General features: G+C 40.0%; 1 protein-coding gene across 1 annotated transcript; it reads right to left on the bottom strand.

Moving 5' to 3' along the window:
- Positions 1-43,184: 43,184 nt before the first annotated feature.
- MYOM2 (myomesin 2) lies at positions 43,185-142,517 on the bottom strand. Its single transcript, XM_063087837.1, has 37 exons — positions 142,401-142,517; positions 136,337-136,455; positions 134,693-134,848; positions 129,413-129,551; positions 129,140-129,297; positions 127,860-127,952; positions 119,086-119,174; positions 118,957-119,007; positions 117,751-117,915; positions 110,664-110,825; positions 108,175-108,316; positions 105,881-106,080; positions 105,187-105,240; positions 100,198-100,325; positions 97,856-98,039; positions 96,438-96,612; positions 94,878-94,999; positions 93,019-93,206; positions 90,723-90,849; positions 89,036-89,214; positions 87,582-87,696; positions 86,254-86,410; positions 86,058-86,164; positions 83,546-83,590; positions 82,865-83,001; positions 77,816-77,960; positions 77,633-77,692; positions 75,350-75,417; positions 69,691-69,804; positions 69,414-69,501; positions 68,834-68,872; positions 59,045-59,150; positions 46,925-47,088; positions 46,623-46,659; positions 45,810-45,832; positions 45,137-45,192; positions 43,185-43,981 (listed from the first exon to the last, which is right to left on the bottom strand). Exons 2-37 carry the CDS (start codon positions 136,441-136,443, stop codon positions 43,664-43,666), a joined length of 4,398 nt encoding a protein of 1,465 aa, XP_062943907.1. The 5' UTR covers positions 136,444-136,455; positions 142,401-142,517; the 3' UTR covers positions 43,185-43,663.
- Positions 142,518-144,179: the final 1,662 nt, after the last annotated feature.

Genomic DNA, 144,179 nt, shown 5'->3' with positions numbered 1-144,179 from the left:
TACCTGAAAAACTACCATCACTATCATGAATACTCAAAATAGAACAAAACCCACAAGTAAAATAAAAATGATAACAATAAAGAGAAATAAAAATGTATCTACCATCCCAAGAAATCAACAAACACAGAAGACAAAGAGTAAATAAGAAAGAAAGGAGCAAAATATACTTAAAACATACAAACAAAAGTCAATAAAATTCCAGGAGTAAGTCAACACCTTTCTATAATAACTCAGTGTAAAATGATTAAATTCCCCACTCAAAAGACACAGGCTGACTGATTGGATTAAGAAGGTGGACCCAACAATATGCTGCCTTCAAGAGACTCATATAACCCATAAAGATACACATAGACTAAGAGTGAAAGGATGGAAAAAGACATACCATGCAAATAGAAATGAAAAATGAGTTGGAGTAGCTATTCTTATATCAGATAAAATAGACTTTAAAAAAACTATAAAAAAAGATAAATAAAGCCACTATATAATGATAAAAGGATCTATCCAACAAGAAGACATACAATCATAAATATATATACACTCAACTTGTAGCAGCCAGATTAATAAAGCAAACACTATTAGACATAAAGAAAGAGGTAGACACTAATACCATGATGGTAGGAGACCTGCACACCCCACTGTCAACATTGGACAGATCATCTAGGCAAAAAATCAACAGAGAAACACAAGGTCTAAAAAATATTTTAGACCAATTGGACTTGGCAGACATTTCCAGAATATTCACTCTTCTCAGCAGCACATGGAACATTCCCCAGGATAGATCATGTTCGGTTACAAATCAAGTCTCAACAAATTCAAAAAAATTGGAATTATTCCATGTATTTTTTCAGACCACAAAGGATTAAAAATAGAAATCAATAAAAAATAAAACTCTGGAAACTATGCATATACATGGAAATGGAACAATAGGATCCTAAATGACCTAGGGGTCCAAGAAGAAATTAAACAAGAAATCAAAAAATTTATTGAAACTAATGAAAATAATGATACATCATACCAAATCCTGTGGGATACTGCAAAGGCAGTACTAAAGGAAATTTATCACATTAAATGCTTACTTCAGAAGAATGCAAAGATGGCAAGTAAACAACCTAACAATTCACCTTAAAGAACTAGGAAAATAAGAACAATCCAAACCCAAAGTTAGTAGATGGAAAGAAATGATTAAGATCTGAGCAGAACTAAAGGAAATAGAAACCCAAGAAATGATACAAAAGATCAATGAAACAAAAAGCTGGTTTTTTGAGATGATAAATAGAATTTACAGGCCATTAGCAAGGCTAACTAAAAAGGAAGAGAGAAGACACAAAGAACAAAAATTAGAAATGAAAAAGGTGATATTACAACCAATACTTCAGAAAAACAAGGGATCATTAAAGACTACTATAAACAACTATACACCATGAAATTTGGGAATTTGGAGGAAATGAATGAATTTCTGGACACACACAAACTACCAAGACTGAGCCAAGAAGACATAGAAAATATGAACAGACCATTAACAATCAAAGAGATTAAAACTGTAATTAGCAGTCTCCCAAACTAAAAAAGCTCAGGACCAGATGGATTCACTGCAGAATTCTACCAAACCTTTAAATAAAAATTAATACCAATTCTATACAAACAATCCCAAAACATTGAAAGAGGCCATTCTTCCAAACTCATTCTATGAGGCAAATATCACCCTGATACCAAAATCAAAGATACAACAAAAAAGAAAACTTCAGGCCAGTATATTTGATGAATATAGATACAAAACTCTTCAATAAAATGCTAGCTAATAGAATACAGCAACACATACATAAAATTATACACCATGATCAAGTGGCATTCATCCCAGGGATGCATGGTTGATTCAACATATGCAAATCAATGTGTGATACACCATATCAACAAAATCAAACAAAAAAAACATGATTATCTCTATAGATGCTGAAGAAGCATTTGACAAAATTCAACATTCTTTCATGACAAAGACTCTATAAGTTGAGTATAGAAGGAAAGTATCTCAACACAATTCAAGCCATATATGACAAACCCACTGCTAATATCATCCTGAGTTGGGAAAGTTGAAAGCTTTTCCCTTAAGAACAGGAACAAGACAAGGATGCCCACTTTCACCACTCTTATTCAACATAGTATTGGAAGTAGTAGCCAGAACAATCAGGGAAGAGAAGGAAATAAAGGGCATCCAGATTGGAAAAGGTGATGTCACACTGTCCCTGTTTGCAGTTGATATGATCCTATATAGAGAGAACAGCTTAAAGACTCAACAAAAAAACTCTCAGAGTTGATAAGTGATTTCAGCAAAGTTGCAGGATACAAAATCAACATGCAAAAATCAGTAGCATCTCTATATTCTAATAACGAACTGGCAGAAAAGAAATCAAGAAAGCTAGCCCACTTTTAATAGTCCCCCAGAAAATAAAATACCTAGGAATAAATTTAACCAAGGATGTGAAAAATCTCTATGATGAGAACTAAAAACCACTGTTGAGAGAAATTAAAGAGGACACAAGAAGATGGAAAGATATCCCACACTCTTGGATTGGAAGAATGACTATTATAAAAATGTCCATACTACCCAAAATGATCTACAGCTTCAATGCAATCCACATCAAAAATTCAGTGACATTCTTCTCAGAACTGGAAAAAACAAATCTAACTTTCACATGGAATAACAAAAGACTTTGAATAGCCAAAACAATCCTGATAAAATAAATAAATAAATAAAGCCAGAGGTATAAACACTCCCTGACTTTAAACTATACTACAAAGCTATGGTAAACAAAACAGCATGGTACTGATATAAAAACAGATACACAGACCAATGGAATGGAATAGAAAATCCAGAAATCAGCCCATACACCTACAGCCATCTGATCTTCAACAAGGCACCAACACTACACAACAGGGAAGAGACTGCCTCTTCAGTAAATGGAGCTGGGAAAATTGGACCTTCAGATGTAGGAGAATGAAACTAGACCTGTTTCTCAACATATACGAAAATTAACTCAAAATGGATTAAAGAATTAAATACACATCCTGAAACAATAAAACTGCTTAAAGAAAACATAGGGGAAACACTCCAGGAAGTAGGATTGGGTACATAGGGGAAACACTCCAGGAAGTAGGATTGGGTACAGACTTTATGAATATGACCCTAAAAGCACAAGCAACAAAAGGAAAAATAAACAAATGGGATTATATCAAACTAAAAAGCTTCTGCACAGCAAAAGAAACTATTAAAAGACATCCAACAGAGTGGGAGAAAATATTTGCAAAATATACAACTGACAAAGGATTAATATCCAGAATATTAAAAAATAATAGAATTTAACAACTTTAACAGTAAAAAACAAGTAACTCAATTAAAAAATGGGCAAATGAACTGAATAGGCATTTCTCAAAGGAAGATGTATGAATGGCCAACAGACATATAAAAAAATGCTCAACATCACTCAGCATTCAGGAAATGCAAATGAAAACCACCTTGAGATACCATCTCACTCCAGTTAAGATGGCTAATATCCAAAAGACTGAGAATGATAAAGGCTGGTGAGGATGCAGAGAAAAAGGAACCTCATACACTTTTGGTGGGACTGCAAAAGGTGCAGCCTTTATGGAAAGTGGTATGAAGGTTCCTCAAACAATTACAGATAGATCAACCGTATGACCCAGCTATCCCACTGCTGGTTATAGACCCAGAGGAATGGAAATCAGTATGTCAAAGGAATACCTATACTCCCATATTTATTGCAGTGCTGTTTACAAAAGCCAAGAGTTGGAAACAGCCTAAATGTCCATCACTGGATGAGAGGATAAGGAAAATGTGGTATATCTACACAAGGAATACTACTCTGCTTTAAAAAAAAAAAAAAATGAAATACTACCATTGGAAGCAACATGGATGGACTTGGAGAAAATTATATTAAGTAAAATAAGCCAGGCACGAAAAGAGAAATATGGCATGCTCTCACTTATTTGTGGGAGCTAATATAAATAAATAAATAAATAAATAAATAAATAAATAAATAAATAAATAAATAAATAAATAAATAAATAAATAAAAAATATGCAAACAAATAAGTGTGGAGGGGGCGGGAAAGAAGTCACAATAATCACAAAAATTCCTTGAACTCATTAGGACAAGTTAACAGATATGATGTTGATGGTGGGGGAGGAAGGGAGTGAGGGAGGAAGAAAAAGGAGGAATTGGCAAGGGTTCATGAAAATCAACTACATTGTATATTGATAAGTTAAAATTTTTTTAAGAAATAAATAAATATAGTACCAAGATCCAAAACACAGTCTCAATTATAAACCATGAGTTTTCATTTTAGAGGAATTTATAAACACCGTAAATAAATGCATGGCAAAGCTAAGGAAGTTATATATTTGTATATGTATTTGTATACATACTCACTATACATCCACTATGTGTGTATATATAGAGTAATATAGTAAGTCAACAAATGTGGCTAAGATCAAGTATTTCCTGTTGCTTTTCATTCAAATTAAAAGCTGTCAGATTTAGAAAATCCAAACCATCTAAAACTACAGCAATTTCTCAGTAAATTTTTACTATTATTGGCCATTATAATGAACCAGGCCTTGAGTTAAGCCATCTCTATGCTGTTTTAATTTGAAATTAATTGGGCTTTTATGTATCTTTCCATTGCTCTTATTTTTTAAATTATCCTTCAATGAGTACTTCACATTTGCAAAATCATGGGGGGAAAAATGTATTGTTTAAAAATATATATATGGTCTTTATTTAGGCTAAACACAGAAATACAGGGCAGTAAATATGTGACCCAAGGAGAAAGATTGAGTCTGATTCTAACGTAATTGTGCTCGCATTCAGAGTAAGTTGCTTGCCTTTTAGAAGTTATTCACAACTCAGTCAAGGCACCAGGGAGACATTTGATAAGCAGCCTCTTCCAGAGTGACAGATGACACCTGCTGCTGCAGGTCTGGTTGTCACCACCTACAGTAGCTGGAATGAGACAGCCAGACAGGTAGTACTAGGTGAAATTAGACAAAGTCCTGGCTGTGTTTCCAAGCCTCCTTGCTCTGCTCTGGGATCCCATTGAGGGGTCTCCCTAGGATGCTACCAGGGGTCTTCTTTCAAGGACACCCACCCCCACAGCAGTCGCTTGGGCCACGCTGCACCCCGAGGCTCTTACCCTCTTTGTGCTCCTCTTACTTTGCCCTCAACTGCCATTTACTTGCTCCCTGGTCACCTCATCTCCAGCTCCCTCCACCTCCTATAGGAGGTTGCTGAATCTGAGCGCATGCTAATGTGGTGGGCACAATCTGGGATTAGCTGCCTGGTTCCTGGCAGAAAGAGGATGGAGCCCAGACCAGCCATGTCTAGCAGTAAGAGGTGACAGGCAGATTCCCGAGTGCTCACTCCCCAGGGCTAGCACGAGAGCTCACCAGAGATCCTAACCATGAAATGGGCACACAGGATCAGAGTATTAAAAACATCTTTTCACCATTCTGAGCTATCGCCACATCCCTGAGAAAGGCAAGTGTAAAGAAAAATAACTAGCATTTATTGAAGTAGTTATCAATCTTCTCGTTACCAAGGAGAAAACTGAGGCTCAGAGAAGTTAGGTGCCTTGTTCAAAATACCCACAGACTGGCACATGTCCAAGTGGATGCCAGGCCCCTGCAGCTCCAATTCCCCAGCTCACTCCACTCAGTCATTCTGCTTACTCAGCCCTAGGACAGGACACCTGCTTCCAGCCCAAGCGCCATATTGGGCAAAGATCCTCACCTTGATGCACGTTTGCATACCTGGAAAATTAAGGGGTTGCATTAGAAAATCTCTGGGTTCTTTATGAATCTAGGACATTCTGAGTCCTGCAGGGATACTGCTCAAAGTCAGTTTGCATACATGAAAAGCATGTGGAAAACCATGAGAAATAACCAATGAAACTGCTTTTTGTTCTAGAGAATTCAGGAATTCTTCCTTTGCTGTGTAAATCTTTACCTGCAATGAATGGCCAAGCCTCAGGATCAAGATCAAAAACTCCCACGTTTAACTATTGTACGTTATGCAGTAACCCTTTCGGAGTTCACCACAGGGTGTTATGTCTTTCTTATTGTAATAACATCCAAGTAGAGCAGTGTTCTGAAGTAAAGCTTCTTTTCCATGACTCTTCTTGCCTTTTATTGTCTTCTAAAAAATATCAGACTGCACCTATCAATATAAACATAAGTCAAGCTTTAATTGGAGTGAGACTAATTATCCCCACTTACATTCTAAGGATAATGTGCTATGTGTGCTGCCCTTTCTTAAAATGAAAGATTTATAGATCATTCTAATGGCATTTTAATCATTTCATTCTGTTTTTTAATTCAGCATATTAATTTGCAGAGACACACTGGCAGCATTTAAAATCTCCATGAACTTAGAGAGAAACATAAAACCAAGCGCTTTCATTATTCATTAGGCTGAACAAGATAGCTGGGAAGACAGAACTTGATGTATGTGCGTCTAATATGGAAATGCTCATAATTTATATCAGAGGTTACCAAACAAGCAGCTTAATGAAGAGACTAATTTTTATACATTGTTATTTGTCTGCAAAGGGAAGGAGGAGACCCAGGTAAGTACTTCACCTAATTCATTCTACCATGCATTCTCCAGCACTGTGTGAGAGAGCTATATATGTGCTTGCTGTTTGTTTGGATTTTATAGAAAAAAAAATGAGTTGAGTGCTGGGAAATGCACAAGTAAAGAAAAAGATGACCTGTGAAACAGCAGATCAAATCAATAGTTATTTATTGAGACACTGCAGAAGCTTTCAGCTGTCATAGACAGCACGGAGCATGCTCTGCCTGGATGGACTTCCTGGAGTGGAGACGCATGAGTGAAGAGAAAGGATGCAAATCTGAGAATCCTAGAATGGAAATGTCTCTCCTCCCACCTCAGCCTCCTGCACAGGGTGTTTCTTTGTCTCCAAAATGGTGATTCTTCCTCACTGAGTTTTGTGGTTATAAAAAAATGAATATATGTGGACATACCAAGGACAGTTCCCAGTATACATAAAAAGAGAGGTGGGGAGAGCATGAAGGAGGGAAGGAAATACCCCCCAGTACCCCCTTCCCCTTCCTGTCTCCCTTCCCTCCCACTGCAGAAGAGGAGCCCCAGGGAGGACGAGGAAGCTGTGAAGCGATGCTCAGTGGAGACACTGATATTCCTCCTCCCCTCCAGAAGAGGCATTTGCAGTGTCCTACCAAATACAGATCAGTGGAGAGACTGGAGTTCCTGGTATTTCCAGCCCAAAACAATAACTAGTATCATACCATGTAGCAGTTATATATCAGTTCCCAGAGACATTTTAGGAAACGACATCCTTATCCACGTACAGCCAAAAATTATCTAGTCTTTCCTTGGGTCTTGAATTTGATGAACAGCACTTACTTACTCATGCTTCTGACAGAATTGGTACAGCCAGTGTGTGCTAAAAGTACACAATATTTTTTATGGACATGTCCCTTTGGCTAAAGGGATGAAATTTAAATTCAAGATGAAAGCGAGTAAAATAAACACTATGGGGGGGGGGAATCCCTTATCGGGAAAATAAATATACACAAATTCTCCTTGAGACCATAAGACTGAGCAAGGTTAAACCCAGGCAAGACCCTGTGTTTTACAGCTTGGCTTGATAAATGGAATAAGAAAAGGTTAACTACAATGTGATCAAGTGTGCTTTGTCTCCCCTAAGAGAACGTTAATTGTATATAGCCTGCTACAATAGGCTAATTACTTACAAACTTGATGATTTTTTAATCTGTTGATGTGTAATAACGTATAGTCATTGCCAGTTTTTAAAAATAAAATATTGATTCTTCTGCAATAAAAAGTAACAGGAAATCAGTTTCTAGGTAAGGTCCTAACAGGCAGCTTTACCTAATACACCGCACATGCCCCCTTCATCCCTATGGGCACACTTCCCACAGCTCTTACTGATACAGGGAGAGAGTGTTCCCAAGTTCAATCACAGTGGTCACCTTTCATTTTTACTTCTAGAGAATACGTCTTCTGTTCTACATCATCCTCAGATGCTAAAAAAGATGTGGGAAGCCAGTCCCAGGAGGGAGCATCCTTGTTGTCATCATTCTGGGTGGTACATTGCTGTCATCATAAGCAGCAGCAGCACCATCATCACCACCATCATCACCAACAAAATCATCGCCACTGCCATCATCATTACTATTACCATCATCACCATCATCACCACCAGCATCATCACCATCATCATCATCATCATTACCACCATCTTCATCATCAAATCTTATGCCAGGTGTTCTCATAAACACTACATATTCATTTTCTTACTGGTCCTCTCAGCAGCCCTCTGTGATAAGTACTATTGTCATCCCTATTTTTCAGATAAGAAAACTGAAGTTACGGGATTGCTAAATAAACTTCCCAAGATCCTACAGCTTGTAACAGGGAGATCTAAAAAAAAAAAATTAATGTTTATAAAAACACAAATTAAAATCACATTCACTGTATTTTCAAAAGAATAAATGATCAAAAACATAAGTTGCTCACAAAAAATTGGCCTACATATAGACAGCAAAATATGTACAAACATTCTATCTCAATGGTGATTAAATATAGTTTTCCACTAAAAGGAATGAAAACTAACAATTCACATTTGTTGAACTGAATATTTTTATAGAAAAGGGCTGAAAAACTGCAAGGAAGTGTTGGCTCTCACACATTGTTTTCCAGAAGGACATGGTTGATTTACAGTGCACAGTAAACTGTTTACTTGGAAGAAACTATGCACTGTAAACTTTTGCTATCACCTGGGCTAGTTCTTTTGAATGAACTTTCCTAGTAATTAAATAAATAGAAAGCTACATTGAAGTAAGTGAAAATTACCAGACTACCCCTCTTACTCTGTCAGAATTAAAATTGATCAAAGCAAGAAAAATAACAATTTTAAAATCCTGACTGAAAAGGAATTTTCCAATGATAGAAGAAAGGAAAAGTAAATTACAGAACACTGCGTAACCTGGCTAAGTCTACTATCTGCATGATTGTTACATCTGTAGATAGAAGAGTATATATGCAATTTTGTAATGCGAAAAAATAATTGATGTCTTGGTACACATAGATGTTGCAGTTCCTATAAAAACACAGGTGACTGTAAATTATGGACTTGCAAAAAAATAAGTGGTAACATAATTGGTGACGAGGTAGTGGAATTAGAGATCATTCTTCTATCTTGATAAAACTATTATTTATTTGCAAATAGCAATAATTTCAAAATCCTAGAGAATTCTGTTATCAATTTCTGGTTGCCCTTTTATATTCATTTTTATCAATTTGCAAAATGCCTTGTTTTAATTCTAATTCTGACTCTGGAACAGGGTTCTGCAGCCTTTTAGAAGTGAATGCCAATGTGCCAAACTTTCTTCCATTAGTGGTTTCAAGCACAGAGGTGTAAATCAGAGGGCAAAAATTCTCCTTCACCACCCACACAACAGCTTGGCTTAAACATCCTTTGCACATATCTTAAAGAAAGTAGCATAGTATTTCAAATTTCATTCTTAGTGGAAAGTAAGAACCTCATGCGCACTTAGATCTTAAGACTTTGCTTAACTAGCTGTTTTGTTATTACCTGGTCATTGTTATCAGCCACACTAAAGGGGCATTTTCATTGGCCAGTTTGGTGCAGAAGACCAAATTTGTGCAGGCAGGAAATTCAAGAGGAGTGTGAAGGTTAATTCTGGGGGTCAGCTTGATTAGATTAAGGAACTCTGAGAAACCTGGTAAAGCTATCTTTGTGTCCGTGCTAAGGTGTGTCCATGAGGGGTGTTTCCAGGAGATATTAGCATGAGATCCCGAGTGGACTGAGTGGAAAATATCTGCCCTCAGTATAGGTGGAAACCATCCAACCCACTGGGGGCCAGGAGAGAACAAAAAATGGAAAAAAAAAAAAAAGGCAAGGTTCTCTCTCTGTCCAGTGGAGCTAGGATATGCCCTTCTGTCCGTGGATATCAGAACTCAAGACTCTTCAGCTTTTGGGTTCCTGGACTTAACACCAAGGACACCATCCACTTCCCTGGTTTTACAGCCTTCAGATTGGACTGAGCCACACCACTGGCACCCAGTTTGCAGACAGCCTATTGTTGGACTTTTCTTCACAATCACGTGAGCTTATTTCCCTAATAAATCCTCTCTCACATATTTATAACATATCCTGTTGATTCTGTCTCTCTGGAAAACCCTGACTAATACAAGGAATAAGCCACATGACACAAAAGAATTAATTCTCACTTAGCCAGGATAATCTTTTATCCTAATTCCTTTCTTACCCTTTGTTTGTCTTTGATTATACTAGAAGTGTGGCTTTACCTATATGTGACTATATTTATAAAGCAGCTGGCCACCTGCCATAGTGGCCCTGCCAGTTGACATCAATGAAGTCCCAAATGGCCACTGTCACCATCTGTGAAGCAAATCTCTGCCTCCTCACACTTCACTTTCTCATGTGGCCCCTTGTCTCTTTATGCATCCAAATATTTGTTGTTTACATATGGTCATTGTCACATTCCAACAATCAGGAATAATTAGATGATAAACCAGGTAGTTGTTGATTGCATTACACTGACATGTGTGTATTTCTGCCTGGAGTAGTGGCTCCAGTCATCTGCTTACGACATGTCCTATGTGGGGAAAGGTCTCTGCCCACAGCTTCTTGAGGGGCAGGACCCTGTCTTATCTAGCTTCCTGTTCCCAGTTCCTAACCAATAGTAGAGACTCAATAAAGCATGTCTAGTAAATTATTCTTTTTTTTTTATTCTTTGAAAAACTGTCACTTAACAAGTTACAAATCAATTGATCCAATAGATTAACTTTGATTATATTCTAGTCATCTTTTTCTGGTACATCATCTGATCTCTTGGTCTTGATTTAGTCTTGTTCAATTGTGTGTAATCTCATCAATGGCATATTTGTAAGTTACCCTTAGGTTATCTCACCTTTGCTCATGGTTAATCTCATTCATAATGCTTATTTTTCACTAACTCCAATTTCAGAAGATAAACTTGTCCCCAGATATTACTGCTGTCACTTTGTTAGAAATCATTGACTTACCTGTTCTCCTTGTCCTAAAATGCTCCTCTCTCTAGAGTAAGAATCATTCTCATCCAGGCATATGCTCAGGGTCTGGGACCAGTCCCATCTGGGGTGTAATGGGGAAGCCAGAGGTTTGTGCTCAGGGAATCGTTCTTGCTTGACAGTGCTCCTGGGTTCTTGTGCCCCAGATATACTAAATGGGTCATGGTTTTGTTCTTAGGTTGCCTTCACCTCATCACCAAGTTCTACAGGTGAGGCAGAATAGTATTCTCCTGTGCTTAAGTTTCTGCTGTGATTAACTTAAGCGTCTTCTGAAGCCTTTATCATTCCTCTCTCATCTCCCACCCTACCAGGAATTCTCATATTGGAATTCTGGGGCTGGAGTCCTGACATCTCCTGGCCAATTTGTCCTTTATGATTTCTTACCCTGATGCATTTCTCAACATCCCTTGCTCCAAGATTGCCTATCCAGAAACTCTATAAGACATATCTTTTTTTTATCTTTATATAATGAAGTTGATTTTTATGGCCCTTTACCAAGTCCTCCCTTTACCTCCTTTCTCTCCCCCTTTTCCACCCCCAGCAACCTCAGTTCTGTTCACTTCTCTTAACAAGTTCAAAGAATTATTGTGATTGTTGTGTCTTTTTTCTGTTTGTTTATTTATTTATTTTTACTAGCTCCCACATATAAGTAAGAATATGCAGTGTTTCTCTTTCTGTGTGTGGCTTATTTCGCTTAACATAATTTTCTGTAAGTTCATCCGTGTTGCTGCAATAGCAGAATTTCATTCTAACACTAAGTGCTTCCTGGAATCCTACCTATCATGGTGGCCATCATTTCTGGTTTACTAAATTTTGCCTGCATGACTTGACATTATTCCATTCTCAGCAGCTAGGTCTGTTTCCCTCAATAGGTGGATGAACACTAAATCCTAGTTACTCTCACTTGGCCCAAAGCTTGCAGGCAATTAATTCCTTCATGCCTGGCAAGATCACAAACTACAACACAGATATATTTTGGGAAATCAGTGATTTGCATGGGTTTCTACATATGTTCTCATAAAATGTGCAAGGCCAAGCAAGATTAGAAATGGGGATCCACATATCATATCACTAGATATTTAAAGTTAAAATCAAACTATCAGTGAAGTCGAATGTTTCCGAAACCCAACCCTTTACAATACTTTTATAATAATGTCCAGGAAGACCAGGTTTTAGCTGAGAACTCTCTGTGGCATGCTGTTAGGAGAGCTAGCCCCTGCCTCACCCAGAACGTCCCAGGCCACAGGTGGCATCACCCACACCACGTTGATACCCAGACCTGCTCATCCAAGCTCTATCCACCTGCTCATTCCTGTCAACCAGTGGCTGTTGGGTGCACATTGATAGAGAGATGTGTCCCCAACCAAGGGAATTGGGGACAGCTCACAAATCCCCAGAATCAGGACCAATTTGTCAGAAAACTTCAAAGCCCTGGGTAGGCATATCCCCTCATGCTGTTGATGCCTTGTTCTATGGTCAGGACCCAGCCCAAGAGGGTCAGAGCAGAGACCAGGGCAGCCAAGGGCAGAACTGCTCTCAGAGACCCAGAGTTTGCTGGCACAAAAATGCTGCATCACTGAGGGCATCTCTTTGCTCTATCCTCTTACAAAGGGGAGAGGTTGGCCCCCTGCAACACCTACGGAGTCTCTTTGGAGGGTAACTCACCTGAGCAACTGAGTAGTAACTTCCTTCTGGAGGATAGTTAAACAAGCCAATCGACCAAAAAAAGAAAGGCAATTGTAATCAGACTCTTGTGTTTGAGGGAAAACAAAAAGGAAAAGAAGAATGTGGATTTCTGGGCAAGGAGGAGGCTGGAAGAGTGATGGTGTGGGTTAGTCCTCACTCAGGCCTGGGTCCAACAGGAGCTATCTTAGAAAGAAATAGAGGAGTTGAGCCAAAGCACTGCAACCCCAAGAACCCAGCAGGGAAGGTGGCCACGCTGGCAGTGAGGGAGTCAGTCTCCCCCAACCAAGTGGCTCATGTAGGCTCTAGACGAAGAGACAGTGTTTTGCCAGTGGCCCAGCCCTGGTTCTCCGATTATAAACTTCACCGCATGTACTGTGAGGAATAGAAATTTGTGAATTGACCTGATCCAGTGTTCTCCCCGCCTTGTGCTGGAGTCAGATAAGTTTGACAGTATCTTGAACAGCTCAAGGGATGGGAAAAGCCTCAGGCAGGAGGTAGTGGGACATACTTCCAGATACCATACCGACAGTATTCAAATTAATGCCCTGTTGTACACTACGTATGGGAGCAGCCATTAAAATGATGTAAAGTGATACTACATTTTTCATTCCTTGGAATACTGCTTAATCAAATGCCTCAAATTATTAAATTATTATAACCATAATAATTATAATTATAATTTATAATAATTATAATCATTATAATTATAGTTATAATGATTATAATTAAAATTATTATTAAATTATAACTGATTTTGAGGGTGTATGGGCCGTGTATAGATTTTGCTGAGCTGTGAACTTTGTTTGAGAGCTTGTGTTTGTTGTGTCTTGTTTTGCTTTGATTTTCAATATTTCACCTTTTACAAATGGGGTGAGAAGTCTTTTCCTTTCAGCATTTTGAGGACATTACTAGTTGTGATGCCCTGGGTAAAAAGCCTTCCAGTACTCAGTACTGCTGCTGGGACCTGCCTGTCAGCCTGCTTCATAACCATGCATTTTTGCACAGAAGCCCCTGGTGCTACTGTGGACAACTGAAGATTGAGCACCAGGTTTCTTAATTCAACCTAAAAAGATTGTATACAGGAACAAAGAAGACATTAACAGATACTTATAAAACAGCTGAAAGAACTGCTAGCTCCAATAATGTATCAAATGTGCTGTCAAAAATGTCACCTTTTATTTTTATTTCATGTTTATGTAACTGGCAATTCATTCAATACATATTTTTGGACACTTGGAATATATATCAAGGGAATCGCAGTCCAGTGGTTTTATTGTTTTTTTAATTTAATTAAACATATTCTAAACTTGCTTTGATGGAAGCAACTTTCCCTTTTGTTCCCTTTCCCAAAACATCAAAGTACTAAACATACACAGAACCTCTGAAGTGTTTTCTTAAGACTTGCTCAAATGTCTTTATTGTCATTGGATACTACAGAGCTCAGAAATAAATTTGTTTCCATCATTAACCATTGTGTAGGATCTCACCATGGCATTCATTTCTGTACACTAATTTTTTTCTTAGGTTTCCATCATTATTTTCTCTTTGATCTAACTTCCCTATATTTCATGTTATTGCACAGCACACATTTTTGTAAATTGCATCTAAGCAGTTTTGAAATGACGGAAGCGATACATGGACTGGCCAGTTGTACAATAGATAATAAATGAGATAGATAGATGGTAAAATAATGTTTGTCTGTTGTTATCTTCTACATCTAAGTGGGAGAATATAAACTAATTTTTAAACATTGGGTACCTGGTTTAAAGGTTGGGGAAGAGAACACAAGAGAAGAAATTGGAAAAAATTGAGCTGGAAATTCTTTATTTTTACCACTCTCTAGTAATTTATTTTATAACATGCACTTATTTTTTTTTTTTTTGTTTTGTTTTGTTTTTTGTTTTTTGTTTTTTTTTTTTTTAAATTTTATTTTGTCGATATACATTGTAGCTGATTAATGCTTAACATGCACTTATTACTTTCAGTGTCTTTAAAATGTACAATATTTTAAAATATATACTATATTAAAATAAATGTTACATAAGTGAAGTATTAGAAATGCAAATAAATATAAAACAAATATGAGGTTGACAAGTAATGTGTCCTCAAATTTTACATATAAAATTCTATGAAACACATTAAATTACAGCAGCTTATAGAGCATCAGGTACTGGTTTGCTTTGTGCAGAATTTAAAAATGCATTCCTAATGCATTCTTCAGTAGCTGTTCTATGCTGGCATTGGGAACATAAGGACAGATAATATCAGGGCCTTGTCCCCAAGATGTCTCATACATTAATGTCAGTTTTAATTAAGAACTAAAATTTCAACAAGACTTACATAAATGAAGATCAACCGAAAACCTAATTTCTGATCTATCATAAGACACCTCAAAGGGCACCTTCATTATAAACTGACTTTGTATTTAGAAGATAGAAACACAAATGGAGTATCCAAGTTTGGAGGGAGTGCAAAAAAAGACTTAGGATGATTTTTAGCCCACTCTCCACAAAAGAAATTAAAATCATAGAGTTTCTAATAAACTTATAGCAGAATATTAACAACATAGTCATTAACTGTTTCTATTAAATTATTTGATATTTGGCTGCTTAGCAGATATAATTCAGGATATATTAAAGTTCAAGAGAGTTTCTAAATAAAATATATTAATAATGTAGAAATAGGTAAGTTTTTGTATTTGATACATTCTTTGATTTATTTTTAAATAATGAAAGATAATGAAATCTATAAGAAAAATATTATTCATGGGAAATAAAACATGGATTCTAATAATGGCACACATACACACACTTCTTATTTCCTTCTTATTTTTCTCCTAATTTCTCCTTTTTTGCATATTTTGACACAAATTCCATGAATAAAATTTAATTTTAAACATTATCATAAAGAAATTGTTTTTTTTACAGAGGCTAAACAAGCTGTCAAAATTATTCTTTATTTAAGGGACAGGAATCATACTGGGTTGCAAAGAATGACATAAGAAAAAGACGCGTGATTTTAAAAAAATGATTATCCCAAAGATCTGAAGCCAAATGGCAAAGTCCTAACACCCTGGAGTGTTTTTAGCTCCAACAAATAACTCCTGGACTTAGGAGTATTTATAGAATATTGTTACATAAGATACACAAATGTAAATGTCATTAGGAAAGAATGCTGACAACGTGTTCTGTCGGTTGGAATTAGGCAGGACGCCTGGTGTGTGCTGGGATCATCTGTGCCCAAGTTCCTGCTGAAATCGTCAGCCACGCCCTTCACCTCTTAGTCACTGCCGGAAAGTTGGCTCAAAATGTCCTACAGCCAGCAGTGTCTCCATTATCCTTCACAACCAGGACTCCTGCTATTCTAAAAATAAAATTATATCACCCTCACTTTCTCAAATACTTAATAAAAGGAATCATCTCTCAAAATGGCTAATATTTTCAACAAGACAGAAATCACATTCCTTTTAAAAAGGATCAATATCTACTCTTGGTCCATACATTTCTGCCTATTGAAAATTGAATGAAGATGTCAATCTACCGGTACAGTAAGTCTCCTAGAAATGTTTGAGGTACAGTTCAGCAAGAGAAAGTTTTAAAAGTACCCATTAAATCAGAAATTGACAGTGTTTGAAAATTCACAACTGGTGAGGTCTACGTGATTCAAAGACCAGGTCGGCTCGCCACTGGTTTCAATATCACATCTGCCACATCTTTGCTGTACTGACACAGGCAAGTTGTTTTTCAATCTCATAATAACCCTGCAGAAGAGCTACTATCTCAACTTCACAAATGGATAAACAAAGCCAGAGAGAACTGAGATAATTAACTTCAAGACCCTAGCATTGATCATTTCACCTTAATGAGTAAATAATTGCTTACAGAGTAGATCATTTTTATTATCAAAACATATTGTGATGAAAACAAACAAAGGTTTAATGTTCTGTGCTGAACTGTCAATACTTGGAACTTGAAACTTGAAAGTAAATAAAAACAACAGATTAGAGCAGAAATCAATCAACTCAGATTTCTTTCCCTCCACCAGTCAGTAAGACGGTGACGGTGTGCACGAAAATGTTTTCAGTGATTCTAGAAACAGTCCACTGTGACCAGGCAAATAAATTCTGCATACCAAGCAGTACAATTGAGGATAGTTCCTTAAGCAAGATCACTATGCAACCATTTTTCTATCATCCCACCACAAATGAGATATGAGATGTTCCCGTAACCATTAGAGACGGAAGGAAGCTATTAGCCCTCTGATTTGGGAAAAAGCCAGGTGAATTACATGGTCAGGGAAACTGTCCAAAGGGCATCAGCATGTTTGATAAATGAAGTGTTGTGCCAACTTTGACAACAAATGAACCAACTTCTAATTTTCATTTTGCCTTGGAAAAATCAACCTTTTATTACATGGCAACAACTTTATCCTTTTTATAAATTTAAAAACATTTTCTGAATATTAATCCGGTGCCAAAATTTTTCCTTTTCTACCTATCCTTTCCTCTTCTCATGCAAACCATACTCACCCCTACCTGACAAACTTGTCATCACTCACAGAGCACATCAAAGATAAACCACTTGTCAAGTCTCCCCTGCTAGCCTGCCCTGGGGGTTACTACCTCTGTACCTCCACTGCGGTACATCTCTTATATAGTTACTTCCTTGCTAGTATGTCTGCCTCTCCTACTAGAAAGAGAGGCTTTGTTATGGTGAATAAATGATAAATTGCCTCAAACTGCAACATGGTGACCGTGGAAAAGGTTGAATGAGATAAATAATTGATGCTATGAATGCCGTTATTCCTATCCCAGGGTAGGACCCCAGATGACTCTGTGACTGGAGGAGAAAGGGATAAGGATGCATGCACAGGCTGGATGCTACACCCTGACAGGGAGGGATGGCCGATCGGTGAGCTGGCCACAAAAGGCCAGCTGAAGCAAGTGGCACACTGACCTTCCATTCCCGTCCCTCCCTCCCTTCCACTGGGAGGAACAAGCAATGGGAGAAGAAGGTGAAGCCCCAGCTTCAAGGGAACTTTGCAAATGTCTACCTCCTCCAACATACGCTATAGAAAATGAAACTTTGGGCTCAAGAAAGCACCCTTTCCCTGACACTGTAGGGGAGAGCTAGTTCTGGGCACTATATCTGGCTTGCTCTAGAACTGATATAGTCTGCATGTTGTGGGAGAAACTGAGTGCATGCAATCTGAGAAAGTAGTACCCTGTAGGATTTAAGCCAGTTCGGGCATAAACAATGACAGGACTGCAAAACTGCTACATCTGTGTATTCAACAAACTAGACCTCACTCCTCTTGTAACTGATGTTTCAATAGCCATGTGGGATGAATGTTCTAGCATTTGTGCCCAGTTTGTATTTCACAGTTTAAGAATTTCCTTTTTCAACTAAAAGGATGTTTTCCCTGTTTGTAACTGCTTGACCAAATCAGCCTTTGCTAATTAGGTCTCAACAGGTTTAATGCTAAAGAAATAAGATAACCTAGCTTCTTGGAAAGAATGCTTTAAATATGAGAGAGATGATCATAAGGCATCAATTGTGAGCTAATTAGGTTAATTATTCCAGTCAGTATATCATGTTGCACATTGTTCTAATTAAACTCATAATCTTAAAATGCTCTGCCAGGTAGGGTGTGAAGTTACAAGAAGATAAGATTCTGAAAGCTCCTGAAAATCAGGAATGAAAAAATTGAAGAAGTTTCTTATTCCGTAGGGTCTTCTATGGATAGCGGTGTTTTGATGTATATAATAAGTGCCAAATTTATATGGTGAACACACACAGATTATCAAGAGTTGGCGGTTCAGTGAACAGAGAGCCTGCCATGGGCAGGTGATGGTGGACAGCTTCCTGACAGGCTGGATCCGGAAGAGGAAATGCAGGAATCCTCCACAACCACAAGAAATATGCATCTGCCCAGGGTGACAGCCAGATCCCAGGGGTGAGGCACTGCATAATCTCAGAGTTTCTCAGGGGCATATGTCCTCATCAAATGACTCTTTTTTAACCCAATGTCATCAAATAGTGCAAAATGATTATTAGAATGAAATCTTACAAACTTGAAAAAAGCAGGTGACCAGTTCATTGAAACTGTCCATTAAATTGTCATCATTGACATGTAAATAATACCGTATCATTCACAAAGCTCATTGTATTAATCTGTTTTTGTGTGGCTATAACAGAACACCTGCAACTTGGGCAATTTTAAAGAACAGAGGTTTATTTGGCTCTCAATTCTTGGACAGCTGCTTCTGGAGTCGGCTTCAGATTGCTTCTACTCATGGTGGAAAACGGCAGAGCAGCCTGCAGGTACGAGCAGATCTCATGACAAGAGGAAACGAGGCGGGGGGAGGCAAGGTGCCAGGCTCCTTGTAACCACCAGCTCTCATGGGAACTAATAGAGCAAGAACTCACTCCCACCCCACCCCCATCCCCCACCCACACAGGGAAAGCATCAATCTATTCATGAGGGATCAGCCCCGCATGACCCAAATAGCTCCCAACACTGCCACATTGGGGAATCAGACTTCAGTATGAGCTTTGTGGGGGCAGTATATCCAAACTATCTCATGCCTCTGCCCCTGGTTCCCCAAAACTCATGTCCCTCACATATTCAAAATACAGTCATTTCATCCCAATGGTCCCAAAAGTCTTATTTTGTTCCATCAACAACTTAAAAGTCCAAAATCCAAAGTCTCATCTGAGACCAAAGGCAAAACTCCTTCTAGCTGTGATCTGTAAAAATCAAAAACAAATTTATCTACTTCCAAGACACAATGGTGGAACAGACATTGGGTGCACATTCCTATTCCAAAAAGGAGGAGTAGGCCAGAGAAAGGAGAAACAGTCCCCAAACAAGTCCAAAACCCAGCAGGGCAGATATTAAATCTTAAACATCCAAAATAATCTCCTTTGACTCCAAGTCCTGCATCCTGGGCACGGTAGGGGATTTGGGCCCCCAAAGCATCAGGCAACCCCAGCCCAGTCGCTCAGCCAGGAACAGCCTACTGGGCTGCACTGGTGCCTGTTGCTTTTCCAGATGGGCATCATACATTGCCAATATCTTTACAGTTCTTGGGTCCCGAAGGCAATCCTGCTCCTGTGGCTCTACTAGACATTGCCTGATGGTGGCTCTCTGAGGGGCTCCAACCCCACATTTCTGCTACATGTTGCTCTAATAGAAGCCTGCTGTGGTGGCTCCACCCCTGTGACAGGCTTCTGCCTGGTACCCCAGGATTTTACATACATCCTCTGAAATCTGGGTGGAGGCTGCCACGCCTCTGCCACTCTTGTGTCCTGCCAGCCTGCAGAGAACACACTGTGGATGCCACCAGGGTTTCTGGCTTGCACTCCCCAGTGTTGTGGCATAAACCACAACTGGGGCCACTTGAAGCAAGGCTGCTCTACTAAGAGCAGCCCAGATGCCGGGAGCAGCATCCTGAGAAGACACAAGGCAGCAGCACCATAGGTCTGTCCCCTGGAACAATTTGGTCCTCCTAGGCCTCAGGGCCTGTTAAGGGAGGAGTGGCCCAGGAGACTTCTGGGGCCTTTCTCTCATTGTCTTGGCTATTAGTACCCGACTGTCTCATAGTCATGCTAAAGTCTTTAGCAACAAGTCCATCTGCTGCACCCTTGAGGTTTTTCTCCTGAAAATACTCTCTCATTCTTTACCACATAGCCAAGCTGCAAATCTTCCAAATCTTTATGCTCTGCTTTCCTTTAATTATAATTACTGAGATTTTTTTGCATCAATATTCATCATACAGATTGGGCTAATGTTTCCTTTTCTTGTAGTATCTTTGCTGGTTTTAGCATCAGGGTGATGCTGGCCTCATAAAGTGAGTTTGGCTTTATTCCCTCTACTTCTGTTTTTTGGAAGAGTTTAAGAAGGATTGTTATTAATTCTTCTTTGAATGTTTGGTAGAAATCAGCAGTGAAACCATCTGGTCCTGGACTTTTTGTTTGCTGAGAGATTTCTGATTACTACTTAAATCTCTTAATTTGTTATTGGTCTGCTTAGGCTTTATATTTCTCCTTGATTCAGTCTTGGCAGATTGTATGTTTCTAGGAATTTATCTATTTCCTGTAGGTTATTCAATTTGTTGGCATTTAATTGTTTGTAGTCAACCCTTATGATCCTGTTTATTTCTGAGGCATCCATTGTAATATCTCCCCTTTCTTTTAAAATTTTATTTATGAGTCTTTCCCCCTTTTTTCTTAGTCTAGCTGAGGGTTTGTGTATTTTGCTTATTTTTTTTTAAACTAACTCTTAATTTTGTTGATTTTTTTCTATAGTTTTTATTCTCTATTTAATTTACATCTGCTCTTATCTTTATTATTTCCTTCCTTCTGATAAATTTGGATATAGTTTGTTCTTTTTCTCCTTCTTTAAGGTGTGAAGTTATTTACTTGAGATTTTTTTTAATGTAAACACTTATCACTATAAACTTCCCTTTCACTACTCCATTTGCTACATCCTGTAAGCTTTGTTACTTGTGTTTCCATTTTCATTTTTTTAAAGATTTTTTTAAATTTCCATTATTTAGTTTCCACATATTTGTGAATTTTTCCCATTTTCTTGCTGTTATTGGTTTTTGCTTTTATTCCATTGTGATAACAAAAAATACTTCAAATTACCTTAATCTTCTTAAATGTGTTAAGACTTGTTTTTTGACCTAACATGAGATCTATCCTGGAAAATTCTTTTCCACAAAGAAGGGACTGGAAAGGTAGTTGATCCACTTCCAGGATTGAAATTGGAATGGGAGAACAGAACCCATCTCACCATATCACGACCCCAGCTGCAGTAGGTGACATAGGTCTTCCAAGACCAGCCCCTTCTCAGAACCTAGACACAGAGGCTCAGCCCTTCTGGCTCCGTTGTTCACTGGGCTTTCCCTGATGCTAACAGTGGAGGTGCTCTCTCGTTCTACTCTTCTCCTACCCTTTCTTTAATCTCTCTAGCCTATTTTTATAAGGAGAAAGTTCAATCAGATAAACTTCTAGGAAGCATCAACAAAATACTCTGAATCTAAAATGAAAGCACAAATATATATAAATATTCAGGGTTTGAAGGTTAGTTTACGTCTGGAAACTAGTGACGTGTCTTCAAATGTAGTAAATGTCTTTGTTTTCCTATCAGGGTGATTATTAAAAAGCAATGTTTACATTATCCTATTACGTGTCATGCACTGAGTTAAGTGTTTAACAGATGTAGTCTCAAGAGTCCTCATGAAAATCAAACAAAATGTCGATGTCAGCCCCTATTTACAGTTAGGGACCCAAAGCCAAAGAAAGAAAGTAACTGGCCCTTGGTCATATAGATAAGAAGTGAGATCCAGATCAAAACTCTTCTAACACTAATATCTGTACTCTTTTGCCAAGAATTCTTGTTTTCTCATAGGTTCAACTTCCATGATTTACATCACTGTTTTGTGTTTTGTACCCAAATCATATTTCTTCTTTGCCAAGTTAAAGTAAATTTTCACTGAAAATAAACACAAGCTAAGTTGAGCACAAATCTAGAATCAGGCTAATGGGAATAGTGACCACCTTCTGACCTTCCCCGGTCCCCAAAACACCAGATATTACAGCATCAACCTGATGGGAAACTATTTGCTCATTAAATGACTTTACATTCATAGAATTCTGTTTAGTGAATACATTTCAGTGTTTCATGTCTGTCATAAAAATATTTGAGGAAAGATAGCTAAATATCAAAGCAATTCTGTCTTCTAAGCCTCCATAGTTAATATGAACTCACAAATTAAAGCCACCATGTGGGAATACTTGAGTAGGAGTTGAAGGCAAGTGACATGTTCATTGAGCAGAATCTACAACAACAATCAACTGAAGCAACCATATTTGGAGGAGCAGAAAAATTAATTGGTCCCCAGAGCACCACACCCTCTTGCTCCCTCATGGAAGCACAATTTAGCTCAAACTTATCATTTTCAGTTACTGGGAAGTATCACTAAAACATATCAAGATACAATTTCTACCTGTCTCACCAAGTACTATACAAGCAGTTTACTTAGTATTACAACAGGGTTTAAGTCATTACATCTTTGGTACACCATGTTAGCACATTTATCCAGTAGAAACTTTGGACCAGCTGATCTAGTTCATCTGTGGGATTGTCATTTGTTTTTTATTTCCTAGCTTCACAAACTGTGTTCTGAATTAGCCTAACTTGAAATCTGTATATTTATTCCAACAAGGAGTCCCATTAAACCATTATTACCAAAAAAAAAAAGTAAAAATAAACAAAGAAACTGAGATAAAGGGAAAATAGGTGCTATGGATTGAATTGTGCCACCCAAAGTTCCAGGTACTAGAAATTTAACCCCCCACTGTGACAGTGTTAAGAGGGTAAGAAATCCTTTTTTGGTAATTGAAAGGTGGAGCCTTGAATAAGTGATTAGATTGTGAGGACAATGCCCTAGTGAATGGATTAATCCATTGACGGTTTAATGGTGGTCATGAGTGTGGTTCTGATCGTCTCAAAAAGAGAGTGTGAGAGGCTCTCTCTCTGGCTTGGCCATTTTGCCACATGACACCCTGTGTCACAGAAGTCACCACCAGAGAAGGCCCTCACCAGACGTGTTCCTTGAACTTTGGACTTCCCAACCTCTGGAACTGTTAGCAGTAAATATTGTTTCTATTATAAGCAACAGTAACAAACTAATACAATAGGGTAGGAGAAAAATGGATGGTACCAGAAAGAAAGTTAGTGTCCAATGTATCCATCTTAAGGATCACGTGTACTTCACTAAAATTGGGTAGAAATGTTGACCCTGAGGTTCTAGCAGCTACATTTTTTTTCCCAACATTATGGTGGTATAATAGACAAATAAAAATTATATATATTTAAGGTGCAAAACCTGATGTTTTAATATACATATGTATTGTGAGATAATCAACATAATTAAGTTAGTTAGCATGTACACTTCCTAACACAGTTACCATTTTCTTTTTCTTTTTTTTTTTTTTTGTAGTGAATAATTTTTAAGGTTTAAATGGCTATTTGTTTATTTAAAAAATCAATATCTGTGTTACCATATTAGAAGACCTCAATGGACCCAAAGCTGAAATTTTGGAAAGAAATTTCATTTTCTTAAGCAGATTAAATTGAGACTGTATCATTTAAAAAAAAAAAAAAAAAAACTGCTAATTGGATTGAACATGAAATAGAAAAGAAGTATGCTCTGAGTAAAATAATATGGTTAGCATTTTATAGAAGGAAGTAGAAATGAAACCTCAGGAAAATAGATCAAAACATGGAATAAGCCACATATGGAGAAGAAGGAAAGAAAACAATAAGTCTTCCACATCACCAGATGTGGACAAAAGAGGGCTGCATCTGTGACCAGGGCATGTACAGGATGAGTAATGGGTACAGACAGAAATTGATTTGAATTCTAAAATTTTTGAACTGCTTTGGGTGGCCCTCTACCTGGGAACATTTTCAGGTGGGAAACCCAGTAACAGTAGGCAGATGGCATTCCAAGGACATGTGGTTCAATAGAAGCAATTAGAGAGGGACCAAAGAGTGTGCTAAGAGCAGAATTCTCTTCGTCTGACTTACCCCTCCCAGTGGCTTATATCCTGCCTCATTGAGGACCGAGGTTGTTCAGACAGGTGCCAATTACCTCTCGTGAAATGGGTTAGAGAGCATGTGAAATAATGTACAAAGCACAGAAAAGGCAGCACAATCAACATGAAGATGGATAAGAATATGCACTTCCTTTGAGGGATTAAGAATCCATTAACACGAAAAGTAAAAGGATGGAATCTGCTGTCTACCATCAGGTTAGATAAATGTCATATAAAATACATGAGCAAAAGTGGCTCAAAGAAGGAGTGATTGTATAAAGTTGCTTCAACTTCTTAGACAGGAGAATCACAGATGGATACAAGGTGTGATGTGAGGTGGGCCTTTGATGGGTAAACAGCAGGATGTAGAGCTGGAGAGAAGGAGCATGTCAGGTAGAGAACAGCTTGAGGAAGTGCCAGGAGAGAAGAAGGGTTAGAGGTGACCAAAGATAAGATCATTTTTGCTAGAACAGACAGTGCCACTGGAGAAGCGACAGAATATGAAACTGAAAGTTTAGTCGGAATGAAATAATAGATTGTATTAAATTAAATACCAGGCTCAAGGAAGTGAAATTTAAATCAATGGGCATCAGGGAATCATCTAAAGTGTTTTGAACAGGGGGGTTTTTTTATCAATGCTGTGTTTTAGGAAGATTAATTATCACCTGGGCAGCAGGTGATAGTCAGATGGAGGGAAGTCAGATGATGAAAGCCCAAAGAGGCAGCCATGGGGAATAGTCTTGGTAAAAGGCATGGAGGGCTAGAACTAGAAAGGTGGCAAAAAGAAATAAAAAGAGAATATAGATTATGCATAATGAGGTATTGCTCCACATTATCTCTCTCTTACAGAATGCCAGCTCTCCCCTCTAGAATATATCACAGCTTCGAGGAGTAGAAGTCCCTTTGAAGGATGGTGTTATCAATGTAGAAGTGAATTAGTAAGAGGGAAGCTGCCTAACAAGTAAAATCATGTAGTTAAATAGCATGAACTTTGATAAGTTAAAAAAGAATCTCTGTACAGAAAGTGACAGTCCCATCTTTAAGTGGTGTCTTAGGGATACAACAGTGTTAAAGAATGGACATAACAGACATCACTACTAGAAATCATGTGTATAGCCTAAAGAATAAAATTAACTGATTTGCTACAAACACCACGTCCCCATATTAAGGCATCTGTAAGTATGAGTGAAGATGTTTACTGCTTTCCCCTTTAAAAGCCCATTGTTTAATTTAATACACAACTTTACCCATCTCTTTTACATAAACATTCCCTGAGGCATCCCATTTGAAAAACACGGCAGACAAGGATAATGTAGAAAAATCCCTCCTACAAGCACCTAGCGATGCTGTTACTACAATGTGTTTTTCTATTTGAAAGACTGTGAAGTCCCTGGTGGTAGGAGGAGATAGGACTACAGGAGACAGAGCTGGGAGTGTTGGCTGGGCCGCCAGCAGGGAAGACACACTGACGGCTGAACACAGGATCGATGCCAAAAGGAACAGAATCACAAGCTGTAGGTCACAACTATCACTTATTAGAACGGTCAAAATCCAGACTCTTGACAACACCAAACACTGGAGAGGATGGGGAGCAAGGGGACTCTCACTCATTGCTGGTGGGAATGTGAAATGGTACAGCCACTTTGGAAGGCAGTCTGGTGGTTCCCTGAACAAAACTAAATATCTTTTACCATATGATCCAACCATTGTACTCCCTGGATTTACCTGGATTAGTTGAAAACTTATGTTCACACAGAAATCTGCATATGGATGTGTACAGAAGCAACCGAGATGTCCCTCAGTTGGTGAATGAATAAACAAACTGTGGTGCAGGCAGATCATGGAATGTTATTCAGCACTGGAATGAAACTAGCTATCAGGCTGTTTGTCATTACACATTTGTCCAAATCTATAGAATGAACAACATCAAGAGCAAGCCCTAATGTAAACTACGGACTTTGGGTGATAATGATGTGTCATTGTAGTTTCTCCGGTTGTAATAAATGCATCACTCTGGTAGGAATGTTGATAGCGGGAAGATGCGTGTATATAGGTTAGGGGCATATGGAAAATCTCTGTACCTTCCTCTCAATTTTTCTGTGAACTAAAACTACTCTGAAAAACAAAGTCTTTTTTAAAAAGGTCTATGGAAAGAGAATTTTAACCATGCCCCCTGCCCAAAGCTGCTGCCCTAGAAAGGCTGCAAAATTAGTGACAGTCACTGGAAAGAGCCAGCACACTGGCCCAAGGGTCTGGCAGGGCTCCAGGTGGAAAAAGAGAGCCCCTGTAAGTTAAAGTAGAGTGGAGGGAATTGTAGCTTTAAATGCTTGTACTCCTAAGGAAAATAGATTGAAAATTAATGAACTAGGCATCACAAAGGAAGTCAGTAGGAAGCACCACAGAAGAGAGCGATGAGAGCAGAGAAAAGAGATTATAAAAATAAGAGCTGGAGCTAATGAACCAGAAAATAAAGAAACCACAGAGAAGATGAACAAAAACAAGAGCTGGGTCTTGAAAAAATAAATAAATAAACCCAAATATTTGGCAATGTTAATTGAAAAATAGATGCACAAAATCTTAATAAACACAGGGATTTAACTTCAGAAAGAATACAAAAACTATAAACCACAAGACAATACTATGGAGATTCCATTGTAATGAGCTTGACAAACTACAAAAACAAACATTTAATATAAAAAATAGTGTTCTGGTTCTCTCAAAATGAATAAAAAGACTAAGTAGTCATGTAACCATTTATGGAAGCAAATCACAAAAGAAAAATCTCTAGATGACATCACAAGTGATTTCTAGCAAACTTTCAAAGAAGGCATAATCCACAGTTGATACCAAAACCAGAGGCTGTAGCAAAACTTTAACTACAGGAAATACAAATGAAAACAATTCCAATAAAATATTTTCAAATAATTCAGCAACTTTTATTTATTTATAAATACATTATAGCCAAAGCAATGCTTGGACTTCAAGAGTGTTACAGGACTTCAAGGGTGTTTTAACATCAGAACATTCATCAATGTAATTCAACACATTAACAAACTAAAAGAGGAAATAAGAAGATAGATATTGCAGAAAATCTGATAAAATATTGATGAAATTTCATGACCATTTGTGATTTTGAAACAAACACAAGCAACTCTTAGCAACTAGGAGTGAGAAGGAATTTAACCCAAAAAGTGGCACTATCAAAAGTATACCATGAGCATCATTCTAACCAAACTTAGACACATCAATCAAGCTTGCTTGCTGTCATATCTTCTCTACTTCACCATTGTACCAGAGGTTTGATCTGCAAATGGATCAAGAAAAATTAAATTCACCAGAATTGTAAAGGAAATTGTCATTAGCGGGCAATATAGTTATCAACATAACAAATCTACAAATCGTATAACCAACAACAGAGTGAAACAATTATAATGACATATGATTTCACAGCCATCACTATTTCGTATCATATCAAATGTTTACAAGAACGTGGAGCAACAGGAACTCCATATACTGCTGACCACAGCACAAACTTAACAACCATTTCAGAGAGCGATTTGTCAATATCTACTGAAGTTGATGATGCGTAATTCCTAAAATCCAGAAATTCCACTTTATGTTTATACCCTAGACAACAGTCAAAATACATACAAAGAGACATTAATAAGAATGTTCATCTAATACTATTTACAATATCAAAAATTAGAAACAACCTTATTTCTCCGTAGGAAAATGTAGAACTACATAGGCAGCTAAAGAATAAAAAGAGGCAAGAGAATTTTACATACCAACTTCAGGCAAGATTGTGGTAAATTCCGGAGTGGAAGAGAGGGAAAGGATTGTAGCAAGATTTTATTATATCCAATGTTTAAGTGCGTGTGCGTGTGTGTGTGTGTGTGTGTGTGTGTGTGTGTGTGTGTGTGCGAATGTGTGTGTCCCTGTTCCACAATTTTCTGAAGTGTTCTAAGAGTTTTAAATTTTGAATTATGAAACTATAAAACTAAAGTAGATCAGTTCATAGTAAACATAGAAGGGAGAGGGGGAGGAAGGGACAGAAGAAAAAAAAGAGAGGAGAGTAGCCCGTCCAGAAATTACCATGATTGTTCTTTAAAACTTACAAAGTAGCACAGTTGTTCTTGATTTGGTTACATACAAACCAACAAGCTCAGCTTGACTGATAAATTACAATATATACAATAATATTTCTTTTAATGTGTACATGGGATGAATTACAAAACATTTTTAACTAGATGTTTCCTCAAATATCACTAGGAATGTAAAGTGGGCTAGAAGGAAGAATCTAGCAGAGGCTCTTATGTGGTTTGCTTTGATTGTTTACCCTATAAGAAATATCGATGGACACCTGCCATGTGCCAAGCACCATTCTTAAAGCAGAGCAGCAGCAGTGAACATGACATAGGTGTTGCGCCCTCACGGAGACGCTGTATGTAGATATTACAGGTGTTCTGTGTTAATTTCCTGTGTGTTTACAAATATTGCTTACATTTACTGAAAAGCGGATTTAGTGAGTGTGAATATTTCTCCTATGAGCTTGTAAACATTCATTATTTTGCTTGATAAATCCTTTGCTCATAGATAATTCCAAATAAAATTGATCTTGGTGCCAAACTAAGTTATCTCACATTTCACATTAAAGGGATCTTAAAGAGTAATATTTTATCAACTTTGCTATAACAGTTAATGAAGTGAATTCTTGCTACTAGAAACGCAATGTTCACCCCTGATTTGTGACTTTATTCAAACATCTAGTGGGCAGCTACCATGCGTGATTGCTCTAAGTGGCAGAGGAAGGCAATGCTCAGTCGCCTCAAATGCTTATGGAATGTATGATGAGATCAATGAATGGTTTCACTGCTTGGCTACAGGCAGGGCATATTTTCTCAAGACTGTAAGGCAGGTGGCAATGGTGTAGGGGTGAGAAATTTTTAAAAAGCATCGTTTTGCTTAAGTAGCTTAGTTGATGGATAAATAGAAGGACTTGTTTTTCTTTTGTTTCTCTTAATCTTTAGAAGGAAAACGTGGAAATATATGCCTAAGAGTTTTCTTTGGGCTGAAAAGATGGGTGCATCTTGAAAACAGTCATTTTGTGGCAGTAGGCAGCAGCCTCGAGGAGGGCCAAGGAGGTGCTGAGGTGCCGCCCACCCACTGAAGCAGGCCCTTCCCCCCTCCCCCCACCCCCTACCTGCTGCAAGAGGCTCCCTGATCACCCTCCCTCTGGCCTTGCAGCTTCCCCCTGGGCTGCCACAACCAACACACCGTCCCTTTCCCAGCTGCAAGGCCCATCTGGAACCTCAGCTCAGTTCTGCTTCTCCAAGGAGCTTTGAGCTGTCTGGCACCAGAATCCTCACAAGACTTTGTCTTGTTTCACTCCTATATTCTAAACCACATACATGCATGTTGTAGCCCCTGTTGTTGTCCCCACTGTCTTGATACCCAAACTGCAAATTGGCACTTCATCAGCACCTGCTACAAAGCACTTTCTGTCTCATGAATAAACTCACCTCGGCTGAGCTCCTCAGGTATTGCTCCATCCTTGCCAGGTCTGCTTTCTGCAGGTTGCAGTGAGTCCTGGAAACATTCAAATATGACCTATTTCTTAGTTTCTCACTCAGCAGGGGCTTGGAACCAGCAGTCTTTTACCATTACGTTGACTTGTTCCTTCAAACATTTTTAATGATTTGAGTAGGATATGGGAAGAAAGCCAAAAGAACAAACAGTGATGGTTGCTGTTACAGCCTAGGTGTCAGATTGATTGTGAATTCTCATGCTCTCATGGAACCCAGAAAAGGTCTCCAATCAACTTAGGATTTCTGCAGACTGTCTTGGACAGAAAGCTATGAAGTGGCCAGTGCAGAAGGCCAAGGAGTTGAGATGTTTATTCCCCAACACCTGCCTCTGACTGGCATAGGTGCCTTCAGCCCTCAGCACATCTCAAAGTTATTCATCAGCATAAGAAAGACAGAAATTACAATATCCTAAAATTTTAGATCTGAGAACTACCTTAGAAAACCTCGAACTACGTGACCCTAACTGAAAAACAAAAATCCCAAGAATCTGTAGGAAAAGAATCTTATGAGAAAGCCCAATGTACTAGACAAAAGCTGAGCCTCACTGATTGGTGGGGACAGGATGCAGCTGTATTTGGAGGGGGGATCGCAGGTGATGCAAGTGAAATCCCTTTTGGTGCATGAGTGGAGGTCGATTTGGGAACTGCTGATCCCAAATTTTTTAGATGAGGAAACTGAGGCACAGAAAAAGAAATACGATGTGCCCAAGGTTGCACAGCCAGGTTCTGGCAGAGCCAGGACTAAAGCTGAATTCTGTGTCCACCCCCTGCACTCCAGACTAATCACGTTTTACAGCAGTATATTAGAAGAAATGAAAGAAATGGTGTTTGTGTTACTGGAAAGAACACTAACATCTGTAATAAAATAAAAGCAGATAAATTAACATGAATGGTGAATGAGAGTTGAAATTGGGAACTGAAGCCATAAAGAGAAAGCTGAAGGGCTACTGTGAGGTTTCTTTTGGGGTCATAAAGTCGAATTGATTTGGGGTTGTCTATTTTAATTTTTAATATACCCTTTTAATATACTTATTTAATATGCCCATTTAATATACCTTTTTAATATGCCCTCTTTGTTTAAAAAAAGATTATCATGATTCTACAGGTAAAATGATGTTGAAGTAGTATTTTAATCCATTTTTAAGCTGGTGAAAAATGAGACTATTATACGTAATCTTTCTTTCCATTCATTATTTAACTATACCTCAAAGAGGCAATTAAAATAAAAAAAACAAAGACCGTAAAAGTTAACAACGGTCAGTCCCTGTAAAACAAAGGGTGAAAGAAGTTTCTAGCAACTGCTTCTCCTAAATATTGATACCGTAAAAGTCTTTTAAAAAATCAAGCAGAACAACCATGGAGAAAATATTCAAGGACAAACAAGGTCACCTGGGAGAACACAGCTCCCTGAAGACCCAGAAATTTCTGATTCAGATCCTACATCACCGTGTGATAGCTTTGCAGACTCATATCTTAATGTGAAAATTTCCAGTGCTGTAATTTACTGCTTTGAAAAATGAATGAGCCTGCTGCATTTGACATGCCTCTTCAAGACATGGAATATTTAAAATTCATACCCCAAACTTAGTGTATAGATAGATCCCATGTTTTTATGACTTCACCGAAGTAATAAGAGCCTTGTAATTTCTCAAAAGGTATGTTTTATTCCTTCTAATGTGTATCATGTGAAGATTAAGAAGCTATATTATTGCCTTCAAAATGACCTGCTATTTCCTGGAAACAGTAATTTGCCGGACCTGTCCTTGTCACTGGGGTAAGTGTAATGCCTTTAATAATCTCCCATTCACTAAGTGATGTGTATGCATCAAAAAGACAGACCTGGTTTGGCGGCACAGGCAGGAGCTCGGTGTCTGTTCTCCGAGTGCCATCTAGAGGCTTCACAGGGCAGTGCAGCACAACAAAGCCAGCCTGGAGGGCGTTTTTCTGTGTTGATTTAATTTAGTAACAAGGATTTTTTAAAGGCTGAGAATGATACCTCTAAGGGTATGATTATCTTACAACTTTACTCCAAGCGAGAACCAAGAGAGCTAGGTTGAGAGGGCAGCATCCTCAGGACAGAGACAGTTCCTGGGTCAAGGGCAAATTGCATAATGAAAACCAAGAAAGCCATTTAAAGCTCTCCAATAAACCACCAGGCTTCATTTGAGCTTAAAATTCCAAGCCGCTGAGAAACTGACCTTGGAAAGGCTTTTATAGAGTTTTTCTAACAAAAAAGCTGGGCATCAGAGGTAACTGTAAGGGAAGCAAATGTTTAAAAAGAAACACCCCAGGCAGCCCATCCTCTCAGCCCTATAGCCTCAAGAAAGCCGAGGCTTCAGTGTGATAGGCCAACATCCTATCCACCTGTCACCGGCCACACTGTGCTCCGCACTGCAGCCAGAGAGGCCGACAGGGACATTTCGGTATTTGTAGCACTGACTGAAAGTGATAGAACGTATCGTAGCTTACCAGGCTAAGTATTTAAAGTGGAATCATGTAATGTGTATTAGTGGTGGATGTGTGCACCAGATATCAGACAAACATGAAAGTGGATGTTGGTAACGCCCTTTCTACTGGAATCATAAATGTTATCTGTAGTTCTGTAGATATACACTTTGACTAGTCTTTAATTATTGCCACTAATGTATCACAAATTCAATTTTATACTGCTAGGGAACAAAAGGTCAATTTCAAAAGAAATGAGGTATGATCCCAATTTTTCAATAGCCTTATTTTAAAAAGCGAATGTGTAGAGAGTAAGTATGACAGAAAGGAAATATCCCTCAGTAGCTGTAAGGCCACATACAAGTGGGGTGGAAAGGGAGGCCTTACTCCACACAAATCTTTGATGAAGATCAAATGGTAAACAATGGAACAGGATAGAGAGCCCAGAAATAAATCCACATGTTTATAGCCAATTGATTTTTTTTGACAGAGCTGTGAAGAATACACAATGAAGAAAAGACAGTCTCTTCAATAAATGATGTTGGGAAAGCTAGATATCCACATGTGGCAGAAGAATGAAATTGGACCCTTATCTCACACCATATACAAAAATCAACTCAAAATGGATTAAAGACTTAAATGTAAGACCTGAAACTGTAAAACTACTGGAAGAAAACAGAGGAAAAATACTCCATGACATTAGTCTGAGTAAAGATTTCTTGAATATAACCCCCAAAAGCACAGGAAACAAAGCAAAAATAAACAAATGGGATTGCATCAAACTAAAAAGCTTCTGCACAGCAAACAATTAATAGAGTGAAGAGACAGCCCATGGATTGGAAGAAAATATTTGCAAATCATACATCCATCAGACCCATTAGGGACTAATATCCAAAATATATAAGGAACTCCAACCTAATAGCAAGAAAACAACCAAATCAAGTATATCAGCAAAAGACTTCAATAGATACTTCTCAAAAGAAGACATACAAGTAGCCTACAGGTACATGAAAAAAATGCTCTGCACTAGGGAAATGCAGATTAAAGCCACAATGAGATATCACCTCATACTTGTTAGGATGGCTATTATCAAGAAGATGAAGTAACAGTGTTGGGAAGAATGTGGAGAAAAGGAACTCTTTCACACTGTTGGTGAGAATGTAAAATTAATACAGCCATTATGGAAAGCAGTATAGAGGTTCCCCAGAAAACTAAAAATAGAACTATCATATGACCCAGCAATCCCATTACTGGGTATCTGTTCAAAGGAACTGAAAACAATATGTCAAAGAGATATCTGCACTCCCATATTCTTTGCAGCATTATTCACAATAGCTTATATGTGGAATCAACATAAATATCCAACAGTGGGAAAATGGATAAAGAATATGCAACATATATACGCAATGGAATGCTATTCAGCCTTAAAAGGGGAGGAATTCTATCATTTGTGACAATATGGATGTCCTGGAGAACATCACATTAAGTGAAATAAGCCAGGCTCAGAAAGACAAATACTGCACAATCTCACTTACATATGTAATCTAAAAATAAGTTGAATTCATAGAAGTAGAAAGTGGAAGGGTAGTTACCAGAGACTAGAAGTTTGGGGTAAATGGACAAAGGCAAGATGTTCACCAAAGGGCATGAATTTTCAGCTAGATAAGAGGAATAAGATTTAATTATCTACTGCACAGAATGGTGACTATAATAAATAACAATGCTTTGTATATTTCAAAATTGTTAAGAGAGTAGATTTTAAATGCTTTCACCACATCAATTGATAAGTATATGAGGTGATGGATTTGTCAACTAGCTTGATTTAAATCATTCCACATTATAGACATATATCAGAATATCACACTATACCCCATAAGTGTATACAGTAATTATTTCTCAATTAAAAATAAAATTTTAATAGTCATATAGAGTAAAAAAAAAGATAAATGGTAAAGAATTGCCAAAAATTTAACAAAATAACAGAAATGATAGTTAATAAAAAGCAACCAAGTGCGGATGAAGAAAAAGAGAAAATACAATCAAGAGAAAAATCATCTGAGTTATAAATATTAACACTACTCATAATTACACATGAATTAATATAGCACTTGCCACATGGCAAGCACTGTTCTTGGCACTTTACCTGTGCTCATTATAAGTGCGCCGATCTTCACTACAGCTCTTTAAGACAGGTCCCATTATTATTCCAGTATTACAGCTGTGGAACTGAAGCACTGAGAGAGCACGTCACCTTCCCAGTCTCCCGAGGCATAAGTGGCCCTATAGCCCTGCCGCGGTGCAGAGGAGTTGAGAGACCATGGGTGCCTTGTGACTTAAATAGGGACAAGGATGGGGTGAGAAGAGGAACTCTTTCTTCTCTGAGGAATAAACTAAGCATTCGAAACCATCCTGGACATGGATGTTAACAGGAGGTCGGTCCATGTGATCAGGCCATTAGTGTTTGCTAATCAGAGCTTGATGAAGTTAGGCTCATGCGCTCCCACAGAGGCCTTATCTCCCTTGATGATTGCATTTCAGAAGGATAGCTCCCAGGCTCTTAAGAAAGACAAGCTTGGGTTGTAAAACTGGCCTGAGGTTCTTTACGAGGAAGAACCACGCCTCAAAGGGGCAGAGAAAGGATTTACCATTGAGAGATTTCTAAAGTCCATGCTCTGAGAAAAGGAGGTTAGGGGCTACAGTCAAGAGGAAGCCCATCTAAATAAACATCAGTCAAGCTGTGGGGAACTTTAAGGCCACCTTGGTCAGAGTCTAGAAATTTCCAGAGAGCTTTGAGAGAAGATACTTTGGAACTGGTAGAACATCAGCTGGACACTGAAAATAGGATCAGTCCAACTGCGGAGGAAAATAGGCAGCATCTGGAATCTCCCCTGTTGAGGCCACCTGATCACTGGCTCAGAACATACCTTCCCAACCACTGGAATTGAAAGGTAAAACAATGGTGGTTCCTCCAGAAGGCTTGCCCTCTCTTCCATCTCCTCTAGAAAAAGACAGGAGAACCACATCTTGTGAGCAGGCCACAGCTGTCTGTCAGAAGTTCCTTATTTAAGTGAGACACGGGAATATGATACAATTCACCCACCTCATAGCTGGGGTGAGACATGCGGAAGGAAAATAATCCCTTCTCACATTATAAATGCAGCTCTCAAACATGGTTAGAAGTCTGTCTTCAGAGAACCTCTAACGTCTCCCAAACACTAACCAACAACCCCAGAAGGTAAGAAAACACTAAACACCCAGCATTTTTTCCCCACCAATATGCACACAAACTACCTTCATCTGGTTAAAAAAGAGTTTGCATTTAAAAAAAAAAAAAACACTTTTATAACAACTAATACTTTTATAACCCACTAATGAAACAGCCGGTACTTTTTTGTCACAAACATGCATCTGTTCATTTGTTTAATGTCATCGTTATTGTAAGTGTACTTCTTATGAAATTTAATTTCTAAATCTATTTACTGTTTTTAATTTTCTAAGTCATTAATGTTCACATGTGGGCTCCCACTGCACTCCTGGGTTAAAATGTTTCAAAGAAAAAAAATAAATGCTGTGCTGTAAGCAACACATTTCTCACCCAGGGAATGAGGCAGAAATATTCAAAGCAAGCTCTGTCAAACAGTCTATGTTCTCGCTAGCAGCCGTGGAAGTAAATATCCAGAATGGTCTTCCTTTTCCAAAAATGAAAATCCAGTCTAATGTTTGTCAACTAAAGAAACTTTGTGTGGTTCCTTTAACAAGTAGATAATTTTTTTTTTATAAATGGCATAAATTCCCCTTCATTTATCTTCAGTACATCTTGCGTTATGTCAAATGTATTCATTTGACATAAAGTGAGGTGTATTTAATCCTACAAAATAAATGGTACCTCTCTGTTCCTGGGCATTTCACCCTGCATGAAGTTCTGCTCTTACCAATATGTCCTTCTGATGCTTCAAAAAAATGTGCTTCCCAAAAGGGAATCTGACTCATTTTTTAATCTCTCACAATTTCATTCTGGCCAGGCCTGAGACAGTAGAGTTGAAAATGAATGAATTGGCTTCAAAATTATTTATTAAAAATAGGATATGGGCAATCTGAATTTCTCACTTTTATAAGATACAAAATCTTTATATCTCTCACATGAGCTGAACACATTAACACATTCCTGGAGTGATCTGCAGCTAGCAGGAATAGTTAGGCGCAAAAATGTTTAAGTCTGCCACATTCTTATCTCTTGCCTCAGTTTTGGAAACTGATGACTTGTAACATTATTAGTTGGACGAAGCATCATTTTGTCAATACTGAATCACATCTTGATTACTTACATTTCCATACATTCAACCTTTTCCCTCTCGGACTCAGAGTTTCCAGTGAAGATTACTCTTACAGTTGAGCTCTATTAATTTGTGTCTAACTAGTCTCATGAGGTGGCCACAGAAGCTGCTAAACTGATAAACATTTTCAACAGATGGTTGCTTTATTTGGAAAGCTCCACTTTCACTCCCAACTACCACATTTTACAATCATAATAATCCCAAAGTCATCTTTCTAAAACTGAGTGATCATACATATCATACTCTCTCATGAGAAGCATCATTTCTCCCACTTTTATAAATAAAAGAAAACAAGGTTTTAAAAGGCCAAGTGGCTTCTGGTCAAGATGGTGGAATAGACAGTCCCCGCTGTCACTCTCTCCCACAGATCAACCAATTTAAGCTATTAAAAAGCAATGACAGCCAAGCTGGGGCTGCTAGAACTCAGGGGAAGAGGAGGAGAGACCTACGTAGTGCATGAAGGCAGGAGAAGCCACAATGAGAGAAAGAAAAAACTGCTCTGTTTTGAGCCCCGACTGCTTCCAGGCTGGAGCTGCTGAGTACATGGAGCAGGAACTGGCAAAAGCTGCACCTGTGTCCTTTGGATGGAGTTGCTTGGAGGTGGCAGGGGAGAAGAGGGCCCTGGTGGCCCCAGGCCAGCAAGACCCTAATAGGGTTCCTGTGGGCCCACAAAGGAGCAAGGAACCACAACAACAGAAAAAAGGAGCCACTCAGAGGCCGGTGAGTCATCGCAAGGGACCAGAGCATGGCCCGCCCTGTGGGAAGTGTTTGGAGTGTGGGCAGTGGAGGAGATGGCCCAATGGGAGAACACTGGGACACAGCAAGGACAGCTGATCCGCCGTGCAATCAGCATACGACCACTCAGAGGAGACTGGTCAGGAATTTAGATCTTCAAGGGGTGTAGTTTGCTGAAAAGACTGAAGCCCAGACCAGAGTTGACACATAACGCAGGTATTGGATCTTATGAGACCCTGAAGTGCATACAAGGTCAACAATTAAGACCCAAGCTGCACAGAAAGCCTTCCCCAGGGAATCAGCAGCAAAGCAGCAATTTAACTCAATCACAGGGCTCAAGTGCTGGTCCCACAGGAAGTTCCCCATTTTAGAAGTAAGCAAATGACAACAAATTAGTTCTAATGCAGAGTTTAAGTGGTGGGAACAGCAAATAATCCCACACAGAACTGAAAGAAAAAACAAAATACCCACAGACCAGAGACAAGGTTTGATATTAATTAGTAAAGGTCTCACTTTACCAAAGAACACCTATAAAACCTCGAAGGACTAGAAGCCCCCTGGGTTCCCAAGCCACAGAGGGGCTTCATCCATGCCCCCCACACCCACAACCAGCCCAGTGATGACCATCGAGCCACCACAGAAAGTGCCCTGCGTTTCCAAGCTGGGCAATGGGGGGCCTCGGGCCTTGGACATGCTTCCCTGACACCCTTAACCAGACAAGCGATGACCACCAAGCCACACCGGAAACACCTTGGGTCTCGAGTCAGGACAATGGAGGGCTGATGGGTTGGGCCACACACCCCTGACACCTGAATTCAGCCCAGCAATGACCAAGCCGTCACTGGAAGCCCCCTGGTCTCCCCTGCAGGAATGAGGGGGTGCCACAGGCCTGAACCACACACCCCCTCCTTCCTCCTTCTCCTACCCTATTTCTTTCCCCTTTCCCCTCTCCCCTCCCACCCAACTGCTCCACAGCAATATCTTAGAATGTAAAAACAGATGGAGCCAAGGGACCGACCCATCCTCCTGCAACCAGGCAAGGAGCACGCCAAAAACACCACTTCCGTGTGACCACAGCCACGGCTACTGCCAAAGTGGCTAGAAGCCACAACCACCATGCAGATGACCAGCCAGCCACTGGAGTGCATTGACACAAGGAGAGTCACCAGTGGAGACCAAAGAAAAGAGTATGTCTCTCTCCACAAAGTCTGTTCCAGTGTGACAGAAGAAGCATCTGCTCTACGATAACAGTGGGAGACCTGAACACTCCTCTCTCAGCATTGCACAGATCATCTAGGCAACAAATCAACAGAGTAACCATCACTCTTTCAAAAGGAGAGAAGAAATCTAGGGTTATTAGAGGTGGGAGGGGGGAGGGAGAGGGGGATGGGGACAGATCGGATAAGGGGCATAAAGAATGAATATGATTTGTAATAATATATATGCCAATAATATTGATTTGATCAACATATGTCAATATTGAACCCCCAAAATATGTATAATCAATTGTGATTCAATAAAATAAACTAAAAATAAAAATAAAAAGTAAATAATTTTTTAAAAGGCCAAGTAACTTGTCCAAAATGACAAAGCTAGTCAATTGCTGACCTGGGTCCGCACAGGGTTCTGGGACACCAAACGCCTTGTTCTTTATGGGGAGTAGCACAACAGAGGAAGTTGTATCTCCCCGTGAGCTGTTCATGTCACAACAGGGAGTGGAACTGAGATCACACACGAACCTCGATGCCAGTGTAATTAGGGGACAGAGACAATCACAAACTTCAAACTACCAGGAAAAGAGAAAACACCCAATTCCAACTGAGCTCCCACTGCTCCTACATGCCTATGGATGCTGAACGTGGAGGAGAGGAGGCTGAAGAGACTGTTGGGGGGAAAGGAGAGGATGGAAAAGATGTGATGCACAGACACAGTCACCCCCGAAAGGAAAATGTACGTGAGAGCCAAATACTGAGCACAGTATTCAAGCTGCATTTGGACAATTTGAGCATAAAAATAAATAAAGACAGTAAAATATTACAATCTATTGAATAAAATAGGAATCCACAAGTCCATGCTGCTGATAATAGGTAAACGTAGATATTCATATGGATACAATGTAGATATGGTTAAACAAATACATGAACACATCACCGAGAGGGGAGGGCTTGTCCTTAGAGCAGAATGCTGATTAAGAAATGCAGAGGAAGTGCTCATGCTGGTAACTTCATCCTTTGAAGCCATCGTAGCAAAGATTGGTTCAGACAAGAATATGGATGGATGCTAAAACTAGATGGGAAAGAGATGAGAAGCAGGGTGTCTGCACGGTCTTAAAGAGTCTCCCCCAGGCTGCCCATGACCTGTGAGGGGAAACATAGGCGCTGTGCGGTCTGCGTAGAGAACTTTGACAGCCCTGATCACAGGACAGAACAGCATCCTCAGCAGGGCGGGGGGCACCGTGTGCTCCTGCATGTGCACCTGGGCGGGACGCTGCACATGATGCTAGCAACACAACCAGGGATGAACAGCTCGGACAGGATCAGGAGGAAACATCAGCAAACCCAAAATGAGAGATACTTTGTGAAATTAACTAGCCTGTTCTCTTCAAAATTATCAACGTAATTAAAGACAAAAAAGGGTCTTTCAGGAAAGTAAAGACTTGAGAACTAAACACAATACATGATCCCAAACAATCCTGGACTCCAGGGTTGAGAAACCCTCTAAGAATATTACTGTTACAACTGGAAAAATTAGAATATGGATTACAGATTAAAGTATTATATGAAGGTTATGTTCCTTAAACTTGTAACTGCTATGGTAACAGAAGAGAACACCTGTTCCTTGTTCTCAGGAAACACAAACCAAAGTATTAAGGGAAAAAGAAGCATGATGTGTATGATGTATGAAATGTATCTTCAAATGATTCTGTAGAAAAAAATTATATTTTTTCACAAAATCAATACCTCAGCAAACTAGTTTGTACTTCTCAAGCTGTTTTCTCTCTCCTTGCCTTGTGTCATCCTCGCAGCCATTAAGCGTAACACATGGTGCAGATGGAGATCAGGTGGCACTCCCTAACAAATGCAGTGAGCTCTGACACCCCCCTCCTCCTGATCCTGAGTCAGCCCTCTTTCTACTACCACAGGTATGGGTCCCAAAAAGTAATAAAAGTGTGGGCAGTACTTCCTTGGAATGAGGTAAAGCCCAGTATTTTCCAGGGACAGTTAGTGGATGACCTCTGTATCTTTCCCAGGTACTTAGTTCATCACATTCTGCTTTCAAGGGGACAGTTGATAACCAGTGTGGCGTCACCTGTATCATGAGGTAACACTTGCATAAATACAGCAGGGCATAGGTGTATGATAAAAAAAATACTAAATGACACCCAGTGCTCAGATCTCGGTTTCTAATCCCATTCTCTAGTAAAAGGAATCAGGGGTCCTTGGAGAAATGGCTGATTAGAGGGCTGGGCTGGGACAATACAAGATGAGCCTGAGTGTCTTGAGGTGCCAGAAAGTGAGAACGAGTTCAACAATATAAAATATATAAAAGACACAGGAGCCAAGCTGAAAGATCTCTGCAGCCACTGCTGGAAAAATCTGCTGGAAAAATCTGTGCAACAAAATACACAGCAGAGTACTGGATTATAAATCAAAGTATAAAATAGAACACATGAGTCCATAAGGATATTAATAAATGATCGAACAAATGAATATATGGGGAAGAAGAGACCAATCCTTCTTGCAGAAGAATTCCAAATAATATATGTAGGTACTTTCTCCTCTAAGAGGTGGAGCTTAATTCCACACACTCTTCTTTGAGGGTGGGCTGGACTGAGACTCACTTTCAAGGAATAGAATAAGAAGAGGGAAAAAACAGTAGCTTCACAATGAAAAACCTAGCAGACTCCATGTTAGCAAGTAGTGAATATTAACATTACCAGTACTGTGTGGATGTCAGGTACCTCTGGGTGATGTGACCCTTCTTCCCAAAGGCATATATCCCCCAGTCTCATCATGAGGAAAAAACGTCAGACAAACTTGCATTGGAGAACATTCTACAGGACACCCAGACAAGACTGCTCAAAACCACCAAGGTCATGAAAGACGAAGACAGACAGAAACTGTTGCAGACCAGAGGAAACTGGGGAGAGGTGACAACTAAGTGCAGCGTGGCATCCTGGGTGGGATTCCAGGGCAGAAAGAACGTACTCGTGGAAAACCAGAAAAATCCAAATACCATCTTTCAAGGTCATTGCAAAGTACCAACATCAGGTCCTTGGTTTTGATAAGTGTGCCACAGAAATGGGAGATGTTGTAAATGTTGACAAGGAAAATCACACAAGAGTCACATGGGAGCTCCTGCACTGTGTTTACAATTTGTCTGTATAGCTGAGAGTATTCTAAAATAAAAGCTTTATTTTTAAAAATATTATAAGTCAAAACTATGGAGAGAGTAAAAAGATCAGTTGTTGCCAGGGGTGGAGAGGAGGATTTTTAGGGCAGTGAAATTACTTTGAATGACATGGTAAAGGTGGATACACGTCATGATACACCTGTTGAAATCCGCAGAACGTAGAACATCAAGAGTGAACCCTGATGAAAACTATGGACTCTGAGTTATAATGACGTGTCGGTATAGTACATTCATCCATCATGATAAATGCACCATTAAACTGAAAAATTAAGCAAATTCTGTTTAACTAAATAAAGGTCAAATAAAGAAAAGTCTGCCTGTGCCTACTCTTTCCAAGGATGTTTTTGGAAGCACAGTTGCACCATGCAATAATAACAAACTCAGCTAAAGTTCACCTGTACAACAGAGCAGGGAAAAGTAATAAAAATAAAATGCTTGCTGATACCCACTTTACTGCTATGGGAAACTGCTCAGCTGGCTTTTTAGTTATTAGGGACATGTTTAAATTTCAAGATGTGTATTATTACCTTAGAAAAAGATAACAAAATATCATAAAACTTGGGTTGGCCTTAACAATACAGAGAGATAAAATGTTCTTAACTATCAAAGCTTTTCTGTTATAAGCAACTATAAAATTAAAATATTAAGATAGGATTTTCATGCCAGCTTCTTCCCAAAAAAGGAAGAAAAAGTTCAAAAAAAGGATATGTTCATTCTATACATTTTTTTAATTTCACCGAGAGACCTTCTATAGTCAGCCAAGCTTTTATTTTTCCTCCATGGCTACTACAGTGATCATTTCAAATGAGCCTTCCTTCTTTTGAAATACCTTTCTAAGTAATTAGCGCACTAAAAAAGAACAAAGCCATCTACACATTTTGTTTTCCTCTATAGACATTTTTAGGTCCGTGATATGATAACTACGTGGCATTTCTCAGCCTTGCACAAAACACACACTTCACAGGAATTGTGATGTTGTGAGTACTCCTTGGCCAGTGTCACTTGCCTCATCCATCCCCCAGCCCTATGAGGCAGAGCTGCTGGACAGTGCTCTCCAGTAAGTGTGATGTGTGCTACTCCTGGTTCTCTGGTTTGTACACATGCTACCAGCTGGGAAGGTGCATGATAATCCATACTAAAACAAGCCAGGAGAGTAAGCAGATGTTGTTAGGCATGATTTCGTACAGGAAAACCACAACAAGTTGCCTTTTAAAGTTTTATTAGCCTAAAACAAGAGAAACCAGAGTGTAACCAGGTAACACACACTTCAAAGGCTCCACAGTCAAGATTTCAGAGCTGCTAGATCTTGCCAGCACCAAAGGTCACCACTACAGTATGGACAGTAACTTTGCAGACAGTCACATGCTACTTGTGGGTACCACTTCCACATGCCCACATCCACGAAAATGTTAGCTGTCCTCTTTCCACCCATTCTCTACCAGGTGTCTGTCATTTACCCTCCTATAAATATGTTGTTTAGCCTCATGAAAACCTTAGCTTTTCGCCTTAGACAGATATAAAACAATAATCACCAAATGCAAAAATTAAAAGCATAATGTATGATCAACTCTTTGCCCACACATGACGTCACTCAGATTATAGCCATTCATTTGGAGCAAACACACAGCATTCCTATGACTTCCAAGCATTTTTTCCTATCTCCAAACTGGAAAAAATTCTTTCATTGGCCTGGTGTTGAGGTGGATGCTGGGATGAGCTTTGGTTTTGCCTGCTGGGGCGGTAAAACATCTGGTATCTTTTCCCCGTGTTTGTACACGCTGACGGTGAGGTCAATTTTTTCTCCTCCATATTTGTTCTTGACATTGATGCTGTACTTCCCTGAGTCCTCAGAGGTCACCCCTTTGATGGTCATGCTGACGTACTTGGCCTGTTCCACCTTCACAGAGAAGTGTTCACTGAGCTCGATGTCCATGTCATTCTTGAACCAAACCACTTCGGGGTCAGGATTTCCAAACACCGTGCAGGTCAGATTCAAGGTCTTGAGAAGGAAAAAGTGGGCAGAGAAGGAATAATTAGACAAAGAGAAGTCATGTTACCTCTCTGGACATGGGTTCTCAGCCACACCAAATTATGTTTGTTGATCCTTCACATCATTTACTGCCAATAAGCCCTCCATGTACATAAGACCCAGAAAAATCAATGATAATTTAGTCTACTTATTCTGTCTTAATCCACCACCTAAATCAAATAAAGTATCTGAAGTTAAGCTCTACGTTTTACAGTAGATACATTTAGCCTGTTTCACAAATTTCCTTTATATGTAGACTTATGAATCCATTTTACCAGTTCCTCTGGCAAACCCAGAGAATATATTGTTTCATAACTAGTAAACTGGAAGCAGTAAATATGCTTTCAGCCTATGATAACAGTAAAGCAACTGCTAATTTCTCGATTACATCTTTATTATGAGATCCATGATTATTCAGTCTCATAACGCTTTCTTTAGCTGCTGAAGAGGTGGTCTATAAATTTTTGCATTTGGGGCTAATAAAATTTTCTCAAGTATCTCTGTCCCTGTGACATTGAATTAGAATCACTGAAGCAACCAGAGAAGTAGCAATTAGATATCAATACTCGCACTGACAGGCAACAAATTAAAACTCCAATAAGTGGTTTCTTTTATATATTCCAAAATGACCTTGAGAATTGGAGCAGAGACTTTTTTTTCCTTTCATTTTATAAAAACTGTGACATTTCATATTTGAAGTGGGTGGCTTACACCTTCACACAGACGGGTGGGTTTGTGGGGTGTGTGGTCAGCTCCTCCTTATTCAGTCACTTCTTTGAATGAACAATCCCAGTATTAGGTGGTATCAGACCCTGGCGGACCCCGAGGGCCTACAAACAAGTTGCCACAACACCTGCTGTGAGTGCCTGAGTCACACTGTTTGTTCTTGTGGTCTAAAGGCATTGTTTGTAGATTCACAGTATTAAGCTCTTCCGTCCTTTGATAGTACAGGGACTATCAGAGGCAGCCTAGGACAGGCAGGCCAGTGGGCGGGGAGCTCTGAGACCTCTGCAGGCTGAGCAAGAACATATAACCGCTTCGCTCTGCCCTAAGACAAGGGGACCGTGTGCACTGTGCTTAAACCCCCTCCCCACCCTAGTCTTGTATCCTGCTGTCTCTTCTTACCTTGCCTTCCATTATGGTAACCACATCAGGCAAACCCCCAAGCACCCTGCCACGATCTGCAACATGAAAGGGTCTTGGTTAAGAAAACATCCACAGGGACTTTCCCAAGGAGCAGGCCCCATGCTACGCACTATGCAGGCACCAAGCTGAATGTGAGGAGGAACCAGCACTCTCCCGGGAGAGGGCGCTGAAGGAAAAGATATATCTACAGTGCAGGGGTGAACCAAAGGCCGAAGGAACAGAGGTGAGGAAATCACTGATTCTGTGCAGGGGAAAGGTCATGAAACACCCTGGAGAAGATACAGGATGTGAGCTGGGCTTTGAGAATGAAGAAGAATCACAAGGACTAAAGACAGGAGAGCTACGTGTATCCTGAGTCAATCAGGAGGTAAAAGCAGCCCTGAGCATCTGGAGAGAGGATTTTGCAAGGGTGGATGGATGGGAGGGAGAAAAGAGGCCAGAGGATCTAGAGCTGAACAGGTAGGTGGAGGCCAAGGAGCACAGGACCCACTGCCACAGGATTAAGAGTGTGGGTGTTGATAAGGATTTTTGAATTGGGGCGGGAAGCTTCGCTGATTATTATTTAATACACAAAATTAATATTCTAAAGTATCAGCCCTTTGCCCCACCCAAAATAGTTCACCATCCTTGTTATAATCTAACATGTACTTACTCTTCTCTGCAAATGCGGCAGCCCTAAAAAATTAAAGGGGTCAGAGAAGAGAGAATGAAGAGAGTATTGAGAAGATGCTACCAATAAAAAAGCACCACACACATCAGAGGCTCGCCAGTGGTGAGAGCAAAAGAAAGAGAGCAGCATGTGTGCGCTCTCTTAGAAGGACACGCCCGGATCACAGGACCCAAGGATGCATGTCTGTATCTTTTTCCCGACGTCTCCTAATGCCCATTTTGAGATGGGAAATGCCCTCTCATCCAAATGCTAGAACTCACAGAAAAGTTTAGCACTTAAACTCTTGGGTAGGAGAGATTTATTTTGTCATCAAATTCACCACATGGCATTGGAAATTTTTAGATATTTTTGAAAGTGTTGGTTTCTGATTATCTCAGTCATCCATATACCCATTCAACAAATATGTATTGATTAATTAGTATGAGCCAAAGACTGTCCTAAGTTTTGGAAACTCTAAAACTCAGACACATATTTGAAAATCCATTATTCTTTAAAAAGTTGCTCTGTGTGGTACATTGCCATGATTATAACAATTTCAGAAATTTATCATTTTACTTAAAGTAATCCAGCATTATTATGACTCTAGAAAGTCAATTTATAAATGTATTTCCAATTTAGAAGAATGCCTACCATTCTACATATCGAATTGCTTAAATTGGTATTTTTATCCCAGGAACAGTACATTCTTTGGGTCACATGTAGGCATGTACAGATTTTCCCACATGTAGCCAAAATGACTCCAAGTCAACCAGACCCCGTAAAAGATACAATAATAATCAAATATGCAAATCTTACTTGAGTTGCTGGAATTCTGCAAATGCTTCATCAAAAGCTGTAAGGAAATATAACACACATTATTAACTTTTTCAATGTTTAGCTTTTATTTATTCATTTGGATTCTCTACTAGTGAATTTGGTTAATGAAAACTGATAAATAGCCAAATGAATTTATTCAGCCAAATGGATTATTCAGAAATAACTTTCTCTGGATGAAAATCATAAAATCAGATTATTTCTTGGTTTACCTCTTTTTCTTCAGCATTCTAAATGGATCACTAAATACGAAAGCATTAGATGGTGAAGAATAATTCTCTTACCTTGTCCAGATAGGTCGAGTGAGCGTTGATGGTTATCTTTGCCATCAAAAATCTCAAAAGTGTATTTTCCTTTGTCCTTCTCCGTAGGTTCACAGATCTGCAGCCAGGCCATCTCCTCATTCCCTCCAATTCTCATATGCTCACTTGAAGAAATCTTGGCATCTCTTTTAAAAAAAGTAACAGATACATATTCAATTTACAGTCTCCATACTATACACACAATACCTACGATGCAATATTATACATGTTTAGGTGGGGAGCCTTATCTAACCTGCTAACGCTGATATTCAGAATAGATTTTTCTGACTATTGTAAACTTATTAACCACATCAGTAACTTAGATCTAAAAATCTTCTAAAATTAAGTGATACTTAATTTTTAAAGTATGCTATTACGGTAAAGGGCCACAAAAATCGATTACATTGTGTATTACTGGATGCAGTTATTATCCATACTTGAGCATCACATATTTCACACAGGTATTGATATTTAACTCTGTACCCCACAGATATGTACAATCAACTATGTTTCAATTTTTTAAATTAATTAATTAATTAATTAAAAATAAAGTATATTATTATTTAATATACATTTTCTGTCACATGATGGGCTTAAAAATACTCCATACAGTCTGGTAGTTCCTCAAAAAATTAAACACAGAACTATGGTATGACCTAGCAATTGCACTTCTGGATATATGTCCAAAAGAATTGGAAGCAAGAATTTGAGCAGATATTTGCACACCCATGTTTGTAGCAGTGTTATTTACATTAGCCAAATGGTTGGTAAGCAACCCAAGTGTTCATGGACAGATGAATGGTCAAGCAAAATGTGGTATATCCATATAATAGAATATTATTCAACCTTTAAAAGGAAGGAAATCCTGAAATATGCTACAACATGAAGGAAACTTGAAGACATTATGCTAAATGAAATAAGCCAAGCACAAAAGGATAAATACTACATGATTCCACTTATATGAGTTCCTAGAGTAGTTAAATTCATAGAGACAAAAAGTAGAATGGTGGGTGCAAGGGCCTAGGGGGAAGGAGTGAAGAGTTAGTGTTTAATGGGCACAGAGTTTCTGTTTGAGAGATGAAGAAGTTCTGGAGATGGATGATGTTGACGGTTGCACAGCAGTGTGAATGTGCTTAATGCCACTGAATTGTACACTTAAAAATGGTTAAAATGGTAAAGCATATGTTATATGTATTTTATTACAATAAACTTTTCTAATTAAAAATAAAGTACTTGATTCCATCCCTGCCTTTTAAGGCACCATGAGCTCTATAACCACATTTGCAATGTGTAAAGCCAACCTGTTCCTAAAGACAAATGTGTATAAGTGATTTCCTAAAGCTGCTTCAGTAAAGGGAAACATGAAAGATTTGTAGAATTTATAGTCCTGAGCACATGAAAACAGGACTTCAGTGCCAAGCAAACACTGGAATGTGAATCTGATACAGGAAGTGATCAGTTTCCCTGGGCTCAGGTTTCAGGACAGGCCTCTGGGATTCTCACTATTCTCTGAGGTCTCAGGCTTCTCCTCTGGTCTCTCTCTTAGAGGAAAGTCATTGTTGCCAGTTAGACCTATTTTCAGCACCAACAGGGGGAAATGAGACCACATGGGGCTGGCTTATGCAAATCCAGTGGCTGGGCATGCTAAATAGAGAGCACAGAACATTCTTGAATATGTTTAGTGCATGTGATAGAGCCTGACCAATGAACATGCTCCAGGAAGACTGAGCATGTGCAAGACTGAGCATGTGCAAGACTAAGCATGTGCAAGACTAAATGTTACATAACTGGGAACCACTCCCTTAACTGAATATTCATTAGATACAGAAACTATAAAAGCAGAATCCCAGTAGAAGGCTGGGCTGCTGCTCACTTTCCTGGATGCAACCAGCACTTCACTGGCTGAGGTGTGTACACTTTACTTTGTATCAAACTTATTTTCAGCAAATGGCTGCTCACTCCCTTGAGCCAGCCTGCACTCTGTACTGAACTTTAAGGATGTTTCTCTGGCTTTTGTGTTAGACTTGATGTCTGTACTAAACTTACTTTTGTGTTAGACTTGGTGTGGGTCCCTGCTCAATCTCTCTGTGGAACCTGCATTTCTTATCTGTTATATTAAACTTCTTCTCACTGTCCACTGTGACTCTGCCCTTGAATTCTTTCCTGTGGCAGAGTCAAAAACCTGGTAAGAGGACAGCATGGGTTGAGGCTGGCTATTGGGCCCCCGGACCCTACCTCTGACATCAAATCTATTTCTTTCATGCACCAGCTCCAGAAAAGCGAAGACTGTGTAAAGTTAGCTGGTTTGTGGTTCTGCAGAGAACTGGCTGCAGTGCTTGTTGTATATTGTGTTACCTTCCAATAACCAAGTATTCCTTGCCTTCAGTTGGGAAAAGGAATTATCCGACCCTCCTCATCATGGTAGCCTTTTACTCGTTGTTGTTTCATTCGACAAATAGGTCTGGACCCCATGATAAATGCACAGCTTTGTGCTACATTCTCTACAGATGGAAATAGCCCTCATGGATGATGCTCAGAATGTGTGCTTACAGATCATCAATCTGGGATAGAAAGTGACAAGCCCCATGACAGCAAAACACAGACATCGGTGAGGTGAAGGTGCAGAGGAGGACGCTGGAAAGGCTTCGTGGAGGAGCTACCTGAGTGAGGCTGGAGGACAGTAAGATCTGGGCATGTGGATGTGAACAAAGCATCTCTGGCAGGAGGAAACACAGCAGCCCTGCGTGCTCACAAGAAGAGCCCTGCACAGCGGTCAGGCACACCGGATCTCCACACTGATTTTATGGAATTGGCTTCAATCGAATGATGTAGACTCTCTGATCCTCTGCATAAAAGGAATCATGTCACACCTACCTCATGGGGTTTGCTTCAGAATTCAGCAAGCTATGCCCAATATGTGGCATAGAGAGACACTCAAAACTTGTTAACTATTTCCCCTTTCATTAGCAGCTCCCCAAAAGAAGAGGATGGGACTATCGAACCAGATGATCCTTACAGAATCTCTCAATCTTGAGATCTTAAATTCTGTAGGTTGCTAACCCGGGAGCTGCATTAAGGAGGAGCCCAGGCAGCAGAACCCTTCCCTTTGCCAACTTGTGTTTCGTTCTCAGTGTGCCGCAGCCGTGCTGAGCCATGACTTGCACTGGCCTTGTTTCTTCATCCTCAGGTGGTGCAAGGGCAGGTGTGGGCCTCAGTGTGACACCCACGTGAACCCCTCACTCCACAGCAGACCATACCATGAGCTCACAGCAGGAAAGCTACGATTAAGGTGGCATTCACGCCTACTCCTCCCTATGTACAAAAGGGAAAATGGATTTCACAGAGTGATTGGCAGTTCTGAAAAGAAAAAATCTTTTGCAGAAAATACAGTGTGCACTGGATTGGTCAATCAATAATCAATCCAAACCCTGAAATGCTAGCAGTGCTGAGAAGTCCATCTGTGCAGACACCCAGACATAAATAGACATCAATGCAATAGAAAAATCACAGCTTCAATAAGAAAGGCTTCTCTATCTCCTGCATGCACTTACAATTGGGTAAGCAAAGTAACAACAACAACAGCAGTAACAATAATGGTCATATTGGATTATAGCTCATAGAATAAATATCCATTAGTCCATACTGATATAACTAAGTAATCAAGTAAGTAAACATGTAGAGGAAAAGGGGTAGAACTTCCTTAACAGAAGGACTCCAATCAATAAACAAAGGAGGAATGGGAGATGTAGAAAATCACATTTAAGCAAAACCCCCAGTGATAATTTCTGCAGATAAGATTCATTGTTGAATGCCCAAATCTGAGGGCAAAAGTTTGAGGAGAACTAAGAGACCTGCAAAGTTTTAAAGTATTTCCTCAGATATTTATTAATTATAAAGGAAAATACAGTAACTTTGCAGAGAAGAAATGCAGCAGACACCACCTTAACCAAGTGATAAGACATAATCAACATGGCTTTTGTCATATTCTCACTAAAATTGAATAACTCCAGTCTAATCAGGGGGAAAATCACATAAACCCAGACTGAGGAGCATGCTACAAAATAACTAACCAGGACTCTTTGTGAGCATCCAGGTCATGAAAGATAAAGAAAAACTGAGGAGTGGTCACAGACTGGGGGAAAATTGGGAGGTGACCACTACATGCAACATGGTATCCCACATTAGAGACTGGGACATTTTTTAAAAAGGACATTAGTGGGAAAACAAGTGCAATTTGAATTAGATCTGTGGTTTACTTAATAGTATCACATCATTGTTTATTTCCTGGTTTTGACAATTGTACGGTGGTTATGTAAGTTGGTAATCTCAGGGGAAGATGGGTGAAGGGTATAAGGAAACTCTCTTTGCTATCTTTGCAATTTTTTGTAAGTCTAAAATTATTTCAAAATGAAAGATTTAAAAATATCATATATTTTAAAAATATATTATATATTTAATATATATTAAAACAAGTAGAAGTGCTGGTGAATCTGAGCCAACAGAAAGCTGTTATTCACAATAGATCTGAGGTGTAAAACAGTGGTGTTGTGTCTGGGTTGGAAAGTAACACTTTGGCTCTTCTCAGTGTGGTCAGACACTGAGTGAACTCCATCCAGATTTTGTCTCCCTATTTGAAAAAAAAAAATGTAGATACAATGGGAAATGTAGATACAATGTAGATACAGCCTGACACCCAGGCCCTGAGGCAGCAGCCCCAAACCAGCACCCTCCTTGGGATCCAGGCCAGAAGAGTCTCGACCCTAAGAGGCCAACACACCAACCCCCAGGCCCTGAGGCAGCAACAGGCAGTTGAGCATCAGCAACGCTCCCTATCACTGTTGCAGACACCAGGGTGGAACGAGTGGACCGTGAATCCCTCTGCCACAATGACTAAACACCAATAGAGAGATACTAGACATATGGAAAACTGAGAAAGCACAACACCACCAAAGGAATATAATAACTCTCAAGCTCTAGGTCCTATAGAACAGGAAGTCCTTGAACTGACGGACAATTCTAAGGAAACTAAATGAGATACAAGAAGATTCAGTTAGACAACTCAACAAAATGGGAAAAAGTATACAGGACCTAAAAAAGGAAATGTATGAAGAAATCAGTGCCCTGCAAAAGGATGCAGCAGAGCTTGTGGAGCTGAAGGATTCATTCAACCAAATAAAAAGCACAAGAGAGAGGTTAACCAGCAGGCTAGAAAAAGCATAAGAGAGAAATTCTGACTTTGAAGACAACTTTAAAGACAAAAAAAAATTTTTAAGAGCTTTAAAAATTGAAGAAAATCTAAGAGAGATAAAAGACAAACTTAAGCACTCAAATTCCAAATCATGGGTGTTCCAGAAGGGGAGGAAAAAGGAAATGCCATTGAAAACATATTCAACAAAATAACAGCAGAAAACTACCCAGGTATAGGGAGAGATACAGAGCTTCAGAATCAGGAGGCTCAAAGATCCCCAAACATATTCAACCCAAAAAGGTCCTCTCCAAGACATGTTATGTCAAATTGGCAAAGCTCAAAGACAAAGAGAGAATCTTAAAAACTGCAAGAGATGAGCATCAAGTCATCTATAAGGGAACCCCTATCAGACTAACATCAGACTTTTCATCAGAAACACTAAAAGGCAGAAGAGAATGGGAAGATATATTCAAAATACTAAAAGACAGAAATTGCCAGCCCATTTCTTTACCCAGCAATGCTATCCTTCCAAAATGAAGGACAAATAGTATGTTTCCCAGACAAACAAAAACTTTGGGAGTTCACTACCACATGACCAGCCTTACAAGAAATTCTCAAGGGAATACTGGGTCTGGTATCTGAAAAACAACAATCACTACCAAGAATACTCAAGAAAGAACAAAACCCAGCAGTAAAATAAAAATAATAACAATAAAGAGATGAAAAGTTTATCTAACATCCCAAGAAACTAACAAACACAGGAGACAAACAGTAAATCAGAAAGAAAGGAAGAAAAAATTTTAAAACATCCAAACACAAATCAATAAAATGCCAAGAGTAAATCAATACATTTTAGTAACATCTCTTTAATGTAAAAGAATTAAATTCCCCACTCAAAGGACATAGACTCACTGATTGAATTAAAAAGATGGACCCAACAATATGCTGCCTTCAGGAGACTCACCTCACCTATGAAGACATACATAGACTAAGAGTAAAAATATGGAAAATGATATACCATGCAAATAGAAACAAAAAAAGATCTGGAGTAGCTATTCTTATATCAGATAAAACAGACTAAATCAAAAATCATTTTAAAAAAGATAAAGAAGGCCACTGTATAATGATAAAAGGATCTATCCAACAAGAAGACATAACAATCATAAATATATATGCACCCAACATTGGAACAGCCAGATTTATAAAGCAAACACTATTAGATCTAAAGAAAGAGATAGACACTAATATCATAATAGTAGGGAACCTAAACACCCCACTCTCAACATTGGACAGATCATCTAGGCAAAAAATCAACAGAGAAACACAAGATCTAAAGAATACTTTAGACCAATTAGACTTGGCAGATATCTACAAAACATTTCATCCAACAACCTCAGAATATTCATTCTTTTCATCAGCACATGGAACATTCTCCAGGATAGACCACATATTAGGTCACAAATAAAGTCTCAACAAATTTTTTAAAAATGGAATTATACCATGTATTTTTTTCAGACCACAATGGATTCACACAAGAAATCAATGACAAACAAAACTCTGGAAACTATACAAATACATGGAAATTAAACAACGATCTACTTAATGACATATGGGTCCAAGAAGAAATTAAACAGGAAATCAAAAAATTTTTTGAAACTAATGAAAATAATGACACATCATACCAAAACCTCTAAAATATTGCAAAAGCAGTACTAAGGGGGAAATTTATCACATTAAATGCTTACTTTAGAAGAATGGAAAGAAGGCAAGAAAACAACCTAACACTTCACTGTAAATATCTAGAAAAAGAAGAACAATCCAAACCCAAAGTTAGTGGACAGAAAGAAATAATTAAGATCACAGAAGAACTAAATGAAACAGACACCCAAAAAATGATACAAAGGTCAATGAAACAAAAAGTTGGTATTTTCAAAAGATAAGTAAAATTGATGAACCATTAGCAAAGCTAACTAAAAAAAGACAAGACACAATTAATAAAAATTAGAAATGAAAAAAGTGATATTACAACTGATATCTCAAAAATACAAGGAATCATTAGAGGCTACTATAAACAACTATATGCCAACAAATTTGAAAATCTGGAGGAAATGGATAAATTTCTGGACACACACAAACTACTAAGACTTAGCCAAGAAGAAATATAAAATCTGAATAGACAAGTAGCAATCAAGGAGATTGAAGCGGTTATCAGAAGGCTCCCAACAAAGAAAAACCTAAGACCAGAAGGCTTCACTGCAGAATTCTACCAAACCTTTAAAGAAAAATTAATACCAATTCTATACAAACAATTCCAAAACATTGAAACAGTGGCCATTATCCCAAACTCATTCTATGAGGGAAATATCACCCTGATACCAAAACCAGACAAAGATACAACCAAAAAAGAAAACTACAGGTCAATATCTTTGATGAATATAGATGCAAAAATCCTCAATAAAATATTAGCTAATAGAATACAGCAACACATACACAAAATTATACACCATGATCAAGTGGGATTCATCCCAGGGATGCAAGTTGGTTCAACATACGCAAATCAATAAATGTGATACACCACATCAAAAAAAAATCAAAGACAAAAACCTTATGATCATCTCAATAGATGCTAAAAAAGCTTTGGACAAAATTCAGCATTCGTTCATGATAAAGACTATGAACTGGGTATAGAAGGAAAGTATCTCAACACAATTCAAGCCATATATGACAAACCTACTGCCAATATCATCCTGAATGGGGAAAAGTTGAAAGCTTTTCCCTTAAGAACAGGAACAAGACAAGGATGCCCACTCTCGCCACTCCTATTCAACATAGTGTTGGAAGTACTAGCCAGAGCCAACAGACACATAAAAAAGTGCTCAACATCACTCAGCATCCAGGAAATGCAAATCAAAACCACTTTGAGATACCATTTCACTCCAGTTAGGATGGCTAATATCCAAAAGACTGAGAAAGATAAATTCTGGCAAGGAGGGTGGAGAAAGGGGAACCCTCATACACTGTTGGTGGGACTGCAAAATGGTGCAGCCCTTATGGAAAATAGTATGGAGGTTCCTCAAACAATTACATATAGATCTACCATATGACCCAGCTATTCCACTGCTGGGTATATACCCAAAGGAATGGAAATCATCATGTTGAACGAATACCTGTACTCCCCTGTTTATTGTAGTGCTATTTACAATAGCCAAAAGTTGGTACCAGCCTAAATGCCCATCATCAGATGAGTGGATAAGGAAAATGTGGTATATCTACACAATGGAATACTACTCTGCCATTAAAAAGAAAATGAAATACTGCCATTCTCTGCAACATGGGTGGAATTAGAGAAAATTATATTAAGTAAACTAAGCCAGGCACAGAAAGAGAAATATGGCAAGTTCTCATTTATCTGTTCTCATTTATCTCATTATAAAAATAAATAAGTAAACACAGAAACAAATAAATAGGGGTGGGGGGAAGAAGACACAACAGTCACAACAATTCCTTGAATTTGTTAAGACAAGTGAACAGATATGATGTTGATGGTGGGGGAGGAGGGAAAAGGAGGAATTGGTAAAGGGACACGAAAATCAACTACATTGTATATTGATAAATTAAAATAAAATTAAAAATAAATGAATAATGAAATAAAACCTGTAAAAGACAATAGAAAATTTCCCAAAATCTAGGAAATATTTGCATCTAGGTTGGAGAAGACGATGTTGAGAAATGCCTACCTCCTGTAACAAGAGCCCCACAAAATGCCACAGCCTGAGAAGAACTTGACTTATCCAACAACTTTCGTAATAGTCGAAATCTTTAGCCCAGGCAGAGAATTTGAGACATCCTGTATTTTCTGAGGTGACAAGACAAGCTTGTTGTCTCCCACCCTTTGGCGGCTGCTACATGCCAGGAGCCCTGTGGAGGGCTCCTCTGAGCAGCTGAGAGCCACCACCTGGGTCAGTCCTGGCACTTCCTCAGCAATTCCCACTGGAGCCCATCATTTGCCCCACACCACCCCCAGCTTTGTCCTGTGGACACCCTAAGGGACAACAAACACGCTGGGGAAGGGTGTCTGAGGCATCCCTCGTTCTTTCAGTTAGTTCAAGGCTTCACTGAGATTTCAGGGGAGGCTTTGCAGTCAGACCCCAGAACGTAAAATCTCCCCAGTTGAATTAAAATACACATTCTGAGGTTCAAACATGCTATTTTTTTCTTCTGTGAAGATACTGAGAAATTTCTTCAGTGCTGGGATACTTCTAAGTCTTAAGTGGTCAATACTTTTAACAATTTGAGGTCTAGATGATATATTAATTTCACCTTTGAGCAAGACAGCAAAATCCTTTTTCTGAAGAACATTTTTGCTGAGTTCCTCTTTGCCTGCTTCTAACTCGTTGAATAGGTTTTTCAACCCTTCCTTTAAAGTGGCATTTTCTACATTCCTTGATATATTACTCAGCATTTTTAACCAAAGAACAACTGTCTTTGCTTACGCTCGCATTTCACAAAATACTCATTGCACCCTATTGATCCAATGTCACCCATTAATACAAAATATTCTAGTGTCCACAGTACAAGCCTTCAACAATCACATTCCGCAGGCATCTCAGACTTTGTGAAGTGGATCATTTAGCCTCAAATGCTAAATTATATTTCAACAAATTTTCATAATACTGTTTTCCCAGTTGCTATTTATTAAGAACTCATTTAAGAATCAAATAGTGAAATATAACCAAACATTATATTTTAGTGATAGAATATAACTACATAATATAGTCTAATAAATAGTTTAAAATATAGTTTAATATTGTTTAATTGTCAAATAGTGAAATATAACTAAAAGTTATATTCTTTTAGTTTATATAACAATTTGAGGTTTAAAAGTTATATTTTAGTTACAAACATAATTTAGCTACAAAAGTAATGCCACTTTTATAAGTCTGTAGAAGTTTACAATAATATCTTTTTCACTTTTTGTATCTAGTGCCTTTTCTTTACCTGATCAAATGTTGTTAATGAGTCAGAGACATGATCTCGCCCTTATCTGTCTGTCTTCTATACAATCTCCTACATTAGATTTGATGCTTCTCAGTAGAGTAGTGGTTAGAATCAAACCTACTAGCATTCAAATCCCTGCTCTTTCACTTACTAGTTGAGTGACTAAACAAAATGATTTATGTTCCTCTCACCAAACATCAGTTTCCACATATATAAAATGTGTTTATTAAAACCCAACTCAAAGGGCGTTTGTGAGGATTAAATATAAGATAACTTGTTAAGTGTTTACCACAAAGCACCTTCTCACTAATGCAACATAACACATCCCTACACACACATACATGTGTGCCTCTGTGTTCACACAGGTGTGCATGGGGTATGTTTAATCTCTGTACCCCCAGACCCAGCACCGAGCATGCCCCTTACAATCTGCCAGACAAAGCTGAATACGGGGTAGCCTCTCTGAGGGGATGGACATGTTTATGATGCAATACAGGACACATATTGCAACTGTATACAACCTACTGCAAGACAATATGCCATAAATAACAACGAAGCACAGAGAAGGGAATGATTGAGTCTCCTTTTACAGGGGAAGATTTGATTCAGCTAGAAACACAGATTTATTCATTGTCTTAAAAAATAAATCCTTATAAACAATTATATCACAAAAACACATGCTTCTGTCTTTGAAGCTCTTGTTATTGAAATCCTTTAGTTAAAAAAAAAAGGCCCTAACTTTAATACACTCTCCTAATAAAACCCGTAACATGAGATCTGTGACTCCACCTGACACTGAATATCATACTACCCAAAATGCAAACGTGTAATATTCAAAACACAGATGTGCCAAGACTCCAATGTATCTTATTATTTAATGTGTCTAAGCATAACATTTAAGACAAAAAGCACAGTATGCCAAAACCTAAATAGGAAAAAAACCAAAGAACATATATCCTTTTAGCACTTCAATTTACTCATAAATAGATTCACCTAAACAAAATAACGCTTTTTAAAATAAAATAGTCATAACCATAAACTTTGCCCTTTAAAATATTAATTAGGTAAATATAATACCTAAAGGCATGGTATGACACTTTAGAGTATAGCTTATTGAGGAGCATGAGATTTGGGGATGTTGACAACATTGAAAAATTTGCCTAAAAATGTTGCCCTCATGTACTTAGGTTAAAGTAGAGATGGACAAAAAGGCCCAGTCCTGGCTCCATCTGCCCCTCGTCCACACCTGAAGTTCACCTTTGTCTGCGGTTATGTCCTAAGGAGATGGTAACCCTAAGGCTAGTCCTTTTTTCTCAGAGTCTCTTAGATTCAGGGGTGCTGCTGAGGCTAGTTGTCTCAGATGCAATCTTGTGGTATGGACATGAAAGAGCCAGACCCCAAGGGGCTGGGTCCACAGGGACTCATCCTGTGCTGTGACTCACATGAAAATCTCCAGTTGTTTTGTCAGTGATCATTATCCACCTAGAGATGCTGTTTATACAAGCTTAATCTTGTCTTTCTTCTTTTATTTTAAATATTGGGCTTGTTTTCTCCTTTTCCGTTTAATCAAGCCTAGTGGGAAACCAACAGACTGGAAATTTGGAGCCTGCTCTCTAAATAGTATTTTTCCCTTACTCTCTGCTTGTTTCCAGGTAAAATGTGTGTTATAAGGAGAGCCACCCTTTGGTAAATGCAAGGCATTGAAGACATCTGTCTCTGCACATTCAGGTACTTCTTTCTCCTTCTCCTGGATCATCCCCACTGCCGTGATGTTCCCTGCCCCAAGCCAAAGGTTGTCAAGACAGCTCAAAAATATGAAGTTTCACAGGTCTGGCAGCGTATGACTTTCATCTCAGCTGTGAGCCCCAGGCTGCCCTGTCTGCATCTCAGCCACAGCCACTCACTCTCATACTTACTTGTGGTACCAGTTCACTTTCATTTCTTCTGTAAAATACTTCATGAAACACTGAAGTCTTATTCCTTCTGGGGTGCACAGAACCTTCAGTGGAGAAGCAGATGCTCCTGCAGAAAATAAAACTTCCTCAGATCTAAGAAGAGCAGCATGTGCTATGTTATAATGGAAAGGTGCTATCACCGAATAGCTCTAATGTACCCATCTGCAAAGGTACTCTCACGTCTGTATATTTTAAAGTCCATCAACTACATATTCTTACACTTTATTCCCATGCCACATTCGTTCATTAAATAAGCATTTGCCATGCCAGAATAGTTTGAAAAGCTCTTTTCTGAATACTGTAAGAAACATAATTTTTTTAAAAAAAAAAGAATAAACATCTGACTCTTAGCAGCCTAGCTTAAGAAACAGAGGCAAAATAGTATAGTAACAATGTAGCATGGTAAATGCTACATTAATTGATCCAGATCTTAGGTATTGTAGAAAATCAGCAAAAGAGAGATGAAGAGCTAGCAGAAATGATCCAGAAGGGGTCGAGGATTAGGGTTGGTTCTTCAAGATACATAAAAATTAGGTAAGGAGGGAATAAGGCAAAAGAAACCACAGGCAATAAAAAAAAATCTAAGAAATGAGAACTTAGTATGTTTGGAATAAAAATTTAGACTGATTGTATTGGGGTAGATGGTTTGGGGGAGTGTGAGAGGTCAGGAAAGGAGAAGATTAGGAAGTAGCTTGTTATGATGGCAAGAGGTCTACATTTGAAATGGAATTGTGTAACGTTAGGTAATCTGGGTAAACTTACGGTATTCTCTAACCTAGAAAATTATGTGAACATAATTAGCAAAGATAAAGGAAAATGATATGATTACAAACTACTGATGAGGATGCTACAGCAAAGAGGCTCTTTAAAATACTATTTCTTAATGTTGCTATGCAACTTGATATATATATTATGAATCTTAAAAATACTCATAGTATTTTGCATAGTAATTGTACTCCTGGGAATTGAAAGAAAACATTCCTAAATATTGAAAAAAAAAGCCTTTCTTTGCCCAAAGATATACATTGTACAGTTACTGTTATTATCCCTACAGAGAAGAGCTTAAGCCACGGTACCATGATTCCATGAAATATTATGCAATTCTTAGAAAGAGTGGATATGAAATCTATAAAAAACAAAGAAAATTATTATAAAATACGTGGGGAAAAAAGAACAATAAACAAACTGTCTTTATGATTCCAACTGTGTAAAGAAATAAAAACCAAAATAAAAATGGCAATGATTGCAATGTTCTCTACTTTCCATTTATTCCTAAATGAACCCATGGAAAGAAAGAACATCAACCAAAAAATAAATAAATAAAAACACTTTCTCTGACAGAGTTGCTGTAAGAATTAAATGGGATAACGTGTGCGAAGCTCTTTGCAGCACGTCAGGCCAAGGTAAATCACTGCCACGTGAAGGACTGGAACCTGCATGGACTTCCTTGCCTTTCCCAAACCCCACTGGTTCACATCAAGGGAACAGAACACACACAAACCCAATGGACAAAAAAAGGAGGACTGACAGACTCTGAGCCCATCTCAGAGTTTTGGAAAGTGGAGAAAAGGGACATGAGCTGTAATGGACTGTGCAGAGGTAAGAGGGCCAAACAGTGCTAATAGAACCAAGAGGAGCCCAGAACTCTTAAGAGTCCCAGCATGTGGGGGCAGCAGGAACTTCTATATGCAGGATTAAGGATACAAATAGGAGGATTATTTGAAAATCTGCATAAGAATCAGAGAAACCGTGATCACTTTCTCCTCTCCCCCTAGTCAGGTGAGACCTTGTTTCCATCTATCAGGAAACCAGAGGTTCACCCTTTAGAGAATCAAAATTTTAAAAATAGCCCAGTGGGGGTGAGAGGGGGGCCCGGGAACATGAGCTAAAGGGTTAAAACAGTGGGATTGCATGAAAGTCTACATACTGAATGGCAAGACTCCCCCCCACCCAACTCACCCCACTTCCCCCACTGAATTTCTAGAATGATGCCTCTGGTGGAGGCACCAGACCTCCACCACCCCAACCAGGCAAAAAATTGGAGGATCCGAGCAGCTCGACAGCAAAGCCACCAGCCCACAAGCAGATGCATACCTTGCACCCACTAACCCCAGGCACGCAGCCCCTGTGGCTTCCGATCAGCCTTTTCTAGTTGCTCAGATCTTAAATAGGATTATGCAGCCAAGAATAAGTAGATCTTTGAGGAAAGACACTAGCATGAAAGAGACAGAAAAACAAAAACAGAAAACCAAAGGAAGTGTGCCAATAAAGAAGGAAAGACTTCAGATGCTGAAGAAAGAGAAGGCTGGGTAGAGGAAGTACCTGTGAAGTAAGGAATGAATGAGATCCAGGACCCAGAAAGGAGACCTGGGGGCAAGAGAGACAGGAGGCAGCAAAGAAATACGATGCCAAGAACCGAAAACACAGCAGACGGTCTGCATAGGATAGCAAAGAGGAGACCCACCCAGAGCAAGAGCAGACAGTGCATGAGGAAGGGTGCCTGTGGGGTGGAACAAGATCAGGGACTGAGGGAAGGAGGGCTCCCTAAGGTGTCTCAGCCATGGAGCCCAGTGAGGAGATTCCGATCCCATAGTACCATTTACACTGATTTTCCAAAAATTGCTTTATAGGATTGAGTGCCTGGAGGTTCCATTCAGGGAAAGGTTATTTTAGTAAACACCAGGAAAGGGAGAGGAGGTGCAAGAAGGTTGCAGTGATACACAGAGAAGTTAACATTTTGCAAACGGAGCATTTCTGTGGGAATCCCATAAATGCAAGAAGATTGCATGTGGTCTCATTTGCAAGTTGATACGTGCAGTGGTGAGTGGATGAAAACAGTCAATGAGATGAGAAGTCCCCTTAAGAAACGTCTTCTTGGTGCCATTTGAGTTCCTCGATGCCACTGTCAATAGGCGGAATATTCTTAGCTACCCCTAATTGACATAATAGTAAACAGGCACGTATCTGCTAATGAACAAAAATGCATCCTCTATCTTTCAGCATAAGGAAAAGTTAAGGTTAGGCTCAAAAAACCCAAAGACTCACTTAACATTAACATGGAATAACCTTAGACACCCAAATATCTGAGTGAAAGTTCAGCTTGTCAAACTTGACAGAAATAAGATGCTAGTTTGTGGGTAGTCTCCCAAAAGCATTCTCTGGAAAAGAAGACTAAATGTAAGGGGGTAGCTATCTTGTCAATATTTTAAGCTTTTTACTTTGTTTTTAATAAAGCCACCTTCCCCTGGATATTAAAAAATCAGAGGCAGAAAAATGAGTTGTTTGCCTGTATCTGAAGAAAACATTTCAGAGGTTGTGATTCACTGCTCTAGGATGGATTAGGTCACTGGGAGATTGAAAGAGCTCTATGGTCATTTTTTTTAAATTGTGCTAAGAACACTTAACATGAGATTTACCCTCTTAACTTATTTCACAGTATTATTAACTGCAGGTACACTGTTGTACAACAGATCTCTAGAACTTAATCATCTTGCATAATTGAAACTTTACACCCACCAATTAGTAACTCCCCATTTCCCCTCCCCCAGACCCTGGCAACCACCATTCTACTCTCTGCTTCTGAGTTTGACTATTTTAGATTCCACATCTAAGTGGAATTATGCGTATTTGTCCTGTGACTGGCTTCTTTCACTTAGCATAATATCCTCAAGCAAGGTTCACTCATGTTACTACATATTACAAAATTTCCTTCTTCTTTAAGGCTGAATAGTATTCCATTGTATGTATGTACAATGTATCCATATTTTCTTTAGGAATGCCACGCATAAGGACCTTATCTTCGTTCAGGTCTGCAGTACAAATCACTCACATTCTCACAAACACAAGCACACTCAGGAAGGCACAGCGCGGGTGTGGCCATGCTGTAACCCACCCCTGTGTGATCAGTGGCACCAGCAGCGCTACAAATAACAGGGCTCTGGGGCCTCAGGTATGGAGGCCTTGGTTCAAAAACAAACAAACAAAAATGCTCTTGTAAGGGCAGAAGAGTACAGAGCTCAGGCAGGAGAGATATAAGCCGTGGAAGCTGAGCAAGGAGGCAAAGGAAGGAAGGAAGAAGGGCTGAGTGAGGAGCAGAAGGGGGTACCCACAGCTCCAGGGTCTGGGAAGTAAAGGACAGCATGTGCAATGAGCACCTGCACTGAATGCCTCTCTTACCCACCCTCCCACCAGTGCATGCTCTTACTGGGCACAAGCGAGGATAGACAAGGAAAATAAGAGCTGGGAAAAAGAAGGAAAATGTAAACTGAGAACACCGGGGAGCCAAAAATAAAAAATTTTAAATTTGCTAGAAATTGGGAACATAATTGAAAGCCCACAGAAAAGGAGCAGAAAATGACTCTTTGGAACCCTATAGTTTCATTGCTTGTATACAAAGCGGTAGGGAGGAGGACTGGCTGACCCCAAATTCCCTCCCTGTACAAAACCTATCACAGAGGTTAGCAGTCGAAACATCCCTGAACACAGAAAGATGGAAACTGTGCAGTCTTAAAGAAAGCCAGACAGTGGAGAGTTCAAAGTCATCTTTCAAACTACAATTGGAATCGATAAATGTTCATAAGCCCAGAAAATTTTCAAATAAAGTGGAGGAGGGGGAAAGAAAACACAGATGCAACCGTAGACTGAAACACGGAAGAGCAGTTCCAGAAAATTTCTCAATTCAAATACAAGGATTTTGCCTGGCAGTCCCTAAATACTGATCACCAGGCCCTGCATACTGAGTTAGAATGTGCCCTACAGAACCAGATGAGTTTCATTACAGCCAGCAAATCAATGGATAATTAACTTTGCCAACCACAGAGAGGAAAGGACCACAGGATACAAGTTATGAGTAATCAGATTACAAATGCCTGAGTTCCCAGAATGATACTGACCAGGGCAAACATTAACTAGCAAGTTGTGTCCCTAGTTTCTGACTTTAAGTCAACTGCTTCATCATTAAGACATATTTCAGAAGGCTTAAGTAGCACTTACATTTTCCTTATACAAAATTTAACCAGGTAGACATTTCATTTATGCAGTACCCTGTGTCAAAAGGAAATTCTGCCATCGATGTTGCTGTTTCCTTAAGTTGGCCCCTTTACAATACACTTTAGATATTTTCATAAAATCAAATGATTACCAACGTTAAAGAATTGTGTGTGCAATGTCTTGGAAATAAATATCATGTAATAGAGAGACAATTCTGAAGTATTTAAGAAGAAATGCTAGACTCTTAAACTAGGGCCACTAGAAGATTTAGGTTTTCCCATCTAACTTGCTACTAATTAACTGAGTGAACTAGAACAAATTATACAACTTATCTGTAACACAAATTCTCATATAAGTATTTTGTGTAGGCTCTTCTAAGATTCTCTCAAAAAGAATGGGAAAAAAAGAAGGCAACCTACAGAATGGGAGAAAATATTTGCAAATCATACATCTGAAAAGGGATTGATGACCATAGTATACACAGAACTCCTAAAAATCAACAGCAAAAAAGAATATAAAAACCTGACTCGAAAAGGAGCAATGAACTCGAATAGATATTTCTGCAAATAAGGTATACAAATGGCTAATAAGCACATAAAGACATGCTCAACATCACTCATCATTAGAGGAATGCAAACCAAAACTACGATGAGATCCCACCTCACACCCATTAGGATGGTTACTATCAAAAAACAGAAAATAACAAGCGTTGGTGAGCATATGGAGAAATTGAAACCCTTGTGCACTGTTGTTGGAAATATAAAATGGTACAGCCACTCTAAGCAACAGTATGACAGTTCCTAAAAAAATTAAAAATAGGATGACCATAGGATGGAGCAATTCCACTTCTGGGTATATACCCAGAAGAACTGAAATCAGAATCTTAAAGAAATATTTGTACACTTACGTTCATAGCAGCAGTATTCGCAATAGCTAAACCGTGGAAGCAATCCAAGTGTCCATTGACACATGAACGGATAAGCAAAATGTGGTACATACACACATTGTACTATTAGTCAGCCTTAGAAAGGAAGGAAATTCTGACACATGCTACCACATGGATGAAACTTGAGGAAATTATGCTGAGTGAAATAAGCCAGTCACAAAAAGACAAATACTAAATGATTCCACTTATACAGGAGTAGTAGAAATCATAGAGATAGAATATAGAACAATAGTTTCCAGGGGGAAGGGGAGTGGTGAATCAGTGGGGACAAAGTTTCAATTTTATGAGATGAAAGAGTTCTGGAGATGGGTGGTGGTAATGGTAGCATAACAGTATCAACATATTTAATACTACTGAACTGTACACTTATAAATCGTTAAAATGGTAAAGTATATGCTGTGTATATTTTACCACTATGACAGCTAGGTAAGAAAAATAAGTTCTATTGGTGTACAATCAGCTAGACTTCTATAATTAGCAATAATTTGCTGCATGTTATCAAATGGCTAGAAGAGAGATCAAATATCCTCATCACAAAGAAATGATTAAGTTTTGTAATGATAGATATGCTAATTACCCTGATTTGATGGTCACATTTGTATACATGTATTGAAATGCAACTCTGTACTCCACAAGTAAGTATAACCAATGTGTTTCAATTAAAACATAAATAAATAGACTTTCTCTGTGCGTTTTGTTAAATATAGTTGATGGAGATGCCTAAGACTTAACTCCAAGTTTGATCCTTCAGCTCTGCTTTCTCCATCTCAAAAGTCAGCTTTGAAAAGCATAGAAATTTTAAAGGATATACATACATATACAGAAACATATGTAAGAGCAAGGCATGTACATACATGCCATCCTACATGCAGATCAGTGTAACGTAGGCATATATTTTTAATGATGTGTTTATTTACATACACAGAACTATGGAAATTTAGATGGGAATGGGAACTTGGACATCTAGTCCAATTCCTGTATTATGTGGAGGAGGAGACTGAGGGGCTCTAACTATGCTTACATATATTTATAAGCAACAAATTGGCTTTATAGCTAAGCACATCCTTTGACCTTTGGAACACAAAGAGCAAATGACCTTGTTCTCAGGCCCATTAGGTGACGGGGTGTGAAAGCATCCTTGGCTCTGCTGTTGCACAATTACCTATGCAGGATGCCCTGGTGAGATCCGTGTGTCCAAAGGGCTGAGCCTGGAAGCCCACAAGGCTAAAGTCAGGCTCCCATTCTTACTCAAAGCTTCTAGCTGGCCCTGAAATACAAAACAAATTCTGGACCCTCAGAGGAAAGGTAACTGATTGTTCTCAAAGATGAAAAGCCCAAAGGACTATTTCGTCTTAGAAACTATGGAAAGACCATCCCCACACCCCCACCAGCCAGTGAAGGGAAACTCAGTTTGAAAGCCAAGAAAACTAATAAGGGAATGCTTTTTTCTCCAGAAAACATAAAATTGCTGTTTTGACAGCTATTTGCACTTTCCTTCAAAGGCAACGCTCCCTTACATTAACCTGGTATTCTACTAGGTGCTACATAGAAATACAGAGTTTGACCCAAAACACCTCTCCTGGGTGTAGCTACATCACTTCACAGAAAGGCAGAAGCTCACTCAGTCATCTTGATATGTCTGATACGACTTTTCTACTGCAATGTTCATGTAACTTTCAACATACCACCTACCAAGGATCGTGTTCATCTAAACATGACGACCTCTCAGATGTTTCAAGAAACTATGTAAGCTCAATTATTTCTCTTATTGGTTAGAACAAAATGAGGCTCCTTTTAATTCCATAAAGCCACTGGTTAGAGTTGGCAAGAGCCCATTCACAGCCTAAGTAAAAAAAAAATGCAAGATTTAGGGATTAAAAATATCAGCTGGTAGACTTGATAAGCTACCAATAAAGAACCATGGGAAGATGACAACCCATGGCCCCAAAGATCCCTAGGAAGGTTTGGGAATTTGCAAGTCTTCTGTAAACTGGACAACGGGCCATGTCCACAAAAAAGAGACCCAAAGGAGCAAGTGGGCAGGGTGTGAGAGTGTGCAAGTGTGTGAGTGTATGAGTATGTGATGGTGTGTGTCAGAGTGTGCTTGTCAGCATGAGTGTGCAAGTGTGCACAGGTGTGTGTCACTCCCATGTCCATTGCAGCACTATTCACAATAGCAGCACTATTCACAATAGCCAAGACATGGAATCAACCTGAATGTCCATCAACCACAGATGAACGGATAAAGAAAGTGTAGTACATGTACACAATGGAATACTACTCAGCCTTAAAAAACAAATGAAAATAAAAAGGAAATTCTGTCATTCTTGACAAAATACGCCAGGCATAGAAAGACAAATACAGTGTGATCTCACATATGTGAAATCTAAAAACATCAAACTCTAGAAACAGAAAGTAGGAATGGTGGTTACCAGAGACAGGGGTGGGAGAGGGAGGGATGGGGAAAGAAGATGTCGATCAAAGGGTACAAAGTCTCAAGCAGACGGGAGGAATAAGACTTAGCACTGCAATGGCAACCACAGTTAACGTACTGCACATTTCAAAATTGCTAAAGAAAAAAAGAGGGGCCGACCCCGTGGCACACTCGGGAGAGTGCGGCGCTGCAAGCACAGCAGTGCTCCCGCCGCGGGTTCGGATCCTATATAAGGATGGCCCGTGCACTCACTGGCTGAGCGCGGTGCGGCCGGTCACAAAAAAGACAAAAAGAAAAAGAGAGAGGTTTTTAACATTCTCACCTTCCCACCACAAAAATTTTTTTTAAAAAAAGATGAGTAGGTGATGGATATGTTAATTACCTTTATTAAATCCTTCTACATGTAAACATAGATCAAAACACCACATCATACCCCACAAATATGCACAGTTATTATTTGTCCATTAAAAATAAATAAATAATTTTTAGAGAAAAAGAGTGAAGCCACTTTTTAAAGGATTTAATTTAGCTTCACAAGGTGGATTGCATATCCATGAAGTAGTATTTGGCCCATTAATAATCACCAAGAGTATAACTCATTTAAGATGAGGTCATTACATTTGACCAAGCAAAGCAGAAAGGAATGAAGTCCACCTTAAAGAGAAAGTATGAAAAATAAACGTGAAACAGTTTTCAAAGGATGTCAGAAACACTGTGTGAGACAGTTTGGGACAGAGAGATGTGTTCCCTTTTGGTTGGGGTCCTGATTCTCACCATCTGTATACCCACAGTTAAGCCAATTGACTGCTCCAGGATTTAGTTACTTGATCTGAAGATACAAATTAGGTAATCCCTAGCAAGCTCACAGTAATAAAATTATATAATTGCTAGCCTAAAGAACTATACAAATATAAGCTATTATTATCAAATTATTAACAATATCTTTATTCTTACAGTTTCCATGGAACAGAAAATGGAGAGGAAGAATTTGCAAAGCTAAAAATTGTCTTAATGCATATGAGACAAAGGGAGAGGTTTAAAAATTCATTATTGCTATTCAACATTTGTAAAAAGATGCAGATAGCAATTATGTACAAAGCAATCATCCAAATTAACCTAAAGCAAAATGAAAGAAGTGGCTAATCAGGAAGTCCAAACTGGGTTTCTTAAAGTAAACACAGACTCCAGATACGATGCTGAAAAGCCCTTTAAAAAAGCATCACGACACAGCAAATAACCGTCCTGCTGTTCCATCAGGGCCTATCATAGGACGTGCACTGCAGTTCCATTAGCTTCCTCCTTTGCAGGGGTAAATGCCCATCTCAGGAAATAGTGATTTTAGCACCCAAAATGACTTGAAAATTAGAAGACATTTACTTACCACAGACTCTACTCATTGCCAAAATCATATCCTCATACACTGAAAGGGAGAAGGAAAATGTACTATTATAATGTATAATTTTAAAAGAAAGCAGCATTTTCAATGTTTAATTAAATTGATACAGGAAATCATGATGTTCATTTGAAAAATGAAACATTAAAATGGCAATATTTATCCATAAAAGGCTTATGTGTGGGATAAATCCTTCTAACCTACTCACTTTTTAAACAAGGAACAAGAACATTTTACTCAACATAAATCCAACTATACATTTAATTGAATCACTTCATCAATGTTTCAATCATTTTAACTACATTAGTAATGGGATAAAACTTGGCTTCTGATGATGAACTGAAATGATATTTCATACAAACCCAAAGTAATATCATACATTTTTCTAAAACATTGAAACAGCTTTGAATGCAACTAAAGTACAAGTATATTTTCTTCTACAGTGTTACTGCTAAAGAAACAAAATGTACTATAGCTAAGGATACAGATGAATGTGACTTCATAACCCATCTCATTCAGTTGGCGAAATGGCTTTCTTTTTAGTAGAACAAAGAAGGTTTTATTTTACCTTTGCCAGCTATTTCAAGGATAGATACATCCTGACCTCTCTCATCTTTCAAAGTTGCCTTGTATTCACCATGGTCCTTCTTTGACAACTACAAATAAAACATCCCATATTTATATGAAATCAATACCTCAATTTAAAATGTAATAAATACTAATACATTTTCTTTGCAAACCACGGGAATTTGGGATGCAAATTGGAAGTCAATGAAGAATTTACGAGTAACGTGAAACTGCTATTATTGTTTTGCTTCTATCTTGTTTCACTTCAGACATGATACCTTTGGTATGAGTAGCTCACACACTCCCTTCTCCAAGTCAGGCAATTTTTCATTTTCATATAGAACGTCATCCTTGAGCCATTTGAAAACTGTTTCTTTCTTGGTGTTTGCAACCTACAAGATAGAAACCTTAAGTTTGGTATGTGAATCATTCTGGCTCATAAGAAAAAAGTCTATTAGGACCTTAAATCACAGACCTAAAAAAAAAAAAATCAGTTTTGACTGTAGACAGGCTCAGTCAGAGGCTCATGGAAAAGCTGTCACTCCTAATAATCGCAAATACATATTTAAATTCCAGCTTCTAAAATAATTAAGCCCTCATAGTGGCACATGGAAGGATGAACAATTCTCATCATTCTAGCCCATGAAATTTGACACTGGGAAGATCTTTGGTTTATATGAAATATCATTAATAAAGACAAGTCATAAGCCATGTATTTGGGGATTTATAAATACAGAATATTCTCAGTGGTCTATAAAACTGTTTAGTAGCTGTTCTTTTGGCGGTATGACATTTCAGGTACATCATCAACACAGAGGGAATAAAACCATAACACAAGAAAGGCCACTGGGGATGAAGAATTTCCCTTTACTGAAAATCCTCACAATTCAATCTCTGGCATTAGCTTGAGCTAGAAACTAAGCATTGCAGAATTCCAAAGATAAGCAAGCATTCCAATTGACATGCTCTGAAGTACATGTCTTAGGGATGAGAAATAATTATCCTGGTTCTGCATGATGGAATGTATGGATCACACTGGATTCTATGAGACTGACAATTCTGCATTCACACCTACTATGGACAGAACAAAAGTGAGGTCAATGACAAAAAATTACAAATGATTAGACAGTATGGTTAGTTCTGACAGTGTAGTCATGTAACATACTTTAGAATTTCCACATCAGCTATGTCAACTGGTGTAATTAGTCACAGTAGAATGTAATCTCCACAAAGTAAGGGTTTTGCCTGTTTTACCAATACTTGACCCCAGTGCATGGCAGCTTGCCTGGCACAGAGGAGATATTCCATAAATGTTTGTGGAATAGATGGACTCAGTGTATCCTATTGGCCTGGAAAGTAGGATCTTCCTTCTAAAGTCACAACCACGAGTTAATAACAAATTGTAGGATGGACTGAGGTTAAACAACTCTAGCAGACGATTTCCTTTATCCTAACGTTTAAAAATCGTCTTTGGTGTCTATTTTCAGTGCCAGTCCAATCCCTTAACTGTCTCTTAACTCAAGACTGTTTCCCTTTACTTTCTTCTTTAAAAATATTTTAAATTGTTGTTCCTTGGGTGCCAAATAAAAGCCTTTCCAATGACCTTCAACCTCTGTTCCCTAAAACAAATATCCTCAATTAATTTATTTGTTCTAGAGGTAGGGGGCTTTTATCCGCCTAAATAACTCATTGGTCTCTCCTCTAAACCCCCTCCAACTTCTCTCTCTTAAATTATGAGCATCTGAAGTGTACATAAATATCTAGAAAAGATAATAAGATCACTCCTTAGACATCACATGGCACATGCCTGACTCACACTTCCTAAAAGGAAGTGCCCTCTAATTTGCCACATATGCTGTGTAAGAAATTTTTAACAGATTTTCTTCCATTTATGATTATTTTCTCTTAAATACTTCTTCTAAAAAATGGTTTTCTGTAAAGTTATAATATGAATGTATGCTCACATAAATTTTTTCTCCATGTATTTTGTTATGTAAATAAAAAAGCTATCTGCCACCATCTTATTAAAGAAAAACTATGTAGAAAAATGATTTACAGAATCACAGGATTAACAGGGACATAAGTATGTAAATTAAGTGCATTAAATTGCAAAATACTCAAATGTTAAGTAATATTTATTTAGTTTCTCCAATATCTGTGTTTAAAGATTTATGAATCACTTTATTCAGAGAACTTAAAATACTTCTAAATATTTATAGGAGGTTATATACCACTAAGATGGTATCAGAGCCTATGGGGAAGCACAACTATCTTTTGCCACCACCCTTGACAGTGAGCACGCACCTTATGTGCCAGGGCCAGGAAAAAAAAGAATACACCAGCTGTAACAGAGCCTCCCTGCCTTGTTCTGGCCTCTAAGTTGCTGACTACCTAATGAATCTATTTTTGCAGTGCTGATGTCTACAAATTTGAAGACACATCCCTTTCTACATATGGTAATCATTTGAGAAAATTGCCATTTTTCCAACATAAACAGACTCAGTAAACAAACTATCCTTAGCAACCTAGTGGGGTTTTTTCCCCTTTAAATTATTTTATGCTTTTCCTTTGTTGAGCAAGACCTGTTAAAGTCTCTCTGCCTCACAGTTTCTCTGCAAGTAAACTCTTCTTTTACAAATGTTTTGTCTCTGAGTCTTCCTCTTAAACATGTAAATGCAAGAAACTCACTACCAAAAAAAAGGATTTTTCTATCATAAATTTATGACAACCTTGAGGATGTTAAATATCAAAGTATTAGCCCCAGTTATCACTAAAAGGAGATGGATTAAACAGGAAGTCTAACTGCAAATTAATTACTATCACTAAGGATGGTTAGGAGAATAGTGAGATTGGTAAATTTAATCACGTGAATTTCAAGGAGTAACCTGGAACCTCCCTGGGTGTGTCTAGCATTCACCTAGCTCCAAACCACTGCTCTCCACCCTCCCACAAAACCCCTCTCTTCAAATTCCAGGCCCTCCAGCTCCTCTCCCAGGCTTCCTCATCAGTGTCCTGCAGACTTCTGTGCCTTGGGCACACACATTTCCTCTTTACTGTGGTCCTTCATCTGACACTTACCTAAATCAAAAAGTTGACAAAAAGTAGTGTCCCACCACAGGTGGCCACCCATTTTTACCCTTATCCTCGTGGTCCCTTGTGCACCAGCTTCCTGGCTAACAGAGACCTCCCAAGCTCACCCCTGTTTCCCTTCCTCTTATTCTCTGGCTCCACGTACTTTTCTGCTCCACTGAGACAGCTGGTTGACCAAGTACACTACAATTAGACAACAGCCACAGCCCCTAGTCCATCTTCCCTTCCAGCACATCCATCCACCAAAAATTCAGACATGGGTCCATCCCAACATTCACACCAGGGTCTCTGAGCATTTCTGGAAAAATCAGCCCACCCACATAGTTGTGCCACTACAAACTATCTCCAGTGGCGCCAGTCTTAGGATCCACTCAACAGCTCCTCCAATCTTAGTGATGAGCTCCTCTCATGTCCCCTTCAGTGACGTTCACAGCCCACTTCTATCACCCCTGTGTGGACCACCTCCCTCTCCTACACCCTCTTAACCCTGCCCTGAAAAGACATGGAAGCAGCCATGTGCAGAATATGTTTTCCTTTTGCCTCCCACTGTTTTCCTCACCCCACTTAGCGCTTCAAGAGGAATCACCCCTCGTGGGCAGAGCAGCCCCTGGCCTCTGTCCTGACCTGCCCACTCTCACATCCTTTAGGCAAGGGCTGCCCTGTGCCTTGTCCCCATTCTCTTCCTCACCTCCATCCTAACCTGACTGCTGCTGCTCTCCTCGGCCTGCCTGCCCTCGCCTTCAGGCCAGATGAGCGTCTTGGATGCCACAGGTTCCTGCGAGCTTCCTTACCTGCCTCTTGTCCTACCACCCACCCCAACACACACTCTGTTACTACCATGCAACTAGTGTGCCCCTCAGCATCCCCCTGTCACTCCACTTTGTGTACTTGACTCCTCAATTCCCTGTCCTCCTAGCAGCCATCAAGCCACTTCTCGTTTCTCCTCTTTCCTCTCTGATGGTTTCTCCTTAATAATCCCCAAGCTTCTCTCCGGTATTACTCTGAAAATCTGAAGTTTTCCAAAATTCTCCAATTTTTGATTGTCTTTCTATCTCTAAAAGCTGCTCTGTGGCAATGTCTACCTGCGTCATTTTCACCTCCAAGTGTGTCCCGACATCTCATGCACCTGTGCAGCCAGCCAACCTTGACTCTTTTCCATTGAGTGCGAGGATCGTGTACCCAGGTGCGAGCTGGTTATACCTTATTGCCAGTTCCATAGCACAATTAACTAAATCCTTGAAAAATTGAATTTATCTTCAAAACTCTAAAACTTGGCTCTCCTTCTACAGTGCCGATCTAAAATAATACCATACCCCATCCAGTCTACCATGGCGGTGACCTAAGAGTCTTCCAAAATATTTCCCTTTCAATCTTCCCTTAACAAGCAGCCAGAGTGATCCCTCATCTTAACAGGGGCTACCCCAGTCTGTAGACTAGTCAATCTCTTTGTCCTGCTAGAGAATACCTCCATGTCTATCCCATATCTCTCCTACCAGACTCACATTTTTTTAATTATGTGAAATATACATAATATAAAATGTACGCTTTTAACCATTTTTTTTAAGTGTAGAGTCCAGTGGCATTAAGTATATTCGCACTGTGGGGTAGCCATCACCACCATCCATGTCCAGAACTGTTTCATCTTCCAAAACTGAAACTCTGTCCCCATTAAACACTAACTCCCTGTTCTCCCTCCTCCCAGCCCCTGGCACCCACCATTCTACTTTCTGCCTCTATAAATTTGACCACTCTAACTACCTCATATAAGTGGAATTATACAGTATTTGTCTCTTTGTGACTGGCTTGCTTCACTGAGCGTATGTTCTCAAGAGTCCCCCACGTTGTGGCACATGTCAGAATTTCCTTCCTTTTCAAGGCTGAGTAAAATTCCACTACATGCATGTCACATTTTGTTTTTCCATTCATGCATCAAGCGACCCCAGGATTGCCTTTACCTTTTGGCTACTGTGACTAAGGCTGCTATAAACATGAGTGCACAAGGATTTGCTTGAGTTCCTGCTTTCCTTTCCTTTCCTTTCTATGCTGGATCATATGAGAATCCTACGTTCAAACTGTTGAGGAACCACCATACTGTTTTCCTCTTAGTTTACAATCTAATAATTTGGTTTCCAGGTTTCTACGAAGCTGTTTCACAGCTGATCTTCTTTGTGCTGCTGGGTCTTCCTGAAACAGTTTTTTTGCCCTTATTAACCTGTGTATTCTTGGCCATCCTCCAATACTCAGCTCAGGAGTCATCACTTCATTGAAAATATGTTTACTTTCCTCTCTTTTCCACTAGAATATACGCAGTTTGAAGACAAAGGTAATGCATTACTGATTTTCTTTTCTCTCCTCTATTGTAAATGTCATAGAGCAGTTGCTCAGTAAATTAAAGGTTTGTTACTTCTAATACAGATTTTTGTATTTAGCAATAATTAAGCTTATTTTATTACTGAATTGCTAAAACAAAACTTAAAAGGCATCTTGTTTCCAAAAAAATACCTTTTATTTCCTGATGAAGTCATATAGCAGCATTACCAGGCAGATTTCACCATGGCGTGCTTTCTCACAAATTCACTTACTAAAATTTTAGGTACATATTTTATAAGCTACCTCAAATCTTCTTTTGCATACCACAACACTGTAACCTTTTCACAAAGAAAAGAGAAAGTCTAAGTACTAAAAAGTCCATGAGCCCCAAAAGTTGCTGTCTGTTCACACCTAATCCAGTTCCATGCATGTCACCATTATAATCAGGTTTGACTACAGCTGCTTCCCCGAAAGGTCTCTCTAAAAGTCAGAAGAATGAGATTCTTATTGTTTCCCTGTTAGAACTGGGTTTCTCACCTTACAAACAAGTCGAACTTCGCATTCTTGTGTAACATCCCAGTGCAAATACTCAGCAAAATGAGGACCTAAGAAGGAAAAAAGGGAAAAGGAGTTTTTTTAAAAAAAGGAAAAAATAAGTAAAATAAACAATTATATAGATATTATATAATAGTGTGTATGTATATATATTATACATAAATGCGTTTTTGGCAGAAGAAAATATGCAATATGAAACTGAAATAATTTTCAAGACTCTGAAGTCAATGTGTGTGTTAATACTGATTCCCCACTGGAATGTGTATTTCCTAAAAGGAACACAGTCTAATCTCTCCTTCCAACTGACGTCTAATATCTATTGCTCTTCAGAAAGAATATCGAAATCATTATACTTTCTTTCTCAAGACATATATCTAACTGAACATTTAACAACATAGTATATAAAATTTTTTAAATAAGAGAATTAATAGAGATAAGATGGAGAAAAAGCAGTTTGTCCCAGCAATTTTGTAAACACGTATTTTATTTATATAGCATTTGAAACCAAAGATGGATTCATACGTGAAAAATGATTTATAAAAAAAATCATTTTTATTTAAAATAAATGTAGAAGTAAGCCATACACTAACATCATTTTCCCATTCAACACAAAAATACAAAGCAAATTAGAAAGTATGTATTGATTTCTTTCATATTAATACATTTTACAAAGTTGGTGAGAAACAATTTATAATATAGAAATGAGTAAAATAAAATATTTTTATTAGAAATAAAAATAACTAAAAACAATTTTTTAAAATGTGTTGACTTTATATTTTATAACCCATACTCCAATCTTTTTCAAAAGGCATAGAAATCCTATATATAAAAAAAATTCTTTGAATAAACCCTTGGGTTACATTTAAGATTCCAAAAATTATCCATTTTCCTCTGTATCTAGTTAATATGCATTTTTAAGAGCAATATATTTAGAACATGTTGTTTGTAGTTAAACAGTTTAAAAGTTAAGCAGTTAAGGGCCGGCCATGTGGCTCACTTGGGAGAGTGTGGCGCCGAGGCCACGGGTTCGGATCCTATATAAGGATGGCCTGTGCACTCACTGGCTGAGCGTGGTGCAGACAACACTGAGCCAGGGGTTACGATACCCTTACTGGTCAAAAAAAAAAAAAAAAGTTAAGCAGTTAAAAAGTTCTCACAATTTTAGGTAGAATAAATAAGTTCCTGGTGACTGGAATAGCTTCTACTGCCCTTTCTATATTCCAGAGCCTAACAATGCCCCCAACTCACCAAACCCTGTTCTTTATTCTGTTTTGATAAAATTGCTGGACTCCATCTGAACACTGATGATAGAGACGCCCTTTCCTTATCACTACCTGGGTGTAAAATCAGTTTCTTTACCATTGAGTTGGTAAGTCCTAAATTCCTATGACCTGTTCATCACTGTAGGAAGTGTTATAGATGTTACAAAAGGTTCAGAAGAGCCAGCCCCAGTCCTCAAAAGTTCACAAATGAATGGCTCAGCTAAAGCATACAAAAGACACCAGCAGGGCACCTGCAGTCAGGGAGAGCTACAAGGAGACGTGAAGCCTCACTTTGGAATTCAAATGGTGCCTCCAATTATAAGGCCACGAGAAAGCCACAGGCTCCCCAAAACAGGGAAGTGAAAGAGATCAGTCAGGCTCATCCAGAAAGTTGTATTGGACTATCGTAGGAAATAAAACCTGGTTAAGGAGGGTGGGTGCAGATTATGGGGAGCCTAAATTTATCTAGTACACTATACAGAATTCCTACATGCATTAAATAAAAGAGTACCTAAAAAGAAATGCGGGTAAATGATTGGTCGGGTAAGGGACATAAAGGTTAATTATGACTTGTAATAATGAATATGCTAATAAATAAGTAAATAAAAGAAATGCAGGTAGAATTGGGAGGTCTTGTCTTCCAGTAGTGTATTGAAGAGATTAGTTAGTTAGTTAGTTAGTTAGCAAGACAGCTGCAGAGCTTGGTTAGACTGATCGCTTCCTTGACTAAGACTATAACAGCAAATATGAACATTAAACAACAGAGTCGGGGGCTTTTAAAGGTAGAAGCAAGGAAAAAAATACAGATGAAATACACGTAAAGGGCAATGAGTAGAAAAGGATCCAAACTTCTACAGCTAAGAAGTAGCCTAACTTCTTGATCATAACAACGGCCCTTAGAGTCATTTGGCATTATGCTGGGTCTGCTTTAGACAAATATCCAAATCATAAGTCTGTGTTATGCCAGTGGGGTGGGGGTTGGGGGGATGAAATGATTATTTACCTTGTTTCCTGAGAAATTCTTTTCTTTGAAATTCAGCCTGTTCTAGAATGGCCTTGAATGCTAAATTGAATATTTGAGAAAAAACAAAAAAAAAAGACATAAAATATGTTTGCTTCCCTCCACTGAAAAGAATTTTCTTTGAATTACTTTCATGGACATACGAAAATATTCAATATAACATACCATCTCCAATAAGAACCAGGGAAGATTGATTTTTAGCTTTCCCATCATGAATCTGCACAGTGTAGGTGCCTTCGTTTTCAATGGAAAATCGATCCATTACCATCTCAATAATGCCAGTTGATTTGTCACATTTAATTCTGTGTTTCTGGAAGCAGTAAGGGAAACAGAGTTACACGATGAAATCCCTTCTAGTTTTCTCTCTTGACATTTAATAGTTGCATCAGCTATTATATTTTAAGGGATTGTGACACAAAGAAACACGAAATGAAATTTTATCAGCTGAACCCCTGGGTGAACCCATGATCAAACAAGAGTACAAGCTTCTAGTCAGCGATAAAGCCCTGGTCTGTGTGGGAGCTCCAGCAAGTACGAACAGCTCCAGGCACTGTCCCCGCAGAAACTCTACACATTACACAAGAATGAGCCACTAATGTACAATAATTAAAATTCATGAGAGAAAATAAAATAGCATGCATTGCAACATATCTCAAGCTGATGCTGAAACCCCACATAGAGAGCCACAATAAAGTGATCGTCACAACCGCTGTCACCTTCCACTCCCAAAGACACTGACAGTCACAGCTTCATGCCTGCTGCCCTACATCAGGGTGCAGGAGCCTTAGGGAAAGAGAGGGCAGATGCAGCCTCAAACAAGTCTGTGACTCTTTTAATCAATTCATGATTTCTAATATGCTGCAGGGTACAGAATACAACACAACATTGTCTACAGGAGTCTGGTCTGACCGTCTCTCCTGCTCTTTTTGGAAGAGCTTGAAGGAATACTTCACGCTTTGCAATTCCAGCACCTCACGTCCCCTGAATGGGCACACTGCCCCTTCATTTCTCAGCCTTGGCACGTGCTTCTCCCTACTCCTGCCACGGTCATTTTTCGGGAACACTAGCCCCTGTTCCATCACCAGCAGCTCAAAGGGAGGTTCTCTGATGTCTGGAGTGATACTGGGTGCCTCCTGTGGGTTCTCGCTGCCCCATCTCTCCTAGTCTTCTTGCCATCTGTCTCTCCTGCTGGACATGAGCCCATGACACCTGGCACTGTGTCTCACTTGTCTTTGCAACCTCACACAGTGCCGAGCATAGGGCCTGGCCAGCAGTAAATACCAAACAGAGGTTTGCTGAATTATTAAGAGAAAGTCAGCCCGTGCAATAGTGGCTCGTTTTGCTGTATGGTATTGAGTTGGCCGCGGTCTCCTGACACTATTAAGTGATGGTGTGCAAAGTTTTCTTTAGGGACACTCATATGCCTTGCACCTTCCCACCGCTACTTCCCAGTCACAAGTCCTGTGCTGGCCTTCATTTAACATGCAACAGCATTTATGAAGCAGCTTCCACTACGTTCAAGGCTGGGACGATTGGGAACACAAAGATGGGCCAGATGTTGCCTGTGACCTCAGGGATTACAACCTAACAGGGAGACACACAGGTGCACAGGTCACTGTAGCACAGGTAGAAAGCGGTTGAAGAACTACACTAGAGGAACTACAGGTGAGAGCCAAGGGAGGCTGGCCGGGGACCAGCATGTCCTTCCAGCCACAGACCCTAGAAGAACTGGTCAATCTGACCTTCCTTTTCAGACCATGTATCGGGTGAAGCTGTGAAGTTGTCCCTGTGGTTCCTTCCCTCATCCCTCACTGCTTTGGTCACTTCCCTTCCTTCAGCACCCATCCCACTCCCCCTCTGCTCCCTGCCTCCCTGACCAGGCCCTCCTGGCTAAATAGCCCCAGGCACTGCAGCCCGCATGTGGAGGCAGTGTCTGAAGTAGACACCTCCTAATGCCACCAGGCCGTTCAAAGCTCACCTTTCCCCCAAGACTTGGCTTGCTCATCACTTATGATGAGCTAACAGACACTGGCAGGTTTATGGTTGCTAATGGATCGTGTTTTATTCCACCCTTGGATAACATAATATCTGAAAGTAAGCAGGGGTCTTGGAGGTAAAAGGACCACATCCAATGAGTGACTCATCCTAAATGCAGCAGTAACGAGGGCAGGATGACACAGAGGACATTGGACTCAGGCTCCCGTCAGTCACACCTCCTACAAAATCACAGGAGGACTGATTCCAGTGCCCTCGACTTCCCTGTGCTCAGAATTAACAATACGGTGATAATGACTGCTACTGGTATCTCCTGCAGGTCTCCATCTCCCTTTCAGATTGAGCCCAGCTGAGATTTAAGCAAAGACTTTCCACCGGAGTCATAACCTTCCGCATGAATGTGGGACACTGCTGCAGTACAATGAGCAGAACGGAAGCTTAGCAACGAGTGTGAGTAGCAAGTAGGGTGGGGTCGGCCACGGGAGCACCACTCCTGCAGAGACCACACTACTTTACCATCCCTACGTCAGCAAGAATGCTAACAAGAATCTCCATCTGTAGGTAACTGTGAGCTTAGCCAGAAAATCAGCCGTCATTTTCTATAAATCATGTGTACTTATTTTCTATAAATCATGTGTAACATTGTGAAACACATCTATGTTTTGACATTCCAAACGCCAGTGCCACAAGAGAGTTTAGAATATGAATATTAGCAAAAGAGCAACTTTGTTCAGTTTACCTCTAAGTTCATTCCCTCTGCATCATTTCTGAGTTCTTCTGCCTGACACTCCAGGCTTCTGTCCTCTGACCCCGTTCCTATTATCCAACTAGATTTCCCAAGATCACTCAAGCAAACCTCCATGAGGGTGAGGTTTATGTCTTACTTTCTTGTCCTACTGTCTTGCTGGCTGTGGCAGACGGTCAACAAATGATTCGCAGAATATATTCTGCCGCCTGCCAGGAAAGGAGGATGAGCAGCCAAGTTCCCAGTGGTTAACTGTGGTGGTTCAACTTGTTAATCAAACACAACTTTCAGGTTTTAAGTGAATAAAGCCTGCTCTGCCCCCTCCCAGGCTTTGATTTCCAGTAAACACCAAAAATCACCTTTACAACCAGAAATTTCAGTATTTCAAATATGAAATCACACAACATGTACTTGTATAAGGTCATCGAGATGTTTTCTAAATGGGAAACTGGAAGAGCTGATTGTACATCTTAATGACAGCAAGGGAGAGGAATGAATGAGTAAGTAGGACCTCAGGTTACTTTCTGAGAGAGAAGGTGGTTTTAACAAATGATATCAATAACAGGAAATACAATAGCTACACTTGCCCCCATCCCCGGAGACTAAAGTGGTTCTCACAGGAGGAGCAGGAATATGACAGCCCAGTGAATGTACCCCTGCTTTGGTCCTTGAATTTCTTTCTAGTTTTGAACATTTACTTTTTAATATCAAGAGAAAATTTCAAATTGATCAAACAAAGGCACTGTCCTTACACTCACTTCAAACATCTGTAAGTAGAGAAAGATAGGAAGTTACTCTAATTAGCTCTGAGAATTAAAAAGGTATGTTTCTCACTAAACAGTTTTAGCAAAATACAGTAGGCTTTTCAGTTTTCTCAGCTTCTGCACGGCAGTATCTGGGCAGATTTTAGAAAATAATTAGGCTTCTTGCTATTGCCATTATGCAACAAGATGAAGTTCAATGATTTTATGAGTGCCATAAATACAAGCTTTTATGTGACTTTCACTAAATAGCATCAATCTTCAAGTGTAAAAGTCACCTGTAGATTGCTAATTAAAGAAGTGAAATAGTACAGCCATATTCCAAAAGATTAGCCACGTAGAAATGACATCCGTTTTTAAAGCAAGCTCTATACAGCAGATAGGAAATGTTAATCAAAAGATGTTCTGCAAATAAAATGCAATTAAACTAAATTCCATTTCATTTCATAGCATGATATCTGCTCCGAGAAAATTTCTCCAATTACCTTGATCAGGCAGTACTCTCCTACAGACAATATTCATACCATTGCCTTTCTTACAGACTGAAAGAACCTATATGCTTTCCACTTTTTAGCCAACTCTCCCATTTGTATGAGTCTTAAAGTATGTCATGATTCTCATGAGAAAGATTGACTGGATAAGAAAAAATAACATGATCCTTACCCATGCAAAATTTCCATCTGACAGACATTCATCCAGCTAAGCTTTACTCAATACCCATCAGACACACAGGCTGGACTAAAGATGAGGAGTCCAGCTTAGAGAAATAGCATGTGGGCTGCCCACATGGCCTGAGTGATTCCTACATCTCAAGCTTTCCATTAGCATTTGTGTAATGAACAAATGAATAAAGCATTCAGGACTTAATAGGATAACTAAGTATATCTGTGACACAGCACATTGAGTATTAAAAGAAAAGAAGGCAGAAGAGATAAAGATGGTGGAATTTGAGAGACCCCCCAAACCCACCACTGAACAGTAAAGAAAGACCCTATTGAATAGGTCATCTTTTAACTGGATCTGCAGGTGTGCTATAATTAGACAAGCAGAAATAGATCTAAATATAATTGATGTCTTCTCAAATATTCCACAGCCAAAACAGAAATACCTGTGATAGTTGTAAGTTCATTTTATACAATTAAAAGTAGAACGGGGGCAAAAGTGTTTGTATCATAGCAAATAATGCATGTTTTTACAGTTGTACTGTTGTCTTTGCACAGATCAGATATGCCAAACCAAGAGTGCAGCCCAGCCTGAACAGTTAAGGAAGCTGCAGAATCTTATTTCCCAGCCAGTGTTTTCCATGGGAGTCTGTCAGGGCAGGGGGCAGTGCAGGAAGCCATCCCTCACAATAGAGCAAAAAACATATGCCTTGAAAACCATGACCAAGAATAAATAAACTGATTCATCATGTATATTTCCTTCCAGGTAACCTGAACCTTTTCATAGAGCTCAAAGTCTCTAAAACTTAACTTGTCATTTTTTAATTTCAACAGGCTTGGATTTTAGACTGCTGATCTCTTATCTAACCCAGACCAAACCTCTGAACATTGCAGGCGTCAACCATCTTCATTCATCTTGTCAACCTTCTACACCCCAACTTTTACAGCTCAAAAAGGGATAAAAACACAGAATATTGACATTAAGTAATGGACCTACCAAAGAAAAACCTGGCCCCCTCCAAACCTAGAGATCACTCACACATGAACTCACCTCACTGTCAGAGACTTCTCTGTCATTAATAATAAATCTGTAGCTGGCATCTGGTGATAAGTGCTCAGCCTGCAGCCAGAAGCGAACCTGGCCCTTATCAAAAATCTCATAAGCTAATTCTGATTTCAGAGGAATCGCTACAGGAAGAAAAGAAATCTCAAGTCAATAATGCATGAATCCTTGAGAGGAAGAATAGCTACATATTGCAGGAAAATATCAATCCCAGTTATTAATTTTTTTGAGAACGTGAAACCCTTGAGTATTGCATTGCATTATGGAAACCAAAAAATGAAAAATTAACTAAAACTCTAGCTAGACAGTTGTTGCCACATGAGTTCTGTGTTAGCTTTCTGGATGTGTTCAATGGCTGAAGATTCATGTATTCTTTCTGTATTCAATGTAATTCAATAACTGAAGATTTCATTTGATAGACATCTCTCTTGGATTAGCAATAGCTATACTAAACCCAGAATTCAAAACACTCTCTGTGCATTGCAAGTTTCTACAAGCTACAATATTAGCTAATATTTGTTTTAAATCAGTAGGTTACAAGCCTGTAAGCCAGGAGCATAAAATGAAACCATCTTTTCCCCAGAGCTGTTTCTTGGAGAGCTCCATGCCTTAAAGAACATAGCCCTAATGGGTCTGCAATTGTACATTCAGGAACAGAGGCTCACTTACTGGGATTCTTTATTTCATTGCTTAGTGCCTTCAAACGCTCAAGCTCTAAAATTCAGAAAAAACATTTTAATTAATTTTAACCTGTATATTAAGAAGTTTATAAACAACAGCAAGGCTAAACAAGAGCAGAGATTTTGTATTACCAAGATTTAATTGGACGGCATACAAAAAAATCTAAACTAAAAGCAAAAAGTATACAGAAGATAGCTTTAACCTTCAATAAATTAGTGGTCTGCAACTAAGATCCTCATCATTAAAGAGCCCACCCACTAAAAGGACAGCTAAGAAGAAATTAGGGCAGAGTCTTGGGGAGTGTGGGGACTGGAGCTGGCAGGGGCAGGTATATTCCTGGAATACAGGAAGACTTTTCAGGGAGAGATTAAAGGGAGCCTTTTCAAGGTCACCTAATTCCATAAGAATTCTTCCCCAAAATTGACCTGGATGACTGAGAATGTGCTTGTGGTCTATGATCATCTTCCCCCTTTCAAAATTTTCTTCTTCAATTTTATTAAATAAAAATTCACATGCATCTCATCCATTCAGAATTTCACCATGAGTTTAAAAAAAAAAAAAAAACAGAATGCATGGCTCCTGACAAGGTCCTAAGAGCAAGGTAAGACACAGGAGAGCTCCACACCGTTTCTTCATTTCCTCCCCTTCCTTCTTTCCTTCTTAAAATTAGAATTCAGAAATGAGATGGTGGTCATGGAGGCACGTACGAGCACATTTATTTAAACTGAAAAATGAAATCAGACATTTCCTGACTAAAAGTAAACTGCATTTGGACGATTCGTTTCACAGCAAGGACTGGCTTTCCCAATCAGATCTTGTGGTAGGAATTTCCATAAATCGAATGAGCTAAACCTGCAACTCCAAGGTTTTGCCTAAATACATATTTAAAGTCTATTACAACATAAAATATGGTAGAAATGTTAACCCTCACAACTATTTAAAATTAAGACGAAAATGTCATATGTAAACTTAAAAATGGTGCAGAGAAATGCCCAGCTTTCCAATTTTCTTAAAGGGTGCCTTGTGAGTACAAAACTGGTTGAAGACCCCTGGGGCAGTGTCAGCAAAGGCAGATTAAGAAGTGTGTGAGCGGACTCCGGTCCATTTCCACCCGTATCTGTGAGCTTCTCACTGAAGACCCCAGGAAGGAGAGACACTGCAGCCCCCGCTGCTGTTCTTACCGCATGAGCTTACCCAAATTTAACCAACCAGCCAGCTCATGAAGTCAACAGAGTCTCTGGCTGCCCCACCATGGATACTTGCCTGTCCTCCCCCGCCCCCCACCCCCTGGGCCAGCATACTGTCAGCCAACACCACTGATAACAAAAGGATTTGCTTATAAATCTTGGACATCCCAGAGGACTCCGCATTTTAGTAGAGAACTCTCAGACCCTCAGAAACCAGGAGATCTGAGGATTCTGTCCAGTGGTGCCGACTTCACTCCATATCACCAACTCTTCATTTTAGAACAGTGAGGCTGACTCTGACCTAGAGGTTGGTTGGATCAGGGTGGACAAGAATGCAGGTAATCCCCCAGGCAGTTGAAGAACCAACCTGCCTTGCCTGATGCCCATTTGTCCATGAACTCAGATGTGTAAACCTCCCTAAGAAAACTATTGGTTTTCCCTGGGTCATACAAAACAGACTTTTCTTTCTTCTTTCTGCTGTCTTCTATTTGCAAAAGAGCAAGAGATTTGGCTATGGCAGTTAAAAATTTATTTCACACACATAAAAATATTTTTTTTTCTTTTATCATCCTGATTTATCCATGTTGGAAGGGAAGGGAAGAGTCTTCCACCTGTATATGTTTCATTAATTTTGTAGACTCATTTGCTAATAAATTCATACAACTTCCTGCTTGCCAAACTATTAAAATGTGTCTAAAACTCAACTTTAAAAGTACACATTGGGCTGGCCCCGTGGTGCACTCGGGAGAGTGCAGCGCTTGGGGGCGCAGCGGCACTCCCGACGCGGGTTTGGATCCTATATAGGGATGGCCGGTGCTCTCACTGGCTGAGTGCAGTGCGGATGACACCAAGCCAAGGGTTGATCCCCTTACCAGTCACAACAAAGACAAAAAAAAAAAAAAAAGTACACATTGAAGGCTGTACAAGCAACATGTTCTGGACCACTGATTATTGGGTGAATAGAATACAAACTCTAGAGTTCGTTTAAAATTTCTAAAGTAGGGCCAGCCCCCTGGCTTACTCGGGAGAGTGCAGCACTGGGAGCGCCAAGGCCACGGGTTCGGATCCTGTATAGGGATGGCCAGTGTGGTGCGCTCACTGGCTGAGCGTGGTGCGGACGACACTGTGCTGAGGGTTGCAATCCCCTTACCGTTCAGGAAAAAAAAAAATTTCTAAAGTAACATTTGGTTTATTTAAGTATTCCCCACCCCCAGCCTCCCAAGAACACACATGCTTTTTCTAAGCAAATAAGTCTGTTCTGTAGTAGTTTCAAAACCAAAAAAAAAAGCAAGCCTATGCCATAAACATATTACCTTCTTCATCCAAAACAAAACTGGAGGACACTCCATCCGTATCACTCACAGACACAGAATAGGTCCCTAAATCCACTTTATCTGGATTCTTAAAGTACAACTTCGAACTGAAAAGGAAGAACAGATAAGTATTAACTATTTCTGTTTGCAGGAGTTTCCAGAAGTTTACAATCTCCTACTTCAAGGTATGACTTACTGATCCCCTACAGTTTCAATATTAAACCTCTCCTTGTCTGCAATCTCCTCGTAGGATTTACACCAAGTGAAGTGAGAGGCATCTGTCATTTCCTGGCAGTCAAAACTCAGGTAGATATTGCCGTCTTCATCAACGCCAGCACTGATTTCCTTGGTGCCTGCACAGCAAGAATGTGTGGTGAGCATCCTAAGAACACAGTGTTCTTTGAATTCTTTTTTTGGAGAGAAGGTGGCATGGGCAGAGAGCTTATTTTACACCGAATCATCAGTTTTACTTTATGTCCACTCAGGACTGATCCAGAGAATCATGAAAGAGCAAAACACTTCAGGGAGCAGACAGATGCGATATTGTTTTCTTTGTCTTGTGGTTGTTTTTTTAAGCCACCTCATTTCTGTCCATTTCCTTTTCTGCATCTAGTTCCACTACAGAAACCCTTCTAGGGCTGCCTATCCAGGCCCTAAAGATCCCCTTTCTCTCTGAGATCTAACCCCTCACCCTCACAGGATGGAATCCACTTGATTTCACCTACACGGGCTCCTCCTCCTCCACGTTATTTGTCTTGTTTTTACTGGGGGGTGCGGGGTGTTTGTTGTTTGTTTGCTACATTTGACTAAACGAGAAACCTGACCCAATACATGCCAGTCAAAATTCATCTCTCAGAAATTAGGAGTTGGACAAGATACAGCTCAGCCTCTGCCAGTGAGTGGAAATGAAGCCATGAATTATAAAGGTTCTTGGGTCACCAAGAAGACAGAGAAGAAAGCCAGGCAGCAGAATAGCATAAAGTAAATGTCCAGAGAAAAGAAATGAGAGAGCCCCAGGAAGAGACAACACAGTCTCATAGTCTGTGGCTCCATCACTTTCTGTGACTCGGGCAGCACCTTCCTCATGTATCCTGCAAGCCTGTCTCCACCTCCAGAAGTACTTCCCCTCTTAAGGTCGCCTCAAGGGGGAGTTATTCATTGCAACCAAGAAAATTACCAACAGCTTTATAATTTCCTGATCAAAACTCAGCAGTGGTATAAAAAACTACCTTCCTTCCTGCACCTTGTTTGCTCCAAGAACAGTCCCTGCCACCCATAACAATGGCCTGACATGCTCGACTCCTTATCCAGGGTCATCAGAGCGCCTGCCCAGCTTAAAGTCATACTGTATTCCATTTGCCAATCCAGACGTTCTTAAAAATACAACAGGGTATCCATTAATCCATGCATGCATCCATCTACTCATCCATTCATACATACAGACATAATACAATCACACCCTTCCTAAATTATTGCTGCTCAATAATTTTTGCTATCTTGAATGGCTGAGAGGCAAAGTCTTACCGGGTCTAGCCTCTACAAGAACTGGCTCCGATGTGTCCGATGGCTTCCCCACTCCACTTGCATTTACTGCCCGGACTCTGAAGACGTAGGTTTTACCTTGCTGCAGGTCACAGACCTTGAAACAATAGAGGAAACACAATGTGTGTAAATAAAATAAAGACAACTTTTTTATTATTCACATTTTATTAAGAGCACACCTTTTCAAAAATAACTTATTTTTCCAGTTGGAAAAACTATACATAGTAAATGAGAAAAGCAGAGGGATAAAGATTCACAGTGCCACACAATTTCACTTTGCAGGAATAAACAGATTTGCTACAATTTTGATATATCGTTTTCCTCTTTTTTTTCCTGCATATTTTAAAGTAGAATTAAAATCATATCAACTCATTTATAATCTGGGTTTCATGTTTAACATAATTCAGTGGCACTTAATATTATTTTAAATGTGATTTTTAACTGGAAAAAATCATCATTTGGACAATATCAAAATTAAATCACTCTCTTCTATGTACATAGATTATGCATAGTATAATCTATATTGATAGTGATAAATATATATTAACTAAGTTTCTAGTTTATTTATTTAGCTGGATTCTTAGAAACTGACTTTTTCATTCAAAAGAAATTGTTTTATATTGTCAAGTTGTTTTCCAGAGGTTGTTGCCTGTTTAAGCCTCTGTCAGTGTGGTGTGTGTCTGACTCAGATGTGGTCTTTCTTTAAGAAAGGGTGCATCCCTGTCTAAACCACACGGCAGGGTCCAAAACCAAAAGAAGAAAACCTTTAGATTAAGGCAGCTGGGCAAATTAGCCAGAGCATATGGACCTACTGGATCTAAGGACAGTTATCTCAACTGACCCAGTAACTGCTGAATTGCAAGTGCTAAAATTAGAAATATTTGGAGAAAAAGAGGATAGAGCAATGTAGGCACTAAAATTTTGTCAAATGTATTGAAAGTGTGTGTGTGTGTGAGTGTGTGTGTGAGTGTGTGTGTGTGTCATTTATCAAATGGATTCCGATTACCAATCACATAAATTGAGAAATTATATACAGGGCTTGAAGGGGAAGGACATAATATAATATTAATCATCTCTGTGGAAAGCACATAAGTACAGCCTAAGGACTGCAGGTCTGAGAGCAGAGGTGTTAACAACTGCTGGACTGCAGTGCAGGAAGAAGAGGCATGTCCACGCAGTTCCCGGGAGCCAACATGGCAACCTTGCGCCAACACAGGAAGGTGCCACTCCCATATGGCACTTTGCTGCCATCTGCTGGAATCTCGCTGTGCTCGTCCCGCAAATCCTTGGAGGAGAATGACACCCTCTTTGTAGGACCCCCTACAACAGTCATGTCCAAGTTATTTGAACAGGTTCACCTTAGGACTCTGGGCTAGTTTGCCATAAGGATCAAAAACACTTTCATGGAAAAGGAAACAAATAAATGAATGAATCACCTTTAAATAACGATTTGCAGTTGCTGCCTCATTTACAGTGATCCATTCTCCGGAATCCTCTTCTCTAAAATCCACAAAATATCCAGAAACAGGACTGCTACCAGAATATACTGGGGCTTTCCACAGCATGACCAGTGATGTATCCCTGACCTCGCAGAATGTCAAGTCATAGGCAGGACCTGAAAAGCCAAATTTAACCTGTGCACATACATGCTCACACCAATGCAGCAAACCTGCCACGCTAACCTAAGCCCTGGGGACCATCGGCTTCTTGGGTAGATGCCTCCTACCACAACTTCATTATGTACTCCTCATTAAACGTATTTATCGCCTATTCTGGAAGAATGCCCATGAGGAGGGGTGTTCACATGATGCCAGGAGCTGGGGAGGACAGCCAGCTTAATGTTCCTGCAGCCTCTCTGTTCTGCATCTGGGTGATTGTGGATATACTTAAAATAATTCACAAGTCCACATTGCTCTCTTGGGACCAGCAGATACACAACATAGAGGTGAAATGTGTGTAGAAAAGGAAAGGTACGCAGGTTATCCACCCACTGAGCGGGAAACCTGTCAGTCACAGGCATTCATTTGGGCAGTCTGGCCACCTGGCCAGCTAGCACACTTGGTTGCTACCACATCACTTTAGCTCTGCTTTCTATGAACATCCAAAGAAACTCTAAAGGTAATTGGTGCTGATTTCCCAGGTCCAGATGAGCACTGAGTGGTAAAGGGGAAAGGTGCAATGGAATGGCCAGCTCCGTCTTAATTAAATCACACCATGTCCCTTGAGGGCTCCTGTACCAAACCTTCAGAAAGGCTCTGGAAAATTAACAGCTTTTTTCTTCTACTAGATTTTCTAAAGGGCAAAAATTAATTTTTAACTTCATTAAAACAAGTAGGGAAGGAAGGAAGGAAAGAAGGAAGGAAGGAAAAAGGAACGGAAAGGAAAAACATCAATATAATCTGGCTACAAAACTGAAAAACAGTCTAAACTTTGAACTTCTCAGTTTCAACTTTTAGATTTTTCTTTTTCAAAACACAAGCATATTATTTATCATATATAGGTTCCTGATGGACTGGATACAAAGCAATCAACAGTACTTCAGAATTTACAATAACCGTTTTAAAAATGTAGACTCCTAAATAAACACAGATTTGCAACAATTATGCATTTTAGAACAGAAGGCCCCAAGATCCCCAAATGGTCCAAGAGGACAACGGTGGCTAACACACAAATGAGAACCCTAATGTCATGCTCTGTCTCACTTGGAAAATGGGCTCAGGTTTTCTCTCCTGCCTGGGACCCTCTTCTGCCCTGCGGCTTCCCTCTCTTCTCCTTTGAGAGAAGGTGGCCTGGACCTACTACTTGCGATAGATCATGTGCTGAGAGCAACTTGGTAAAGCTTTGGGAAAGCTGTCCCTCCTTCTGTAGCCTGGGGTGGGTGTCCCTTCTGTGTGCTCCCCTCTTACACACACTTCAGTCTTATTACTGTACTCATCACCTGCTTCCTGTCTGTGCACTGCCCAGACTACAGACACCAGGTCAGTCTAATTCACATCCGTACCCCAAATGTCAAAGGAGCAGATGTTGGCCGCGACAGGCCGGTGATGACAGAGCTGCAGCCATCAGGCTGCCACCCTGGCTCCTTCTCTGGTTAGTGGTGTATGCAGGACAGAAGTGTCTTACCGGGTTCTGGCGCTGTCCAGGCCTCGCACTTGAAGTGCTCACTGGGGTCCGAAGGCTGCCCAATCCCCACCACGTTGGCAGCAGCAATTCTGAACTCATATAATGCGCCTTCTGTCAAGCCCTCCACCTATTTAGATTTTGTTTAAGTGAATATGTGAAATAAAGCATGCGTTACAGTCCATTGGCGGGGGAAGGGGTATTTATGATTGATTTGTAAAATAAGATAGGAGCGGAAGGGACCTGGTCAGTAAATTAGATGAAATAATTTAAGGAGCCTGCTTACGCACCTGGCAAGTTGCGGTTGCGATGTTAAACCTTACATACTTTGCCTCACTCATCCTATAGATGCTCCTACGGGGTGACATGATGATGTTCTTTTGGCAGGAAAGGAAACTGAGGCTAAGAGAGACACATCCAACAAGAACAAAAAGAGCAGAGATGAAAGGAGCAGGGCTCTCTGAGCAGACCCCAGGATGTGATGGGATGGAGCCATGGCACAGGAAGCAGGGAGCCCTGTCCCAGGCCTGGGGTGGGGACGCAGGGCAGCTCTGTCACCCCCTCTGACCACACTCTCCTACTCAGGCTGTCCAGGTTCTTTAGATTACTACAGTCCACAGAGGACAGCCCCTCGGGGCCCTTGGGGGAACTCTGCCTGGACTGTAGGACACCAGGAGGACCAAAACCAGGAGGCTTGACTCAGCAGGCTCAGGGCGGGGGAATAAAAGCGTGTCTAGGTAAACATTGTCTCTGAAAAAAATATAGTCTCCAAAGCAAGACATTTAAGGTTAAACTGCTTTACTCCCTGGAAGATAGAGTTCATCCTTCTCACGCAAGTGACTACCATTCAGAAAATAAGTGGGTGTTTTTCTCAGGAATATGGGACCTAATAAAAAACAGTCATGCTACATGAGATAAGCCAGGCACAGAAAGACAAATACTTCATGATCTCATTTTTATATGTAAAATCTGAAAACCTCAAACTCATAGAAACAGAGAGTGGAAAGGTGGTTACTAGGGGCTGTGGGGGCAGGGCAGGGTTGATGTTACTAAAAGGGTACAAAGTTTCAGCAAGACAGGAAAAATAAGTTTTGGTGATCTATTGTCCAGCATGACGACAATAGTCAATAATAACGTATATCCCAAAATTTTAAAAAACAGTAGATTTTACATGTTCTCACCACAAAAAAACTAGTATGTGAGTTGATGGATACGTTAATTAGCTAGATTTAATCATTTTACAATGTGAATATATGTCAGAATATCACATTGTACCCCATTAATATACAGAATTATTATTCGTCAATTAAAAATAAAATTTTAAAAAACAAAATAACAGGCATGGTAAAATGTCAGAGGTTGCATGTGGGCAAAATATCAATAATGCCACACCAAACTTGAATTTTGTCAGTACATATAATATATATATAAAGTACATACATATTATATATTGTATAAATATATCTTATAAAGATAATACATATTTTGTAAATCAGAATTTTCTATAAAACAGATATTAGACCTTCTAAGACCTTCCTTCCAAAAAGCCTCTCTTTTTACAGCATTAAGTGACACCTAGGAGGTGCCTCATCCATTGAGGTAACGCGGTGAGCTACCATGTCAGGCAAGCATCATCCGTCACATTGCTCAAATGACAAATGAAAGGCTCAGACAGGTGAAATGCAAAGCCACGTGGCTGCCAAGGGTTTGCATCTGGATTTGATTCCAGGTCTTTCTTGTTCCCAATTGACGTTCTTTCTATTCTCTATTCTCTCTTGGGCATAATGTACACACAGCAAATGACTCACTCAGAGACTTGAAATACAAGAATTTCTTAGGAAATACAAGAATTTCTTAAGCAGAGAGGCAATGTCATTCTTTTAATACACAATTGTTCAGCACTGACTCTGTCCTCAGGCACTAGGCTCCGTGCCAAGGATGGAAACACACCTCAGACTGCATCCCTGCCTTCAAGGGGCTCAGAGCTTACAACAAGGGACATTGCAATGGGTCCTGGTTATACCAGAGTCGTTAATTAATTGTCAAACCCACTCAATAACTTGTCTCTCCTATTCTTCATTGCTTCTCAAAAAAAAAAAAGAAAGAAAAAATCATTCCTAAGTTCTTTCCAGTCCCTGAGCTCCATGATCTCCTGATGCTATTAAAAAATTTTTTCAAAATTCATTTTTGTTTCTGTATCAAATTATCTAATGTCACGGAACTCTGAAACACTGAATGAAGGACTACCCAAAATATAAAAATCATCCAGGCAAAATTAAAAGAACAAATGAAAACAAACCGTTAGGATCCTCTCTTGGACAGGTAAAGAATTGACCTCATGCCAGTTTTTATGATGAGCTTCACGCTTGTCTATATAATAACCCAGGATGGCTGAGCCTCCGCTGAATTTAGGCACCTTCCAGCCAAGGGTCATGGAATGGCCGTCACAGTTCAGAAGCGTAACTCCGTAAGGATGGGATGGGACAGCTACAAGCAAACACAAGCAGAAAAGTTACCCAGGACCTTAGCTCAATATCTGCATCCTACCACGTGGTCAACTCTAGCATTTCAGAGGGATGAGGAGGCAACTGGGAGACGGTCCTGAATGCTTATGCCCTCCGCTCTTTTAACCATCTTTGTTTTTATATCTTCCTTTAGAGCAGGTAAGTTTTAAAAAATATTTGTCATGTATATTTACTGGTATTTCTAAATACACCTAGCAATATGTCAATAATACAAGGGCAACAAATTATTTAAAACAATATATATGCAAAATATATATAAGTATATATTATACAGATAATACATATTTTATAAATCAGAATTTTCTATAAGACAGGATTAGACCTTCTAAGACCTTCTCCAGAAACAACAAACGACTCCCTTCCTGCCTCTGAAGGAAAACTTTGAGAAGGAGCTTTCTCATTTACAACCATGCAGAGAAATGACTGTGTATCCACGGCCAGAGATGACAAATATTAGTATTTATTTTAGTGTTTTAACTTCCTACACAGTTATAGAAACTTCAGAGTATTCGAATGAGCATGAATTCATGTTTCCGTGTTTAAGCACCATATGTGGAAACGGACCATCTTTTCCTCAAAGGATGAGAGAGAATGTCTCTGCTTTTCCCCTAAGTCTAAGTGACCCAGGTGTGGTCGTTCTCCATTACCTGAGCTACAGGTGAGCTAGAAGTAAGCAATTCTTATTGTAGCATAAAAATGTAAATGGTTGCCTTCCATTTAGTAGGAATGATGTACAAAGGCAAATAGGAATGCTTGAAAGTCCCTCCTGGAAAAAACTGACAATTTAGAATAATAACCTTAAAACAAAAGAGTAACTGAATTTTTGTTATTGTGCCTACCTAGGCACTATCGGATTTGACATTCCTTGGAAATTCCAGTAACAATATCATTAGAAGAGAAATCTTAATTTCTGACAATGTTTGTCAATTTAGTTGGAGATGAAATATAATTAAACAGCAAAACATGTCTCTCAGAGGTGAAAGGTCATACTGTGATTCAAAATGTAGAATATGCAATGTTGTTATTCAAAATGTTGCTCAGCATGTTTAAGCAGTGTGGTGTTTAATATGAAATAACTACAGTAACAATTATAAAACACAGTTTTATAGGTCAACTTTTCTGGGAACAGTCATGAGATTTCGGATTTGAATTGTCCCGTTTGATCAAAATAATAATTTTTAACATCACTATTTATGGACAAAGCCTGAGTTACATAAACATGTGACTTTCTCTGAAATGACTTATTGAAGTTGCTTGAACTGAGAATAGCTAAAAAGGCCATTGACGTTCTATCTGAGCACATTTCTTGAAAAGAGAAATTCATACCCTATAGCATATATTTCAATGTGAGTACAGGCATTTGGGAACAAACGTGACTTCTAATAATGTTTTCTGTTTTTAATTTGGATGGTATTAGCATTTTATCATTTCTCACTCTCACACTGGCATTTCCAAACCAAGTAGCCAGTGGACCGTAGGTTTCAGCAGAATCACATGTTCTCTCTCCAACCATGCACCTCCCCTTTCTTCCTCCAGAAATATTCCAAATGGCATCACAAATGTTCACTCAGGCAAAAATTACAATGTACTGGAGAGCTGAAAGTCGAAGCAGAATAGCTTGTGAGTTACTTACTGAGGGCAGCCTGGACTTTAATGACGTCAGATTCTTGGGAATTTTCACTCATCCCCACAGCATTGACAGCTTTAACTCGGAAGATGTACTGCTCTCCAGTTGTTAAGCCATGCACAACAAACCTGAGAAATTCATGAATCAGGGTCATGATTACAAAGCTCAATTTTTTTTTTCTCCTAAAGCAGGAGTAGAAATCATTTTGAACACTCCATAAAAATTTTTCACTTGGACTAAATGGATGTTTACTTTTTGAGAGCTTTTTATATGCATAACATACCTGTACATACCTCATTTTCAATTTTAGTTAATTTAACATTCAGGGTCAAAAAGTAAGGTAACAGCATCCAATTACACCAGTTATACTCAGCGTCAAAGTCACTTATTCTATGACTCCACCTTCATATTTGCGTTTTCTGGGTCTTGTCTGGATCAAGGGTCTATCATAAAATACTGTTGAACTCCTTATTAAAAAGAACCCCACATATGTAAAACTTAATGAGAATTCATTGTACTGTAGAGGCTAGAAACTTCAAAGTCAGATAGACTAGGCTCAAATACTGTCTTTGACATTTAACAGATTTTACATTCTTAATCATGGTACTTAGCCCCTGTAAGACTTCATTTTCCCGTCTTCAAGTGGGGATAACGATACTTCCCACAAAGCATTGTTGTAAGCATTAAATGGAAACTCTAGTAAAGAACTTAGCACAGTTTTCCAGCACGTGGTGAGTACTCAGTAAACCTAAGCAATTATTCTCTTATGCAGTCAACAAACATGTACTAATAGTTTACAGGCACTGCTAGCCTTGGATTATGAAGAACATCTGTTACTCTCCTCAATTACTTCCTTTCTTTTCTAACCACAGCTTTTTACAATGTATTTAATTTAAGGTTTAAAAAGGAAAAATAGCTGAGACCTTATTGGTGACCTATCCACAAGGGTGATTCTGACAGCTGCCTCTATTTTCCTAGGAAGCGTATCATAGAGAAAACCTAGGAAACAATCTCTGCACACTCAGCATGAAGCAGGAGTAAATCAATTCCAAAAGTAAAGATGCTGCCTTTCCACCACGAAGGAAGCCAGCGTCTTCCCTCACGAGAGAAGTATGGTCTCCCCAGTGTTATCTCAATTGGGCTGGAGAACAGGACTGCCAGTTATGTGAACAACGCAGTTTTAAAAGTTCAAAAAATTGATATGGAAAAATAAAACGACTTTCACATCATAGTTGCTGTTTTTAACTCTCCAATTCAAAGAAAAAGTCCTAAATGCTAATTACGTAAGAAAAACCCAGGTTCTAGAACTCTTCCTTCATCCATAAATAAATTATTTCAGTCAAGAGTTGCTGGTGTAGTGACTAGCTCATCAAAATGGTCAAAACTTTAAAATTAGATATCCCCTTATGCATGACTGACAAAGCAGACTCATTCATATACCTTTAGGGATATGTTTCTACCATCGTATATACTACTCTGGGAGCTGTGTGGTTCCAGTTTGGTTTTGCTTTTGTACATTATTTTGATGCAATGACTTTTGGGGACTGGGGAAGGGAACACAGGCACCTGTTGTATCCAATGGGCTTGTGGTTGCAGGGCTCCCAGATATTGGTTCCTGCCACACAGCAGTCCACGTAGTAGCCCAGTAGATCCTCCCCATTTTTTGGCCTGTCCCACTGTACCACGACCGACGTCTTGGTGTTCCGTGAAGCAAGTACCCGACCAGGAGCAGAAGGAACAACTTTGCAGAGGAGATACAATGATTAGTGCAATAGTATCAGAGTTTTGGAAGCTCCACCAGAAATCTTCAAGCCTTTTCCCCATAGGCAAACAGGTCTGGGCTTTGGATGAAATTTGGACAAGGGAGCAAGGAGCAGGGAGCCCTGGGCCAACAACCGGAGGGGACCTAGACGGCGCTAGACTCTCCTGCCTCTTCCTGAGGCCCACCTGACTCCTGAAGAGAAAGGATTACAATCATGAAACCTCCTGCACCTCCACCAAAGCTGTTAAAAAAGATCTTCTGGTAACATAAATGATTTGGCTAACTGGGTAATAACTATTTTTGGAATGTAAATTACTAATTTTAAGAAAATAGGACACATTTTACCAGATCCATGGGGATCTCTGAAGAGACTCAAGACTACATCATGATTCAACCATCAGATCTTCTCACCCCCTGCCAGGCCCTTCAGTGGGCTTAGCCCTGGTGACACCAGCATCCTCAGAGCCAGCCACCTGGTCCACATGCCCCAGTGTGTGTCAGTTATTGTCATTTTCTACATGTGCCCCAAAGTGAAAAATAACCGGGGCACTTGCGGAGAGACAGTAGTTCTCTTCAAGCCTGTGGTTCTGGAAACAAGTTTAAGAGCTTTGGTTCAACCAGCACCGGATGGAAACCCGAAGATGACCTGGAAGTAACTATGATTCCATTCCTGATGCCAGCCTCATTCCTTGTTTATTTTGAGATCTGACTTTCTCATAAAATATGACATAAAGAGAGAAGGCAAAGAAGCATCCAGTTACTCAGGATCAGAATTTCTGACAACTAAAAAAGTCTAGTACAAAGGCTTCAGGGGATTTCAAGTTCTTATTTGCTACAACTCTGGAGTGGATTGCAATTCACAACTTCTGTAAATCATATCTGAAATCTTCTGAAAGGGATCTTCAAGCCAGATGGGCAAGAAACTCTAATGCATTTACAGTTTGGATTGTTTTTTTTTTTTTTTTTTAAGTGACTATTGCACAAACATATTTTTAACCCACTTACAGGTTTCATGAAAAGAAGATGGAACTTTGGAGAAATCCTGAAAACCAACAAAACATAGCAGAGAGCTCTTCATCTCTTGTGAAATGAAATTTTAAGACAACTTAAATTTTAACTCATATATAACTTTAATGTCTTTATTCATGCAATTTAATGGTTGCCCAACGTCACCATCTTTTTGGCCTGTCCTGAATTTTGGTCACTCGCTATAATAACTTACCAATTGTATCCTGTGCCTGAATGGGTGGAGTTTCTTCCGATGGGTCACTCAAGCCATGCTTATTTGCTGACAACACTCGGAACACGTATGATTTCCCTTCAGCCAGATCAAAGACGGCATATCGAGGGGACCTCACAGCCGTCTGGGCGTTGACCCGCTGCCAGCTGCCACTTCCAACCATGGACTGCAAAGAGAGGCAGGCCTTATGGTGGACACAGAAAGCTCCCCAAAAGTGTGTGGAAGGAAATACTCCGTGTTAGCTGACCAAATTACATGTCAGATAAGTCCCTAGTGTCCTGCACACAGTGGACAGTCAGAAATCTTTTCTTAATTTTATAAAAAGTGACTCCAATTTGGAGAAGTAAAAAGTCACCCAAAGTTGAAAGTGTTTACCACTAAACATTTTTCTATTAAAGCAAATAAATGATAGAAAACTTAAGGGAATCAATACGTAAGTTGTAAAATAGAATGAACTGTGAATAATTAAAGATAATTTAGAAGTATATTGGTAAAATTTCATCAAAATTCAATGGCTCACATGTCAGTTTAAAATTTTTACCATATTATAACTTTATAGTAGTGGAAAAGTGACAGCAATCTAAATCTCTACTGATAGGGTAAGATACATTCTATGTTTATATATTTTAAAACATGTATCTATTTAAATTATTGTATAAAGATATTTAATCCAATGATAGGAAGTATGTCATTTTGTTAAAAGTAGTATGGAATTAAAATTGTGTGTTTGATAGATATATCAAGTACATAAAAATCTATAGGGAAAAAGAGTATAAATATATGTACCACATGTTAATAGTGGCTATTTTATATGATGGAATTATTGATGATTTAAATTTAATTCTATGAAGCTTCTCTGTATTTTCCAAATTTTCTATATTTCATGTTTAATTTTTATCATCAATAATTACTTCAAAAGCCTCAATTACATGTTTTATTTCATTTTTTTCCCTACAGAAATAAAGTCCCTTTTCTGAAAATAATTCTATGGTAGCAAAAGTTGGATACACATGAACTCTGCTAAAACCTGCTGAAAAGAGCTGTGAAAATATTTCACATAGGAACCCAGGCTTCTAGAAAGTAGATTCATATTTAAAGGAGATGGTTCTCTCATTTTGGCAAAAGTGGAAAGCCACTTTTTTGGAATGACCTAGGTGTTCAGGGTAGGAGGTCCCTGATGATGTCCCAGTGCCTGCCCTTGGTGACTTTGTGTGTCCTCAGTCTAGATGAAGGAAGTCTGGGACACGAGGGAGCCACACTGGGGGAGTGTGAAGGATGCTGAGCTGGGTGGGTCAGAGAAAAGGACCTTCATGTTAGACAACAACAAGGGAGTGGGGAAGGAATGGCCAAGCTTCTAGAAGCCAAAGAAGAGTTGAGAGCCAGTAATTACAGTTCCCCGATAACCAAGCATTGCAGAGAAGTAGGGAGGCCAGAGGGTCAGTCTGAGATATTGCTCACTTCCATTTCTGTTTGTGCTGTGTTTCATCAAGTTGTATTATACGTTATTATATTATATGAAATGTTATGTTCTGTATCACATGTGTACACTATACATTGTATTATATACTATTCTGTAATAAAAATTTAGTATGACAAAACCATAGTTACAGGGTTTGTAGGACTTGAAAGATTTTTCTAATTATGGCCCACAACAAACAGTGGGTCTCAAGATAATATTTGTGGGTCACAACCTGCATTTTTTAATGCAATAAGACAGTCTAGATTAAAGCAGAAGAGAATGCATAACATGTAGTAGGTTATTGTTTTTGAAATTTTGTTGGTTACATTCGTGTGTGCGTGCGTGCGTGTGTGTGTGTGTGTCTGTGTGTGTCTGTGTACAAGGCTGCAATGTACAATGTATTTTCTATTTCTTTGTTTGTGTCCAGTTTAAATAGCCTTCAAGCCGAGGACCTTATGATTCTAAGGCTAACCTTCTCCATCTGGTGCGAATTCCCTCTACAAGATCACCACCCAGTGGCCAAACAGCCTGTGTGCAAATGCCAAGAGCAAGGGCAGACTCCTGCTTCTCATGGAATACACAGCACTTTGGAACCTAGAATGCAGCCTCAGGAAGAAAACGTATAGATCCCTCAGGTCCAATTCCTTCACTAGACAGTGGGAAACACTGAAATCCAAAAGGCAAAGTGACTGCCCTGCTCACATGAAGGTGGCAAAGCTGACCTTGGACACAATTCCCCTCATGCCAGTTTCCATTCCAGTACCCTCCTCATGAAGTCACAATTCAGCCCCTGTAGCACACTGTAAATACGACAATGTGAGATCAAGCAGAGATCTGCTTTTTCAGGAGATGTGACACTGAGTACCTTCTCGATGAAGTACATGAGGGGGTCCTTGCCGCGGGGAGTGGGGGGCTCCCAGCTGAGGACGACGTAGTTTCTGCTGATTTCTGAGGCATGCACATTGGTGGGAGGTCCTGGGATCTGAACGTCACCTAAAGGAGCAACAAATTTAGTGAGTGCTGGAGGAAGCCCAGTCAGCCCAGCCTCGGGGCACTGTCCCCTGGGTATATCACAGGGCGGTAAAGAACGGCCAAATCAGTGCTGTTCTTTGCTTTATTTCTATTTTGAGAAAGCAAACAAACTACTTTTTCAGAGCTAAAGTACAACACACTGTTAAAGATCTTCCAGTTACTTTTGTGTCTGGTATAAGCCAATTCATAAAAAAAAAAGTCTCACCCAAAAATCTTCCAGAGTCTGCTGTAAGGAGGGAAGGTTTACCCAGAAGAAATCAGGCATTTAACCAGAAATGAAACTCCAACTGTACTGGGAATTTGTGCAGAGAAAGTATTAGCAATCTGCATTCTGCAATACAGAAGCATCACAGAACGAGATTCCACATTGCTAATGATCCTCTCTAGCCACTTTCTGCATACTGAATGCCCTTAAGGCATTTACATTATACGTCAACTTCTAAAGCACCTTGTTTTTTCCTCACTCAGATCCATACCACATTTGCAAGCACTGTAATCTATGCCTATTCTATTTGAAATTCTGGAGTGATATTGATAAGCCTTTTTACAAATAACTATGATAGAATATTTGCCATCAGAGATGTCTGGTATACCTCTCTTCCGACCTACACCTTTTTTTAATATAAAGTGAGGTGTCTAGAATTTATGTTTTTATTTATGGGACATTCTCATAAGGGGATAAAGGTTCTCTAGACCCACAGTCCCTGAAATTGTGATACAAAATATCATGAGCTTAGATTAGCACATGATTAAAATGGTTTGAAATGTCCCCAGGACGTCTCTGGGCTTTCTTCAATATCCAATGCCTCCCTCAAAACACTGCGGCAGGTGAGAAATTGAACAGCCACAAGGAAACAGCACAAAACAAGACTGGGTTTCATTTCCCAAGAGTTCTTTTACAGGGTGCATCACATTTTAGAGGCAACACAGGCCTCATCTAGGATCATTCTGGCAAGTGGGTTGGATTTCAAACAAGGAGTCAGTGTGTCTCCAGGAAGGTGCAGAGAGTGACTGGGCAGAGCAGGGAGCCCAGAACACCCAGCTAGCCCACCCTCCACCATACCTGTGTACACACCTGAAGAGATCCAAAGAGAAGGACACTACAGAGACAGAAGATATGGTAAAATCATCTTCGGATACGATATGCTGAACTCCCAAAACTGAATCGTGGCACTGAAGACACAGGAAGCAAACCGAGAGGACAGAAGGAAGCAAAGAAAGTAACAAAAGCCCTGTGCAGGTGTGAGCAGTGGGATGCAGAACCTCTTCCACACACTTTCAGAACTGAAATGTCTTGTTGTTTTTGGACCTGGCGCATAGCTTCTAGGCCAGAAAAAGTGGAATAAGGAACATTTCATTTGATGCCAAGGCAAGACGTAAGAACCTAGTTTTTGTCAGAAAGAAATTCCCCATCAGGGTAAGACATTTGAGTTAAGACTTTCTTCATCACCTTGGGCCAAGCATTTAGCAGGAGCCACAGATCTGCTGGATGGACAGAGGAGGACAGGACTCAAAATGGCCCAGTGAGCCAAGGAGGGCCAAAGAAATGTGATGATATTCATGACAACCTAGAGCTGAGAGGAGAATCTTAGAAAAAGCAGACGGGAGCTGAGCAGAATGAGAAGAAACAGCCAGCTGTTTCCTGTACCCCGGGCACTTGTCACTGTGGGCCAGGCACTGCTGGCTAGTGACACTGCCCTCAGCCTGCTTCAGCAGCAGGGGCTGGCCAGTGGCCCTGTTCCAATGCATCACGTCAATGCTGCATAAAAATGGTGACTCATATATATCTCACATATATAGGCATACATATTTTTCTGCATTAAAATTATTTTTAAGAATAAAGTAATTATGCTAACAAAAATATATATGTCACATTTTTATCTATTATTGACATGATTACATATGTATATACACATATTTTTATAATTGTTTAAAATGCTTTCACATCTATTATCTTATTTGGTTCTTTCCATATATGGAGGAAGATAATATTCTCCTCCAACTTAAAAATGCAGAAATGAAGTGCAGAAAAATGTAGCACTTTCCTAAGACCACACAACTATTGAGTGGTTGAATAGGGATCCACGCTTAGGCCTTCAGATTCCAAATCCCGCATTTTGCTCTCTCATCAACCCAAAGAAGCCACAACCTCCCCAGGAGATGTTTGTCTAAGTCAATGCAACATGAAGTTTATTTGGAATTTGTAGAAGCCCCAAGAAGACAGAATTCAAGAGGATGCACAATCAGAAATGAATACTGCAGAATTCAGAGCAAACAACTACACGTGTGCTACAAGTGATCTTCCCCAAGACAGTGCATTGAATGCCTCGATACATAATGTTTAGAATAAAAGCAATGTCATTATGTTCTGCAAGAGCCTATTCTGGCCTTTCCAAGAATAGAGTATCCATTTTTCAGTGGAGTAATTCAAGAAATATTGGAAAAGTTGGATGATATGAAGGGAAGAGCATTGATATTAATTAAAATATTTGAAAAAAGACAGTAGCTAAGATTAAAAGGATTAAGAAAACTTAGCCAAAAGTCTAAAATAGTGAGGAGCAATTTTTAGCCAGTGAAAGTAATGAGTTTCTGCTTCATTACAATAAGCGGCATTTAGCAAGTCTTTTCTAGCTAAAGCGGTGTTAAAAGAAAAAAATCAGCTCCTATGAAGATAGATATGTGTAGAAAAGGAAATTCCAAATAGCAAATTTTTATACCCAGAAGTGGTTTGCTGAAAAACATTATAGAATCTCTTTCTCTTTCTAAAGATTTTTTTAAACTAGAGGAGTAGTCATTGTTTAAAATGACTGAGGTGAACAGGTGAACTTTTCAAACCCCTATGTCAACATACCAGAATTTTAATTTCAGACATGGTTTGTGTCAGACCGTGGAAATTGCCCACGCACTGATGCAAACAAAGCCTCCTCCCGGAGAACTGAAGCCCTACATGGCTGAACTCCAGGCAGCACAAGGTCCCAAGTCAAACAGTTTTGCATCTGAGTGTCTCACCCTCTGCCTTCTATGACCAGCTACATGAGCACAGCCTCAGAAATGTTTCCCAGGGTATGAATAAAACTCTGCTATGTTCAAGAACGGATCAAATAAAAGGAAAGTGTATGCCCAGGGATCCAGAAAGCCTGACTTTGTATAAGGCAAAAAATGAGAAAAAACATGAAAAACCGTGTCTGTGACTTTATTCCAGTTGGAAATAGGTGCTATTGGGTTTGTAAACCGAACTTCTTTTTTATCATTTGGTAAACCAAGTCTTAGAAAATGTGGTATTTCTTTATTTGGCACTTAGAGAGTAGCTAGCTATTCATATCCTGACACCTCTAGGTCTATATATAAAGAGATAGATTGTCTCTCCAAAAAGGCACAGTTCCTGCCTTAGAAAGGTTTATTAGATTATATGATTTCATGTTCCTGGTGCTTTTCACAATGACCTTGACATAGTGCAAATTTCATCATAGATATGTGACATTTATAAAGCATGTTACACCTTCTCATTGTGGGTCATTTTTACCAGACTTGAATTCCTATATGTCCACTCAACAGGGGTCCAGATCACATCTCCTCTCGCCATTCCTGTGGGCCCAAGAGCAGTGAAAAGAAAACGCCTCTTCCTCGGGCATGCCAGAGCTCACGGTGTGCACAGCCTCCTGCTGCAAGAACATCTTCTCTTCCCATATAATTTGGGGCCGTTACTTATTCATTTAAATATTTATGCTTTAATCATCAAAGAGGTATCAAGAACTTATTACACATCGGTATGATGAGAGGCTAAGGTGAATGAGGCAGTTTTTAGAAGCCATGATAAGTCAACCCTGCCCAAATTACTTGCTTTTGTTATTTATTGAGCATCTTTCCTGATTTCTGAGTTCTGGAAACAGAGGTTCTTACTAAGGCTTTAAATGTTACTGTGGGATGAACTAGAACTCGGAAGAGTGTTCCTCAGGGAGTTTACTTCCCTTGTGGGGAGCATGGGGACATTTTTCTTTGGAGAAAAATCTTTATGGTGCAGAAGATGCAATGCATAAATTCCATTTGCGGGCCTACCTACTTCAACTATGAACATGAATCAACAAATCTCCCTGAATCTGCAGGTATTTGGGGGAAAAAACATTTGGGACTGCTGCAATTTTAAAGAAGAGTTCCATAGTATCTTAATTGATTTGGAAGATTACTTTTAAGTTTTCTCTCATTGTACTCTATAAGCTAATTGTAAGTCCAACTAAAATCTTTGGATTTCTGATTAATAATGTTAGATTCTCCTTCTTAACAAATCATTGTTTCTAACTATCTCTGGAAAGACTATTAAGGAGAAGTAGTATTCACAAAATCAAATATAAATAAGGGAAACATAAACTTTCAAACCAAGACCATCATTTGGCCAAAAAGACTCAATCTATTTCAGTTAAAATGTGAGGAATAAAATTTTTGCTTAAAGAAATAAAACAAAATACTATACCCTAATGGACTCTGTGAGAAGGACCCCAGCATCCGCCAGCAATCAGATCTTCACTTGAGTTTGGTTTCTTCTCTGTTCGTCCCCAAGAGAACGCACTTGTGAAGCCAGTGGACAGCAATGCAGTCCTCAACTTTCTCCACCCGGACTCTCTCTTCTTCCCACTCCTCGCCTCCCTGCTTTATTTTGTTTAACTTCTGTAGACATTAAGCTTGCGCACTTGACCTGTAGTTATTTTTACATGAGAAGAGTGCACCCACCCCATGGATATTTTGTGTCCCTCTCTCATGTGTCCAGTTACTATCCTAAATCCCTAGGGTACCAGCAGCTGAAATGAAGTGGTAAAGAGCTACTTACCTTCAAGGTCATCCTGACAAATTACAACATCTTTCTCTCCCTCCAAATGAATTGCTGCAGAGAGAAAGGTGGGTACGAAATTCAACATCCAAAAGATTTTTAAAGAAAGCACATGTTTCCCCTAATTCAATGCAAGGTCTGAATCACGTTTGCATTAGGACCACAACACGTACAGTCACCTGGAGTAATTAGAGTTGATATTTTGGAAGTAGTCCTGGTACTATTTAGCACTTTTCAGCTCTCTGTAGTGGATTCAAAGGACAATGAGGGTAAGGAAAATAGAGTCTCTCTTTAAACCATAATTAAGGGTCCAATTCCATCAAGGAATCTGCATCATGTGAAATTAAAATTCACAAATAAAGTGACTTGGTCTCAAAGGCTTCTAAATCTCACTGTGTTGAAATTACATCATCAACGGATTGAAAAAAGTCTATTCTGAGCCAATTTAACTGGATACCAGTGAAGAGTGCCATGAAGGTGAAGCACATTAGTCTTAACGTGTAGATGTCAGCCTGGCCATCTCATTCCTAAAGGGGCATTGACAGAGCCGTAGGAGAGCAGTAAAATACCCTGAGCTTCACTCAGCACCTAGTGGTGTCTACCTAGTGATAAACCAAAAAAAAAAAACAAATCGCACACAAAACAGCCCAAAGTTTCCCAGTCATAGCTGTAGCTTCAAATATGAGTGGCCTACCTTGTAATCTTTTGGGGTCAACAGGGGCGAGAGCAGCCACTGCATCAGAGACTCTGGAAGGTCGGCTGATGCCTGCGTTATTGACCGCCCTCACGCGGAATATGTAAGACCTTCCTTCAACAAGGCCAGTTACAGGGTATTTGCAGATTTTCACGGGTGCGTCATTGCACTGAACCCAATTATTAGTTCCCACTTCACATCTTCAAATAAAACAAAAAGAGTAGAGAATAACAAATGTGGCAATCTAATAAATATATACATATATATCAAACATAACAGGAAAACATCTCACATTGGTAAAATCTGTGCTGTTAAAATATTGATGTGTACAAATAGTAGTATAAATAAACTTTAAGAGACGGGGTTATTTAGAAAATGCAATATATGTAATATATAATATATTATATATAACATGTTCAATGCACACATATAATACATATTGTATACGTATGGTGTATAATATGTGTATTATAATTTATAGCTGAAGGCCAATTCCTACCTTCAAACACATTTAGATAAAAATCTACTTAAAGGTTATTTCAGATCTATCCTTAATAGTTCTTTTTCCACCTACATGACCAAGTCACAGGTGCCACTAAGCCTGCTGGCATGTTCCATGCCTGGGGAAGTAAAATCCCCACTTCTCCCGTGTCCCCAGCATGCATCTAACTCTGCTGAGCCAGGGAGTGAATTCTCACTGGAATGCTGTATCACAGTCTGTTGGAATAACGTTAAGATATTTCTTTCTAGAATACTTCTCATGTGGAATTTGGAAGTCTTTTGAAAATATTAATGAAGCCCTGACCAGAAACCTGTGAATGTAGGAAAGATTAAACTCCATTTTTCACAGGTTGAGAAATTTAAGTACAAAAACTTCATGCTAAATTCCCAGGAGAAAAGAACATTTTCAGAAAGTTAGTCTTTCAGAGAACAGCAACCTGAGAGTTGTATATTCATTTTAGAGAGAACCAAATCTTTCTCTCCCGATCTATTCAGAATTTTTAATGACAGTTCTCTATTCCACATGTCCTGACCTGTTTTAGCCAAAAAGCACCACTTGGTCAAAACTGAAAGGCTGTCAGGGGAAACACTCAAATCAACAACTGTCAAGAAAGGAGCCGCCCCTTCCTTCCAGAATGTCCTGCTTCTTTAAATGTTTTGGGTGAAGGAATGTGAATTTTTAACTGAGATAGTCAATGAAATATTGTTTGCCAATGCGGCTGGAAAAATTATCAGATGTTGCAGGAGAATAGAAGATAGTTTGTGTTTTGCTTTTTATTTTTTTAATTCAAAGTAGACCCTGAACAATACACCTTGCAGACTTGTCTCTAGCATATCAAAATATTACCTTGATGGTGAATGTTTTAGGCAAACAGGTAGCTTTGTTGGGGGCAGGGAGAGGGGGAGAAGAAAATTTAATAAGCATAAGTCAAAAAACCAAATGGATTGATTTTTTTTTTCTGAAGTGACCACCTTATTTTACTATGTTTTATATGTATAAAATATTAAATTCCTACCAGAAAATATCCTCTTATAACCCAATAGCTTATTCCCTCTGTCTCGCTTCTAAATTCATTTTCTTTAACTGTAATTTCTTCCAATGATTGAAATTTATATTTGAGGCATTAATGACATATCCAGTCAATTCACTGGTTCTCTTCTGTTTTCCTCCCAGGCTCTAAGCACTATTCCAAATAAATAAAGGAAAATCAAAGACCATTGGGTTTAATGATGATTTAAATTTAAGTTACAAACTTAAAGATAAATTCCAAATTTTGTGCTTTGAAGCTGCACTATTTCTATTTGGAAACAAGAAGAAAACCCTATTACTTAACAGAGAAAAAGAATAGAACTTTGGGTATGAGCAAGCTGGCATTCTTCCTTGCCACTTTGACTCGCTCTCAGGAGGGAGGAATGTTCTGAACACTAATCCTGCTGAACTGCAGCCCTGTCCAGCACAGGGCATAGGCCTGAACCTCAGCAGAACCACCACACCGGGGCCAAGAGTGTGCCTGGAGATGTAGCATAGGATTTGTTCCTGGGTGTGGAACAGGCCAACAAGACTCCAATTTCAACAAAAAGCAACCCAGTGTAGTTAACACTGGGCTCAGCCTATTTGGCTGTATTTACCCATTACTTAGTCAGGAGCATTAGATTACCAAAGAGTAATGTACCCAGAACCAATCAAGAAAGGTAATGTCAACCTGAGCTTAGAAAAACATCCGAATACGTTGTCCACGGTAATATTTGTTTTGAGAACATCTCCATCCCCGGAAGACTGAAGGCACACTCACCGATCAATGAAGTAGCCAATGACAGGGCTCTCGGTGGTCGTATTGGGTGGCTTCCAAGTCACAATGACATAATCTAGGTTTGCATCGTGACACTTCAGGTCCATGGGTGCTCCAGGAGCCCCTGTGACCAATGGGTCAGCATCTGGGGAAGAGGAGAGAAAAGATACGTGTTCACAGTCACTTAAAGCACGGGATCACTTCAAAGCCAGCCCACAGCTTCTTCAAACTCAGATCCTATCTGCTTGATTTGATCCACTGTTTAATCTTCATGTTCAAATTTCTTGAATATTTATGGATTCGTGTGGATTGGTGAAAAGAAACATAAATATATTTATGAGTTTAAACACTCAAAACACTTAATCCTCTATAAAATGCTCAAGTCTACCATTTTTCATAATCAAATCCAAAATTAAAGTTCACCTCTTGATTGCATGTGGTCACATAATAGCATATTGTCAAGATTTACTGATGAAACAATAATAATTCAGCCTTTTTAACACCTGAGAAATATTAGTTTAGATGCTTTTATATTTTAAAAGAATTTTAAAATTTTTTCCCGCAAGTTGTGAGAAAATGTTTGGGTCAATACTCCATTCATTTCACAGTCTATTTATGACGGTAACATAATTAAGTTTTCTTTTCAAATTTTAATTACAGCTGCACTAAAGACCAACAGAGCTATTTAGAAAGTTAATAGACTGAACATTTAATTTCCTTATCTAAAATATGTATTTATTCAGCGATCATGGCTGTTCTGTTATACATTCTTGGCAGTGTAAGCATTATACAGTTTCATGTTCAAGTCTCCTCGGCATATTAAAAGCTAATGATTTCTTGGCATAGGGACAAATATTTTCTCTTACATTAAAAATCTTCAGAAAGTAATCAAAACGGCTAAAATCCCCCATACTTTCATTATCTTCTTCCTCTTGGTGATGCTGAATAAGGCAATTTAAGCTATGTTGCATTTATTGCATTTTTATGGGGCAAAACATCTTGCCAGAAGGCATGTGCACAGAAAGAAAGGTACATTTTAATGCCAACCTAATAAAAATGGTAAAGCTACGTGGAAGTGTCTAAAATCACAGCCTTGCAAGCTGATGTTATCTTGTGGGAAGTGCGGAAGGTGAGATGCGTCTGTTTATTTCACATTTGATCTTTTCATTTTAAGATAAAATATTCCCTAATGATACAGCACCTCCTTTGAACTCTGATCTAACTAATGCAGTGTGGAAAAAACAACATACTGATGGAGTTCTTGTGTTACATATGCTGGAGCACCTGAGCAGCTAATAAGGACAGGCTGGCCAACCAGGACAGAGAGCAGAGCAGCCCAGAAGGACCTGCGGGACTCAGGACAGCTGCTCTGGCCAACTGGAACAGGAGTGTTCTGGTCTCTTCACGGTAGATTCCGCTAAGCCCCAGAGAGGAGGCAGCCTCTAAACTCCGAGCTGCAGCAGTGCAACCTCAGGCAGAGGCAGGGAAGGGTGAAACCGAGCCCAACCCAAGAAGTCGAACGTCGCCAAATCACTGTGACAGCAAGGGAACACTCCCTTACCGGGCTTTATCAGAATTTAACCACCAGCCCCTTCATCTTACAGACCTTCCTGATGCCTCTGAGCCTCAATGTCTGTATGTGAAAAACTGAGAACAATATTTCCTTATAAAACTGTTATAAGAATTTTAGATCATATATACATATGTATGTATGTACAGGTATGTGCATATACACATATATGCATACTTGTGTATATACACCTATATCCCTACATATATGAGATAGGCATTATACACACACACATCTACAGGTGTGTATATATATAGTGCCTAACACTGCCTAGTGGTATATCATAAATTTTGCTTTTCTTTTCATAAAATGGGATTAATATAACCTTCGTCATGAGTCTGTTGCGAGGATTAAATACACGTAGGACACTGAGCACATTGCCTAACATAAAGCAACAGTAATTTTGGGCCGCCCTTATAAAAGTTATCTTAAACACAAATTTAATTGAAGCTGGTGGTAACAATTACAGCAGTAGTAGTCATCATCTCTTCCTTCTAAGCCAAAGTCTAGAGGGAAGAAGGAGCTGCCAGGGAGACATGAGGCCCCTCGACTGGCATCCCCCCTGCTGTATGCCTCTCTCAAGAGAATTCCCCCAAGAATGAGTAATTCCAGTGCATTCACTCTTAGGATTCACTTCATAAATTCTAATAATTTTATGAATGATTAGAGAGACAAAAGATTATGATTCTGATCTGTTCCAAATTGCATCTTACTTTTTTCATCCATTCATTGTCAGGTGCAACCTGATGTGCTGCGCACCTGGGAAATACCTACTTCACATCAAGGAAGTTTCCAAGGAGTAAAAACTGTCTTTCAACCTTGTTGCTCCTTTTGCCCAGTCCCTTCATCTTTACGGATCCCCTCCTACCACACATGCTCAGGTCTGCACTGCGACAATGCCACACTCGCCCCCCGCACGCACCTCTGACAAACAGGAAGGCACTGTGGTCGCTGACTCCGCCTCGCGACACAATCCTCAGTGTGTACAGGCCTTCGTCGTCCTTGTTCAGGTGGCTGAAGGACAGGGAGGCCTGGCCTTCTCCAAAGAACATCTTTGTCCACTTCGACTCTTTCAGGAGCACATCTGAAATTGCATTAAAATTCAAAAATTGCTTCAGAAATCGTCCAGTGAATTAAAGAAGGCCTAAGAGGAGATTTGTGCGATCTCATGGTGAGACAGGACTGTCAAGCCAGACGCTGAGGAACAAAGCTTTGACTTCATAAAAATCTGAAAGCTGTTTTACACGTAAAGCTCATGCACAGATGAGGCACCAAGAGTGAAAAAGAGTTTGCAGCTCAGAACTAAGGTGACTATTCAGAGGGTATAGAGACAGCACGTGTTGCGAAATGACCACTAGCTTCGACTCAGGTGCACCAGGTTTACTTACTGGCTCACTGCTGCTCAGGAGAATGGCAGTTGTCTAAGCCATTTCCTCATCTACCACAGTGACTCTAATAGTATCTAACCTGCAGTTGGTATCTAATAGTAGCTGACCTTCCTTAGAAGACAACACGCCATCCTACAGAAAGCACTTACCCCAGATGCCGGCCGAGGGAAAGTCTTCCATCACTGTGACTTAGAAATAAATAATAAAAGTACCAACAAATCAATAGATCAAAAGGCAAAGAAATTAAAAGGGCAAATTGTAAAAGAAGAAATGCGAATGATGAATAAGCTTGTAAAAAAAAAAACATATTCTACACTTGAAACCAAGAAGACACAAAAAAACAATAATGAGAAATTACTTTCCAACCACTAAATTTGGCAAAGACGAAATATGCGCAACATCCACAATTAAAAAGAGCAGAAAGACACGTTACTATCCTTCTGGTGGGAGTGTAGTCACACGGGGTAAGGGCAGAACGTTTGTCAAAAGACATAAAATACGCATGCAGTTTTGGAAACCAAAACACAAATTCTTAGAATGTTTCCCAAAGTAATAAATAGAGGTGCATGATAAGGATTTTATACCAGAATTATTTATAACAGAAAAAGTATAAACCAACTCAAAAGTTCAAATAGAGGGTAAGTTTGGCATATTCATATAGCGGTACACAACCTACAAAGAATAATCATTGTCATGGAAACATGTATGGTATGTTGTTAAATGAAAAAAGCAGATTTCAAATTGAATGTATGGTTTCTATTTTAATGTCTATGTATAGATACAGATACCCTCTGTGAGTAACAATGGCAAACGTGCAATAAAAAAAGTATTTTAAGTTGTTTTATCCATTTTTATCTTTCCCATACAGCTACTGGCATCAAAGAATAGTTATTGTGCTAACTAGTGATTAGCATAGTACTTGATACAAGGTCTGTACAACAAAAATATGAAGCAATGCAATGTATTGCAATATAATGCAAAATACAATAATGATTAAAATATGCAAAAAAGGAAAGCAGACTTCTTTCTTCTCCTCATATTTATTCCCAATGTTCTAGCAAGTCCTGCTGGATCAAAATAAACCCTAAATCTCCCCACTTCTCCTCCATCCCAGGACCCTGCCCAAGCCCCCATGGTCCTCCCTGACTCTACAATCACCTCCTGCGTGGTCTCGCTGCTTCCACAACATCCCTCGCCCTCAGCAACCAGAGGGATGTGTTTCATTTTACCTCAGCTAAGCCTTATGGAGGGCAAATATGGAGGCACAATCAGAATAAGCAGCTTGATTTGTCTAATGGTCACAGTGCAGTGTTTACCAGGTTGCTAGATCCATGAGGAGAAGGTGTTCATTCCCAAAAGAACACAGGCTGCCTGGCTAGATGCTCAGGGAGTGTCCCTACAAACCACAGAGTTCCATTTATTTAAGTATGGTTTCCCTCTAAGGTTGAGAGCAGAGGCTGTGGGTCTCTAATGGATGATATTCCAGAAGATATTACTAAGTGGGGCAGAGCTTTAGGCATGGAAAACTTCAGAAATGGTATGAATTCCTAATGTGAGTGCTATGGGTGAAACTGTGTCCTCCCAAAATCCCTGTGTTGACGCTCTAACCCCCAATGTGATGGTACTGGAGGTGCGGCCTTTAGGAGGTGATGAGGGTTAGATGAGGTCATGAGGGTGAGGTCCCCATGATGGGATTAGTGTCCTTAGAAGAACAGAAAGAGACCAGAGTGTGTGAGCGCTCTCGCGCTCTCTCTCTCTCTCTCTCTCTCTCTCTCTCTCTCTCTCTCTCTCTCTCTCTCTCTCTCTCTCTCTCTCCCTCCCATGTGAGGATACAGCAAGAAGGCAGCATCCATAAGCCAGGAAGGAGGCCCTCACTAGAACCCAGCCACACTGGCACCTGATTTTGTACTTGCAGCCTCCAGAACTGTGAGAGATGAATGTCTGCAATCTAAAGCTCCCAGTCTGGTATTCTGTCAACGCAGCCCAAGCTGACTAAGACAGCAGCCTTCTCACAGCAGGTTCCTCTCCTGGCAAGTGGTCTAAAGAACCTGCTTCTTTCTGCCAAAGTTCTTCACACATTAAAGGAAAAACTGCTTCTCATGATGAAATATGCAGCCAACATACACATAAAACAGGACCCTCAGGTGAATCTCCTGCTCAGCTTGAACAGGATGTACAGTCAGAGGCCAGTTTCTTGGACCAAGACCTGTTCCATCGCTGGCTTCCTGACACAACCATTATTTACCAAATCAGCCTCAAGTGCAAATCACACCCAAAAGTGGTCTTCAGTTTTCTTACAAGTAACCGAGGTTTTCTCACCTGTGATGGCTTCAGTTCAGTAGCTTTAGATTTCTAACACATCTTAAATGTGTCATGAGTTCCAAACTTCACATTTGCATAGTCCATTTCCCTCCCATTAGAGGGCTTCACTGCAATGACTGACTTTGCCTTAGGGCTTACCAGCCACCTGGTGGCTTGCAGCTCATTAATTTTAAAGAGTAAAAATTATCTCCTTGCATTTTAATGTCAAAAAATAAGCCATAGAGAATTGTCTCCATTGGTTTCCATTTGAATAAAAAAGCCTATAAAGATCTGATTTTAATTGTTAATGTGGAGCTAGTTTTACAATTAAATCCTCCTCAACTATTACAAGGATCTGACTAAAAATGGAAAAAGACCTGTCAGATACATTTTTTGAAAACAGGGCAAGAGAGCAAAGCCCGGGGTCCTAGGCAGGAGCAGGGGTCCTCTGCCTGGAAGCAGGCAAGAGAGCATGCCAAAAACACCACTTGCATGCAGGTGGCCCACCACAGTCACAGCTGCTGCAAAAGCATCTTGACACCACAGTAGTAGCCACAGCCACCATGCAAGTGGCCCTCCAGAGACTCAACGGCATTGATACATGAGAGTCACCAGTGGGCACCAGAAGAAGAAGAGGATGTCTCTCTCCTCAAAGCCCACTCTGGAGTAATAGAAGAAGCAACTGCTCTACCAGGTCACCAGACATCAATGTAGAGATACTAGAAATATAAAAACCCAAAAAGATATGACACCACCAAAAGAATACAGTAATTCTCAAATACCAGACCCTATAGAGTAGGAAACCCTTGAAATGACTGAAAAATTCCAAGACACAATTTTAAGGAAACTCACTGAGATACAAGAAGACTCAAACAACATAAAGAAATTAGAAAAAAAAAAAATCCAGAGTATGAAGGAGGAAATTTACAAAGAGATTAGTACCTTTAAAAAAATGTAGCAGAATTCACAGAACTGAAAGATTCACTCATTGAAATAAAAATCACAACCAAGAGCTTAAACAGCAGGCTAAAAGAAGAACAACCAAAGAATTTCTGATCTTGGAGATAGCCTTTTTGAAATAACCCAGGCAAACAAAAAAAGGAAAGAAGAATTTTTAAAAATCAGGAAAATCTAAGAGAGCTAGCAGACAACCTTAAGCACATAAACTTTCAAATTATGGGTGTTCCAGAAAGGGAGGAGAAAGGAAAGGCATGGAAAACCTATTCAATGAAGTAATAATGGAAAACTTCCCAGGTACAGAGAGAGACATGGACTTTCAGATCCAGGAGGCTCAAAGATCCCCAAAAGATTAAATCTGAAAAGATCCTCCCCAAGACACATTATAGTCAAACTGGCAAAGCTCAAAGACAAAGAGAGAATCTTAAAAGAAGCAAGAGAAAAGCGTCAAGTCACCTATAAGGGAGCCTCTATCAGACTAACATCAGACTTCTCAACAGAAACTCTACAGGCCAGAAGAAAATGGGATGACATATTCACCACCACACAACCAGCCCTTTAAGAAATCCTCAAGGATGTCCTGCAATTGGAATCCAAAAGAAAATAATCACTACCATGAAAACACAAGAAGGAACAAAACCCACCGGTAGAATAAAAACACAGTTGAGAAAGAGAAAGAAACTAAATCTTACCACCACAAAAAACCATAATGACAGTGTAATAATGCCCCTGCTTTATCTCTGATTTTAGCAATTTCTATCTTCTCTCTTTCATTCTGGGTCAGTCTAGAAAAAGGTTTGCAAATTTTGTTGATCTTTTTAAAGAATCAACTTTTGGTTTTGTTGATTTTCTACATTGTTTTTAATTCCCTGTTTCATATATTTCTGTCATAATCTTTGTTATTTCCTACTTATATTTGCTTTTGGTTTACTTTGCTCTCCTTTTTCTATTTTCTTAAGGTAAAAGTTTACATTACTGATTTCAGACTTTTCCTTATTTTTAATATAGCTGTTTACAAGTATAAATTTTCCTCTAAGCACTGCATGAGCCCTGTATGCTGTAAATTTTGATATGTTGCACTTTGATTTTTATCTAAGTTCTCTCTAATTTCCATGTGATTTTTCTTCTTACCCATCGTTCAATTCAATTAGGAGAATGTTGTTTAATTTCCATACATTTGTGAATTTTCTAATTTTCCTTCTGTTATTGCGGTCAGAGAACATATTTTCTATGATCTTAGTCTTTTTAAATATATTAAGACTTGTTCTGTGGCCAAAAAAATAACTACATTTTACATTTTGTAATGATGAATATGCCAACTATCCTGATTTGATGATCATATATTGTACACAAATACTGATAGTCAACTCTGTACCCTATAAATATGTGTAATCACCTATATTTCAATAAACAAAAAATTCATAAACAAATAAATAAATAAATTTAAAGAGGAAAAATAAAAAACATAATCTGTCTTAATAGCATACCTATTCAAACCTGGAAAGTACTCTCCTTAAAAAAAAAAAAAAAAAAAAACACTTCCAATTGGGGAAAATAAAAGGAATTACAGAAACTGAGAACACATTTGAATTATAGAATAAATCTTCATAACTAAGGTTATTTTAAGCCTGTATAGGGATTTTACCTAGATTTTTTTTATTTTCCTCCTTTATGTTAAATATTTAAACACTACAGTAATGAGAGTTCGCAGGAAGCTAGAACTAACCTGATGTTAATAACAGCTGTTAGCACAACTGATCCACGATACATAATAACTTCAAATGTGAATTTCTGCCAATTCAATGTGAAACTGTTTTTGTTTCTTTTCTTGATCCTGAAATTGTCCCTCTATGATATAAGCTCCTAGTCATTCAAATGTGCTGTGGAAATTTTCATTGCTTATAATAAAAAGCATGTGGAGTTAGAAGAAAAAAAGAAAATGAAAAGAAAATGTACATTCCATTTAAATTGGTCAAGGTTAGTGAAACTGCACTGTCACCAGAATTCTAGGCACTTGCTAGTCACCAGAAAAAGCTCTAAAATTAATGTCATCATGCTTTGAGGACACGATGAGAACATTCTTCAAATCAACCTCGTTTCTCGCTAGAAAAGGTAAATTAGAATGCTCAATCTCCTATGCCACCACGAAGAATCTCTCTCTGTCTCCCCCACATAGCATGAACAGAGGACGTGGCTAACTACTCTATTCCAACAGAAGATCATAGCTCTTGAGCCCTTACAGACCTAACAATTCACTCCTCATCTTCTGTGTACAAAGTCACAGGTATCTTCTCTGCTCCTGGAACACATTTCCATCTTTTTCTGCCTCCATGCTTTTGCACACAAGAATTTTCCTTCCTCCCCACCAGCTGAATGCTTATAATCTTTCATCAACCTTCTTTCTTCCCATAAAGTTCTCCTTCATCTCTCCAAATCTACCTCCTTGGCTTAACTTCAGTACTAGGTACAGCCAGTACCACGCATTTGGCAAATTATCACAACCTGATCTGAGACCTTTCATATACTTAAAAGACATCACTTTACAATATTGTGTCTTTTCCCCAACTAGATTATAAAAATTTCATGGGCAGGAATGGCATTTTTTTTTATAATATTTTGCATTATAATAGGTCCTGAATAAATATAGGTAAAATATAGCTTGATTTCATCCATGGAAAATCAGTACCCTTTAGAAGCAACACCCTGGAGAAGATGGAGACGTTTATTTATACACTTTGCATAAATATGGGAGCACAGAACCAGTGGTAATGACTGAAGCAATATCACAAGGTTGGTAGAGAACACAGACTCTGAAGCCAGACTGCTGGGGTTCAAATCCCAGCTCTGCCCCTTCCCTGTGGAAGAGCCCTGAGAAAGTCCTAACCTCAGCTTCCTTTGCGTTAATGTGGAGTTAGCAACACTATTCTTCTCATGGAGTCACATGAAAATTAGGTGAACTATCACTCAAAACAGCATGCAGCACATAAAAAGCTCTGATAAATGTTAGCTATTGTTTTAGTGGAGGAAAACATAGATAATAGACACCACACTCATGTTTTTTAATCAGAGACCCTTTTTATGGAGGTATAAAATTCTGAGTGACTCATCTAAACTCAGGTATCTCCCTGTTAACCTCTCCAAGATTCTCCTGGATGAAGTTCAAGGCCAATGACAGGTTGCCACATTCTCTCCAGTCCCTCGGCTTGCTCTGCTGCCTGCAGCTAATGCGGTGGTAGAGGCGAAGGCCAAGTCAACACTAATGTTGAAAGATTCATTGCTACCTGAAGGACGTGCAGGTGGGGGTGTGCAGAGGCAGCAGCACCTGTGTGGCGTCCCCAAGTCTGGGACTGTCATCCTACTCACCATCCCGGTACCATTCGGCCCGCGGCTGCACTCTCTTCAGTTCAGGTGTCACCAACAGTGTGCACTTGAGAGTGACAGTCTCACCTTCTCTTCTGAAGGTTACCCCAAATTTCTCCAAAAACTGCACATCAAAGTGCATGTATGGAATCACAGATGACAATGGCACTGCACAGAACAAACAGACACTGTTAGAGCAGATGGTCCAAGTGCACGTAAATCACAGCAGACGCACCACAGGCCCTGACCACAGAAGGGTATTTTGTTACCTCCACACGACGTTTACTCCCTCAAAACAGCCGTGTTAAGACCGAATGTTTGGGTTCCCCCAAATCCATCTGATGAAATTCTAACCCCCATGTGACAGTATTTGGAAGTGGGGCCTTTCAGAGGTGATCAGGGTTAGATGAGATCGTGAAGGTGGGGCCCCCATGGTGGGCTTAGTGCCTTTATAAAAAAGGGAAATGCAAATTAAAACCTCATTGAAATATCACCTCACCCCAGTTAGACCGGCTATTACCAAAAAGACGGAGAATAACAAACTCTGGTGAGGATGCAGGGAAAGGCGAACCCTTCTGTACTGTTGGTGGGACTATAAATTAGTACAGCCATTATGGAAAACAGTATGGAGGTTCCTCAAACAACTGCAGGTAGAACTGCCATATGATCCAGCAATCTCATGCTGGGTATATACACAAAGGTCACACACGCTGCAGGTTGTACACATGTATAAGGAAAAAGAGTCTTAAAGCATTGAGAGGCGACCTGGAGCCAGTTTCTGAGCAAACATCTGTTGCACATTCTCACCGTGATCTAAGGTGGCTGTCGTCAGGAACAACCAGGAGACTCTTGGACGGAAAAAAAAAGTATCTTTAAATACAAAATGTGGCAACACCATGCATTCATGACAAGAATTTGGATTCATTTCATTTTTCCAATTCAAAAATGCCAAGTGTCTCCAAGAGTCTCCAAGTGTCACCAGCCTCCAAGTTTCTCCAAGTTTCACCAGTGTCTAAAAATACCACCTAGCCCTAGAATCACATGGGACAATTTGTCAGCATACTGACACTGGCCAGGAAAAACTTGGAAGAGTTTTTTGAAATATAATTTTTTTAAAAATTTGACCCTTAGAAAATAATTTTTAAAAGTATATGTTATGTCACTAAACATTTTTATGCACATGCAAAAAAAACCCACAAATCAACTTACATCCAATCGGTAGTCCCACAGAATGGAAGGGCTCCTCATCCCCTCGGAACCCTGCAAGACATGTAGGTGAACACCGCAAAGGAAGAGCAAGGCCTCAAAGGTGACCCCCCCTTGAGAGCACGTACTCACTTCTCACCACCACAGCGGCATTGGTGGACACTTGTCCGTGGCTGTTGGTTGCCACCGCCGAGTATGTTGCAGTATCATCAAAGTCAGCCCTTTGAGAGAAAAAGCAAGACACAGTCTGTGGGACTGTTCTGTAAAAGTTGATGACCCGAATTGAACAAAAACATTCCTCGAAAGCAAATCATATGACCTAGATCATTTGTTCATGAATGATTTGTTCAAGAACAATGCCAGCTCTATCCTTGGAATGGCGAGGCAGCGTACGTAGTAATTATAGACACAGATGAACCTCTGAGCCCAGACCAGGGCTTGGCTTTGGCTTTGAGAAAGGAAAGTTACCGGCACTTCCAAAAGTCCTTCATTTCATTTTCAAGAAGTCTCTATTCCACTCTGGTTCTATTTTTCTACCTCTATAGAATTCGTGGTTTTATCTTGTCAGTGGGCAGGCTCCAGAAGCACCACTCATGATGGGACAATGAAGAGCATGCCTGGGAGAGTCCTCTACTGGAGTCCTCTATGTTTCCATGCCTAGGAGCAAGGAAATGACCACAGAGAAAGCCATACCCGAGATCACTGAGGCCCATGAACGAACTGCCTGGGAATCATCCTCCTGCTGGTTCTAAGGCAGCCCAGGAACTTGCACTTTGACCCACCTCTCCCAGTTATCCCGGTGCATGCTAACTTTGGGTAACTGCCTGGGATGGTCCCCATCCTATAATGCCCCTGGGACAGGAACCCCGGAATGAAGTGGCTGAGAACACATCAAAGACCCAGGCAGGAACTAGAGCTTGTGTCTGGCTCAAGCAAGCGGTTCCGAGGCATGAGCAGAGACCCAATAACTTCCTAAGTGAGAAAAGCATATTCTACAACCCCTCCTCCATGCTGATAAGAGATTGTGTCCATAATATGAAAGTCATATGATCCCTAGACATGAATCACCCACCCAAGGGCATACTGAAATATCTGAATTGGGCCCCACCTGCAGCATTGACTCACGTTCGTCCCCAGACAGAACCCTGACCTAGGAACGGCCAAAGGCCCCAGTCTTCCAGGCTCAGCTTGTCCAGCTCCCCGTCCATCTTGCAAATGTTGAAGCTTATTTTCTTGGCTGTGGATTGTCTTTCCACCAGCTGCCCCAAAGAACTGAGACGGGAGGGATGTGAGGAGGAGGAACCTAATATTTATTGAGCTTTTCTGAAATGCCAAGCAGTCTGCTAGTTACTTCACATGGGCTATTTTATTTCATATTCTCAAGTACCCTGGAAAATAGGTATTATTATCCTATTAACATGCTAAAAAAGTTGACACTTTAAGAAATTGGGTAAACAAGGTCCACATAACTCCAAAATTTGAATTCTTTCGGCTCACTTCTCTCCGAGAAGTGGACACCATGGGCATAATCTTAATCTGGGAAAAAAACACAAAAAAATCCCACTTTCAAAAACAGAAAAAGTTTACTCAAGTCTTACTTTTGAAATGCATTAAAAGTCAATGCCCACAGAGGCAAAACTTATTCTTGGGAGGTTGTTAGTAATTTTATTTTCTTCTCTATTCCACTAGGAGCTGAAAATAATTTCTCTGACCAAAAAATTCAGTGTCTCTGATAAAGGGGAGAGAAGGTTTCAGAGACCTTTGCTATCTATCAAGAACACCTTCCCTTCCTCATTGAAGTTCACATCCAGCCTCAGCGTGTCAGGCAGTGCCATCTGGCCTCCTTTAACTGCCATTGCCCAAGGGAGAGATCACAGGAACAGAGCCCAGTCCACGTAGATTTACAAACTAAGCACATTATCTTCCAGTTCACCTTGGAGGAATACAAGCCGATCTACAAAGCCCATCAACAAAGCTACAATTCTAGCCTGAACTCATTAGGAACTACTCTGCTATGCAATTTCCAAATAAACTGCAGGTACAGCCATAGCCCCAGGGGCAAAGTAACAGTGTGTGCAGAACACATAAAAATTCCATAATGTAGGCTCTTTCTCCATTGCTAAGCATTAACATCCTGTGCTGATCTGCTCGTATAATACATGCATGCACATGCCCACAGGGAACACAGGCCACAGTAGCTGCCTCTCAGAAACACACCTGGGCTCTTCCGGTCTAGGGTAAAAGGAAAAATTTCTGCGTACCCTTAGACATTGCTTGAATTTTTTTTTTACTTTGTGCTTGTGTTACTTCTAAACAATGAAACCACCATTATATTTTCATAATTGCATTCTCCAAACTGGATGATATTCTTCTTCTGGGATTAGCCCTAAACCTTTCCCTACAACCATCCTGCCCCTCTAGCAATAACAGCAGAATAGAGAAATGAGAGCCACAGGGTCCCATAGGCACAGCTGGAAGTATGAGGACGCCAGAGCCCTCTGGAAAGAAGCAACACGCTCTGTAACTGCCTGATCAAAATCTGATCTGGAGCCTGTCCTGGAAACACATAGCGACACAGACTAAGACTTAGAAGTAGGGAGCGGTAAGTCAAAACAAACACGCCAGCACAGAGCAGAGCAGACGCGCAGAGCCGGTACAGGATTCACAGAAAGTCACCAGCCGGAGCAGGACAAAGGCTGCACCCTTCGCCCAGCAGGTCCTTATTGCCACCACTCCTGAGAGCGTTTCCAAACGGTCACCATAAATCCTATCTTCTTAAATACCTCCGTCAGAAACCTTTCTGTATATTATTTAGTACCAATGGTTTTCAAACTGTGTTCCATAATTTTCAAACTGCATCTCCCAAATGTACTACAAATTTCTTCTTCAATAAGTATTTTAGCAATTTTTAGAACTGTAGTAAAAGCATATACTCAAGTGCATCATATGCCAGTCACCCATCGAAGCCCAGCAACATGACTTTTGTGTGGCAGCTTAACTTGTTTGTGCCTTGGGCTCAGGCAAAGCTCCCCCTACTACTCTTTTTAACTGAATAATATTCTGAGATTTCAAGGTAAAACTTAATTTTCCATTTGCAGCTACTTATCTTTGTGACTCAGGATGTTTTTCAATATTGGTCAATCAGAATAAAATTGAGGGGGAGATGGTTGCTGAGGCTATTGTACCACTGCAACCATCAGCCACAAGTTGTCATTTCAAACCTGCACCTTCATTAGGTGAGGCTGAGAATTCTCACCTATTAACTTTATAATAAATAAATCATGTCCATATTTAAACAATGCATTTGAAAACACTTTGTAATTTTGTAGTATCATATTCATCTTAAATATTATTAATCAAAATGTATTAGCTAGATTCCTGGACCAAAAGTTCAGATTCCTTCTACTCTCTCCTTGTCAAAAGCCCTCTCCTTGCCCTTACAAATTCCTACGAAACAGCACAGATTTCTAAGCATTTTGAGAACAGCAATTCATTGTTATTTCACTATTTTTTTGCAGGGCATAGCTGGAAGGGGTATAAGAAGGGAATAAAACCTGTAAAAAAAATAAAATAAAATAAAGGGAATAAAGTTTGTATGAAATTTGCACCTAAGAGAAGGAAGAAACCAGATTAATCCGATAGGCCAAGGCCCACCTAGCAACAGCCTCCTCAGGACTTTGAGTTGTTTTTCAATTGATGTAGGCATTAAGGTCCCAGGAGGAGAGCCACCTAACACATTAGCACCGATTAGCTTGTCAAGTAACCAATTAGCACCTGGTACTTAGAGGCAGCGAACAAGTCAGGGAGAAGGAAACCTGTACATAGGGGCTTCAACATTTTGCAGTGATATATAGAATGTCTGCGTGTGTTCTTCTGTGCATTTATTCACAAGAGAGGGTCCACAGCTTTCTCTTGGTCTGCCAAGAAGCCCAGAACATGTAAAAATACTCAGACCCACTGATTTACTGCAGTGGTCCCAAGGTAGAGTGTAGCCAGCTGATGGACAAGATAACCCACCAGGTCAGCGGGGATAAGTTAGAACTTCTATTCATGTTTCCTTTTATCTCATTCTTTTTACATCTCTCTTTTATAAATGCTTTATACCATATAAAATACATTGCAACAGAGGCACATATATAGATTACAAATAAACATGCATACATGGACTGGGAGCGAGGGCGCAGAAGTATTTGTCCATTGAGGGTCCTGCGACGGGGCTGGAGGAAGACGAGGCATGACAGAGTGGAAAGCGAGGAAGGACTTGGAGCTATTGAGGACTTGCCACCCAACTTAAAATTCTATCCACAGGTAATCTGGAGACTGCAAACTTTGCAAATACCATCTGCGTCACCACATCCCAATAGGAACTCCATGCTCCCTTTCTTCCCAAGGCCTTACCAGAGAAAGCGCTTAGCTAGCCCACAGAATCTAATTCCAGCCTTTACTTCATGCTGTGAGAACTTGCAAGCAAGTGATTACCAGGCTAAGGTTTTACTTTCTGTTTGGACAAATTCCCAGAATAGAAAGTTTTCTCTGGTCTCAATTTTTACAAACTTCCACAGGGCACGTCTGCATTCCAAAGCCTCGGTTTGAAGTTTCCCCAAAACAACTCCATGGAAGAAACTAATACTAGTTTATCCATTTTAAAGATGGGCACTCGAAAGATGACATGACACATAAATTCTTCATGGGTAGTCAAGGCCCAGTGTCCTCAACTCGCAAGTGGTGTTGACACTGGATTTATAATTTAACTCAATCGGAATTTAAATATCAAAGTCTAAAAATAAAGTATAAGAAAAGTTAGCCCTAAAATCATTCTGCAAGGAGTGAGAACAGTGGTGTCACTAATTTTAAAAAACAAGATAGATCGTTCTAAACACTTTTATAAAAATATGAGAACAATGTAAAAATTCTTTGAAGAAATAGGACTCACATTATGAGTCCCAAGAGAAATTATTATGAGCGTATAAAAAAATAGTGTCAATTACAAGTTTAAATTCAGATAGTACCAGGGGGTAACCTTCCTTTTCGGCACTTTAAGAATTCAGCTATCGTGGCCAAAGCATATTCATAGGAATAAATGTCACTCTTGTAACAGAAGGAAAAGCTCATTCCTGAGCCAGGCAAGAAGGGGGACGCCAACACATTCTGTGCCACTTAAAATGGCCACAGATCAGATGATGTGTGGCTCAGCAGTCTGGTATGAACAGCTGAGATGAGCTCTAATTCCTAGGTTTTCCCCATTGCTCTTTCTCTTAAGAATATTATTATTCAACCTGTTAGAAACTCCCCAATACGAATAAGAAAATTGAGAGAAAAGTTGGTCTCGGGAATTTCCTTTTCCCAAATTTCCCAAATATTTGCATATTTATAAAGATCCAAGTGTATAGAAGGAGACCTGGATTTGCAAATCATTTAGTCATGGTACTCTGGGGCCTATTCAGCAACTTTTATTTGATTTTATTAGTTCACTTTGTTCTTAGCCCATAGTGATCCCCATGTAAAGTTTAAATGTTGCCAACATCAGTGTGGATAGGACGTTTTTTTATACTTGAGAAAGGAAAATCGTTTGTCTTTTTAAAACAATTATTGAAAAACAACTTGGAAACTAATTGCTAAATCAAACTGACCTGCTGATTACTAAACAGTCATAGCACACCCCACATTAGAAAACAGACATCCCTAAAAATAAAAGTACTCCTCAAAATGAAGGTAAATGTTCTCTTTCTACACATCATGGCTTATTGCCTATTAAAATTTCCACAAATTAGGGCCTACCCTGTGGCTCACTCAGGAGAGTGGGGCGCTGGGAGTGCCGAGGCCCCGGGTTCGGATCCTATATAGGGATGGCCGTGCGCTCACTGGCTGAGCGCAGTGTGGGTGACACCACGCCAAGGGTTGCGATCCCTTACCGGTCACAAAACAAAAACAAAAAAATAAATAAATAAATAAAATAAAATTTCCACAAATCGTGCAAATCAAAGGAGAGAACGTTACTCTCCGCACAATGCAGCAAAGACGCACAGGAATCGCTGCTGCGTGCACCGGGAGGTGACCCCACCCCCGCGAGTGCCTGTGCCTGCCCTGCCCACCCTCGGCCCCGGCCCCGCCCACCCCTGCCCATCCACGGCCCGACCCATTCCGCCCAGCGCGGCTCACAGCTCTGGGACTCCTCTGACTCCTCTTATTCACTGACACCTACGTCCAACCCAGCAGCAAATCCTATGGTCCTATTGACGCTTCCTTCAAGCTCTGCCGGCGTCCAACCCCTTCTTCCCAGCTCCAGTGCCCCGCCCCCTGCTCCAGGCCCCCATGGCCTTTCTTGAATTTCGGCAGTCTCTCCCCACAGGTGCCTGCCTCTGCCCCACCGTCTAATCATGCCAGAGCGATGCTTTGACATGAAAGCCAGGTCCTTCCCTTCTCTACTGAACCCTCAGAATTCTCCCCCTTTCCCTCCAGCAAAGCCAATGTCTTTACAATGACCTGACTCCGCAGGGTCCCTGCTATGCCTCTGACTTCTTGTCTTCTACCAGCTCCAGCCCACGTGGCCCAGGCCCCCCCTCTCACCGCCCGCCAGCCCGCTCCCACTCAAACCCCATAGCCGTCTGTCCAACCCCTCCATCGCCTTCAGGCCTTGCACAGGTGACATCTCCTCCATGAAGGTCTGCCCCAGCCCCAGGCCTCACCCCAGGCCCCACTCTCAGCACTTCTGGCTTACTGTATGATTCCCTTATTTATTTATTGTGCATGTGGCTAGACTGTGAGGGCTTCAGCACAGGAATCTCGGTGATGGCTGGGAATTCAGCATCTAGGCCAGTGCCTGGTACACAGAAGATTCTCAGTAAACAGTGCACAAGATGCCGATTGGGCTGGGCATCCAGGGTCTCCAGCTTTTCTAGAGAAACTCAAATTTACCTAGAGAAACAGGGTAATAACTCCTCACAAATTTTAATCTTGACTATGACCTTATGACCTTTTAACAGTCTGTCCTAGTTAATCTGCAGATGGAGCAATGGTTCCAGAAAGGAGATGCTCCCCAAGCCTGCCAAGGCTCCTGGAAGGCTCCTCCTGAGTGCTGAGGAGGAGCTGGGCTTGATAGCCCTCCTCCAAGGGGAGGGCAGCACCGTGCAGACACCGACCTCGGGCTGCAGGACAAGGAGCATCGGGAAGGGGCCAACGACTAGAAAGACGAGGAGCAGAAAGCAGGTGCTGGGAGGGAGAATGAGGGAGGCTGAGAGAGCAGGGACAGTCTCAGGAAAAGAAACCGGACCTCTTCTCCACCGGGCCTGTCCTTGGCCGTGTCTTCAGGAGTAAGAGCCCTGCTGGGTCAGGTTAGCCCCAATCCCCCTCCTCAATATCTGACTAGGTTCCTCATCTTCCACCATCCCCCAGGTGATGTCTGTTCACTCTGGTCTGTTTTCAGCAAAAATCCTACTAGGCCAGTTTAACCAGAATCCCCTTTACCCCTGATGTTTCCACTTAGTTCCTGCCCCTTGACTATAAATACCCACTTGCCCATGCTGTATTAGGAGCTGAGCTCAACCTCTCTCCCTCAATGCAATACCCCATTGCAGTGGTCCCTTGAAGACTTCCTTACCATCTTTAACACATATCAGAACAGTTTTATCTTTAATAGAACCCAATGTATAAGCTTTTTAATTTTTTTTTTTAAATACTTTCATTATAAGCTTGTATCTTGCGAGAAGACACAGGAATGACAAAGGTTGTGTCATGCCATCATGTGGCTGCTCTGTAAGTCCCCTCTGGTAATTGGTGGATGTGCTTACTTCTAAAGAAACTGACCCCGATTGTGATGCAGTCACTGCATCAATATAGCCAAAAAAATCATAGATTCAGATGCCTCACTTAGTTTTACAGCACTAGCACTAGTACCCCTCATCTTTTTGTAGAAGGGATTTATCATAATTTACTACACACACAAGCACACATGCTTACCATGTATTATATAATACATATAAATATATATGTATGTCTTACATCTTATTTGATTCTCAGAATAAGTCTATTAGGCAAATGGAGAAGATAAAATTTTTGCTATCTGTCTCTCGATAATCACATTCAGACAAGTATATTAGCATTCAGGAAGAGTTAATGACTTATCCAAAGTCACAAGATAAATGGTGGGTCAGGGATCCAAACCCGTCTTCTGATTCCTAGACAAGGGTGTACTTTTTGAATTATAGTACTATACGTAGTCACATTTATTTGAAAAAATAACAGTAGAACCATGGGAAAGAGTCATGATATAATCTTTGTGGGAAAAAAGGTGGATTGCATATTGTTATGATCTTTTTATAAAAAAAATTAAAACCGTGTATACAAAGAAACAGAGAAAGCAGATCTCACTTTTGTAAAAAAAGAAAAATATAATAATGTTTGTGTGTATGTGTTGTGTGAGGGCAAAAAATGCTAGGTATACAACAAAATATTGACACTGGATGTTGGACAGATGGATGGTTTTTATTTTTATTTTTTTACTTATCTGTATTTTCTACAATTTTTCAATTTCTTCTAAGAAAGAAAATAAAGGCTACATATCTTTGGAGAGTGAGCCTAGGGACTGTTACTCAAACCTGGTAGCAGATGTCAAGGAAATCTTGCATTTCATTGCAGCTTTTATGCCTCGATACTATTATCTTTCCTTAAACTATTTATTGTCTTTGTTTCCAGAATTTGCATTCCTCTGGCCTAACACCAAGAATAAACAAAGAGCAGCTTCTAACACCAATTAGTTACTCGTAAGTACCATTCAAAGTCACAGGGAGTGCAAACAGATGTGGTGCGATCTGGTCTCCCATTTTTCAACGTGATTCTTCTTTTGTGTTTGAAACATGATTTTTGGAAGCAAGTGCTCCAGAGCTCGCCACCCACCACCACGGCCTTACCTGTTGATCTCCAGTGTGTGCACACCATACTTGCTCTCGATTCTGTACTTTCCTGGTTCAGCTGCCTGGCAAATCAAACTACCATCTTTGTACCTAAATGAGAGAAATGTAACATTTATTCTAGTTTAAGGGCAGATTTTTTTTTTTTTTTGCACTCTAATATGCTACTGCCCCTCTAATATGCTACTGTTCCATTTCTGTATGCTTCCTTCCATAGTGCTGCAGGTGGGTAGGCAGACTGGGACACTGGAGGATAGATCCAGAGCCCACATGTGGGTTTGGTTTTGGTTTTGTTTTTTTAAGAAGTGGGCAGCACTTGCATAATTCAAAGTATCCGGCAATCCTCAACCTGTGACAGATGGCGTTCCAAAAGTCTGCTTGAACTTTATTAGGAATTTAGAACTTATTCCATAAGAAAAAAAAATGTCACTGATGATATTTAAGACTAGACTACTTTGGCCGTAGTGTATCTGGGATCACTAGGAGAATTCTACAGGATCTAACCACACTGAATCCTGACTAGAGGAAGCTGGCTTCATCCTTTTACACGGACAGCAGGGCCACATCTACTGGTGAGTCTCCAACCACCAAGCTGCATCCTGAACAGCCACAGAATCAAGTTGCAAAGGTCGTGAGCTGCTGAAAGTCCCAGTCCAGGGTACAAATGAATATACCCTGTGTGTGTTTATGTATGTATTTAATTTTAGCAACAGATGTTAACACAAAAGGATCTGTGAGGCTTTAAGATTTAATTCTTCAGTTATCACAAAGTTCAGTAAACTACAGCACTGCAGTCCCAAAGCTATGAAGTTTAAGGTTTCCACTTATGGGCTGGCTGGTTAGCTCAGTTGGTTAGAGCAGTGTTATAACACCAAGGTCAAGGGTTTGGATCCCCTTACCAGCCACCTGCCTCCCCCACCAAAAAAAACAAGGTTTCCACTTATGAGTCTTTCCCTGATTAAAAGCTGACTCTTAGACTTGGCATACAGAGTTGGCCACCATACAAATGCAAACCAGACATAGCAGTGCATGTAAACACAGGTCATTTCAGGGAAGCAACTTTAAAATAAAATGTCTAAAACATCAGTTGACTTGAATCACTGTCACCAAAATTAAAAAGCCTGCATATTATTTAAAATGGACATTTCATGGGTTTTTATAAACACATTTCCCATATAGGGTTTTGAGTTCAGTGGCCTACAGAATGGCGTGGTGGCATGTATTTCCTTCATTGGGACCTTCCTTTAAGGAAACACAGTATGGCTTTGTAATCCCCTCACCATTGCACCACAGGCGTGGGGAACCCTTGCACAGTAAAACAGAGCTTCACAGACATCCTCTCCCAGACGGTGTGAGACCTCAGCCGCACCAGAATCTCAGGGGCCCTGCTCATCCGCTCTTCAAACGAGTGCCTTTCCCAGGCCAGCTTGTCCTCCACCTGCGCCAAGAAACAAGGATATCAGGGCACAGCTGAAAGGCCGGACACGTGAGCACCATGCAGACAAACTACCATCTAGTCCACACATCTCAAAGAGGTCCAGAGATTCTCCTACCATCTGCTGGATGGCATATTTGTCCAGCTTGTTGCGAGCGTGTAGGCGCGCCAGGTGGACATTTTCTTCCAGCTGGGCCAGCTCACTGAGAAAACGCTCCCGCTTGGCCTCTCCATAAGAAGCAACCAGGGATTGGTATCTGCAGGAGTGAAGAAGCTGCATTATTCTCAAGACACGCCGAAAACACCACGTGGTCACTAAAAGACCAGCCAGGTTTCTCTTCTGGGATTTCCTTAGGTGGGGTGCAAGAAGATAATAGGAGACATCCTATTTCTGCTTTTCTTTCTTTTTTTTTTTTTTTTGTGTGTGTGTGTGTGTGTGACCGGTAAGGGGTTCGCAACCCTTGGTTTGGTGTCATCCGCACCGCACTCAGCCAGTGAGCCACCGGCCATCCCTGTATAGGATCCGAACCCACAGTGGGAGCGCTGCTGCGCTCCCAAACGCCGTGCTCTCCCGAGTGCGCCACAGGGTCGGACCTGCTTTTCATTTCTTTTAAGAGTATATTTAGTGAGTGTGTTAATACCATACCTGAAGAAGTTATAAAGAAATTCATGTGTATGATTTATAAATAAAACAAATATAGGAGATACATGCTCCAGCTTTCTTTTTAACTGTGTGAGTGCGTAGTTAAGATAGCTTGAAGGCTGTATGCTGTACTTTAGAAAATTGCTGTGAGTAGCCCCGGGTAGACCCTGTACTCCCTTCTGGCCATAGTAAGCATTGAAAGTGACTCATATATGGTGGATCATGATGGACAATTAGCAAAGTACCGTAAGCACTGGACTCAGAGCCAGGATATTAGGCTGAGTCTCCTTAAAAACAGAGACTCATTTACTCATCTTTATATACATGACAACTCACATACAGTAGGTGTTTAATAAAGACCATGCAACTGTAAGCAAATCATTTAACCTTTTCAGGTTTATAAAATAAGAGGTTTGGCTGCTTTCAGGGGTCTGAGACAACATGGTTAGCTACTGCTGTGCTAAACGATCTTTAAAGTCAGTTTTGATACAATGTGACAATTTAAGAAAATGTTGACACATACACCACTACTCCCCACGACCCCGCCATGAATTTTCTTCTGCACCGAATCCTATAAAAACCATCTGTTTTCTTGGGGAGGCTGCAGTTTCTGAGTGAATTTAGGATGGAATTAAAGCTTTTTAAGGTAACAGATACAGATAAGAAATAAGTCTGTATACTAGAGAGATAAGAGGATAGGCTGACCAGTTAACTCAGTTGGTTAGAGCATGGTGCTGATAACACCAAGGTCCAGAGTCCAGATCCCCATGCCAGCCGGCCAACAAAAAAAGAGGATGAAATAAAGGATTGAGACTTCAATTTGTAAGGACAGAGAAGTGAAGCACACGTACCTTGTGGCCCACACGCCACCTTTGCGAGCCCCACAAATCACACCCTGACACTGCTGACAAGGCTACGTCTGTGCCCTGAGATGCTCTGGAAAACCCACATCAGCTCCTCCCAGCTTCGTCTCCCTCTTCACCCCTGCATCCCTGAGGTCCCATCAAATTTAGGATGCTTGCTGTTCTGTTACCCTCTTGGGATTCTTTCCCACAAGTAAGAAAAATCTCCCTCTCATCCCTTCCTATCAAAATTCTATCCCTCCTTTAAGGCCCATCTCAAAAGCCATCTCTCTTGTGAAGCCATTTCCAATCCCCTCCCTTACCCTTTGAACCCCAAAGCTCTTTATTTCTCTTATGGTCTTTATGATAATGATTTGTGTACATTTTATCCTCCTTAAGAGAAAGGGTCAGCTACTTCTCATCTTTGTCTGCTCCAAATCTCTGTACACTGTACATGAAACAAATGTGCATCCATCTAAACCCGGACAGGGGAGGTGAGTTGGTGAGTAGCGGATCAGGAAGAGCTGTGGTGCTGTCTGGAAGGGAGGAAAGGCATGAGGGAAACCAGCTGGGCGGGACCATGTCTGCAGCGTTCAGTCTGCAAGCTTGAAGAGGCTGCCACGCCAGGTCGACATCATAATACAAAGTCAGAATATCAGATTTGAAAGGACCTTATGCATCGCATCTACCCAGAGAAGTTGACAGAATTGTCCAAGATCATACTAGATCTTGGATCTTTGGTGATAAAGTCTGTTCTAGAACCTAGGGTGCAGGACTCCATCCAAGGCCCTTTCCACAACCCCACACGGCCTGGCTATGGGTCAGCAAACAAAACTAAGACCTGCTGTTAGGCATTTCAGAAGTTTGAGATCAGAATTCCAGAAAATTCTCCAGCTGCTTCATATAGAAATATGGCAGGAGGAACTATCGAACCTAAAGCACGCAGCGAGTGTTGTCTAAACCTTCTTCCTCACTTCTAACTTAAACACAGCCTCACCTTGCGCAGCCAGTCTCTGCTCACCCTACCAGGCACTGGCTTTCTCTCAGCTGTTCGGGGGGACTGTCTTGTCACATCTCAGTCTTTCCGTATCCCTCTGCTGGGGCAGGTTTCTCCCAACTCCTAACTGGGTAACTCTGGCTGATCCTGTTTTCAGCACAAAGATCATCACTCCCTCATGGAGCCATAGGCCCAAATCACACCCCGCCCCCCATTCTCTTTCCTAATACCTTGTGCTCCTCCTACAGAGCATGTGCCACCATTTGTAAGCACATGCACGTGTATGTCGGACAACTCTGGCTCATGGGACTCCAAATCCCAACCAGGAGAGAGCATGCCTGCTTGTTCCTCCTCATTCTCAGGTGCCAGTGCACAGGAGGAGTTCTAGAAATACGTGTTCAAGAAATGAGCAAACGCATCTCTTAAGAAGTCTTGCTGGAAATAAGCTTCCTATTGGTGGTGAATCCCAATGAATTACAGAGATAGAAAAGACAAATCTCCATCCATGCCACAAATTGTCATGATAAGCTTAAAGGATCAGAAGCCCTATCTTGAAGCTGTTTAAAATTACTATGTGCTCTTTATATTTGAATTACCAGAGCCTGGGGTTTATTCTTAAGTCAATAGCACCACCCTCCCCTAACATTTCATGATTCAGAATAAACATTCAGTCTGGAATTTCTTCCGCACACCCACCCAGTACATTGAGAAAATACTTCTGCCAGCCTATGATGGGCTGGCCGTGGCTCCGGCCCTCCTGTGCAGAAACATGTCATTCATCATGCACTTACTCCAAATGCCGGGCCCCTAGGACAGGCAGCCTGCACGATTCAGGAGCCCCATTTTTCTCTAGGACTGAAGGAAAGGCATTGGAGGGACATCTCTAATCAGCCGTGTCTTCCTGAAGGACGTGCTGAGATCCTTCAGAGCATGCCGATGTCTCTTCAGTGTTTATTTTATATGAGGACATCAGCAGTGACTCAAGTTGATGAGCCCACATCTCATCTTTCACAAAGGACCAATTTATCCAGCACATTAAACTAATATCTGCTACAAAGGTAAGGAATAAATAAGAGCTTGCAATAATGCTTAAGGCTAGCAGAGTAGTGTATTATAGTAATAAGGGCTAGAATTCACTGATCTGCTCACTTCCCTGTACACAGTGGTGCTCAGTCCTTCCTCCTCGTCCCACCTGCTCAGTGGGAACAGAGCACACGGCACCATACACTCTCAATTCATTCAGGCCCAGTTCATCGACATCTCCAACCACTTGCATTTAATTTTAAAGAAGGGAAGAACTAATTTCCAAAAGGTCTTTCACATGGAAGATATGCATATGGGTTATGAGAATAAAATATTGTGAGGCTACCAAAAAATTTATATTTCTGGAGCATGAGTTGAGAGCTTAGCATAGTGCTGGCATAGCCCCTCACCTATGAGAGTAACCACTACACCTACCAAGAGGCAATGGCATTTAAAGTGAGCTTCATAGGTACAGTAAGAGCATAATCAGTCATCAGTAATTCAAGTTCTTTCTTTGAGTTAGATTTACTATTGCAAGAGAGTAGCCCTGTGTATTTTAGGAAGATTTAGCAAGGGCTGTCGACAAAGACATTTTTGCTGAAACTGTGTGAATCATATTAACCCACTACCCATCCATTCAAGTTAACAGATGTTTATTTTCTGCATCTTTTCAGTGGGAAAATTGAGGGATGGGAATTTTATGTGATATGTTCAAGGTCACGCCAATGTATAATTGATCAAAATAAAATGATACAGTTCAGATCTTCTACTTCCAGCCCCCAAAATTTAAATATACGTAGAAGAAACCTCTTAAAAATAATCCAATACATAAAAACCTGGATTTTTCTTAATGTCTGCATTTTGAAGTGATTCTTTTACAAAAGAAGTCTTCACTGTACAATAGTATTTATTTATCTGGCAAAATTCTCCAAAGGCATTTCAAAGAAATTTAATTTTTAAAAAAAATAAGGGTTAATCTCTTCAGTTATACACTCCTTTCATTAAGCAGATTGCTTCATCATAATGCAACTTTCAAGATAAAACACGTTCACCCAGATCTGATTTTTCCTTCCGGTTTAGGTTTTCTAGAGATATAGAGAAATTTTTCTACAAGTAGTAAGGAGAGATGAGGGAAAAAATATAGCAGGTAAAAAATGAAGCATTCGGGAGATATTTAACTTTATTTTTTAAAAGATCAAAGTAATATCACCACCTGTTTCTTGGTCATCTGGAAATAATTTTAAGACTGATATTTTTATTAATCCATCTCATTCCTATGACATTTCATCCTCATGAGCTGACTTCATTGAAATGTAAAGTATGACAATTTATAGAACCCGTTCACGACTGTGTAGTTTCCACATGAACAACTGTTTGAAACCCTGGCTCCCTCCTCGGAAGATGACCTTGCCTGAGTGAGTCTACAACCCTTCACCACTGTTCTTTAACAGCTAACAAGATTGTAGTAGAAATTCAAAATTAAACTCAAACTGTTAGCTCTCAGTGTTTTCAAGTGTGATCATTCTACTGTATGCAGAAAGGTGGTGAGTTTGGTGTCAAGAGTAAGAAAGACCTGAGATCAATCCCAGCTCCAACGTGAGGAGGCCTGTAACCCTGAACCATGGGTGTGAGTTTTCCAAACTGCAGTGTTCTCTTCAGCAAAATGATGGGGAAAGTCATTTCAACTAGTTTTCTTGTTAGGATTGATAGAAATAATGATGGTAGAGAATAAGCAAGTGATTGCACCACAGTAGCCTATGGCTGCCATCACAAGCAAGTGAGCCGCCTGCATTCTTTGAGCTTCCCTCTCATCTAGCGCACCCTTCTCTCTTTTATCCCTGCGCTGGACAAGCTCATGGCCATGATCCCAAGTGACGGCACAGAGAGTGTTACCTTTTTTTATTTTCGTGCTCTTCCTCTTCTGATGTGCTCAGCCGTTTTGCACAGAGCCTACAGGTTGTCCCTCCAAAAGATGTCTGGTTGGAAGCTCTCTGCGAAGATGACTTCTGAGTGAGAGACTTCTGGGTAGATGACTGGGTTGAAGCTTGCCTTTATGAACATTGAAAACAATTAGAAGATGTGCTAGAAAATTATAAAAATTTATTCTGCTGGGAGAGGAGGAAAAGTGGTGGACTAATGGGTACAAAACTGTGCTGTCTATGTAAGTGAATCATTGTGCAGTATGTGCATATGTTGAAACAACATACTGTACCCCACAAATATGTACAAGTAAATGTTAAAATATTTTGAATAAAAATATAAATAAAATAAAAGTAAAGAATAAATAAATAACTTCTCTTCCTAATTGAATTACAATGCAGAAATTTATATCCAGAATCAATAAAGTTTTCACTTTTTAAAAAATTTATTCTAACAAACATCAGTTTATTTCTACACACCCCTAAGCATCCCTGTAAAACATTCACACACACACATGCAGAACACGTGCCCACACATACACATGCACACGCATCTGCACATGTAGAAACATATATACATGCATGCACACACACATACACACGTCTGCATGTGTGCATGCAAATATACATGTTCACACATGCATACACTTGTGCATGCACATGTGCACACACATGCACATGTCTACATACAGGCACATGCAAACACACTCATGCACACGCACAAACCCAAGCCTGTGTCCCAGTGTGTCTGTGCCCCCCTCCCTCTGCTGCTCCATCCTTGTGGGAGGCTTTCCCACTGAGCTCCTCTACAGTTGGTGCCACTTTCTTTCTATGCCAGTTCATGCCTTCCACAGTCCTTTTTGGCTCAATTCCATGATTATATATATCTTGAGGGATCTGAGACTCCCTAAGGCTGTTGGGAGGGACTGTTTGGCTTTGTTTGTTACAAGAGATGGCAACCAAATAAGAGTACCATAAGCGTTTCTAAATATAGGGTGTTGGTGACATGAGGCAGCCACTTAAGGCTGGAGAATGCCAAGCCTAGCAGACTCTCTCATTCTTCATCACAGCCTTCCAATCAGCCCATTAAAACTGCAGATATGCTGCCGCACAAATAGTGTCAGCCTGGGCATGTGCTGCAGGTCCCAGGGAGACTCCTTTAGAAAGTTGAAGAAGGTGTTGCTGGACACCAGCCTAATATTCAGGGAATAAATTCACATTTTGCACATCTGTTATTAATGCGGCAAAATTATCATTAGAATAGGCTTCCATTTCATCTTTACTTTGCCTCCCATGAACTCCTCTCCTGCATTCTTTTCCACTGGTTTCTTTCTCACTGCACTTTACTTCTGGTGGTGCTGAAAGGTATGTGAGGAAGAGTAAAATCAATGAGCTCCTCATTGAATGAGTAAAATCAATCAACAGCCACACAGCTGGGTCAGCCGCATCCTGCCCAGAGTGGATGTATGCCTGAGGGGACATTGCTGTCCCTGTTCTCAGACTTCTCCCAAACCAGTGTCTCTATGGGTCTCAGGGAACTGAATAAAATATTCTGCCTTTAAATGTCTGAGTCCCATAATTAAAGCTCGAGGAGCCTAATCCATGAAGGCCAACTTACTTTTTTGCCTTATATTCATCCAGAAGGTACCTTGTTTGAATATTACGATATGACTGGTCAAAGTGTCTGTGTCTCTTTTGGTAGAAGGGTACCGCTACCAGTGACATCTTTGTGCACTCCTACAAATAAAGAGTTAAAAACAGTGCTGAGCTTTTTTTCAAACATATCAACCTTCTGTAAATTCTGCATTTTGCTTCGTCCCAAAGGGGAAAATCAATTCTAAATAATACAATTCATTCAGGAAGGAAAAAAAATTTTTTTAAAGATTATAGGCAGAAATTATCTAAGACTAGGAGTCAAGAAGTATATTAACTTCCCTGGGATACAATTTCATTTTCTGTTTGCTTTCATAAAAATGAGAAGATTGGGCTATGGGTTTCATATGATTGTGAACTCAACAAGCATTTATAGCATACGTAATGTGTTCAGCACAATGCTCAATGCAATGTGAGTGAGAAGGATAAAAATAATTAAAGCACAGATTAGGGAAGTAAACAAGTACTTAGAATAGAGAGGGTATGATAAGAACTGACAGCGAGGGTGAGATTAAAAAATGCCCTAGGAAATGAGAAGGGAGTACACGTAACAGGAGTAGAGGACAGCCAAGAGGCCCCACAAAGTAGGTGACATTTGAGAAGAGCCTTGATGGCTGGGTAGGATCAACAGGCAGAGATGGGTGGACAGAAGGGCATCCTACGAGCAAAGGTAGGAGCAGGAAAATACAGGATTTGGGGATACCTGAAGGGGTGTAACAAGAAATGTCTCTGGAAAGAACTCAACTGCATATGGAGACTTCTGGCATCCACCTCAGGAGTCGTTCACTGCCCAAAAGAGGGACTTGGAAAAGAACTAGTCTCCGAGATGCCTTCCAGACCCAGTCTTCTCAAATCCCGTTTCACAGGTTGCTGGTAGAAGAGCTTGGTTGAGGGTGGGCAAGAAAGCCGGGACTGAACCCAGCATCAGTGCCTCAGGGATGTGGGGAAATGAGCAACTTTAGGTGAAAATCTCCCAAAACAAGAAATAATTGACTTTCATACCTGTTTCTGGGAATCTGAAGTAGGTAGGTATCGGACGTGGCTCTCAGTTGCACATGTTCACCCAAAATAAGTAAAATCCCAACATACTGAGTTATTTGATCATCTCTAAAAAGTTAGGTGGAGACAGTATTCCTAAATCTTGTGGTTATTAATTTCCCAAAAGAGGCACAAAAGAACTCCAAACCTGAGCTTCCCAAAGAGGCACAAAAGAACTCCAAACCTGAGCTCCATTTTGTCTTTTCTGTTTAAATTAAAACAGTCTGCTCTGACTTAAAGAAGGAACTCATAGGCAAAGACCCCTGGTATAGCCGCAGGGATGTCCCTCCCACAGTGGACAGTGGTAATGGGCACTGTGAGTGGACAAAGCCCAGGGCTGTGGGGAGGAAACAGTCTTCACTTTCACTCTTCATTGCTGTCCAGATCTTTGGGATATATGTCAGAATCCTACAAAATACATAATTTGCCCCACGTGTACTTCTCATGATCAATTTCCTTTAGACTCTGTGATTTCCTAGAATCACAGAATTACAGAGCTTGGAAAGATTCTTGGGAACCATCCAAACCTTATTCTACAGGGAAAAAAAAAAACACAGGGACCAAAAAGGACAGATGACTTCCCAAAAAACATATAGAAGAGACTAACCCATCCAGAGGTCATCAGACTTCTATTTCTGGACATTTTATACTCTGCCACACTAACGTTATCTTGATATTTCCTCTTAAAAATCAACTAGTCGACCACCCACTACCTATCCATTGAGGGCCCAGCTTGTGTTTTACAATATGCTAGCATGCACTTGATTACAAAGATTGCAGCTAATGGAACACAACAAAAACATATCTTCTCCCCCGCAGCCCAGTTTTGAAGGAGGTACTATAATGCAGAGATCAAGTGCCCGCGTTTTGATATATAATAGACCTAGGCTTAAATTCTGATTCCAACACTATGCCGTGGCCTTGGGCTCACTTCTAATCTCTCCAGCTCTGATATTCCATATTGAATCTATATGGCACCTGGCTCTGTGCTTGGTATAGAGTAAAAAACAACACAAATTGGTAGCTATCGCTACCATGCCGTTGTTGTTGTAGTTGTTAAGATGCATTCTGTAGATAGGAAAATATATCTTTAAAATTTTACTTTTTCATATTTCAAATATCCTCAACTGCATCTCAGTGGGATTTTTCCAATGAGATGGATCTTCAAGAAAAGTTTCCTGCCCATGATTCTGTTTACTGTCTCTAGAGGCCATCCGTGGGCTGCTGGGAAGAGCTCACTGCACTGAGGTCAGACCAGTGTTAGGGGAGACGTTCGCCACTCTGAGCCACAGTCTCCTCTCCCAGATTTCTTCTCCACCTTACCTGCACTGATAGAGGGTGATTCTGCCACAGCAGAAACCACAAACCATGCCCATTCCGTGCTATTACATGAGATAGTCATGTCCCATCACGGTATTTACTCATGTATATATTGAGTTTTGTATTTGTTTGTATTCCAAATTTGTTTGTATTTCTTGACAAAAGGAAGAGTCCAAAAATGGCCTAGGTCACAGGAGAGAGTAAGCTATCTTGAAATTTTTTAACTGTGGCAGCTAATACTCCAAAACAGAATAATTCACACTTGATTCGATCCATACTCTTGTTTAAGATGTAAAATAGCTCAGTGACTAGCTATCCTTTCACCGGTATGGAATGTCCTGACCCATGAAACGCACACCATCAGCATTCAGTGTGTCATAGACTTCACTGACACGTGGGCATGTGGGCCTGGAAGTCTTCAGACACTTCGTGCAGGAGGAACACATACTTTGTAGCGATTAGCAACATAGACCTGGGATCAAGTGTGCACATTTCCTGTGCTCCTCTCTCTAACCTGAAGACTTACTGTAGCTATTTCCCCCTGAGACATCCTTGGACGAGGGAAAGAGAGCACTTGTCTGCTCTTACTCCCACGTTTATTCTCTGCTCACTTAATGAAACATTGTACTCAAGGCTGTCCAAGTCAGGAAGTGTCAAGCAGTCTGCAAATGCAATTACCCTTGTTTCCACTCATTTTTCATTCCACAAGCCTTTGGAGCACCTGTGATGGGCCAGCCAAGCTTGAATCATAGAACCATTGGATTTCAAGGATGGAAACATCTCAGAGTTCCTGGCTCAGGGATGGTAGCAACCTCCAGTCTTCTGGGCATTTGACTCCCTGTGCCCAAGCTGCCCTCAACTTCATCTGCCTCCTCTGACTCTTATCAAACTCATGCCCAAAACAGACATACTCACAGGGCCACAAGCCCTCACCCAGGCCCCTGCGTCTATGCTTCACGGCAATCCCTTCACTCCTCAATTGACCTCACATTTCAGAACTTCCCATTTTCAGTTGCCCCTGGCCCAGCCCGTGCTACCACTCCAGGCCAGCCATGGTGAAATCTTTTGGAAGTACATTCCTTGCTGGCTCAGCAGGTGTTTGGTGGCTGCAGCCATGGGGTCACAGAGCATTTACAAGTGAAGGGGACCCTAGAGAGAACTTCCAAACTCCTAAGCTCCCTGCACTTATTATATCATAAAGAAGAGGGGAGCAACTGGGGCCAATCAGCACCTCACTGTCCCTGCACTTTCTGCATAGGAAACTATTTTCCTTTTAAGAAACTATCTCAGACAGGTATTAAGTCCCCCAGCACACACACATACCCCAAAAGACAAATATATATATATATATATATATATATAGCCTTTCCTAAAAGGGCATTTTCTGATGTTAGTCCCCTGTGGTGTAGGAGCTGGGAGATACAGATTCCAGCAAAGCAACCTCCAGTTCTGGGGTTCTTAGTTTGTTTTGCTGTAAAACCAGGGGACCAAATGATGTGGTAACAAATATTCCTTCAGGATCTAACAGTGCACATCATCTGTGCCTGTATTTAAATCAGGTTGGAGGCAATGCTGCACAGTTAGTATCGACCGTCCGCAGATGAACATAGCTCGCCCGGGTCACTGGTTAGTCCGGTGGCAGAGTCGAGGCATGAGCCCAGTCTTCCGACAGCTCCCAGCCCACTTTCCACCACAGCCCAGCTCCCCAGCCACTCCCGGAATGCTCCTGACACGTTCAGGAGTGATGACACCAAAGTGAAACGCGAGCCTGTCCTCAAGTGCAGGGGACTGAGTGTCTGTGATGTGCTTTCTCCTAATCCCTTCCTGCAAAGAATATTTGAAACTCATCTTTCATGTTACCAAGAATGGTTCTAATTTGTGAAAATGTTTCAAGTACAAAGCATTTACTTAGATTTAATAAAAGAAATTGTTGTTTGTACAGCTAAAAATGTCAATCAACGAGCGCACCAGGTGAAAGCATATTTAGGAGAGACAAAAACAATCAGCTGGCCCGTAGAGTTGCCCCAAGCGACTAAGCCCTTGGTTTCCAAACAAGTTTTCTTTGAGCTCCCTCACATTGGAAACTACTTTCCGCATAAGTTTTTCCAAACTGCTTATCACCACAAATAATAAGTGAGAACGAAGTAATTCTTAAGAGCATCATCAGTGATAAATCCAGTATGATTTGATGTCTAATTTCTGGCAGCTAAACTCTCAAGCGCTCCTGCAAATAACCTTTGAGAACCATGACGTGAATGACTGAGGAATTCCTTTAATTAGTTCACTCTCCTTGTGGCTATAAAGTTCTTCAGTTTCCTAAGGAGCTCTGCTTCATTTTGCCCGAATGCTTAAACAGTATCGAATTAGACAGAGAAGTAGATAACGTGTAACTTCCTGCACAGGCAAACTTCCCAGCAAATCAGAGAGTTACCATATTTTCACAAATTGGAGAATTAAAAGCAAATGAACAGGTATCAAAATATTTCATCCCATAAAATTTTATCCACAAAGTCCCCTTGTTTTTATAAAGAATCGACACTTAAGTGAAGGTCAACTAATTCAGTGTTAGTTTAATGCAAATGCACCACAAATATAATATACTAAATCCCTTCCAGGTACTTGTATCTTAACCCAGATTTTTGCTCAGTTTTGTCATTTGTACCACTAAAAATGTCAAAGTCAATAAACATACCATATTAAAACATTTCTAGAGGGAAAAACGGGATGAGTTGGCACACGGAGTTGGCCTGTACCCCAGTTCAGAGTGACCAAGCCCTTGGTTCCCAAGACAGATTTTTAACTCGGGACTTGGTTTATTAAATAATAACTTTAGATTTATCTTTGTTCCACCTGTTCTTTGATTCCTGTTTTACTTCTCCTCAGCAATAAGGGATGTGAAACAGGCAGATAGGGAATGTCAGGTGTTTCAGCCCCTCTTTCCTCCTTCCATGCCCTTCTCCTGCCTTCAGAGTGCAGTGGTCCAACCTCACTATGTCTTCCTGGCAAGCACAGTTTCAAGAGCATAACTGGGGAATGAAGGCTCTGTCAGTGGAATTGAGCTGAAAAAAGTCTGCAGGACCATAACACATCAAAAAGCACAAAGAAGAAAACAGCCATGAGAAAATGTCATTCGGAGGCAAAAGTTTGAAAGTGCTGACAGGAGGTATTGTTTTCTTTCCTAGCCCCTAGATGATGTGGTATAGGTCTAAACTCAATGACCCGTGTACTTTTTTTTCTTGAGAAAATATCCATTTTTTTATTTCACATGTTTTCAGATCCACCTTGTCCTCACAGAGCCTTTCATTTCTGAGCATCTCGTGAAAGTTGCAGACATCATCAACTGACTCGGGGACCTTAAGAGCAGTGTGCAAAAACCAGGATCAAGACCCAAAGTGCTCTGAAGGGATGTTAGGAGAGTATAACATCAAAGACCCTGACTATGGGAAATACATAAAGAAAATGTTAGTTGACCACAAAAATCTATCCAAAGAAGTACAGACCTCAGACCTAATTACTCCTTTTCTCTATAGTAAAGTGTGTCTACAAGGGCGTGTACTAGTTAACTCTCCTTTACCCAGAAATAGGTCCACTTAGGAAATGTGAGTGCACAAGTTATTATTCTTTCCCCCAAAGCCACAAATTAGAAAAGGAAGGAAGAAAAAGACACTTACCCAGACAGAAAGGCAAATGGCAGAGAGGAGAGAGGGGAGCTCTGGCCCACCAGCTCACCAGGCCACCCAGGCTCTGGCTAAGGAGAGCAGAGCTAATTTCTCCTCCAAGTGCCTGTGTCTCCCTCCCATTTATGGCCTGAGGAGATGCTATATATAGACACATGGGCTTGCCTCTCCCCAGATTGATACCTGCATCATAAATCATCAGCCTGGTCTTAGGAGGAAAAAACATCTTATTCAAATTGGAAAAAAAAAATCGAAATTAAAAAGTGGCAAGTATCCATTCTAAGTCCCAAAGTGCACTTTTCTTTTCCGAGGAAACTGGGTGTGATGATTCAGCCACTGACCCAGACAAAGAGGGCAAAGCATTGATATTCCACCCCCCTACAACCCCCCTGGCTCCGTCCCCTTGTTTTAATTTTTAGATGTAAATTCTAGGACATATTTTCAGTCCTTTTGAGCTACAGATTCCCTGGCACATTAACGGATACTTCCAGATGAGTCACTACTAACTACTTGAATTTCAATGAGCATATTTACCATTTGTTAGCCAAGGCACCTAAATTCAAGAGTGCCGGTAGCAGTGGATGAAGGAAAGTTAACAGTCCCTGTGGTTTTCTTATGAGTGTGTATATACGTTTGTTTGGTTGTTGTTTTCTGTTTTCGTTTTGGGGTTTTTTTGAATTTCAGAAACTATTCAAATTTTCACTTGATTGTATCTTAGAGTTAATTCAGCAAGACTGCCTACCTAAAAGAAGATCCATGCCTACTCGGCAAGTTAGGTCTTATTTATAGTCATTACCACAGACATACAGTGCGTCTGAACCACACAGATAATTGCAGGGTATCCATCTTTTACACAGCACGTGTCCAAATATACATAACACACACCTGGCACAGTTGTGGGCCACAACCTGGCATGTATTGCCAAGAGGAGGGGACACGTGTGATGACCCGATCGATGTGAGAATCTGGAGGACTATATCCAGACTGCAGCTCACCACAAAGAGGTTTGTGAGCTTCATCCAGCTGGTCAACCTCATGGGGGCTCTGTTTCCCCATCTGTAAGATGTGTGTAATAACAACTGTCTTATAAGTTCATTTTAAAAATTAGAAAAATTAACATATGGAAAATGCCCAGGAGCCTTAGAAAACTTCATGTCCTCACATCTGGTTTAGCAGAAACATAGCCAAGAATCAGCAAAGCAAATCAATGAATGCACGAATTAAATATTAAAAAGACACAGAGTAAAAGCCATCCTTCATACTCATCTGAGGGTCCCTTGGATACTTAATCAGGGACTACATGTTTTTATTTTGTCTTATTTCCCTTGGTATTCCAATGGCCTAACATTTAATTTAATAAATGTTTGTTGGATGACTTTTTAGTCCATTCAGGTTGTTATGACAAAATGCCATAGTCAAGGTAGCTTTTAAACAATGGATATTTATTTCTCACAGTCTGGAGGCTAGAAGTCCAAAATCGAAACACCAACAGCCTTAATGTCTGGTGAAGGATCACTTCCTGGATCATAGATGGCACCTTCTTGCTGTGCCCTCACGTGGTGGAAGGGGAGAGGCAGCTCTTTGGGGCTTCTTTTATAAGGACACTAATCCCATCCATAAAAGCTCTACTCTTATGTCCTAATCATCTCCCAAAGCCCCCATCTCCTAATACTATCACCTTGGGGGTTAGGATTTCAACATATGAATTTGGGGAGGATACAAAGATTCAGACCATAGCAAATGAGTAGCAAATAGATGTGTTGTTTCTGTCCA

This window comes from Cynocephalus volans, chromosome 1 (assembly GCF_027409185.1).
Source record: "Cynocephalus volans isolate mCynVol1 chromosome 1, mCynVol1.pri, whole genome shotgun sequence".
NCBI lineage: Eukaryota > Metazoa > Chordata > Mammalia > Dermoptera > Cynocephalidae > Cynocephalus > Cynocephalus volans.
This window is presented reverse-complemented; position numbering and strand designations above follow the sequence as displayed.

Bases quoted from the DNA above. Each gene is read 5' to 3' on its own strand.
- MYOM2 (XM_063087837.1), bottom strand. From the start codon at position 136,443: ATGTCACTGGTAGCGGTACCCTTCTACCAAAAGAGACACAGACACTTT. The intron at 77,961-82,864 runs GTGAGTTCATGT...TACTGCTTCCAG, and splicing joins GAGAAGTCTCTGACAGTGAG to AAACACAGAATTAAATGTGA. The intron at 69,805-75,349 runs GTGAGAAACCCA...TCTATCTTGTAG, and splicing joins AAGTTCGACTTGTTTGTAAG to GTTGCAAACACCAAGAAAGA.